General features: G+C 46.6%; 4 protein-coding genes across 7 annotated transcripts; all 4 read right to left on the reverse strand.

The window, feature by feature from the left end:
* Window positions 1-16,905: 16,905 nt before the first annotated feature.
* LOC135889124 (protein PIP-1-like) lies at window positions 16,906-19,063 on the reverse strand. Its single transcript, XM_065416930.1, has 3 exons — window positions 19,012-19,063; window positions 17,535-17,654; window positions 16,906-17,021 (listed from the first exon to the last, which is right to left on the reverse strand). Exons 1-3 carry the CDS (start codon window positions 19,061-19,063, stop codon window positions 16,906-16,908), a joined length of 288 nt encoding a protein of 95 aa, XP_065273002.1.
* A 10,795-nt stretch (window positions 19,064-29,858) lies between these two features.
* CHEK1 (checkpoint kinase 1) lies at window positions 29,859-44,716 on the reverse strand. 2 transcript variants are annotated; one of them, XM_065417135.1, is made up of 12 exons: window positions 44,651-44,716; window positions 42,573-42,796; window positions 39,627-39,691; window positions 39,463-39,532; window positions 38,322-38,510; window positions 36,848-36,952; window positions 35,608-35,703; window positions 34,453-34,561; window positions 33,555-33,732; window positions 33,200-33,331; window positions 32,869-32,970; window positions 29,859-31,176 (listed from the first exon to the last, which is right to left on the reverse strand). In XM_065417135.1, the coding sequence occupies exons 1-12, from the start codon at window positions 44,713-44,715 to the stop codon at window positions 31,081-31,083; spliced, it is 1,431 nt and encodes a 476-aa protein (XP_065273207.1). In that variant the 5' UTR covers window position 44,716; the 3' UTR covers window positions 29,859-31,080. The 2 variants fall into 2 exon arrangements, with proteins under 2 accessions (XP_065273207.1, XP_065273208.1); XM_065417136.1 differs by lacking the exon at window positions 32,869-32,970.
* A 4,614-nt stretch (window positions 44,717-49,330) lies between these two features.
* Window positions 49,331-77,796, reverse strand: STT3A (STT3 oligosaccharyltransferase complex catalytic subunit A). Of its 2 annotated transcripts, XM_065416916.1 has the most exons (19): window positions 77,723-77,796; window positions 70,776-70,858; window positions 70,176-70,301; window positions 69,753-69,813; window positions 68,540-68,661; window positions 67,317-67,462; window positions 65,769-65,859; window positions 64,404-64,510; window positions 61,799-61,963; window positions 60,479-60,659; window positions 59,553-59,708; window positions 58,240-58,331; window positions 57,181-57,336; window positions 56,660-56,848; window positions 54,022-54,138; window positions 53,680-53,782; window positions 52,010-52,198; window positions 51,153-51,268; window positions 49,331-49,592 (listed from the first exon to the last, which is right to left on the reverse strand). In XM_065416916.1, the coding sequence occupies exons 3-19, from the start codon at window positions 70,261-70,263 to the stop codon at window positions 49,554-49,556; spliced, it is 2,118 nt and encodes a 705-aa protein (XP_065272988.1). In that variant the 5' UTR covers window positions 70,264-70,301; window positions 70,776-70,858; window positions 77,723-77,796; the 3' UTR covers window positions 49,331-49,553. The 2 variants fall into 2 exon arrangements, with proteins under 2 accessions (XP_065272988.1, XP_065272989.1); XM_065416917.1 differs by lacking the exon at window positions 70,776-70,858 and having other exon boundaries at window positions 77,723-77,783.
* Window positions 77,797-83,626: 5,830 nt separating this feature from the next.
* EI24 (EI24 autophagy associated transmembrane protein) lies at window positions 83,627-121,008 on the reverse strand. 2 transcript variants are annotated; one of them, XM_065417083.1, is made up of 11 exons: window positions 120,870-121,008; window positions 106,378-106,525; window positions 103,817-103,962; window positions 95,705-95,765; window positions 94,677-94,743; window positions 91,815-91,939; window positions 90,766-90,885; window positions 90,208-90,319; window positions 87,562-87,673; window positions 86,046-86,120; window positions 83,627-85,298 (listed from the first exon to the last, which is right to left on the reverse strand). In XM_065417083.1, the coding sequence occupies exons 2-11, from the start codon at window positions 106,417-106,419 to the stop codon at window positions 85,136-85,138; spliced, it is 1,023 nt and encodes a 340-aa protein (XP_065273155.1). In that variant the 5' UTR covers window positions 106,420-106,525; window positions 120,870-121,008; the 3' UTR covers window positions 83,627-85,135. The 2 variants fall into 2 exon arrangements, with proteins under 2 accessions (XP_065273155.1, XP_065273157.1); XM_065417085.1 differs by lacking the exon at window positions 87,562-87,673 and having other exon boundaries at window positions 85,121-85,298.
* Window positions 121,009-121,896: the final 888 nt, after the last annotated feature.

Here is a 121,896-nt window from a genome sequence, read left to right on the forward strand (position 1 = left end):
CAATGAACCCATGGAAAGGAGCCAGAGGATATACCTTAAGGGTCAGCAAGGCAATGTGGCATGCCGGTGGACACAGAACTCTAAGGCTTTTCCATGCCATGTGCTGTGAAGCTTGTGTTTGGGACACAGGAAGTACAAGCCACATTGCAAAAGACTATAAAAGGCAACTACATCTTCTCCATTTTGTCTTCATTCCTGCTTCTTACTTCTGGAGTGACTTTTCTACCAACGAAGCTCTGAACAAAGGACTGAATGACCCATCCAAGCTGCGGATGTTGTCCAGAGGGACTTTCAAGCCAGCAAGTCACCAATACTGCTAAAAACCTGATGTATGGACTTTGAAGTCTCTGTATGTATCTGATTGCTTTATCATTTAACTCTTCTTCTTCCTTCTTTATAATAAACCTTTAGTATTAGACACTAAAGGATTGGCTGGCAGTGTGGGATTTGGGGTAAGATCCAAACTAATACTGACCTGGTAATGTGGCTGACTCTTTGGGGTTCAGAAGAACATGTTGTACAGTGAACAGAGTTTTTAAATAATTTCTCACTGTACTGGACCTAGGTGCTGATTGGGAGCCAGAGAACTGGAATGCAATAAAGAGGGCTGTGTGATTTCTTTTTTCAGCTTCTTGATAACCAGTGTGGGGGATCAGAAGCACAGTTTATGACTGGTTGGTAAGTTTAACTTCAGTGTTAACCACCAGTTTTGGGAGGATCTGCGCTCCTTTTTGCAGCCTGTCCTGACCTTGGCATTTTCAGTGAGGGCCACCCCAGGCACCCCAGGCCACAACTTCCACTACTCCCTAGACATTGTTCTCACGGGGTGGCTGGTCAACTAAGTCACATGGTCTTGTTTCTGATCTCTGATTGGATGACTGGAATCTTTTCAACTGGAGAACAAATAGTTATAATGCTCTTTCTGCTATGAATTTTCAATGCAAGCATCAAGAGTGTCAAAATCTGCAACGTTTTCAGGATTCACAAACACTTTCACAGAGGCCCAGCAGTTGCCTGAGTACGCGTCATAACATGGTCTCACCAATCAGAACAAGCTGAACGCACTGCTTTTACTTGCAAAGCTGGTTTTCTTTAGCTTTTTGAGCAACTCTCGACCCAAGCAATGGGGCTTCGACCATTTCCCTTAGGAAACAACACCACTGCATGATAGATCCTCCAGGCAGGAAGACAGAATTTTCAGGGGATTGCACTGAGATCAGATCTGTGGAATGGTTATTAAATGCCACAAACTATCAGCCTCTTTCAGGCACTCCCTAGGGCTTGTGTTTGCAAAAGCCAAGGCAGGAGAAGACTTCAAGCAGGTATGAACCATGTGGTCAATACACAGCCCATCTCCTGACGGGCTCCCTTTGCTCCCACTGCTATCCTAAGAGGCAGCCAGAGTGTAATATTGGGTTGCTCAGGGCGAGTACACCAAACCCCAAAGGTGCCAGTAGCGTGCCCACTGTACCTGAAGGCACCTCAGCTGTACCTGGGGATGCATGCCCTCCTGGCCCCAGTAACCACTCAGATGCACGGCAAAGGGAAAGGGTTTCCCTGTGGCTGGCAGGAAAGGGGAAGGTGGCAGATACGCTGGGTATAGAGGTGTAGACAGTCACAGTTCAAAGTGAGCAACGGTGGTTCCTGTTCGGGCCCTGGGGCAGTCCCATTGAGTCAGGGCTCTTCAGACTCAGTGCCGGGGTGCCCTCTCCAGTCCAGTCTCTATTCCAGCAAATAGGAGCTTGCAGGTTCCCGGGCCAGGCTGAGTCAGTGTCTCTCGCTGGGGTTCCCCTGCACTGGCACCCAACCCAGCCGTTGCTGCTCCCCATAAGCCCAACAGAGACCTGCACCCAGCTGTAATGACTGACAGTCACAGCCTGTTCCACACACAGCTCTGTGCACAGTTCCTGACCTTCCACTCTGCAGCCGTTTTCTCTGTAGCTCCTGGCTCACCATGCGGCCACAACTTCCCAACAGAGCCCAGTGGGTCACTGCCTGGTTCAGGACCTTTCCCCCTACCTGGCCGTGAGGAAGGGGATGCACCATGGGGAGGAGGCTGATGGGAGTTTTAGGCCCCTGCTTAGCAAATCCATCACAAGAGTCAGAGCGAAGGCCCCCGAGCAGATCACAAGGCTCCAACGTGAACCTGCCAAATTGCCTTTAAGGGACAGACACCGTCTATGCATTATGAGCCCTGAAACCTGCCAACGGGACTGAGCCCCTCGCACACGGAGCAAAGAGCCACAACCCCCAACCTCTGCCCAGCCCACGCTCAGCTCGGCTCTGCTCCCTGCACCAGGAGACAGAACACGGCGCTCTGGATCCACCCACCAGAGCCCGTCATGCCCGGCTGGAAGTGACACAGCAGGAGGATGTGCTAGGAGCGTGGGTGACAGCTGGTGGGAGTATGTTTAGCCCTGCAGCAGGGACAGCGCCGGATCAGACGGAGCCGATTTGTTCGGAGATAGAGACTGCGGCTTGGCACGTGCAAATCATGTTGAAGAATCAAAGCTCTAAAGCGCTGAGTGGAGCCAACAGCAGGAAATGAATCTGACTGGTCCTGTCTGTGCTGCCCAAGGGCCAAACCCACCCACACAAGCCTTTCAAATCCCTTGGTGTGCGCCCAGCACATCACCAGCTGTGCCTGGCCTCCATGCAGCGTCCCTCCCCCTGCCAGCACAGACACCCTACAGCCCACGCTAACGCGAACTCTCAATGCCAACCTTGGCAACATCGCTGTTTGCCAGGGGCACATGTCCGGGTTAGGGGTGGGAATGGCGAAAGGTACACGGGGGAAGCCTAACATCAGCCTCCCAGACCAGAACAACGAGCACTGGAATCCACTCACCCGCGTCTGTCATTACGCGCTGCAAAGGGAACGTAGGTGCCTGTTCCAGCCAGGCCAGCACCACGCTACATGGAGTCTGCAGCACCACACAAGCGTGGATCACAGCGTCAGTTCTCTGCGTGACGCTCGTGCAGGCATCTCTGCCTAACTAGAGACCCTTCCTGCTTATACCAGCTTAGCTTTCCAGGGTTAATGAGAGCCTGCTACCGACCGACTCACTGTTAGAGGCCCCCTGTTAACTGGGGTTGCAGGGATTAGTGTGTTCAGTACAGGAGTTCTGGATCCCCACTGATGACTTTGCTGTCTCTATGGTATACGGCCTCTGTTTATTGCACCAGTAAAGCAGAGGTGCCTGGAGCCAGACTCTCAGAAACCAGAGCTGCCAACTTCCACCAGAGCTGTGCTATGCCCCAGCCTTTAACCAGTCCGTTGGGGGTTCCCCTTCAGCGTGCCAGACCCCCCCAGGGGTCCACTCTTCCTCATGGCCTCAACGCCTCCAAGACCGAGCCTCTGGGCTCCAGCTTCTCACTCTGAGCTCTGCCCAACAAGTCCAATGGAGGTAGACGCCCGGTCACCTCTCTAGGGATCAGTGCTCCTCAGCAAGTATTTCAGCCTTTTCCAAACACAGTAGGTTTATTAGTCAACAGGAAATCCTTAGGCTAGCCCAGACGGCCCAGACCGGCCAATGCCAGGGCTCCACCTAGCCAAGCTGCTGTACAGTCCATCCTGGCTCACTCAGACTGTCAGTTCCAGGTGAGAGCTGGACGCCTGACACCTCTCCTCCATGGCCCTCCTCCAGTAGCGCCATGTTGGATTCACACTGTTGGCCTGCCTGCTGGAGTTTCCACTGTTAGGTGTCCAGGGTTCAGGCAATCTCTCTGCTCTCCCGCCCGGGAGCAGCACTTTAACCCTTCGGTACCCACTGGGTAGCCCTGCCAAGGGGATTGGTACAGAGCCCTCCCGCTAGCTCATCGAAACGCTACTGAGAATTCCCACATTCGTCACAGGCTCTATATTCAGCATCGCATGGAAATGACACAACGAGCCAATAGGGTGCCTGACAGCCAATGAGAACGAGGCTTTGGACTGCTGCATTCGAAGCCTGGATTCCTGTCCTAGCTTTGCATCGAATGACCCTGTGCAGCTTCTCCATTACATACGCTATCAAATGGGGGGACGATAGTTGATTCTGCTAGTTCAGAAGGCTGAGCAGGGCACTACCCTAGGATGGGAAAGAGCTGGGTTTTATTCCCTGCTCTGCCACAGATGTCCCACGTGCGCCTGGGCAGTCATCTAGGCTCTCGGTGACTCCATTCCCTGCCCACAAAATGGGGCAAGTAGCTCGGTGCTAGTTCACAGGGGGACACTCCGGATAAATACATTACAACCTGTCAGGCGCTCAGACACTCCAGGAATGGGGCCAGGTAGGTCTGATTTCTAGATGAGCTGGGGGACACAGGCAGAGAAAGATTAAGAGCACTCTGGGGAATTGCTGGGACTCACACGCGTGGCCCGGTAGCGTGCAGCACAACGCACAAGCCCTAGTGCTACAGAGCCCGGTGAAAAGACTGTGCAAATCCCTAGTCCATTTCCTCTGAGCCCCATGGCGCACCTGCCAAATGCCAGAGCGTCACATGAGACACGGACTGTGGCCGGTCTGGGGGGCATGTGCGCCCAGAGGAGAGCTACCGAGGGAAGGGGCGTCGTGAAGGTCAGGACCTGCTCTTACAGCCATGTTTTTGAATACTATCTGGGCAGGGCCATCCTGGCAACTTCCTTTCAGAAGGCCCTTTGTGTCGTCGAGTTAGGGGGTCCCCGCTCTGGTTCTTCTCTGCTTCCATCTGCAATGTTAGGGGCTGCAATTTCCTTCCTCCTAACTCCCATAAAAGTCCCTTTGATACAGGGCATGGCTCTCTGCTTGCGGGTGAGCGATGGGGCTGGTGAGGGCAAACACTCATGGATGCAGACGCGTGCGAGCCTGTGAGCGTGCAGTTTTGGGAAGACATTTATTAGCTGCACAGAATCTCTCTCGCACACACACACACACACACACACACAACCAACAGGCCAACTGAGATCTCCACAGTGACACAGAAACAGGTCTCCCCCCTCATTCCCAGCAGCCGTGGCATTTTGCCACTTCCCCCCCCACACACACTTGTGCCTTTGGGGGAGGCAGGGCTGGGGAGTCGCCTGCCAGAGCCACTCACCTGGGCAGGGAACGTTCTGCTCTGGGCTGCACCGTGACCATTAGATTGTAATTAGTAATTACCCCAGTCCCCAGGGGTATAAATATGGCTCTGTCCTCCCCCAGGAGCCAGTGCACCAGGTTTGCAGCCCCTGCGCCGCTCCTCATTGGCCTGACACGATCGCACAGTTCCCCCCTCGGCTCGGCAGAGAGAAAGCCAAAGATGAAAAAGATCCTGGCTCTGGGTTTGCCAGCCCTGCTCTGCTTGGCAACGGGTAAGTCCCGAAACAAAACCCAACGAGGGGAGATTTCCACCCCTGATGGGGCAGAGCCTCAGCTGGTGCCAGACCAGTCAGCTGAGGTCTGGCCCATGTTCTTTACCGAGGGCAATTCAATGATAACCAAGTATTCTAGCTCAAGGGCAGCCTGTGCTCTGGTGGAGGGACAGAACCGCCCCTGGAAAGCCAGACTGGCCTAGCAGTGACCTGCCCACAGAGGGTCGGATGAAATGAACCGGAGCAGGACAGCCGTGGGGGTTGGATGGTTCCTGGAGACAGGGAACGCGCCTGTGCACGGAGCGTGGCCGATCCGTGGCTGCTCGTTGCCTACTCTCCGTTTTCTCGCCTCTTCACAGCGGATCCTCTCCAGTGCAACGGTTGTTTCAAGCTGTTACAGGACGGCAGCTGTAAGATAGGCCAATACACCTGCACGGCAGCTCCAGATGAATCCTGCTTCACCCGCAAAATCACCGCTGGTGAGTGAGAGTGACTGAGGGCACATCGAGGCCGGGGCTGGAGGGGAAATGTCCAGCTCGAGGAGATACACCCATCGCTCTGCTCCAGCTAGCACACCGACAGCAGACATGTAACCGGAGCGAGCGGTGGGAGGGGCCAGCTGCCCCAGTTCGATCCTGCCCAGGGCACTAGACACCAGTGCAGACTGTCCCTGCGTTTCTGTGCAGTCCAGTGAGCAAAAGATGCCCCATCTCTGGAGCAGTTAGTGCTGGGAGGGGAGAAGTGATCGCCTTACCCTAGAGTGACCTCTTCTGGCCACGCCGGCTGTGGCACTGGGAACCGTGTTCATCCTTTAGGGTACGTCTGCCCTAAGGGGGGGGGGAGAGACGTTGCAGCTCGGGGGAGACATCCCCACGCTAGCTCTGACTGAGCACACATAGTGTAGCCACAGCAGCGTGAGACATGAGGGGCTAGCCCCCCCACCCCCCAAGTCTACATGCCTAGCGTCTTGGATGGGCACTGACTCGGGGGGGCTGGCCTCGCCTGCTGCTCGCTCTGCCATGGCTACCCTCTATTCTTAGTGCGCTCGCTGGATCAGAGCTAGGGGAATGTCCTGCCTGAAGTGTAGCCGGACCCTTAGTCCATGAAGGTGACTGGGACACTGGGGCATAGGGGAGGGATGGGGGAGTCCTCTAAGGACAGAGAAGGGTCCTGAGCTACAGGAAGTGGGGTGACAGAGGAGCCCCGGCTCCTGGGAGTCAACAGAGGGGAGGGCAGCTCAGTTGGTGGATTCCCCTGGCCCTGTCACTGGGAGGAGAGGTCTGTCCCTGGCACCCAGCCCTGGGGGCTCAGGTCTCTTTCCCTCTGTAGGGAACGAGATCCTGCGGGTGGAGCGGGGCTGCACTGTGATCTGCGACGACCTAGTGCTCAACAACTACAACTACAAGGAGATCACCCAGTGCTGCACGGACAGAGCCTTCTGCAACATCCACAACCCCTGGCCCCAAACCCCCAAGGAGGATTAAGGGGAGGGTGGGGTCCTGGGGCGGCAGGAAAGCCACATTTGCCCTTCGCCCCAGGCCTGGCTCTGGGTTATTCCCCAACTCGCCTTTCCTCATTGAAAACCTAGCAGGAACCAAGACCGTCCCCTGGCGTCACCCTCAATATCACACTCCTGACATCAATGAACTATAATTAAATTAGGAAATGAGCTCTGCTCACTGGCCCCGCCCTGCTTCGCCCCGGCCCCTCCCCTACTTGGCTGCCCACCTCCCATCTCGCTGCCCCAGGCCCAGCACCCAAACTCTCTGGTGCTTTGCTGCTGTTCCATAGTTGAAGGTGCCCGTATCAGGGTGACACACTCCCCCCAGCTGTCATTTCAGAGCCTCTGCTGCTGCCCCGTGAGAGTATTAAGGGGGCAGGGCTGGATTTAGGGGCAGGCGACCAAGGTGACCACCTGCGGTGCCAGGCTTTGGGGTCACCGGGCTTGGGGGACTGTTTTTATTGTTAGCAACAAAACGGAAAGTAGAATGTTTGAAGTAACATGTTTCAGGTATTCCATATGTGATTCATTTTGCATTAACCTCCTAGAACAGTGGTTTCAACCTATTGTGGGCCACATACGTGTTATGTGGGCTGCATCCAATACTACCTGTATGGCCCTGAGGATATCACATGGGCTGCCGCTCTGTGCTGATTGGACCGCAAGCAGCCCGCGGGCCGGAGGTTGAGAACCACTGTCCTAGAATGTTCTGGATCTTTGTAGAATCTCATGGAACTTTCCAGACTTTGAGAACGACACTCTCCTCGAACTTCCTAGAACTTTGTCAGCCATGCCCTCGTGGGTATATAAGGGGAGGGGCATTGCCACTCAGTGAGATATAAGAATGAACTGAAGCGAAGCAAGAGCCCAGCTGCGATATTGGGAACCTTGCTTTGTTGTGTAATTGTGAAAGTGTACTTGTGTTTTAAGACTTGAAGAGTGTAAGTAGCGACTAATAAAGGACATATTTAATGAGATGCCAGAGATAGCTATCGAACCTCTATCTACGCAACAGGATAAAAGAAATACTGTTACTTCTTTTGCCATGCTTAACATGTAATGTTTGATGACTTTCTAAGATTGCGGAACACAGACTTTTGCTCTCCCTAATACTGTCTGTTTTCCCACCTAGAAAATAAAAGATGCCCCCAAAGAAGCCTTCAGGAGCTCAGTACAGGAAGCGAAAAGCTCAATTGCAATCTAGTTTGCAGCAAGGGGCAAATTTTAACTAAAGGACTAGGGTTAATATCCTAAGGCTGTAACACTATTTAATACTGGACCACCCAGTGTTGGTGCACAGTTCCATTTCTTGATGTCAGTACATTTCAGTTATTCTTAAAATTAAAAAGTTTCTATACGCTTAGAGCAAACGATTTGTTTTTAATTTGCTTATATAGGACATGAATAAATACAGATCCTAGCGTGCAAATTTATAGGCTTCTATGACAGGGATAAATCACGCATGCAAATCGTGCATCAAAGTCATGAAATGGGCTATAAATGCAATAAAAAAATAAGGGATTCAAAAGTTTAACAAAGGGAGGGGAGCACTGAACAGGTTCTTCGCCTGGGGGCCATTTGGTCTAGGGCACTGTTAAGGGAGGCCCCTCTCCTCGCTCTGTGCAGGGTGGGCAGTTTGCCAGCTTCGGAGGCTACAGTGCAGAGGGGACACCTTGCATGCCAACCAGTGGGACCCACTCAATTCCCCCTCAGTCCTCCATGCTTCCCTGTACACTGGGCCCCAGCAACACCATGAGCCTGGTGTCTGCTCAGCACAGACACCTGAAAACTGTAGACAAGCCCTACGACGGATACCCAGTCCAAGTGAGAGAGAGCGAGAGAGAGACAGAGAGAGCATGCTGCCAGCAGGACAGCCTTCTTCTCACCTCCAGAGGTGAGGGTTAGCTGGGTTGACAGGAACTTACAAATGATTGCAAAGAGACACGGTAAGTGAGGGACTCTGGTGGTGATAGACAAGCTTTCGAGCTACGCAGAGTTCTTCAGGTCTGGGAAAGGTACACAGAACATCCCAGCTAAATACAATATGGAACAGATTGTTTAACATAAGTAGTTAACACATATTCTAAGGGACCATTCAAGGTGAAGTGACCCATTAACACCCCTGCAGTCACAAGACAAAAGATGGAGTTAGTGGATTACAGATTGTTGTAGTAAGTCTTATAAACAGGTATATCACTGGACAAATGCACCATGAAACCAATGATATACCTGAGACACATCGTGATATTTTCATCCTCTGGACAGATGACCTAAACTTCCTCATATATTTCCACTACAACTTCAACCACCACCACCCATCCATCAAACTCTCTCTAGAGCACTCCTGCACCTGTATCAGCTTCCTGGATTCTATTCAAGCTGATTGTGGTGTCCTACAGACAACTACGTACAAGAAACCCACAGATCACCACACATACTTTCACAGATCCAATAATCACCCCAAACACACCAAGAAATCTGTTATCTACCACCAGGCACTCAGATACCACAGAATATGGTAGAAAGGAGGAGAAAGTCTAGGATACACACTAAAAACTGCCTTTGCCAAACAAGGACCCCCCAGAGCAGTACATCAGTTACTCCTGGGGAAATTCTGTGCCACTGCATGTGTGCAGAATTCATGTCCCCCACAGATTTCTTTGCTTCCCTGCAGAAAAATGACTTTCTGACAGGGAAGGAAAGTGAAGCTGCAAGAGCAGTCACACACCACTCCCTAGCTGCACAGGTACATCATTTCAGGCAACCGGAGCACTCAGTGGAGACATAAATCTCTGTGGGGCTGGGGACACCCCAGCCAGTGGCTCCTACCCTGAGCCAGGATCAGCTGCTAGTCCTGGCTGGGCTGGAGGCAGGAGAGGACAGGACTTCCTCTTCCCCTGCAAGTAGTGGCTGGGGCTGTGTCAGACCCATCCCCAGAAACTTCCCCCAGCTGCAGGAAGCTCAGCATCCTCCCCTGCTTCCTCCCCGCATCGCTCTTCACCTGTGGGGGGAGGGGTCACTGTACCGGGAGCCGTACAGACACAGCTGTGGGGAGTGTGTCTTGCTCCCTCATGCATCTGGACCTCCCATCCCAGACACCCCTGCCAAGCCTCACCCCGTACCCCCCCCAAGCCCTCCATACCTAAACCCCACCCCACTGAACCTCAACCCCTGCATCTGGAGCCCCCTGCCTTCAGACCCCCCCAACCCTGCACCCAGACCACCACCCACTGAGCTCCCTGCACTCAAACCCCCATTCTGATGAGCCCCACCTCCCTGCACCACCCCGAGCCCCCACATCCAGATCCCCATGCCACTGACTTCCAACTAGCTGCACCCAGGGCACAGAATTTTTAATTTTTTGGTGCAGAATGAATCCTAGAATATCAGGGTTGGAAGGGAGCTCAGGAGGTCATTTGGTCCAACCCCCTGCTCAAAGCAGGACCAACCCCAACTAAATCATCCCAGCCAGGGCTTTGTCAAGCCTGACCTTAAAAACCTCTTAGGAAGGAGATTCCACCACCTCCCTAGATAACCCATCACCACCCTCCTACTGAAAAAGTTTTTCCTAATATCCAACCTAAACCTCCCCCACTCAACTTGAGACCATTACTCCTTGTTCTGTCATCTGCTACCACTGAGAACAGTCTAGATCCATCCTCTTTGGAACCCCCTTTCAGATAGTTGAAAGCAGCTATCAACTCTCCCCTCATTCTTTTCTTCTGCAGACTAAATAATCCCAGTTCCCTCAGCCTCTCCTCTCTTCCCTCAGGAGTAATCAGTGGAGCCACCCAAATACCCCTAGAGAGCTTGCTTCAATACAATACAAAAGCTTGTCTCTTTCACCAACAGAAGTTGATCCAATAAAAGATCTTACCTCACCCACTTTGTCTCTCTAATATCCTGGGACCAACACAGCTACAACACTGCAAACAAAAGTGATTGCGAAGAAAGATTACGGTGGAGGTAATGGGAAATACGTGCAGAGAACGTTCTGGTTTTACCCTCCTTGCTCTGAGAGCTATGTACCTTTGGGTGACAGATTAAATAATGCTTTGTTTTGAAGATGCTTTTTCTGAGTCATTTTAATCCGTTGCTGGTCACAGGCTCCGGGGGGGGAAGGTGGGGGGGGGGAAGGGCTTGAAAATGCTCAACCCAGTTGGGCCTGCCGATTTAATATGGTTGGTAAAAAAGGGGGCTGTAACCCAAAGACCCACTCTAAGAGTGGTTGGACCCAGAGGTTCTGCCCAGAGGGGAAGCCAGGCCTGTTACCTGAGGGGTGCACTCAAGAGGGGCAAAAAGGGTCTAAGGTGCAGTTTGCCTGGTAACCGTAACACACGTGATCTCGATTGCTTTGTATCAGCGATCTGACCTCTTCATTACTTACCACTCCTCCAGCTTTTGGATCATCTGCAAACTTCATCGGGAATGATTTCATACTTTCTTCCAGGACACTGATAAAAGTGTGACATAGTGTAGTAGGGCCAAGAACCAGTCCCTGCAGGACCTAACTAGAAACACACCCATTCGACGATGATTCCCCATTTACAAATTACATTTAGAGACCTATCATTTAGCCAGTTTTTAACCCATGTAATATGTGCCATGTTGATTTTGTATTGTAGTTGCCTCTTAATCAAAATGCCGCTTGGCACCAAGTGAAATGCCTCACTAAAGTCTATGACATCAACACTCTGTGCGTGTGGATGGGCGGCTGGCTGGACGGGCAGGCGGCATATTTGGGAATATATTTATTTGCTTCACAGAATTGCATCTGTTGACCATTGACCCTGGCCTGATCTTGGCTTTGAGTAAAACACAATCTATTTGCTAAGCATGCATAAAGAAATAACAATGAACGTTATTATCGCAACTGTAACAGCCAGCAGAAGAACCAAAACACATGTATTCAAAATAGGCTTAGCTATAGGTTTTAAGCATTAAGGGCTTAGAGTGAGGCCTAACTGGAATAAGTATTATGTGCTTAAGCGAAGGTTATGAAGTTTAGCAATATGCATCTTGTGATAGGTTAGCAGTGCATTTTGTGATATATGCGTAAACCACAAACAAGCAGATGGGTACTTTTGCAATAGGTTAACAATGGAGCTATCTGCATTGACGTATCAAAACTATTGGGACATTCATTGATGCAAGTGCTTGCATTGGTGGTTGGAAGTTGAACTATGGTACCACCATACATGGGCAGGGCTGAAACCTTATCAAATATGGTCCCAGACATGAGAGGGTGAAATAGGAAAAGGTGTATAAAAATGTGTTTATCCAGCCTGTTGTTGGGGCACCAGGGGATGACATGGGACAGCCTGTCAGGATCCCAACAAGGGCAGTCAGGGCCAAAGGTCAGAGCAGGGGCAAACCTGAGGTTGGAAGTAGCAGAGGAGTTCATAGTCAGGCTCCAGGCCAGGGTCAATCCAAGTCAGGAGGCAAAATCCAAATCAAGCTGAGGTCAAAGCCTGAACTTCAGGAGCAAAGAGCAGGAACAGTCATGGCAGCTACAGGACTGCCCATTGGGTTTATATAGAGTAGACAGCCAATCAGGAGCCTTGAGGCTGCTGTCTGTCAAACCCTTGAGGTGGAACTTCCCATGGGCTGCGTCCATAGCAGATCATTGGAAGTGGCAAGCAAACTGGCTATAACCTGCGTAACAGCCTGGTGATGCTACCTACCTATTAGCTCTACAGACCTGGGTTCTAGACCCTATGGGGGCTCCCTACAATGGATAGAAAGCTTGGCCCTGTACTCTCCTCCTGGGGTGGGCTCCACTTACACTCTCTTCCATCTTTGTTTCTAATGGTCCAGGAGGTTGTAAGTCCCCACAATGAAATACTTGTAAGTATGAACAAAGCAGGAACCACCTTACTTATAATTATGTACATTGATGTTTCTATTACTTCAGATATATTTGTCTGCACCAACTCAAGCTCATAAAGTCTCTGTGTCCTTCACCAATTGCACCTTCTCACTTAACTGTAACCAGCTGCCTGAAAAAGAACTGGTTATTTGTGACAAGTGCATGCTTCACCCCAGTACATTCTTTTACCATTGTAATAACTGATCTGATTTTTTTTCTTAATAAAATAGAACCCAACAGGCCAATCGAGAGCTCCACAGTGGCTCAGGAACAGGTCTCACCCCTCATTCCCAGCAGCCGTGGCACTTTGCCACTTCCCTCCCGCTTGTGCCTTTGGCAAAATGCCCCTTTGGGGGAGGCAGGGCTGGGGAGTCGCCTGCCAGAGCTGCTCACCTGGGCAGGGAACGTTCTGCACTGGGCTGCACGGTGACCATTAGATTGTAATTAGTAATTACCCCAGTCCCCGGGGGTATAAATATGGCTCTGTCCTCCCCCGGGAGCCAGTGCACCAGGTTTGCAGCCCCTGCGCCGCTCCTCACTGGCCTGACACGATCGCACAGTTCCCCCCTCGGCTCGGCAGAGAGAAAACTAAAGATGAACAAGATCCTGGCTCTGGGTTTGCCAGCCCTGCTCTGCTTAGCAATGGGTAAGTCCCGAAACAAAACCCAACGAGGGGAGATTTCCACCCCTGATGGGGCAGAGCCTCAGCTGGTGCCAGACCAGTCAGCTGAGGTCTGGCCCATGTTCTTTACCGAGGGCAATTCAATTACAACCAAGTATTCTAGCTCAAGGGCAGCCTGTGCTCTGGCGGAGGGACAGAGCCGCCCCTGGAAAGCCAGCCATCAATGTGGGGGAGGGGCATGGCTGGTTCCACGCGGCCGGGAAGCTGTTTTGGTGTCTGTGTCCAGTCACCAGTCTGGGCCCGGCTGCTTGTTTCCTACTCTCCCTTCTCTCTCCTTTCCACAGCTGCAGCTCTCCAGTGCAACGGCTGTTTCATGATGCTACAGGATGGCAGCTGTATGCTAGGCAAACACACCTGCACAACCGCTCGGGGGGAATCCTGCTTTACCCGTAAAATCACTATAGGTGAGTCTGGGAGGCCAAGGACCCCTCAGAATGCAATTTAGGAGCTGCCAGGATGTGAGGGAAGAACACCTTACTCTAGCGTGACCCCTTGTGGCCAAGCTAGCAGTGCTGCTGGGGAGGGCCTCACAGCCCAACCTTCAGCTGGAGCATGTACACAGCTATTTTTAGTGCCATAGTCTGTCGACCTGGCTCTGAGATTTGCTGCTGCTCGCTATGTGGGTGCCACATTCGTCCCTTAATCAAGGACGGTGACTACGGGGATGGCGACAGAGCAATCCGAGGCGTGACTGAAGCACTGTAGACAGGCCAGAGCTAGCGGTCATCTAGCTAGCTTGGCTAACGCTAGCAGGGAAGCTGTGGCATCAGGGGTGACAGCGCAGCTAGCCACTGGCGTATGCACCCGGAGTCCCGGGTGGGCTCGTACGACCTGTGCTGACGTAGCTGCCCTGCTGTTGTTACTGGAGCTAGCTAGATCACCGCTAGCTCCGGCCGGTCTACAGCGCTTCAGTCACGGCTCTGACTGCAGTGTAGACAGACCCTGTGACACTGGGACAGGCAGAAGTGGGTGTCCTCTGAGGGCAGAGAGAGGGACCAGCAGGTGTCTTCCCCTGGAGCAGTGGGAAGAGAGTGGCAGGGGAGACAGAGGAGTCCTGGACAGAGGGGAGGGCAGCTCAGCTGGGAGGAGGGGCCTGTCTCTGGCACCTGGCTCTTGTCTCTCTTTCCCTCTGCAGCAGGCTTTATCAATCATGTGGAGCGGGGATATAGAGATCCCTGAAGACTACTACAAGGACACCACCCAGTGCTGCACAGATGGGGACTTCTGCAACATCCACAACCCCTTCCCCAAATTCTCCGATTATGCCTAAGGGGAGACTGGCGTTCAGGGCTGGCAGGAACGCCATGTTCTCCCTTCACCCCACCCCTGGCTCTGGGTTAGTCTCTCACGCCCCTTGCCTCATGTAAAATCCAGCAGGACCCAAGACCATCCCCTGGTGTTATCCTCAATCACACGCTCCTGTCAGTTACAAACGATATTTAAATTAGGAAATGAACTCTAACCTCTGGCCCTGCCCCACTCCCCCTGGCCACGCCCTGCTTCCCCTTGGCCCCTCCCCTTGCCTGGCTGCCCTCCTCCCATCTTGCTGTCCCAGGCCCAGCACCCAAACTGGTGCTTTGCTGCTGTTCCGTAGTTGAAGGTGCCTGTATCCCCCACAGCTGTCGTTTCAGAGTTGCCGCTGCCCCGTGAGAATATTAAGGGCCCCCCCCCCCCCTTTCCCCAGACATCGCTCTGTGCAGGGCAGGCAGTTTGCCAGTTTGGGAGGCTACAGTGCAGAGGGGACACCTTGCATGCCAACCAGTGGGACCCACTCAATTCTCCCTCCATGTTTCCCTGTACACTGGGCCCCAGTGATGCCCTGAGCCTGGTGTCTGCTCAGTGCAGACACCTGAGACAGAGCGAACACAGCACAACCCACAGCTCTCTGCTCCAGACGGGCTGTAAGAGGGTCGATACTAGGTTCTCCCCCAGGTAACTAGCTGGCAGAGCCATGCCTGGGACAGGAACCCAGACAGCAGGGCACTCAGGGATTTCCTCCTCTGCAGTGTGCCCAGCTCCCTGCCTGGCTGGTCCCCCGGAGCTCCCCCTGCCCTCAGAAATGAGTCCTGCCCGTCTCCCTGCCATGATCCAAACCCCACTGTGCCTGGGGCAGTCCCTGATCTCTGAGTGATCCTGGAATGGGGTCACTCTGTACAGATCACATCCCGCCATTCCATTCAGCCCCCACACACTCTGAACCGCTGCCTCCCTGCCGTGCCCAGGGTGTGATCCTGGCTTGCTGTATTTGCAGCTGAGATTCTGCTGATGAAACGCCTGCGCTTATCTCCCTCTTTGTCATATTCTGCTCGTTTGTTTCCTTGCGCAATAAACCCTCTGATTGTCACAGAGCACTCAGGGCCTTCGTTTCTTCATACACGGTCAGGGGACAATGTATTTTCAGACCCACATTTGGGACAGTAGCTTCTATCACCACCCCTACGTGTCCAAAGATGGCAGAGGTTCTGCTAGGACATCTCTCTCTGGTAGGTAAAGCAGAGTGCCTGGCCCTGGGGAATTACATCCAAGTTCTTCCGATTGGTAGGGCGGGTCTAAGTGGAACTCTTAGGCCCCAGTGTTGGCAGCAAAAGGGCTGGGTTCAACGTTCTCAGGGTTCCTTCCTTAGCTGACACCGACTTGATCCCCTCCCCAGAAACCAATGAAACAATGTACCCGTCCCTGAGCACCCTTGGTGGGCAATTCTTCCCCATGCGCCAGGACCGAGTCCAGGGGTTAAAACAAAGAGAACTTTATTAGGGGAGGGGAAAAGGGGAGGCAGACAACAGAATGAATTTGGGGAAATCAGTAATTAATGAATTCTAAGGAGGTAAGACTCCTGCCCCACAAAGTATCTTAACAGCAGTCCCACCCTCAGTCCTCAGGAATGGTGGACGATATGCTGGCCCTGGCTGGGCTGTTGGCAGTGGGGACCGAACCTGGTACTGCTGGACGCCCAGCCACTGCCAGAGGGACACAGAGCACTGCCCTGAGGGGTGTGGGTTACACGGGCCCCAGGCTCAGGGCTGGCTCCAGGCATTCGGGGGAGCCTGGCAGATGCAGGGGGGATTGAGCGGGGCTGTCTGGTTGGCAGGCACGGTGCCCCATCCCTCAAACACCAAGGAGGGCACTGGAGCCTTCCCCACTGGCAAACTGCCCACCCTGTTCAGAGCCCTGCCAGGGGAAAGGGGCCCCTTAATGCTCTCAGGGGGGCAGGGGCTCTGAACAACAGCTGGGGGGGGGTCACCTTAACCCACGGCACCACAGCAAATCCAATATCCAAGGGAGTCATAGTGCTGGGCCTGGGCCAGCGAGACACGGGGAGGGGGCAGGCAGGTAGGACAGGAGTGAAAGGGGAGGGGGCCATGGGAAGGGGAGGGGCCAGAGGACAGGAGAGGGCAGGCATGGGCCACAGCAGGTCTTGGATTCTGGTGGGTTTTTAATCAGACTGGGGAAACCAGGAGGGATGGGGGAGGGGAGAATGTGGACTTCCTCCAGAAGTGCAGCTGCCCCCAAGTGAGTGGGAAGGGAAGCGGCGTCCATGGCCCCTAGGCATTGCAGAAGTCTTCGGTGCAGCAGCGGAAGTCGTGATGGACGAATGTGCCTCCGACTTGGTCCTGGCAATCTCTGAAGCAGCCCTGCTGTGCATAGAGGGGGAAGTTCCCTGGAAAAAGAGAGAGAGCCATGAGTCCCCAGGGCTGGGCGGCAGGGACAAACGCCTCCTCCCTGGGACTGTGCCAGAGGAATCCAGTGTCTGGTCCGGCCCTCCAGCCAGAGCATCACCAGCTGAGCTGCCCTCCCGTCTGTCGATAGCCAGGAACCATGTCTCCTCTGTCACCCCCTGCCATTCCCTTCCCGCTGCTCCAGGGGAAGACACTTGCTGGTCCCATTCTCTGTCCTCGGGGACTCCCCAACCCCTGCCCTTCCCTACAGCCCCATGTCACCGTCACCGTTCTGGACTAAGGGATGAACATGGCTCCCTTTGGAGTTCCCCAGTGTCCTGCCAGCTTGGCAGCCATGGGTCACTCCAGGCCCAGCAGAGACCCTCCTAGTCCCCACCCTCCCAGCAGCTGAACTTGATGCCCTCCAAAACCTTGAGCCCCAGAGATGGGGCATCTATGTTCACTGAAAACACCAGCCAGGGGAGCGGGGGGCCATGCCTGCCACCTGCACATACCGAGGAGGAGTGTCTGGAGGTAGCAGGATTCCCCCGGAGCCGCCTTGCACATGCTTTTCCCTGCAAGACACGTCTTGTTCGGCTGCTGTCTGACACACACGTGGCACAGGAGGGCGCCCGCTGCGTGACAGGAGAGAGCAGAGAATGACACAACTCGCCGGGCGCAGAGGGCCACTGGAGATGGGCAGGGAAATAGAGTCACCCGTCTGATCAGGAGCGTGGTGACAGGGAGCTCTCGTGTCCCTGTGTTATAGAAAGGCTGAGTGTGAATCAGCGTGGGGAGCTGACCAAACCAAGCCCATGAAATAGAAACTCATCAGGATACACACACTAGCTCTGCCTCTGACTCTATAAATAATTGACTTATGAATTCACCACAATTGTTCTAGTAGCTTTTCATATTTTTAAAGGTACATCGCTGTGTTTGTAAAGCTTTTTCCTTCCTCTTTTGCTGTCCCAGGACCCAAAGAAACAGGTGTGGAAACTGACTAAATTGACTATACCCAGGAAATACTGAAACTGACTTAACAGAGGGCTTAGAAACACAATGTAAATTGGGAGGAAATAGGAAAAATACCTCTCTCTCTGATCCTTTCAGTTACAATGAGCTTTTAATCTATTAATCTAGTAGTTAGAAATCACACTGTCGGAAATATTTTATGTGGAGGGTGAACCAAATCAGTCTGAAGACCCATTCCAGTTTTTCTGTGCTGCTTATGAAAGTCAGTGAATATTTTCAAGTGCGCGGGGAAAAAAAACCCATTCAGCATGAATCTCAAGGTCAGCAGCCAGTCAGATCTCTCTATTCCACTATCCCTGTGGCAGCATATAATCTTTCCTACCCCTATAATTTTATTAAAAATTTAAAATAATGTGAAAATCACAGTGACCCGCGTAAGTGATTGGCACTGGCTGCTGCTCACCATTTTGCAATACACGTCGCACAGTTCTTTGTCTTGGAGAAAAGTACTGGCAATATTCACTGCTCAGGTCAGCTCAAAATCCCCCTCACTCGTGACACAAAGGGGCTAGGTCTGTCTCTGCCAACTGCCTGGATTCAGCACAGCTGGACTTAGCGACTGCCAGAGACATTTCTAACAAGCTCATGGCCCTGCTGTATTTGGCCATGTTTGGGAGGCATGTCGCTGGTTTGCAGAACTCAACAGCCCTGTCTCAGTCTTACGAACCCGTCCATTTCCCTGTATTGGCTTCAGAACACTGCTGATGTTATCTGTCCCTCCGCAGGTCCCTCCCTAGGCCAGCCTGGCTTTGCCAAGGCATCTGTCACTAATGCAGAGCACAGGCTGCTCTTACACTACAGTGTGTGAATCCCCCTCCCTAACCAACCAAGGCCAGCTCCTCTGCTGCTGTACATCATCCTAGCTAGCTCCACTGACGTCGATGGGCCAGCTCCCCGATGGAGCCGAGGATCTGGCCCCTTTGGGGGCGAATTGGTCGGTTTCGTTTGGGGACTTACCCGTTGCGAAGTACAGCAGGGCCGTGAAAACAGGAACCAGCATCTTGTTCATCCTTCGTTTTCTCTCCTTCAGGCGGAGGCGGAAGTGGCACGGTGTGCTGAGCGAGTGAGAGCCCGGGCAGTGGTGCAGGGCAGTGTGCAGAGTATGGCACACCTCAAACACCAGCCGGAGTTATATTACCCCTAGTGGAAGCCGGGCAGCAGCCAATCAGGGCCCTTCCTGCGGGAAACACCCAGGTTTTTCTGTTGATTAATAATCATATCCCCAGATTGGATCGAATGGTCAGTCCAGGAGCAGAGCGATTCCTGCTCAGGTGACCAGCTCTGGGCAGGCAGCTGCCCACCCTCCCCAAAGGCTGGGGTTGGACTGGGCTGGTGCCAGTCGCCCAGGGCTCCCATAGGGTCCCTACCAATGTCCACAGAACATAAATGGTCCTTTTTAAGAATTAAACGTTTTACCCCATTACTGTGAATAAAACCTTCCAACCAGGCCCGATGCACAGCTGGCCGCTGAGTCTGCGTGGCTGAGACACACCCCGCCACCCCCGGGGAGAGGGGAGCCAGCTGCAATAGAGGAGGCCCCAGCAGACTGGCAGCCCCTTGCAAGTCCCGCTGCTGGGATGTGGAGGGCAGCAGAGCTAGTGGCTCTACCAACAGAGAACGCCCTGGCCACAGGCAGAGTCCCACCAGCTGTTATGGAGAAAGAGGCAGCGTGTGTCCCAGTTATCAGCAGGGCAATTGGGAGCTGGGATGGGGGATCAGGACTATGGTGGGACAGTGGGCGAGGGCAGGCAGGACGGGAAGCTCACTAAGAAACCTGGAGCCCCCAGTGGCTGTGGGAGTGGGGAGCTGCAGCACCCCCCTCAGCTCATGCGCTTGGAAAGGTGCAAACTCCTCCAACCACACTGCCTGTGCCCCCTCATCCCCAGGGAACAGAACCCCATGGCCTGGGATCCACCCACCTGAGCCTGACCACTGCAAAGGACACCGAGAGAACATGCGGAGAACGTGGGTGGCAGATTTCCATCAGTATTTTTAGCCCGGCAGCGCAGGATCAGATGGATCCAATTCATTTAGGGACAGAGTCTGCGGCTCGGCCTGTCCCAGGGTCACTCTAAGCCCAGCACAATGGGATGCCCCCTTTGTGGGGTAGTTTGGACTGTCTCAGCCACACACTATTTAGTCTTGTCACACTGGCTGCTGGAGGCCAATGACCGGGCCCCAGAGGGACCTCACTGGTGTTAGCCAAGGCGTCCAACTCAAGCAATGACATTCCACCTCCTGAAACACCCCCTCTCTGGTAGTTTCAGCTGGACAGGGGAGACATCATCAAGTCCTGTCCTAAACCTGGGCTGTGTTGCTGTGCCCAGTTAAGGAGCTGCCTCGTTCTGCCCCAGTGGTGGCTTCATATTCCAGCCTTAGGTGAAGGGGCTGGTAGCACCACCTATTATTATGGTTGCCCAAGATATCCCATTATAGGGCCCTGTTTTCAGCCAAACTTTAGCTAGTTGACTGACATTTTCCATGACAGGTGTCTGCCTCTGGCTGAATTTTCTGGGAAAGTTTCAGCCAAAATGGTCCAGCTGTTTCTGAGAACAAGGCTAGGGGAAGTTAGACATAAAGGTAGCTCTGGAACAGGCTTCCAAGGGAGGCTGTGGAATCCCCATCAGTGGAAGTTTTTAAAAACAGGCTGGACAAACACCTGTCATGGATGGTGTAGGTGTCTGGGTCCTGCCTCAGTGCCGGGGGTGGACTTGGTGACCTTTCAAGGTTTCTCCCAGCCCTACACTTCTGTGATTCTATGTGGGGCTAAGAGGTTTCCCTGAGACTGACTGTAAAACACAGGGGCTAGGGGATTGCTTGCTTGCAGCTACGTGTATGTGCCAGCATCAGCACGCAAGACAAGCAGGAGTGAGCATGGCCCTGACAGGAAGCTGAGCGACAGGGCTTCTGTTTGGGCACAGTGCTGGCTGGAAATGCAGACTTGGGTTTCTGTGCAAAGAAACTGCCTGCTGTTCGGTTCTGCTTTGTTTAGGGAAATAGGACTTTGTGGCCAGTCTTTTTACTAGACAGGATTGCACCAAAGAAATACCTGACGCTAGCATCAGTCTCTCCTCCTAATGGAAATGACGCACAAAGTCCCAAATACTGGCTAACCACTTGGACCAAAAGGAGTAACAGGTTTGCGTTTGGATGGGCTGTAGCGTGCAGTGACCCCCAGGCTGTGCTGGCAGGGGGAGGGGTGCTGCATGGGGGCCAGGGTGTGTTAGCACAGCGGATGATGTGCTGGGTGCACTGAGATTTTAAAGGCACTTCCTTAGCACGAGACACATGGGTGAGTTTAGCAATGTAACGACACAGACAACACCAGTCAGATTTGTTTGCCCCTTGGCCCCACTCAGGACATTAGTGCACTGATGCTTCGGTATGATTTGCACGTACAGCACCTGACACAAAGTGGGCTACTGAGTGTGCTGGGTTCAGCGTGACCCTGGGACGTGCCAAGCCGCAGTCTCTGGCCCCAAATAAATCGGCTCCGTTGGATCCAGCGCTATCCCCGCCACAGGGCTAAACATACTCCCACCAGCTGTCACCCATGCTCCCAGCATGTCCCCCCCATTGTGTCACTTCCAGCCAGGCGCAACGAGCTCAGGTGGGTGGATCCAGAGCGCAGTGTTCTGCTCCCTGGGGCTGTATGGGAGCAGAGCCAAGCTAAGCATGGCCTGGCCAGATGTTGCAGGGCAGTGGTGGTGTTTTGTCTCCCCATGCCGTGGGAGGGGGGGCTCCGTCCCATTTGCACGTTTCAGGGTTCATAGTACTTAGACCATCACATCTCATTAGAGGAGAGTCATTAGGAACTAGTCAATGCCTCCTCCAGAGACACACAGCTACCAAACCCTTTAAAAAAATGCAAGAGCTTGCCCAGTTTTCACCACGCCAACCCAACCCAGTAGATCTCTCCAACGGCTGCCCAGTGTCCAACCTCCTATAATAATTGAGAAAGTCGTAACCACGCTGGTCCAACAACAGGCAGCTGCCTCCCAGCAGGGTTCAGACCAGGGCACAGCAGAGACAGCCCCAGTGGCACTGAAAGCCGACATCCTCGTGGCCATGGACGCAGGTCAGTTCTCTATGCCCATGTTGCTGGACCTCTCTGCAGCCTTTGACACAGTGCACCATAAGGTACTGCTACCCGCCGACACGGTATGACAGGAATAGCTGAGGCAGCGCTGCATTGGCTCTAATCAGCCTTCTGCAGCGGAACTCGGAACGGCCGTGGGGAACAGCACCTCTCCAAAGGCCCCGCTGTGGGTCCCACAGGGATCCCTCCCATCCCTGCTTTTCTTCAATGGCTGGGAGAAAGCGTGAGATGCCATGGGCTTAGCTGCCAGTATGGTGCCCCTGACACTCAACCCTGTCTCTGCCGCTCAGCTCATGCACCCACAGCTACTGCTAACCTATTGGGATGCCTACAGGAAAACAGCTCCTGGTGAACCGCAGCTGGCTCCAGCTGAACCCCATTTCACCCCCTCTCCCGCCCTTTTCACTCTGAACGGTCCTGATCCTGCAAACCTCTGCAGGGATGCAGCCCCCGTGTCCCTGCGGTGTCCTGCCGAAGTCAGGGGGGGAAAGGGCCACACGAGCAGGTCCCATAGAGCCCAATCCTGCCAGATGCTCCATGCACTACTAGTAGCACCCCCCGACTAGGCTGGCACTGAACGTCTCGTTCTTTTCCATAACACCCCCACCCCGAGGGGCCTCCGCAAAGGGACGCCATGTGTCCCTGTCACACATGCACGTGGCTGGTGATGGGAACTTGCTGTACACACACTGCTCTGATGTGTGTAATAAACAGCCTTAAAATAAACCAACTTCACCTCGGTGGGCCAGATGCTGAGCCGATGGGGAGGGACTCTGGGCTCTCACGGGTGTACCTGAACTCAGGATCTGGGCCACCGAATAACTTGGGATCTCCTCTCATAGAATCATAGAATATCAGGGTTGGAAGGGAGCTCAGGAGGTCATCTAGTCCAACCCCCTGCTCAAAGCAGGACCAATTCCCAACTAAATCATCCCAGCCAGGGCTTTGTCAAGCCGGGCCTTAAAAACCTCCAAGGAAGGAGACTCCACCACCTCCCTAGGTAACGCATTCCAGTGCTTCACCACCCTCCTAGTGAAATAGTGTTTCCTAATATCCAACCTAGACCTCCCCCACTGCAACTTGAGACCATTGCTCCTTGTTCTGTCATCTGCCACCATTGAGAACAGCCGAGTTCCATCCTCTTTGGAACCCCCCTTCAGGTAGTTGAAGGCTGCTATCAAATCCCCCCTCATTCTTCTCTTCTGGAGACTAAACAATCCCAGTTCCCTCAGCCTCTCCTCATAAGTCATGCGCTCCAGACCCCTAAACATTTTTGTTGCCCTCCCCTGGACTCTTTCCAATTTTTCCACATCCTTCGTGTAGTGTGGGGCCCAAAACTGGACACAGTACTCCAGATGAGGCCTCACCAATGTCGAATAAAGGGGAACGATCATGTTCCTCGATCTGCTGGCAATGCCCCTACATATACAGCCCAAAATGCCGTTAGCCTTCTTGGCAACAAGAGCACACTGTCGACTCATATCCAGCTTCTCGTCCACTGTGACCCCTAGGTCCTTTTCTGCAGAACTGCTACCTAGCCATTCGGTCCCTAGTCTGTAGCTGTGCATGGGATTCTTCCGTCCTAAGTGCAGGACTCTGCACTTGTCCTTGTTGAACCTCATCAGGTTTCTTTTGGCCCAATCCTCTAATTTGTCTAGGTCCCTCTGTATCCGATCCCTACCCTCTAGTGTATCTACCACGCCTCCTAGTTTAGTGTCATCGGCAAACTTGCTGAGAGTGCAGTCCACACCATCCTCCAGATCATTAATAAAGATATTAAACAAAACCGGCCCCAGGACCGACCCTTGGGGCACTCCGCTTGAAACTGGCTGCCAACTAGACGTGGAGCCATTGATCACTACCCGTTGAGCCAGACGATCTAGCCAGCTTTCTATCCACCTTACAGTCCATTCATCCAGCCCATACTTCTTTAACTTGGCAGCAAGAATACTGTGGGAGACCGTATCAAAAGCTTTGCTAAAGTCAAGGAATAACACATCCACTGCTTTCCCCTCATCCACAGAGCCAGTTATCTCATCATAGAAGGCAATTAGGTTAGTCAGGCACGACTTCCCCTTGGTGAATCCATGCTGGCTGTTCCTGATCACTTTCCTCTCCTCTAAGTGTTTCATAATTGATTCCTTGAGGACCTGCTCCATGATTTTTCCAGGGACTGAGGTGAGGCTGACTGGCCTGTAGTTCCCCGGATCCTCCTCCTTCCCTTTTTTAAAGATGGGCACTACATTAGCCTTTTCCCAGTCATCCGGGACCTCCCCCGATCGCCATGAGTTTTCAAAAATAATGGCTAATGGCTCTGCAATCTCATCCGCCAACTCCTTTAGCACCCTCAGATGCAGCGCATCCGGCCCCATGGACTTGTGCACGTCCAGTTTTTCTAAATAGTCCCGAACCACTTCTTTCTCCACAGAGGGCTGGTCACCTTCTCCCCATATTGTGCTGCCCAGTGCAGCAGTCTGGGAGCTGACCTTGTTTGTGAAGACAGAGGCAAAAAAATCATTGAGTACATTAGCTTTTTCCACATCCTCGGTCACTAGGTTGCCTCCCTCATTCAGTAAGGGGCCCACACTTTCCTTGACTTTCTTCTTGTTGCTAACATACCTGAAGAAACCCTTCTTGTTACTCTTAACATCTCTTGCTAGCTGCAACTCCAAGGGTGATTTGGCCTTCCTGATTTCACTCCTGCATGCCTGAGTAACTCTCCATCAGTTACACCAGCCTGTCCTGACAGGCTTCAGCGCCCTCCCGTAGTACCCTTCCCCCGGCCAGCAAGACTGCAGCTAGTTTGCCTCTTCCATCCCTCTGCCCTTCAGCCGAATTTAATCTCTGATTAGCACATTTATGGAGGAGGAGCCGCTCATCTGGGCAGGGAGCGTCTTGCCCCCAATCTGTGATACGACAAGAGTCCAACAAGTAAGCTCCCGGGAGTGCATGTTGGTTCCTCCCAGGACCGGCCCTTACCCTGGGGGTATAAATCCAGCTCTGCCCTGCCCAGCAGCCACTGAGCGAGGTTTGCAGTCCCAGGTTCCCCACTCACCCCACACGACCGCAGCTTTACGGCGACGAAACTAAAGATGAACAAGCTCTTGGCTCTGGGCTTCTCTGCCCTGCTCTGCTGTGTCTCAGGTGAGTCCCTGAAACAAAACAGGGGGGCTGGGAAGCTAACTGGCGACTGGCAGGAGGCAGAGCATGCTATGCGATTTTGCCCTCTCCAGGTTGAAACCAGCTGTGCCCATGACGTCCCTGCCAGTGGGATTGGCCCTTTACATTTTCCAAGGTCATTCTGCTGCGCTGGGGCATAAAATCTCCCTGATTCCGGGTTTACTCCACACTCCTTGCAAATTAACACAGGAATCAGAGTCTCAACGTTCCCCCGACACCTCCGGGAGTGACTGTCCAGCCCATTCCTTAACAGCAGCAAGTGCCTGCGCTGCAGTGACAGGATTCCTGGCGGGCCCAGGGAATAGGGGTAACTGGATTAAATTAACTGTCCTGTGCTATACAGGAGGTCAGACTAGATGATCCATGTTCCCTTCTGGTTTTAAAATCTAGTCTCTTATGAACCGGATCTTTCCAAGGTCTGCAAGCAGCAGATTGCAAACCCACACCCCCATGCACACTGTGCTAGTTCATTCCATGCAGCATATCCAAGCTGCCTGTCAAGGGCATGGGGACGTCCCTGGAGACACGGAACACAACTAACAGAGCGGTCCAGCAGTTACTGTCCTTGTGTTGCATGCATAGAGCATTGCACAAAGAGCTCCTGCACTTCACTTCTGGATGGCGACTAACAGCGTTTATCTCCTGTGTAACCAAACCCCTGCCAGACGCTGGCAACTGGCTTCCTGTGGGCTCTGGAGACACTGCTTAGCGGTCGTGGGGAGAGCCGTTGGTTGCCAGAGACCCTCTCCATACCACAGCGCCCACTCGTCTTTGTGTTACGTGCCTCTGTCCTCAGGGATTGGAAACCAACTATTGCCCAGCCTTGCCTCCTGCGTAATAGCCTCTAACACGCTTGCTTCCCCCTAGTGGAGGGACATTGGCATGGGCTACTGCCAGCCCAGGGAAAGATTTACCTTTATCACGAGCTGACTCTTTCGCCTGGCTTGCTTCTCCACAGGCCTCTTCTTTGGCTCCATCTGCATCCAACACGCTCTTTGTGGGGCTGTCTTTGTTGTCACATGGCACTCTCTCCATGGCAGGTGCATGGGGAATTCTGTGGCCTTCGCCCCTAACTGATTCCTGTCTGGCTCTGTGTGGGTTTTTCTTCCAGCTGAAGCCCTTCGATGTACCGTTTGCCAAAACAAGATACCCGTCTTCGGCTGCATCAAAGGATTGGGCATCTGCCACCCTGCGCCAGGGCTACCCTGCAAATACATCAGAGTCTATACCAGTATGTATGTCCCGAAATGGGCACTCACCAGGGGGTGGCTTATATCAGCTCACTCTGCCGGGCCCCAAATGAGATACCCCTTAGTGACCCCTTGTGGCCAAGGAATGAGATGAGTCTCGCCTTCTGGCTGGGTGTCCAGGCAAGGGCTCTTGGAGCTACCTACATAGCATTCTATTTAACCCCTGCTTACAGAGCTGTAGGGTCAGGAGCTTGGAGTGACAGCAATGGGCTGTGAAGAGCTACTTCCCTCCCTCCAAGGAGGGTCCATCCTAGGGCCAAGACGGGAAGAGGGCTGGCTTTGGAAAGGTGGCTTAACTGCATGCACACCAGGCCAGCAGGACCCATGAGGATCAATGGAGACACTGAACCCATGGCCAAAGGGGGCCTTATTCACCAGTCCCAGCCCATGCAGTGCCATAGTGGGTGCGCTGCACTAGCAAACAAGGGGAGCTACCCAGGCAGAGGACACAGACTAGTACTGGGCACTTCTTTAGAGCCTCCCCCCTCCCAAGAATCTCAAACAGTGAAACGAACGAATGGAAGCCACAACATGCCTGTGAGGTAGGTGAGAAGACTATATGGGGCATATCACCCCGTTCTGAAAGGCAGTCACCTTGGGGAACACAGCAGCTGTTTAACCGGGGACAGCACTTTAGGGCAGGAAATAAAGAAGAATCTGGTAGCCCAGTGAAATGACATTAGGAACAGTCCACTCAAAGGTTGTGTGTGTGGCTGAGACACCAGTGTTTACTCCCCTCTTCCTATCAGAGGGAGCATGGGAGCTTCAGTGAGCATCTGGGAGCACTTCAGATCTAAATCCCGACTTGGACTACTTGGGGGGGTTCAGCACGGATCCCAGCACTATGTAACTGGTTTAGCTTTTTGTCCCCATCTCCAGTGGGTACCCAAACACTGAGCTCACAGAGTAGGACTGAAGAACATTGGTTGGTTGCCATGCTATTGTTGGGAGTGGTCCTTTGGAGAAGACTTTAAACCAAGCTCTAGTCTGCTCCAGCAGAATTTAGCCATTTTCCCCAGCACAGAGTTATGTGGATAACCCCATGGGTCCTGATCTTTAATGATCCATATGTGTTCACACTGTAGAGTGGGGCAGCAAGAGCAGTTCTTTACCTCCATGTTCTTTTGAGGGTCAGCACTCGGTCATCTCTTTCTTGGCCCACGTGTCTTGTTGGCCTAAATGTTAGATCTAGCCCTAAGAGCAGAGTGAGAGGAAATGAGTGCATAAACTATTTCTGGTTAGACACTCCACCTTTGCCACTGAGTTGGACTCAGCAGGCACTTGTGAGAATCTTGGAAGGAGTCCTCATTCCTGGGTGCATTGTCCTGATGTGTTTTCCCTCCCTACACAGCAGGCATCCAGTTTTATTCACAGGCAGATTGTGCTGTGCAAGGCGACAGATGCAACATCATGGAGCCAACGAAGTCTGGCCACCGCCAAATTTCCTGCTGCAAGACTGACTTCTGCAACAATTAGAACTACCAACAGCACCAAAGTGGATCTCCACCTCGTGGAATTGCGGGGCCTGTGTCCATGCTATAGGGATCCCAAGCCCTTCTCATATCCCCCATCTCAGGCTTCAAGATGCCTCCACAATCCAAGACCACCACCTAGGACCTCGCTGCCTTTATCGTGCTAATTTGACACATCCAAAATTATCCTAAGTCTGAAAACTCTTGCCATACATGGCACTAACAGGCTCCCTACCAGACTGACTCAGCCACAATAAAGGCCCTCACAGCTGGGAGCTCATATACCTCTGCCTTACTAAGCAGAGATCTCATTTACCTGCATTCACACCCATGTCCCCGCCTCACTGATTATCCTATTTCACCATTCCCTCAGGCAACAGAGAGTAATTTGGGCCAGTGGAGAGAGCACAGGCTAGGAACTCTGGAGTTCCAGCTCTACTAGCTGTATCCTAGGGCAGGTCCCCTCACCTTTGCATGTCTTGTTTATGCTAGGAGATTTGCACTAGTTTACCCAAATCAATTTAAAATCTATTTAAAACTAATGCAACCTTTAAAATCAGTACATTTAAACCAGTGAAACTCTCACTTAAATCACTTTAATTTGCATCAGTAATTACTGAGGTAAGCTAAAAAGATGCAAGTTAAACTGATTTAAGTGCATCTACATTAGGGGCTTGCACCAGCTTACCTACACCAATTTAGGTCTTGAATCGATTTATCTGGTAAGGAATTAACTTCAGTTTGGTTGGTAAAAGCACTCAAACTGAAATAAGAGTGCCTATGCAAGGGAGACTGACATTCAAGCAATCTCCACGTATCCAGAGCCAGCAGCTGGTGCAACATTTCAGCGGTCTCTGAAATATTGCTGGTGTACTGAGCGTGTATCCGTTCGCCTACGATATTGTGCTGCTGAACTGTGAACTTTGCTTCATTTGGATTTCTCTACTTTTCCCCCCTGGTCTATAAACCCCATTCTTGCTAAATTGAAATCTCAGCAGTTCTGATTTGTATTGGGGGTCCCCTTGCATATGCCAGCAGGACCGGCTCCAGGGTTTTGGCCGCCCCAAGCAGCCAAAAAAAAGAAAAGAAAAAAAAGCCGCGATCGCAATGGCAATTCGGCGGGAGGTCCTTCGCTCCAAGCCGGAGTGAGGGACTGTCCACCAAATTGCCGCCGAAGAGCTCGACGTGCCGCCCCTCTCCGGAGTGGCCGCCCCAAGCACCTGCTTGGCAAGCTGGTGCCTGGAGCCAGCCCTGTATGCCAGGCAGCCTTTTGATGTCTCCGAAGCATTCTCATGCCAAAAAACCCTACAACACTCTTGGCCAGATATAGTCTATTCATTTAAACCACAGTCCCCGTTTGATCTCTGTTTTGGGAGGCTACATCAGATGGCATGGGGGCCTGTATCAGGAATGTGTAAGCCTTTTCTTTCAAGTTTATGGCTAAAGCTAGGAATGAAGAGGTCACAAAACAAAACGTATCACTAAACCACTGCTTGAAAACTGGCAGTGTCATACCTGACTTCGGTCATTATGGGAGTGAGCTTTGAACTGCTCCTTTACTGCCAGGCCGCTGGAGAAGCAAGCCTGATTGATTAAAGGACTCAGAGGCATAGCAGGAAGCTGAATGCTGAGCCAAAACTGGAACCCCCCCCCCGCCCAATTTGGAAGCCATGAAAAGACTCCCTAACCTTCTTACTGAAATAGAACCAGAAAGGGGGCACTCCTGGATGCTGGGAGGGAGAAGAGCTGGAAGGTGGTGTGGAAATGAGACACTGGCTTTATCTGGATCCTTTGCTTTGTTAATAAGGTGGGATCCCTAGAAGGGGCAAACTCTTCTGAAATGGAATTCTGTCCGGAACACCCCAGAGCAGCCATTTGCTTTCTTTCAAATTGAGATTATACTTTATTTTGTAAAAATTTACAAAAGTTTATACAGATTGTGTTTATCTCCACATCATTGTACATTTGACTGTGATTGGTCAGAAGCAAGTGGTCCTTGTTAATACAAATAAACTATGTACCATTAAAAGAAATAACTGTCTGAATTTTAGGTACCAAGAAAGGGATAAGAGAAAGGGGCATTTCTTATTTCCATGAGGCCCTGCTACCCTCCAACAAATTCCCAATATAAGCTGTTGTATAGAATAGGTTTGACTTTACCTTCCAATGTAGGGAAAACTACAAAACAGTGAACAAAGGGAAAAGATAGTTAAAAACAAGATAAACGGTACATAAAATGTTAATACAGTATCTATTCTGCTGCAGACCTCTTAGCCTGCAATGTGTAAAACTACAGGTGAACACCACACTAGAACTAGTGCTTTGGGCCCAACCACTTTACTTAATAAAAGGAAAGGCCAAAAAGGTATAATAAATTTAACAAAATTACATGACTAAGACCCACATTGTCTCTAAGCCTCTGCACCCCATGTCATCAAATTTTAAATGAAAGGGTAACAGACAAGTTATTGCTCAAATAGATTTAAAATCTGAAGATACAGCAATGCAGTAAGGGGGCTGAAACAATTGGGCTGAAACAATTTTTTATTAGGTATAGGCTCTTACCCTCCCGCTCCCACAAAAAAACCCTAAGTCTGCGTCAGTCAGTGGCTACAATAGCCTTGGGGCAGGAGGCATACTCTCTGTAAGTCAGTGGAACAGTCAGACTGGCTCCCACAGAAACACAAAGTATCCCAATGAGAGGGTTTGCTGACTGAGCAGAAGAAAAAAACCTCATGTCAGTAATTAGCAATAGGAAGGCATGCCACCAGCTAACTTACTACAGTCAGGAACACTTTAATGATCACTATCCCAAATTCATCCAGGAGGCCCTGGAAATGTATTTACCAAGCCTATCCTCTGAGGAAATGTCCTGGTGTCAAGACAGATCCCTAAAGAAATGGGTTTCCATCGCAAGTGACTCTCAGATACTGGCACCCACAACCATTTCTTGATGCAGAATAAAAATAAAAATTGTATCAGTGTAGGAGCATCCAATTCACTACACCTCCCAATGGCAGCTGGATCACGTGGCAGGAAGCCACACTTTCTGGGTGCTGACAATATCATTCAGTTTCCCCTTAATCTTCAGGAAGTGCCTCTTGAACTCCAACCCATCACCCTAGGTAATAAAAACAAAACTATTTTGGGGACTGCATGCATGTGCAAATAGACAGACAAGAAAGGAATGGGAATGCTGTAACACCTGCCTATCTGAGGGACACTGGGACCTACTCTAGAGATTTTATTTTTTCCTTTACAAGTTTTATGTTAATTGTTCATAATTAGTTCTCAAGAAATGCTGCTGCCTCCTCTATTGTTATATGCAGGGTATTGCTTTTATAATCTTTTACAAAAGGTGTCTATTCTATTTGCCAGTCATTGTGGATTTTCTCCACTTACGGTGCAGCAGAAATTCCCCTGAACCCATGTTTAAGTCTTAAAAATATTTCAATTTTATTTATCTTTCAAGAAGGGAAATATATGACATGGCAAGAAGAGTTCCCACCTCTACTATTATGCTCTTAACAGCTTGGCCCAATCATGACCTAATCCATTTCATAGATTTATTTTGCATGCACACATTTATAATAGACTCTCCCTCTACATGCGTTGACAAGTGTTTTCTATAGAAACAAAACTATCAGGGATCTTTAAAACAGCAAGCAAATCAACCTATTACTGTTAATTGTCATCGGCAGAGGCAGATCCTGGAGGTCTCTGTCTCACCTGTAGCAGACTATTGTGCACCATCTGCCTAGATATGAAGAGCACCTTTAATATTAGCTTAGGCCCCTGTTTCACAGAATCATAGATGTGTAGAACTGGAATGACATCAAGAGGTCATCTAGTCCATTCCCCTGCACTCAAGACAGAATGCTTAACCTTTTCCCAGAAAGCTATTATGATCCATTACATTCAGATCTCTCTTAGTTTGATACTATGGGCCAAATTTAAGGCAGCCCCTGCATACTATGCTAGGGACAAGACACCGAGTCCCATGCACACCAACAGCCATAATACAGTTGCAGTGTTGGCAGATAGTCCAGCTGGTGCCTGCCGAGCTCCCAGAGAGGTTGTCTGAGTGCGGGCATGCTTTCTCCTCCACCACAGCAGGTATCAGCAGAGCTGACTGGGGAGAGGGAATAAGGCTAACTACACCTTTAAGGGCTTGATCCTGCTTCCATTGGAGTTCATATTTCTATTTCCCCACTGATTTCCATGAGCGCAGGATCAGGCCAGCCCAGCATGCTCCCCCAGTGCCCCAAAGCCATTATGCTTTAGACAATTACAATGCCTTCTCCCATAGTACTTGGGTACTCAAGATGCTTGCGCTCTCTCACTAGCTCCCCATGCTCATTAACTGGAAGGAAGTATTTCCAGACAGTGAGCAAAAACAAGGAGGAGTCTTTGTGGCACCTTAGAGACTAACAAATGTATTTGGGCATAAGCTTTCGTGGGCTAAAACCCACCTCATCAGATGCCACAAGGACTCCTCGTTGTTTTTGCTGATACAGACTAATACGGCTACCACTCTGAAACCAGACAGTGAGCGTTAACAGCTTTTGCACTGCATGGGGCATTCAGTACCACAGCCCTGGTTTCAGGCACCAGTGAAAAAGTAATGTTGCTAACTCCCATTTTGTAGGTTCACTCCTTCGGTTAGACACAAACTGCCCATGCAAAAATCCATTTTCCCCAGGCGTGTCATCTTATCCCATTTGCACATGTAGCTTTATCATATGGAAGCTGGTCCAGTTTGCTTCTAACACCCACCCCTCTCTCTAATGCTAAAGTCTGTTATTTTGCATACCTTAGATAGGCGGAAATCCACCAAAATCTTGTCCTCCATTTCTACCAGGTTCACCTTGAAAATCAGTTTATTGTTCCTTCTGTCAGTAGTTGAGATGGTGACCTTGAAGGCAAATGGAAGAACGATTTTAGGAGAAGGACAGTTTTCACATGCTACAAGCACTATATTCACAGTATAGTGGTAACTACACTAAGGGAGTCTGACTGACTAAGGATTTCATTTACAGGTCTTGTGCTGGTTCAGAAAATGCTACATCTGACTAAAAGATATTTTTATAGGATTTGTCAAATGGAACCAGAAGCATTAATTCGTTTAATTCCATGGACTGTACCTGGTTTGTGCAGCTTTTCTTCCAGACATAGCCCATCTTCTCACAAACCTCCTTCAAACTATTATAGGAGCGGTCAGCATCCAGCTTTGTAAAGAAACGGGTCATTCTCTTCACCAAGCGTTGCCATGGGTTCTGCAGATTAGAGATCAGAGATATGGATTCCATAGATAACCAACTACTTTTCTGGGCTGAAAGTTTGGATAACCCCCCCCCCCCCCCCAATTTACTTGGCTTTAAAATTAGGACAATGCATCTGAATTGGTGCAAACGGCATCTTTACAGACTAGCAGCCAAAGAACAAATTGCCATGCTGCTGTGAGCAAAGATGAATGAATATAGCATTTCCAAACATTACCTGTGATGAGCCTGGGGTGCCAAGTAACTGACTGTTAACTAGCATGTGCTCAGGACATGCTGGCTGGGAGAAGCTGATCCCTTGCACTAGTTTGTTGATATTGGTTGGACTGCTGTCCCACAAGGAAATGCCAGTGCGAGGTTCTGGCTGAGAAGTGGAGTAGCTCACTTTTTCCTCACTGAAACATGAAAACACAATTAGTTACATTAATAATAAAGTGCATCACAATAATGTTACATTTCTCTTGTGACTTTTACAGACTACACCAGGAGATCCCAAACTTTTTGCCTGAGTGACCACAATTTTGAGACTGTTTCCAGTGACCCCAAACAACAACATAGCAACCAAGGAATTTACACATTAAGGATGTTATTTAATGCTCTCATGTGATACATGGGCTGGCATGTTGTGACAACTCCTCAAAGTCCGGCAGCATGGTAGAAATTGCACATCTAATCTCTGACATGACATCAACAGTAGCTCAATATTGCAGAGACTTGATGGACACAAGTGTGCTGAATACAACTTTGCACAAATATGTACTTGCGAATGGCACCGTCAATTTCAAGGCAAGTGCTGAGAGTGCAGGATATTCATTCTGGACAATGAACCAGAACTCTGGCAGAGAAAGTTGAGCTATAGGTTTTCAAGTAAAGGCTTTCAGGTAAAGAAGTGTGTGGGGTTAGAAAGTGAGGCTATAATCATCTTTTAAGGTATGGCAGGGAAGGGAACCCTGAATCACATGTAGCAGAGGAGAATTTAATTATACATATCCCCATCTGAATACCACTATGGTGTAAAACATAGGCATCTAGAAACAAAAGGGGATATCAGGCTGGAGTCCTTTGTGTGTTAGTCACTGAAAACAACAAAAAACACAAGCATATAGCATTCTGACCTGTGTGCACTCTTCATTGGTGAAAAGTCCATATCGGACCGAATGTGCTTAGAAAAGCCACCTGGTGAGTCTGAAAGGCCCCCTGAGGAGACACGAGCCCGCTTTACACCTAACAGAAGAAGATAAATCACACAATCAGGGGTCAGAAAAGTCATCCTAAGGGTCACCAGAGGTTTAAAGCATTTGGAATTAGGCTGAGGTCCCCCATTAAAAATACATAACTCTTGCATAGGTTGGTCTTTAAACAAAGAATGATCTGTGTGACAATTCATTTTTTCCATTTGTGTTCCAGTACCTGCAATGTCTGAGACTATGATTGCTGTTCAGTGATGTTTGCCATCTCAATAGCTGAATAACTAGCATAGCCACAAGGGTAAAAATCCTTAATACATCATCATTTTCAAAAACATCACTTAAGGGGCAGAAAAATCCTGCCCCTATAGCAATACCATGAGAAAAAAGAAATTATAACTACTTTTTTCATCCAAAACAGTAACATCTCACTAGAAAAGACAGGAACTATAATGCCTTAAGCCTATGCTGGTTGTGCTGATCCTTCTCTCTTTATGGTTGTGTCCACAGGGAAAAAAATGCTTTGCAAATTCCCGAGATCTCATCCTGAAGACAACTGTTCCCCACTCTTCGTTAAGGGCAGACCCCTTCCATGAGGTGCTGATAGCACTCCGCATCGTCTCCTATGATATTGTGTGACGACCAGTTATAAGAGCATCATTAGACAGAGCTAACATGCCCACATATGTAAGTCTCCCAGGCCCAGATGATGACATTATAGCACTTATTTGAGAAGCCCCAAGATTAATGAGGTAACAAAAATATCACACTTGATATCAAACATACATATGAAAGTTTTAAAACCAATACTTTGCAGTGTACATTTTTGATACTCCACTCACAGAGCAGGGAAGGAGACATATATCCAGAGGATGAATTAAGGTAGTCTGCACACTTCAACTGTGAATTTCCAGGATTTAAGTTGTTTGAGTTTCTTGTAAGTTTAACCTTAACTCTGAATTTCTTGCCTTTAGAGTAGTTTCTGCTAACGATAGCATTCCAAGGGTTTTTACCCCAGCATATACTCTCAATCTTTACTTAAGCTATTTGTCTATGTTGTACAAAGCACTTAAAGGCATTTACCTTTTTTCATAGGTTTGTTGTACCATCTGTCCTTTTTAATGTCTGCAATGGTAACCCTTGCCGTGGGGCTCTCAGTTAGTATTTTGTGGAGCAAAGCTAGAGAGAAACATTACATTCATAGAAAGAAACAACAATGAATTAACTGCCATATATCCTGATTCCTAGATCTGTATAGATCATGTTTTCCACAGGTCATTACATTCAAAATGATACTTCAATTCCATCCCCAAATCCTCGAGTTATCAATCCTAACCAGATCAAATCCATATTTTGATCACTCATAAATTAACACAAAGTTAAGGTCAACTCATAGCTGGGAGGCCTAAAATAAGACCCAAGTTTTGTATAGATTTGTGACTGAGCATGTATCAAAGTCCACTGTGTTCCACATGAGCTGCAGCCAGTGCTCAGAGCCTTTGAAATAAGAAACTTGCTATAGCTGATGTCAAATCCACCTTCGTGAAGGCTTTCTAGCAGATTCCTGTAGGCCTGTTTACTTACAAGAACCATCTTGGGCAAGAACAGGGTAGGAGAGTACAACACCAAACAAATCTAGTACCCTGGGTTTTAGGTCACTCAACAAAGGAAGAGATTAGCAACACTTCAGCCCTCAGATTTTCCAGGATCAGGAAGAAATGTAGTGACCAAAGAGATGGGGATAGGGGTTAAATTTGATAGGCTCAGATCTACCAAGTGACCGTAAGCTCATTACTCAAAAATAATAAAACATAGCCTAGTTGTACATGTCTTCATCGACAGGACTTCTGCCCGTTCCCTTGGGAAATTATTTCAGTCCAACAGATCTCAGGCCCCAATTCTTTATAGCTTGTGAAGTCATTACAGCTGTGCAAAGTAGGTATGAAATAGTACCAGATCAGAATGACAGATCTTTACATCTGCTTTGCACAGCTAAGTGACTGCACAAGCAATGAGGAGGCAGGCCCCATATTTTTAGAAGTCTGTCTGAATAGTCTCTTCCTGTTGTCATCACTGCTATGTCAACCAGGTGTCTCCTACCAGTCTTGCTTAAGAACACCACCTCCCATTTTCAGGTAGCTCCCTAAAGGTGTTTTACAAGTGCCAGATCCCGTGACATCATGAGTCCATGGTAGAATCCAGCCTTTAGACAGAATGATTTTTGAATACAGACATGCATAACTCCAGCACTTTATTCCCCTAGACGTGTCACTGTCCTACTCAAATACATAAAAATCAGTCAGCCATTCCACTGACAACTTACCTAATGGTGCAGAATCAATCTTCTTCCAAGGTGGAAGGTATGTTTTCTTTTCCTTCCAATCACAGTATTCTTGGCAACTGTCGCTAGGCTGGTCCCATGGCAATTCTGCAAGTAAAAAAGCAAGGTACCAAATCATTTTTATGCCTCTGAACACAAGTTTAAGGATTACAAATTTATGATGGCTGGGGAAAGTGTGAAAGACATGTAAAGAGCACTGCCATTGAACTAAATGGATTTCAATGAGTGGAAAAAGGGAAAAAATAGTCCATCTTGATTGTGGTTACAAGTTATAGAAGTGCCAAGGTATATCTAAAGTCATTGCATTGCCTCCCCAAAGTGGGGCTCCATCCGCCACCCATACTTGTAGGCCAGACTTGGAGGGGGATCATAACCCCAAGGGGGCCAACGCTGGGAAGAAGGGCCCTGCAACCTAGAGCCTGAAGGCGGGTGGCCAGTGCCAGAGCGAGCGTCCAACCCGCAGCATCCCTGCAGCACACCCAGGGCCTGAGAAGGAGGCCTGGGACTTGCAAGGACCAGACTGTGAACTTCCCTTACATTCAAGAGACACTGTTTGTGATGTCCCCATGCCACAGAGCGGGGTGACGTGTTTTCCTTTAACCTTTCCCATTTTTTCCTTAATTTTTTTTAATTAGTTGCTGTTTAATAAATTGTATTTGCTTTGAACTGTATGTAATGATCAGTGGGTCAGGGAAGCATCCAGTACGGAGAGAGTATCCCGGAGTTGGGACACCCTAGCCCCTGCTCTAAGTGACCATAACAAGGTTGGGAGTCAAGCCCCCCAGAAATCCTGGACCCTGCCTTGTCGGGGTTACAAGGACTCTGTCACACAGGAAAATGGAAGGCGAGCCCTTGAGGTCAGGCAGGCCTCTGGGTAAAGGAAGCAGGAATGAGGACTCAGATCCTTTCGCTAGCCCATTTCACCAGGGTAATTTATAAGCCAGAAAAGTTCCCCACAATAGAGGGTCCATTCCCTTGCTTACATATACCAGCGGTTTCTCTCAATCTGCGGCCCGCTTGCAGCCTAATCAGCGTACAGCTGCGGCCCATGTGACATCCTCAGGGCCATACAGGTACTATATATATTTTGTGTGGATGGAGCGCATATAATACATTATAATACAATATAAATAATAATAATAAGCTACATATGCAGCCCACAATAGTAAATAGTAAATGCCATACACTATAGCCGCAACAGAACAAGATGGTCCATGGTAGATGACCCCTAAGAGAATCTATTAAAAAGCTGACCACAATATGGAAGTTTGAGAAAATATTTAAAATTCACCATTTACTTTCCCGACAAAGACCAACTCCATGATTTGGGATCAACTCTTTAAATCTAGGTAGGTTATGAGCATTTGTACTGCAATCCTAAATCACTGTGAAGCTGCAGTAAATATGCATGTTATAAAATAGTTTGTGTAGTGAGAAGAAATTGACCAATTCCTACCTCCTGCCAACATAGCAGTAAGTACTATCCCACATGACCAAACGTCAACTGGCTCTGCATGGAATTCTTTTCTCTTTAACAGTTCTGGGGCAACATATGGGAGAGTGCCACACATCTTGTTTAACAGTCGCTCACGACCATTGTGTTTAAACACAGTCGCTAAACCAAAGTCAGAGATTTTGAGATTATCTAAGCAAACAAAAGAAAAAAGTCATTAAGTATATTGTGTAACAAGGTATTTTCATCTTCTCTGCTGGAAGACTATTATATTATATTAAAGCTAGATAAAACCAGAGATAAGCACATTTACACTCACTCTAAGGTTCCCTTTACATTGCCAGTGCTGTGTAAAGGGGCCTTAATAAAAGTGAAAATCAGGCCCTTATGACTTTTCTTGTTTCAGATCATAGGCATTTACACAATTGATCTGAAGTCTGAACCTGACTTTGATTGAAGGAGCACATGAGTTTGATTCAGAGATGCATGGTACAGAAAAACATCTAAGACAGTTTGTGCAGAGATATTCTCTCCTTAAAGAAGTCATGTTAGAAATCATTTCAAAAATATTTTTTTATTACTAACACCGCCTTTGATTATTAAACTGAAAGTTTTAAAAATCTAGATTACTTTTCACCATATCCCGATTATTTAGTGTTTTGGTTTTCCTCTCAGCTTTAACAAAAACACATCAATCCATTTCATTAGTCTGTTTCAGATTCTCATGCGCTAGTACCATGCTGTAATATTTTGGTTCTGAACATTGCACTGTTTTAAAAAAGTTCCAATCAAAAGTTTGTTCAGCAGTCATGGAAACATTTGTATTGGTCTTTAGATTGAGAACAAGCTTTAACAAAACTTAAGTTTTATTCAAGTGTGTTCCTTTAAAGGCCACTGTGTAGAGACCCAGAATAACTTGCTCTAGAATACACTGATTAGTCTATTTACACAGGATAAGGGAATGAATAAAAGCCCTGACAGCACAAATCTGCTTACTGTATTTGGTTATTCTTAATGTAGCAGGACGCCACAGAAGCTCTAGGAGTATTTTCAGATTCACTGAGTGATAGCGTTTCTTTTCTCCCCTATATTCTCAATGACCAAGAATTTAAGAGAAGATGAAGTCAAAAGTTTTTATATTTACCTCTTTCATCTAGCAGTAGATTCTCAGGCTTAATATCCCTGTGAGTTATTCCTATACTGTGGAGATATACCTGAACAAATAAATAAAGGCTTTAATACCATGTTCTGTTTAATTTAACTGGAAAAAAAGGAGCTTGAAATAAATGCGTAAAGTATGACACTTACCACGCCAGCCATAAGCTGATGGAAAAACTTCTGTGCATCTGGTTCAGGCATTCCTATGTCAGGCTCTGTAAAAAGTCATTCAGAATCTACATACCAAAATACTTTTCTTCCATCATAAACTATGGAAAGGAGCCTCTGCACTATGTTTTTGTAACTATTTTACAAAGTTTCCTGGAAACTCTGCACAAGGCTTATTTTTCACCTGCCTTGAAACAGTAACTACAGGCAATGCAAAAGTGTAGTTATTGAGTTACATTGCAGAGTCTGCATCTATTTAATCTAAACTGAAATGCTACTTTTTTTTTTGTATCTTCCCAAAGCACCATGGGAAAAAATGCTAAAGGTTCTCTCTAAATCTTATACCATCAAAACACTAGGGCCCAGATCCTGCAAGCTGCTCTACACCAACAAACCCCTTGTGCCCATATGTAGTCCTACTGTAGTCTATTTTCCACTTTCTAGGGGCAAATTCGTTGCCTCAAACTCCAGTCTAGAGCCCTGGGCAGGACTAGTGTAGAGCCCTGCAGCAAGACCAGAATCTCGCTGGTCCCACAAGACCCGCTGCCATAATAGCAGGAGTGGTTGGGAGCGAGATTAAGAATAGTTCCACACAGGGCTCTACTCCAGTCCTCTCCAGTAATGCCAATAGCGTCTTCACTTAAAAAGCTAATAAAATGAGGCTAGTTTAATATTAAGATGCACACTGAAAAAAGAACCAGAAGTTTAAGATGTTAGAAGAAAAGCTTCTCTACATAAATACTGAAAATTCCTGTATATTATTGCAGATCATTACTACTGCACAATATGTACTGTTAAAATTTGTATCAGAACGTTCCTTGTACAGCTCTACTTCAGAAGCAGTTTTAACATTCCAATGGGAGAGAAAGAAACAGATTAAAGAAAAATGGCAGATACATCTTATATACCAAACTGCTTTTGGGGTTGGAAATATTGATTAAAACTTCCAAGAGATAGATATCTACTTATGGCCCAAACATTTTGTTTTAAAAAAAGCTTTTTTTTGTTGTTGTGCAGATTAATCTATTTGATCAGTGCAATTTGAGTCTCCAATACTCCAGCTTTTCTGCTCTACTTGATTAGTAATTTACAAGATAAACATTCTCTAAATCACACTTAAAACAGCACAATCTCTGAAGTTAAACGATTCTGAAATATAACAACTTCTCAATTACACTAAATCCAGAAGACATTGGTTAAAAGATTTATTATTCTTTGCAATAAAAACTTTGTCAGATGACTTGTAGGCAATTGATTTTTACAAAATCAAATGCAAAGAAAAATTTAAGGATTTTGTGCCTTTCACTGCTCCGTTATGATGTATAAAGATCACATCAAAATACTTTATTTTTAAAAGTGTTATTTATATTAGAAATATCCTGGTCTGACTCGCCTCATTTTTCTGGAGGACTTTGGCAAAGACTTCAGCGGACTTAGAAGATGAAAGAGCTTGGGCTTGTAAAGTTCGCCCAACACATGCTAGCCCAAGGTCTAAGCCTACCAGCCACGGTGAATAATAGCTGTGCTGTCACCTCCCCTGCAATTTTAAGGAATAAAACCGTTGTGTACGACTATATTTAATAGCTTTTTAAAATAAAGTAACTCCCTACATCTTTTGCATTTATTATACCTTCTTTTTTTAATTCCTGACTTCATTCCATTTTCTCTCTTTTCCTATAAGATATCTCTTCTTACATTGTCCTCAGGGTAAGTTTCATCTAAGTGCCACAGAATCAAATCTAGACACAGCCCTATACGAAAACTGGAGGACCCCAGTGTTCAAAGGCATACAAGCGAGAAACCAGCCCCCATTGGTGCGCTTCCACTTCCTCACCTTCCTGGCTGACATGAGGAGTTGCCTCCAACACTTCTCATATGTTTATGATGCTTTTGTGTTCTCCAGTACCAATATTTGTTACCTACATACTGCTCAGAGTTTTCCCAACCAGCAGCAGAGTGAAACTGACTTTTCTCTTCAACGTCACTGCTGCACAGTAGGGTCTGAATAGCAGCAGTTAAAACTGACAAAACTAGTCAGTTTTTACTCTGCTTCGGCTTGATAAACCTACAAGCAGCAGCAGAGGCAGTAGTGCTCTGGCTACAGACTTTGAAAAATACTGCTGCCTCAGTCCACAAATGTTCACGTTCAGAAGATTAGTTTTGTAGCTATAAGAGTTAGATTTTTTTTTTTTTAAATGAAAGCTTAGATTCCACAGAAATTGAAAGCACTGGCATGGGAAAACTTCCTTCCTTGGATTTCTCAAGCTCTTCACACAAAGTTATTTTATTTGTTTAAATTAAATTATCCTTGCTTGTGAAAAATGATGGCGGTCAATAGTCTTGTAACAGAAGTCCTACTAGGATTATGCTATCAATAGTGAGCATAAACACAGTCATGCACAGAAATTCCTTCAGATTTCCATGGCTACCTTCTCAGGGTGCATGCATCTCCCATTAGCACTAAATGGAACTGTACACTGGAAGGGAAATATATTACATATTGATTTTCAATCTGGTAACCACTGGAATGCAAGTCTGTACACATTAAATTTTCCAGCCCATTTACCATGTTTGCTCTCGAACCAGTTTTCCCCCCTAAATTTTATTTAACCTATAGCATTAAATATGTAGAATTTCTGAATTGTTAGGACCATGCTAAGTGAAGCAAGGTGGTATAGTGAGCTGAGCAAAGGTTTGAAAGGTGGGAACTCTACTTCTAGCCATGGCTTAATCACTGACTCACAACGTGCAGAAGCACAGCCACCTGCAAAGCCTATCCTAGACACTTTTCCTCCAAGATCAGTGGCACTGGAAGCGTACAGTAAGGAATCCCTCTGGTCTTATAAGACAACTATGGTGTTCTAATGAGTCTGTGCAGCCACCACTGAAGTTGCCCTCAGACCCTCCCCTGCCCCAAGAATTCTGTACCTATTCGGTCAAAGAGCTCTCCTCCACTGCAGTACTCCAGGAAGAGGTACTGAATACTGCCTTCTCTACGATGTCCATAGAACTTCACAATGTTCTCATGATTTAACATCTTATTAATGCAGATCTCCTTTTTTATGTTCTCTGGACAGTCCACAGCACGTTTCATGTCAACTATTTTTACTGCAACAGCTTCTTCTGTGCGTCTGTTCACAGCAAGCTGAACTCTGCAGAGAAGGAGGGAAAAAGCAAGGTAACAAGGGATGAAGCAGGTAGTGCACTAAGAACCTTGGAATGCAAAGCTAGTTTGCATGTTTAACACTATGATCCATATACTCAATGGAAGTTAGGTACTCAACTCCCACTGAAACCAATGGGAATTAGGCACCTAACATCTTTAAGGACCGGGGCTTGAGAAACTATGGTGATGGGTGCTAGAGAGAAATCCCCAATACAGATATGTAGTGGTCTAGCCTGAAGCTTAAGGTGCCCCATCCGTTATTTACATAAGAGTTTCTCCCTACTCCCTGTCAAGGCATAGGGAGCATGGGCAGCTTTATCCCTCAGGTGTTAGTGTGAGGTCTACCCCCACAGTCTGAATTTACATACCCCATCTCAATATGTTGTTTAAAAATAGCGTGACAGATTAAAAGTGCCAAAAACTAGTCTCAACAGACCCACATGTCTATGTTCCTAGACAATTAATTATGTGCCTGGACACATAGAAGGCTTACAGCTGTACAAGTTGTAAAAATTCTGATAAGCATTTCAAGTTTGTGGTTTCCATAAATTGTATGGGGGAAATTCCAGCTCTGGTGTAAATGGATGCAGTTATACTGAGTTCAATAGAGTTGCACTTGCTTACATCTATGAGTTTCATGTGTCATGCCTGAGCTTTAAAAATATCCACATAAAGCTAGTTTTGAAATTGCCAATGATCACAAAAGTCATGATATTTAAATTAATTCTGACATTTGTTTATGAAGTTACAGAATCTCTCTAATTATGGACTTATATAAAGGAAGAGATAACAAGATTAGTAGTGACATAAATTAACTCGGGTTGCATCATAAACATATTGTATGCCACAGTACATGGAATATACCATATACAGTACATACACAGACTATAATGGTAATATCAGAATATAATACAGTGTGTCACAAGACGTCTTGGAAGTTAAGTTGCAGGAGAATGTATCCTTACCATCAGAACATGTCCTAACAGAGTAACACCACCACCAAACTGCTATGAGATTTGAAACAGTCAAAGCACTTCACAGACCAAAAAAAAAAAAAAAAAGAGCCAAATTAAGTGACTTGCCCAGAGCTAGAAAAGGGCTCCCAGTCCTTTGGTTAAACCACCTCTCTGTACAGGGAAGCACAAGTTGACCTGATGTGATGGACTTGACGTGAAAGACAACTGTGGCTTACCACTGTTGATAGCAAAATAGTTTGGAAAGTCAGTTCTACCTCCAAGCCTCCTAACAGAGACAGGCCACTGGCCATTCCTCGGAAGAGTCCTGAAGGCTGGTTAGAATTTCTGGCAGATGCTCCGTATAAAGGTCTGCACAACCCCCGCAGCTCAGTCATGCTTCCCTTCCGATAGCGTGACGTTCAGATTGAACATCTCGCTAACCTCAGATAAAAATGTCAACTCTCACGGAAGCTGAAACCTGGCACGGCTGTGCCACCCACACCGCCTTCCGCAGCCGTGCAGGGGGTTACTGATCAGAATCGGCCCTGGGGCTAACGCAGGGGTAGGGGTGGGGGGCACCTATACCCCCCTCCCACCCCCGCGCCTTCAGATGTACGTATGGGAGTGACAAGGGGGGTGAGGAGATGTCTTTGATTGGACCAACTTCTGCTGGGGCGAGAGGCCAGCCGCGGAGCCCCACCGCTCTCGGGTACCCAGGCCCCTCTTCTGGCCAGTCACGCTACTAGCCAGAGGAGGTGCAGGGCCCGGCTCGCTCGGCCACGCCCCCGCAGGGCCCCTGCGCCCCGGGCCGGCACCCCTGGGCCTTCGCCCGCCGGGGGCGAGCCCAGGCTCGCTGCAGGGCGCCCGAGCCCAGCCGTACTCACTCTCCGTAGGCGCCTTCGCCCAGGGTCTGCACCAGGTCCCAGTCCTCCACGAAGGGCACGGCCATGGCGCTGCGCGGGCCCGGCAGCCGGGAGAGAGCGGGGTTAGCGGCCGGGGGACCCCCCCGGGGTTGGGCCCTGGAAAGCCCGGCCAGGCCCAGGGCTCGGCGGCGGGCCCGGGGGATGTAACGTGATGCGACCCGACCTGAGCCGCTCAGCGGCTGCCGGCCCCGCTCCTCAGCCTCACAGACTTTCCCGCCCAGCGCCGCGTCCCGCCCCCCGCGCGCCGGGCTCAGGGCAGGGGCGGGGCCTAGGAGCCGCTCGCCCCGCCCCGGGGATCCGCCCCTCCCTCGCAGGGACCCCGCCCCTTCCCGTCACCGCCGGGGTCTCCCGGTCGGCCTGCGAGTGACCCTGGACGAGAGCAGGGGGGGCAGGACTCCCGGGTTCTTTCCCAGCCAGGGGAGCGAGGCCGGGGGGTGAGGGAGGGGATGAGGGGCAGGACTCCTGGGTTCTTTCTCAGCCAGGGGAACCAAAGCGGGGGGGGCAGGACTCCTGGGTTCTTTCCCAGCCAGGGGAGTGTGGCCTGGGGGTGGGGGAGAAGGGGGGGGCAGGACTCCTGGGTTCTTTCTCAGCCAGGGGAACCAAAGCGGGGGGGGGGGCAGGACTCCTGGGTTCTTTCCCAGCCAGGGGAGTGTGGCCTGGGGGGGGGGGGGGGAAGGTGGGGGGCAGGACTCCTGGGTTCTTTCTCAGCCAGGGGAGTGTGGCCTGGGGGTGGGGGACAGGACTTCTGGCTTCTTTCCTCACTCTGCCTATAACTCACCTCTCTGCCCCCGTCCCCGGGTCCCTGTTTACAAAGGGGACGGTGATGCTGATGCCCGTACCATGGCCAGGGGCTAAACTCCTCTGTGTCTGTGAAGTGCCTTGGAGGAGGAGGCTGGTGCTTGGAGCTGCTGGCGGAGAGGTGCTGGACCCTGGCAGAGGCTGGGACAGAAAGTGTTTAGGTGGGAAACAGGAGATGCCTCTGGTGAGCTAGATGGAAGCAGCTCCCTTCAGCCTGCCCGGCCATCGGGAGGCAAAGTACAGAACCTCTAACCCTGTACATGCTTCAATGGACACAAGTTAATTTGTGGAAAGGAAAAATGTACCAGGTACTTGCCTTGATGCCACTCTAGGTAGAAAAAAGCTCTCCTGGGGATAAATCTGGTTACCTCCTCCATACAGGAGCATCCTGTCAACCGGGCTGATGCAGTTCTGCTAAATAAATATGCAGAGACCAGGCAGGAGTGCACATTCCCATGCCTGGAACAGGGCCCAGCATTGCACAGGCATCCTGTCTGATGGTGCACTCAAGGGGAGGGGAGGGGCAGGATGGGGGAGCAATGGGACCAAAGGATCCCCTTCCTCATGGAACTTCCGGTCCTTTCATCAAAGTTCTGTTAAGGGAACACAGGGCACAGTAATCCTCTGAGAAGGAGTTCTGCAGCTACTCTAGGACAGCAGTTCTCAATCAGGTGTTCAGGGTCCCCTGGGGGGCCACGAGCAGGTTTCAGGGGGTCCATCAAGCAGAGCCGGTGTTAGACTCACTGGGGCCCAGGGCAGAAAGCTGAAGCCTCAGGCCCTGAGTCCTGCCACCCAGGGCTGAAGCCAAAGTCTGAGCAACTTAGCTTTGTGGAACCCCCTGTGACAGTGGGGCAATTGCAGGGGTAATTGCCCTGCTTGCTACCCCCTAACGCTGGCCCTGGCTTTTATATGCAGAAAAGTAGTAGTTGTGGCACAAGTGGGGCATGGAGTTTTTGTAGTATGTTGGGGGGGGGGGTTCAGAAAGTAAAAGGTTGAGAACCCCTGCTGTAGGAGATTCCACCCACCCACGTGTGCACACAAACATGCACACGAAATATCAGCTCATACTTCAAGATAACTACCATCCCAAGGTCTAACTTCGATCATGCAGCAGGCAAGGCCTTTCCCACTGAGACTCCTCACCTTAAGCTGCTCTCTGGGTATTTACTACACATCTCAGAAGTCCCAAAGTGCAGACCTGGAGATGTCAGTTTATACATTTTTCCTGGGGGGTTGGTTTTGGGGGCAGAGGATATGGTTTGTTCTTTTTAGTTTGTGGTTAACCTGGCACTAGTTGCTTAGTCCTTGGGACACTCCCGCCTTGTACTGCCTCATAGATGGACCTTGTAGGAAACCATAAACTTCACTGGTGGGACGTATGCTACCCTAACCTGCTTCACTTCTCTTGGCCATGCTCTCCTCAGACCGCCTCCCTCGGTCCCTGGAACACTAGTGTCCAACTCCATCTCCTGGCTTTGAGGCAACTCCCAGCCCAGGGTGTGCACAAGCCTGCTTCATCTGTCAGATGGCAACAGGCATGCTCCCTCCTCCCCAACCCAGTCCTGATTCCCTCTCTGCCATACTCTACCCCCCCTTCTTTTAAGGCTGCTGCATCATGGGGGTAGCAGGTCCCCCATCTCCTTGCTGGACTCTGGATAAGACAGATGGGTTTGGGGTATCACTGTTACACATATTCAAGAGGACAGGTCAGAAGTGAGTAAAGGTAAGAAGACAGGGAAAAACAGTCTGGAAGAGAGTGAACTTGAAAGTCTAGTTACATTGGCCAAGATACTGCGTATAGTAATGAGCTCTGAAAACTTCCTATTGTCCTCCATGGCACCCCATGCTAACAGATAGCTAACTCTGCTATACATAAGGAGCCATGTACCCATGTCTTAGACAGCAGTTGAGGTCCCACACTGATACTGCTACAGAAACGAGTACAGGAACTAGAAAGAAACATCAAGGATAGGCGAGCAGGTAAGATCTCTGAAAGCCAGAGGTCTTGCTGTGGGGAAAGAAGTCCTGACCTGTAGAATAGGCCATAGAAATCTCCCAAAATAATTTCTCAGGATCTTTCAGAAAACTATCCAATTTTGATTTAAAAATTGTCAGTGATGGAGAATCCACCACCACCCTTGGTAAATTGTTCTAATGGTTAATTACTCTCACCCTTAAAAATTTACACCTTATTTCCAGTCTGAATTGGTCTAGCTTCAACTTTCAGCCATTGGATCGTATTATATTTTTCTCTGCTAAACCAAAGAGCCTATTCTTAAATGTGTTCCCCATGTAGAAACTTATAGACCGGGGTAGCCAAACTGTGGCTTGCGAGCCACAATTTCTTTTACCGTTAAAAGTGCAGTTCACAAGCTCCACACATGCTCCCATTCTCCACCTACCAGATGCAGGGGAGGGGAGAGAGAGCTCAGGAACTCTGCCTTGCAGTGCAGGGGTGGGGTAGGGGCTTCTGTCCAGTGGGGAGAGGGATCTTGGTGCTTCAACAGAAGTGGGGCTGAAGCCCTGAGACCCGGCCCCCATCAGGTGTACCCTGGCTCTCAAACTTCTGAAGAGTGTCGTATGCAGCTCCAAGGGCCAGTAAGTTTGGCCACTCCTATTAGACTGTAATCAAGTCACGTCTTAACTTTGCCTCTTTTTAGCTTAAGAGAAAGAGCTGAGTTACTAGAATGCATCTTTCTAATCCTTTAACCATTCTTGTGGTTCTTCTCTGAACCCTCTCCAATTTATCAACAGCCTTCCTGAACTATGGACAACAGAACTGGTCATCAGCTGTGGACACCAGCAGCAGCCCCACGCGTGCCAAATATAGAGATAAAATACCCTCCCTACTTGAGATTCCTGTTTATGGATCCCATATTAGCACTTTTGGCCATAGCAGCACAGTAGGAGCTTATCCACCATGACCCCCAAATCTTTTTCAAAGTCACTGCTTCCCAGCATAGAGTCCCCCATGCTGTAAGCATGGCCTATATCCTTTGTTCCTAGCTGTATACCATTTAGGCATATTAAAAACACATATTGCTTACTTGTGCCCACTTTACCAAGTGAACCAGATCACTCTCAACCAACCACCAATTTGCATCATCTGCAAACTTTATCAGTGATTGTTTTTGTCCGTCATTGATCCAAATGCTAAATGGCATAGGGCCAAGAACAGATACCTGGGGGACCCTAGTGGAAACACACCTACCTGATAACTATTCCCCATTTACCGTTGGAGACCTAGCAGTTACCCAGTTTTTAACCCATTTAATGTGTGCCATATTAATTGTATATCATTCTAGCTTTTTAATCAAAAGGTCAATCACCTTTTGGGTGATGCATCTCAGTCTTCTTTTTTCCATTGCTAATGAGGTGTATGGACTGACCTTGCCAGGAGAAAGCAAACTGGAGGGTTCAGGTAGAGACTGTTAACACTGAACCATGCCACTGATGCATGAGAGGGAAGTCTGGAACAAGGTGGCTCAGGCAGCTAGAGGCTGCCTAGAACGATACAGGCTGCAGAAGATACAGGCTGGCAGGAAGAGGCTTGGTTTTATATGTCAGGGGAGCAGGTGCTGCCATCTTATATTAGGCAATATGTTCAGTGCCCTCCAGTATAGGAAACCACAAGGAAGTTTACTGCGTGTTTGGGTAGGAGGAGAGGTTTCATAGATTTGATCTGAAATTCTAAATGGACAAGGACTGCTGTTTTATAGACTGCTGAGTGTTGACAGAGAGAGGCCAAGATGCCTTTCCTGTTTATCAGGGGAAGCGTGGATATCTGGATTGCTGCATCTGGCACCATCAGTGGAAGGGAAAAAAGAAACACACTTTTTTTCATTCTCCCTTTAATCAACCCACCGTAAAGCCATTATTTCTGATTTGGTAACCGGTTCATATTTATAAAAAATCATTCCATCGAATACAGACTGAACGCATGAGGACGGGACTTCACGGGCAGTTAAATCCAACTCCTTTCTGCACTTACAAACTGTATAAAAAAAATTCTGCTTCACAGGCAAAGGCTCGGTCAGTGCAGTTTGCGTTAAAGCTGAAGGCAAATTTATGTTCTTGACAATCCACGATTATCCAAGTCCTTTACCTACAAGACACAAATAATCTTTGCAGCTTTCTATAGTTCCACTAACACAGAGAACTACTATACTGTATTGATCCCAGCCCATGTTTAGGGGAAATCATAAATTAGTACTGATTTGTCCACTTTGTATTGGCAACTTAACGTTCAAAGTTACATTCTTTTTACTCCTGTTCATAAGTACTTTGCAGTCCGTAGCTCATGCACTTCTAAACACCAAAAGGGCAAGTCATTTCACTTATACTGTTTCCCTACCTTTCACAAGCTATCCAACTAAGTGAGGGGAGAAGCAACTGCTTCTAGGATCATTTCACTTGTCTGTAACGTTATATTCCACACACATGCTCCATTGGTTCCAATTCCTAGCTGAAGTAGCCACAGGATAATTTTAAATTTCAATGTTTAAAGTTTAATAAAACGGTCAGCCCAAATTCTTTAGACTGCTGTCTGCATATTACTATCCAGATATAATCCACTTTCAAACACAGTTTAACAGAATACCACTTTGTACTTCTATAGTGCCTAGGTACCATGGTGATAGGAGCCATATGTGGATTTTGACAGCTCTTGGTAACTAAGCTAAGAACCTAAGAAAGACCCCTCTAGATCAGACCAATGGTCCATCTAGCCCAGTATCCAGTCTTCTGCCAGTGGCCGACACCAAATGCTTCAGAGTGATCCCATCCCCTGTTGTCCAGTCCCATTTCCTCTTAGCTGGAGGTTTAGGGACACCCGGAGCATGGGGCTGCATTCCTGACCATCTTGGCTAATAGCCATTGATGGACTTACTATCATCATCAACCCCATTTTACAGACAAAGAAGTGGATGCACAGAGGTGAACAGACTTGTCCAAGGTCACAGAGCAAATCTGTGGCAGAAGTGGGAATAAAACCCACTTCTACTTGTGAGCCATGCTGCCTTTAAATATTTTAATGGAAAGGGCAAAAACGGTATTTGCTGTTTCAGGGAAGGTATGATGTGATCACATATAAAGACCAAACAAATGGCACCAGTACAGGGGAACTAAAGACCTGTGCCACTCTCTGCATTCATTGTTTACTTTAGTATAGCAGAAATAAGACCTGTGATCTAGTTTATGCAGCTTCACCTTCACGGCCATCTGGTGGCCTACCCCTCTCAATTCCGCTGCAGCACAGCTGACAAAATACATCCTCTCTGACACTCGTTTGGGCATGCAAGGAATGTTCAAGAATCCTAATCAAAATGGGGCATTTCCTGTGTAACAATATAGAAAGTGCCAACTAAAGAAACAAAGAGCCCCGAAGGAAAGTTTAAAGCTTAACTCCTTTCTAAATTTAGCAGTCCAATTATTACGGCATTCCTGGCAGCTTCCCAGGACTTGTAGCTCATATGAGTAGCCTAAACTTGCCTAGAAAGCTGGACTCCATCCTTTGTTTAAAAGAAAAAAATTCCCAAAGTCTCTCTTCCAAAAAGGCTGACAGACAGGGTCATATCCCAGCACAGGCAAACCCCAGATACCCAGACTGTTCCCAGTTTTCCCCTGCTCCCCTGTAGAGGGACCACAGCACCCGCTGCCTGCTTACTTTGTATATTCGGACTAGCCAGTGCTCTGTGGTATATGCCTCCTCCAGCACATCGAGTTCAAAGTCTTTGTTTCCAATCTCAGCGTTTCTCACTCTGTCATAACCTGGGGGGCGCTCTAGAAAGAAGGGATGGGGAAAAATGACCAACGGCTTCAGAGTCCACATTTCTGGCAGAAATAAAAATACAGGTCCTTCCAACCCAAATGAAAATCCTTTCCCAAGGCCTTTCAAAACCCAGTGGGCAGACAATGCATTCAAAACATGGAGCTGGCCGGGCTCTTCTCTTTTCCCAGATGACTCCATTCTGAATGTACAGCATACTGTGAGTTCCAACAGTCTGTGCCCCCTATTTAAAGTCGGATTTTCATCTCTATGTTCTAAAGGGCTGCAGTACAAGCCTCCTCGGGGCAAGCCAGAGCAGGGAAACAAGGTGGGTGTTATTTTTTGCATTCCTTTCCAAATGCATCCTTAACTTTTTGGTATCAGGTATCAAGATGTTCTCATGAAAGGCAGTCATGTGCCAACATCAGCACAGAAGGCTTGGAGCTGCCAATGCCTTCAAAGAAAGCCCAGAGCCTGGCAATGCATTTTATATTCCAAAATAGAACTTTGCACTGGTGTGCAGTGCTGGAATGACAGCCCTGCCAATAGAAGCCCTCTTTCCTCACCCCCAAGAGGTAGGGCAACAGCCTCTCCATTTACAGAGAAGAGACAGAAAAAGGAAGGACTTGCTCAAGTTCACACCAGAGTTGGGAACAGAACCTCAGTGTCTGGGTACCCATGTTCCCTGCTCTAACACCTAGACAGTATTCCTGATGCTCTTCTGCAATACCAACATAAGGACCATTACTACATACTGGCTTCTGTGTAGACCTGCCCGAAGCGGTAGTAGCACATCTTATACATAAGGCAGTTGAGCAACACAGGGGAACCTTCCCTATCCACACGGAACTCTCCTGTTGGCGTATAGTAATCGTGCTCCTTTATGTGCTTCCCGGTGTCTGTGCTTCCACCAATCCGCACCATCCACAGAAACTTGTTTATATCTAAAGGAGGTAGGAGAGAGAGATCAAAGTATTTTACGCATCACACGTACTTCAAGCAAGCAGTCAAAGCAGCTAAGCATGGCACTCAGCAGGGTCACCTTTCAGACTTCAGGCCTCAACCAGTTAGGTGACCCATGTGAAGGACCACACACAGGGCATGTGGTTATTGAGACAACTGCCCATCTGGAGGCACAAAGCTGAAAGGCAGGTGCCCTCAATCCCTACATTCAGAAATGTCAGTAGCAGCTGGACCTCCTGGAGAGCCTCACTTCAGGCTGAAACTGTATAAGTGGATCTGAGTGAAGAAAGCTGAAGGTAGATAAAGCTACTTTGAACTCTGTAAGCTCCCCTAATCATACAGGCTAGGGCCTTAGTGAGCAAATAGGTAAAAGGTGCCATCTAAGTTCTTCTCAAGTGTAAACATGAACTCATTAAACTTCAATACCCACCGGGAGGTAGGGAATTATCTCCAGTTTACTGATAGGGAAATGAAGGCAGAGAGAGTAAGTGACTTTGCCCAGGAACACAGAACACATGCTCCACCTGCTACCCAAACTGCATCCTTCCCTCAAACATGCACACCACATCAGTGATCATGAGGCACTTAAACACTACCTATAATACATGGAGATATACCTATCTCATAGAACTGTAAGGAACCCCAAAAGGTCATCAAGTCCAGCCCCCTTCCTTCACTAGCAGGACCAAGTACTGATTTTGCCCCAGATCCCTAAGTGGCCCCGTCAAGGATTGAACTCACAACCCTGGGTTTAGCAGGCCAATGCTCAAACCACTGAGCTATCCCTCCCCCTCTATAATAAGTCTCACAGTAACGTAAATTCTTTGTGAAATTGCTGCATAATGCACTATTGTAAGTTCCAGAGGGTACTTACAATTGAATTGCAGGATTGTTCTTGTTCCTGGCAGAGAATTGGTTTTGTGTTTCTCTAATAGGCAGCCCGAAGGCTCAGAAGATACCATCCAATTCGATTAGCAAGCCCTCTAGACACCCTTTCATCACACAGTATTGTACAAACAAATCCAGGCTTTCACCAGCATTCTGGCCTTGCCACGCACCTGCTCATCCCTACACTGATTATCCATCCCAGAAGCCCAGCAGAACCTCCAGCCTACCTGTCCATTCTAGTCTGTGTGTTGGGATTAATTTACATTAGATTAAAAAAAAAAACAACCACCCCTTCCAATTTAAGAGTAACCAGGGGTCAGGTCTGTCCTTCCCCTGTTCCTTGTGCAGAGTATACTCAGCACTGCAGTAGCTCCAGCCAGCTCTTCAGTGGTCACACGGTGCAGCAGCTGCTACTGTGCATTGTGCAGGCAGGAGATGGGAGCATCACAGCACAGAAATAAGGGTTATTCATGCAAGAAGGGAGTGTGGGCAATTGGGCTAGAGGGATGAGTTAGCATGCAGGAGTTTGCACTGTAGAGCTGTAAGAAAAGGGTTTTAGAGTGACATATGTTACCATCTGAGGAATATCCAGTGAGGCCTCCAAATATTACCAGCACATAACTGACATCCAGCTCCCTCATAATCTCATAGGCCTTCTCTTCGGTGGATGCCATTGCCTGGGAGAAAAACAAAGCCAGAGTCAAGCAATAGCCATGAAATCCACAGTAACCCCATCACATGCGAGTACAAGCTGCATCATGGAATCATCTCCATCATTAAATAAGAGCATGGGTCACTCAAATGAGAGCTAGAACCTGCACCTTCAGTGCAGGACCCAAGAAGAATTAATCTTCATCCATGGAAGATTTTTCTGGTACACTGAGAGGTCCTGCGTTCAAGGAGTCACTGCACCTACCTGACCAACGCGGGAGATGTGTGTGTTATTCCAGGTGTTATTGTCTACAAGAATCGTCCGATTTGCCATGGCTGTTATCTGATACCCATAGTCCCACCAGGACATGACCTTAGCATCCTGCATTCAAATACAAAAGAACCAATTAGTCACCTGCTTTCAACCAACATTCAGAAAGGGCGCGGTCCTATTCCCACTACAACACACTTCAGTCGCAGGCCTGAGTGATCTGCCCTGACAAGCTTAAACATTTGTGTCAGGTTCCCAGAGTCCTTTGGCTCTAGGGTCGCTTAGGAATAAACATTATAGGGCACTACAGAGTTCACTGAAGTTGAACTAGTTTGTGATGGAAAAAAGTTGGGCAGCCACAGAGCCATGTATACCAAACGTTCAGGGACAAGGGGGGGGGGGGGGGGGGGGCGGGCGGGAAGGCGTTAAAAGCTTGCTCAAACAGCTGAGCTCTGCAGCAAACTGGGCCACCTCTGCAAATAAAGACATCTGGAAAAGTACCGTCTGCTATCTCATTTCCCAGCTACAAAATACACAGAGGGCAAGTCTGCAACAGGGAATTCATTGAAAGCTGCCGAGCAAGGCTTGGTTAAAATGGAGAAGGGGCTCAAAGATGCTGTGCCTGCCAATATTCCCCTCAACAATTTCAACATACAGATCACCTCTAGCTAAGGATGTATCCAGAGGAACCCCCACCTTGCCATTTTGTCTCTTCCTTTGAGTCTGAAATCTGCGGCCAAAGGCATATCTACACAGCCAAACTGACCACGTCAGTGGACAGCATTCTTGCTCACAGACTGAACCAAGGTGTATTACTACCACGTTAGAGTGTGTTACAGCTGTGCAAAGACCCAGACTATAACACTAGAATGTGGAGTTGTGATGCAGTTTGTTCTAGACTACATAGGCAGGATCAAACTGCCTTATGCTGTAACCATCTAAAACGGTTGATTTGCATGACTAGATAGGTCCAATACAGGAACTGCTCCATGCATTAGTTGTAGAGTGAGTCACTAACATGTTACCTTCTGGAGACAAATAGTCTTGCAATACAACCAATTGCTCCAGAGACCCAGGGACTGAGGTAATTTCTGAACCTATGTTATGTGTGACAGAACTACCCACTGCACTGGACAGTTTTAAATTTAAAATGACACATTGGGTCTCAGGAGGCCAAGACAGAGACACACAGTAGAATCTCAGAGTTAAGAACACCAGAATTATGAACTGACTGGTCAACCACACACCCCAGGTGGAACCAAAAATATGCAATCAGGAAACAGAGAGGGGGTGGGGGGGAAAGCAAATATAGTACAGTGTTAAACATAAACTACTAAAAATATAAAGGGAAAGTTAAAAAAAAAAAAAAGATTTGACAACGTAAGGAAACGGTTTCTGTGCTTGTTTCATTTACATTAAGATGGTTAAAAGCAGCATTTTTCTTCTGCACAGTAAAGTTTCAAAGCTGTATTAAGTCAATGCTCTGTTGTAAACTTTTGAAAGAACAACCATAACATTTTGTTCAGAGTTACAAACATTTCAGAGTTACGAACAACTCCCATTCCCGAGGTGTTTGGAACTTGGAGGTTCATGCTCATAGGCAATCCCTCTGCAGAGGTGAGCTGTACTCCCCAGTGCCAGTCCAAAGGGACATAATGGTAACGTTAGTTAGAGCAACAACTGACCTACACTTTCATAACCTCCCACAAACAAAACAAATGTGTCAAAGCTGTTTGCTTCCCACAAGTTTAGGCCAGCAGCCCAGCGCTCGTGAACAGTAGATCCGTGTGCCACAGGCAACTCTACAGAAAACAAACCAGCTGATGTGCAACAGACAGTATGGCAAAGAACCTTCACTTCCCCAAGAAATTAACAGCGTAAAGGCAAGTCATTCTGCAAGTGATGAAAGGCATTCCATCAGGGTCCTTCCTGTACAGATACACTCGAAAAGTAGCTAACTTACATTTCCACAGTTTTCCATTAGTGTGTGATGCCATCGTGCTGATTATTAGTATCTTGCAAATAGGGCCTTGTGGCCCCTGCCAGGAAGCTTGGGACCTAGGGATGGGTTAAAAATGTAACCCCATGCTTACCCTCAGTGTAATAATATTCACTCATGTAGTGCCTTTCATACCAGGCTATCAGAGCCCTTTACAAACAATAATTAATTAGTTAGGCCTCTTCACTCTCCTAGAAGGGAGCTATGCAACTATTATCTCCATTTTATGGATGGAATAGTTGAGGCACATATTGGATAAGTCACCTCCCATCGTCACATGCCATGGGGAATTAGAACCCAGGAGTCCAGACTGTGGTTGTGCACCGTGGACAGGTATAGCAGTAGAGAAAATAAACATAAAACCCTGCTCATCAGAAACAGATTTAATTCTGTTTGCAGTTTTGATGTAGCACATTTAAATAAACCTGATCAGTGCCTCCTCTTTGAGCCTTACTAGGAATGAATCTAAGTTAGCCAAATATTCTGGCATTTTAGCCCAAATTGTTGCCATTGTCTCCCCAGTGACAGAAGGGGCAATAGCCCTGTAAGATGTCAGGATTCAAGTCTCCCTGCTCCATCTGAAACCAAGCCCTAAGATCACTTTGTTTGTGCAGAGCCCCTGCGGCAGTTTACCTCTGGCGTATTGTGACGCAGCCAGTAATACGCCTCTCTGAAGTCATCAAAGATGATCCTACTGCCATCCCCCCCACGAGCAGATAGCACTATGGAGGGGGAGGAGTAGGCCTCACTGGTTACCCAAGTCGAATGAAAAGTGTAGGTGATCAAGAAGAAAGCCATGACCAGGATCATACCACTGGCAACCTAGGGAAACAACAGACAGTATCAAAAGCACGTCAGAAGGTTCACGCATTTTGAAAGAGGACTCAACCTCATATCACAGAGCTGTGCTCAACCCAAGAGCAGGGATCACAAGCGCTGACTGGTCTATGCTTAGACAAGAGACTCTCCCACTGATCCTCTCTGCGCTACTCAAGAGGAGGGCTAGAGACCATCCCCATGTCACTCCCCCACAATCTCCTTCCCCCACCTCCTTTAATTACATTCCCCCATAGAGGTTTGGGGCACTTCCCCCAAATCAGTCCCCACATGGCTTCCCCTTGAAGCCTGGATTATAATCATGCATGAAAACCCACTTCGTTTTTAATAGGGTAGGTAGAGTCCTGTTGCTTTTTGGTTTTCTTGTCTGGTCGGCTGATATCCAGGTTCTTCATGTAAGTGGAGAGCACCTGAGAAACCCCAATGCCGGACAGAATGCACATAACTGGGGCCAGAACCAGCATGAGACGCACCTGTTGAAGACAGCAGGACACAAAACGATGAGCTCCTAGCAAAATGCACAGTGAGCACAGAAATGAAATACAGACTGTAGGTGCGCATAACTCCTCCACACCGATGCAATGACTGTACAGGCAAAGAGCCATTCTGTACTTCGCAATAACCATCCCAGCCTGGGACATAAGACTGTTTTCTGGTGGGCAGTCATTATGGTGAACACACCAGTGTTACCATGGCGTCTAGTGCCATGGGGTCTTTGAATTTCTCTGTGATGGCCACCAGCCATGTGCAGGAGGGATCTTAATTTAACATCACTTCTAGAACCTCTAATAGTGTTGTACTGTAACCAAGAATTAATGGATGCTTCCATGCACAGAGGTCAACTCTCACCTGGGGCACAATGTGCTACAGCAAAATCCTAAACTACTAGGCTCACAATCAGCCACTCTGCTTTAATAATGAAACCCAGAGCCTACCACCAGGGGAGCTCGATGGGCTTTACAACTCAGCTGTGTAAAACTAGAAAGAACATTCACTAATCCCTCCCAAAAACCTACTCACCCACAGCGATGGCAATAGAGAGACTAATGATAGTTCATTGCCACTTCCAAAATCTCGCAAGGCTGCATTCCCTCACAAAACCTCACAACCATGTGTGATTGAAAAACAGAAAAATGTCATGACTGTTTCAGCCAACTCTGTGGGTAAGTAACATTAGCCCCATTTGACAATTGAGAAAGTTCAGACACAGGGAGGAGAAATTACTCTAAGGCCACTAGTGAGTCAGTAGCAGACTGACTGGGAGCCATCCTAGTTCTCCACTTTACCCATTTCCTCTTTCTACCCATTTTTCCATCCCCAGGATGGTCAATCCCGTGACTTCGCACATTCAATCCTCAGCACGCGGCAGCTCTCACCATGACTGCAGAGAAATACATGCTGGTCACGCCGTACATGATGATAAAAATGCGGGCGTCCGACAGATTACTGAAACAGTAATACAGACCAACTGTAAGAGAGGGAGAGACAGGTCAGTAGCCAGCTTGGCAATTTCCTTCCAGGCCAAGAGTTAAAATACATTGTATTAAACAAGTGCAGGACCAAAGCAGAATGTTATGAATCACCTGATTTTAGAATGCATCACCTGATGCCAACAATGAAATCAGCTACATGCAGCATTAGACTGTCCAAGGGGAATGCAAGGCTACAATGCATTAACACCAGGGATGGGGCAGTGCTGGCCAGGTATTGTAAGGCTGTCTTGTGATGAATTAGTCTGTCAGCATGGGGATGAGGGTTAGAAGACTGAGCAAATGCTGGGCTTACTGTGCATAACAAGGAGACCCATGAGCATGTGGTGTGCTACGGCATTAAGACACAATGAGCAGGACATTTTATTGGCACAGTAATGAATGCTTCCGCTGATTTAGTGGGGTTTTGTGTATGAAGCATACTAGGCTGTAGTACCCTCACTAACCAATGCTCTGCAGACTGCACTGGCTTCTTATTCATATCTGGGTGTAATTCAAAATATTAGCACCAATTAACCCCAAATGCTCAAGTCTAAAGACTGAGGGCAAAGGCCCCTGGGGTAACCTCAGCAGTGACAACAGTTCATGGTGGGGATAGGCTGTCTCTCCAGTGGTAATAATACCCAGAGCCTATTGTGTCTATAGCTTTCCATCCATAGATCTCAAAGTATTTAACAAGCCAGTTAAGCATTATCATCCCATTTTACAGAGAATGGAATGACTTGCTCAGGGTCACACAGTAGCAGAGATGGCAACAGAACCCAGAAGTCCTAACTCCCATTCCCGTGTTCTGTCTGCTAGACAATGCTCTTTCTTGGCAGTTGGGACCCAAGCCACATAGGCCAGGCCATAAGGTCAACACTCTGAAATGTTTCCAGAAGTAAAAGCGCAGGTTTCAGAGTGGATGTACTATGAACCACATGGCTGACAATGCTAAGTCGGGGGCAGCTCCATGGTGCACTAACTGAAGCTTTTAAATGGCCCTAAAAATATAGTCCTAACCAGGTGTACATTGCAATGCACCTACTGATCTTCTGTAGGACAAGGTTTTTAGCTTTTGGTATAAAACTTCTCCATTCTAGGGCTTTTGCCCAATTGGTGTGGGCAGGGTCTGTCATTAGAATTTCTGCAGCAATTTTTTTCTTCATCTGAAGATGATTGGTTTGAGCATATTCCATAAATAAATGCACTGAACTCACCTGGGAACATGAAAACAAGAAGCTGCAGGTCAAAGTAATAGGAGGACCAAGTGGTGGGCTGGTGCTCAGAGACTGAAGCAATGATGGGAATGTTATTCTTTGCATAGGAAGGATCCAGCAGAGAGTAGAAACGGCCAGTCCAAGGCGAGATTTTCCCTGGCAGAGAGGAGAGAAATCCACATTTATGTACTGGAGTCACGAGTCAGTTTACACCAAAAAGTACTTCTACAGAGGACGAATACGTAGAACTGTAATTTTATCTCACAAATATTGATCACATGCAACACTATTAATATATTGAATGTATTACTCCTCAGAATTACTAGGTTTTAAAATAGCTGTAAAGTGCAGCTCTCCTCTGAAAGGCACTCTCAGCATGGAGGTCCACCGTGCCGTTTTTAATAGTCTCTCCTTGACTCCAGATCAAATCTGTTCAGATTCCAAGTCAAGCTCAGCAAACTCAGTGTGGGATCTGAGAGTCCTGACACTTCTATCACCAACCATACAGAGTCTATCGCTGGAGATTAGTCAACTGTTCTATTGATGATGCGTGAACCAGAATATAGCCCAGCTCCAGCTCCCGGAGTTGTGCTAGCTCTGCTGGGCTAACAAAAATACTAAAAACATGCTTTTAGTGAATAACGTAAGAAGATTATGACTCTGAACATACACACAGGGGATCAGGTTTGAGGAAGAAGGAGCTATTTCTACATTTCAGAGTAGAGCTACACTTTGCATGCAGAATTTGGTACAAAAGCTAGTACAATTTCTCAGCCAAGATAAGAGTTCTTTCCTGTTTCATTAAAGGAATGAATTGAAATTAACCATTAGGCCACTTTTCAAAGCAATACCAGGGAAGTGAAGCAGAAAATTCATGTGTTGCGTCACCACCACCAGCACAGCTTTTGTCACATATCTCAATCTACCTGTCAGCATCAGCACGGCTCCTATCGTGAGAAGAACAAATCCAACCAGGGAGATCACGCTTCTGAAGAGAATTTCAAATTGCTGGGGGTTCAGCTTGCTGCGCAGGTAATCCACAAAGGCATGGATCTGACACAGGCCAAAGACCCCCAAGGCAGCCATGTGCTCAGATGACAGGACAGGCTGTGAGGAGAAAGAATGGGATCAGATGCGGAGGAGAACGACAACAGAGACATTTCAACGTGCTCTCCAGCAACATTCTCACTGAGTCACATGAAGCCTTCCCCTCTCTGCAGAGGGTGCCAGGAGAAGTCACTTTCTTACACAAATTAAAGCTCTTAGGAAGCCACAAGGAAAATTAAATCCAAGAGCCACAATGAGAGCCCTGATCATACCAATCCCTTTTTCCATATATTCTCTCCCCAAGCACTTGTTAAAACAAAGATGCTGACCCGAACTGATACCATAACATTTAGCATATGGCAGTGGCTCAGATAAAGTCTCCTGAGTATTTAAGCAGGAGCCCAGAAAGACCATGTAACTGAAGCTAGAGCCGGTTTCAGCTGGCTCATTCATTTATGAGAAAATAGGGGTATTTTAATAAAAGGCAACAACAAAGATGCAGTGAATAATCTAGTACCAGCCTACTGCTGTAGAAGTCACCCAGCCTTACAACCGTGCGCAGGGCTAAGTTGTTAACATGTAACATTTTACAAAAGCTGTAAAGCAGCATTCTCCCCATTTCACAGAGCTGGAAACGGGGGCACAGCGAGGTTAAGTGACTTGCCCAAGGCCCCAGAAAGTCAGTATGGCAGAGCTGGAAGTAGAATCCATCCCCCACTGGACAACCCAACCTTCCATAATTAGCACTAGGACTAGTATAACCCATAATAAGAAACAATGACCTTAATCACAATGGTATTGAGCAAGTCCGTGAAGACCAAGTGGTTTTAAGAACAGGCAAACCCAAGTGATTTGAAACTTATAGCTATTTTATAATAACGGATTTTATAATAATTTAAAATATCCAGAATACAGCAGATCAGGATATTTGCTAGCACTGATAACAGCCTGCAGCCCTCTGAGGAACAGTGCAAAGAGCTTTACCAAAGTTCATAAAGCCCTGCACACTTCTGGGAGGAAATTCAGTCTTATCTCTCTGTTACAGATTAACTGAGGGACAGAAAGGTGAAGCATCTCCCCTAAGGTTACAAAGTAAGTTAGTGGCAGAGCCAGGAACAGAACTCAAACATCAACCTGTAGTTCCCCTGCTCTAACCACTAGACCATACTCCATCTCATTGTTTCATTTGATTCCCTTACCTGGAAGCCAACAAAGGAAATCTGCATAGACAAGATGGTTCCTAAGCAGTACACTGTGCAGTAGGCTACATAGATCCTGTGGGAGAAGCGTCCTGTCAGCATCAGCACAAGGACATGCAGGGGGATCAGGTTAATCAGAAACACGTAGCCACCCCACGAGGAGACCTGGGTAAGAAGAGAAAAGAACAATTCTATGCTCAGAACCAGTTGCACTGTGGGGATGGAAAAGAGGTTAATATTCTACAGGCCATCTCCCATTCCCTTACTCCTTTTGACAGGGAGACAACTGGGCCCAGAGTACTACAATGCGGAAAAGCCATTCTCCCTTTTATACAAATCATGGCTAATGCGACTGGGAAAAGTAACTGCAGAGTGGATGAAAGACTGTGCACTCAGGGAAGCAACAAACATGCTGCAGATCAAATACCATCAATATTTAAGTAAAATATATTAAGGAAGACAATCTAAGCTGAGCTGTGCATCTTTCACTACAGGGCATTCAAACTCTATCCAACACAGGACCATGCTTGCCAACTTCACAGAAACGCGTGGTATGCTCATAGTTTGTGTAAGACAGACTGCAGCTACCCTCATGTGCCACGTAGGCCACATAGGATAACTGGTCCAATCTTACAACATACCCACAAAGTATCATGGGCTTCTGCTCAAAAACAGGACCATCTTCACTCAGGAGAGGTCTGATTCTTAAGCAAACTAATACTTTCAAAATTCCCTTTAAAAGGAAACAAATTCCCATCAAAACCCAAGTGAAAACTGGAATTTCTCATAATAGCCAATGCCACACACGTGAGACTCTTGATCACACTCCAGTGGTTTTCAAACAGTTACCAATTCAAAACGTGCTTCAGAATGAACATTGTCCATTTATAGCAGCCTTCTTGTGATGGCTTCAAAGAATGCAGAGTTAATGTCCCTCTTTGGCTTTTCTAACACTTAGTTCACGGTTTCTCTCAGCAGGTTTGGGCAAATGTTACTGTTTGTACATTTAGCACATCCCACTAGAGGGAAGAGAACATGTAAAGGTCATGGTGCTGCCCCAATTCCAAACATCTTTCCTTTTAAACAAGTGACTCCTCCTTAAACATCTGCCTTTTCTCTGCTAGTTTAAATGAGCTCTCCAGCACTGACCTGACAGGAAAATGCACCCAAAGAAGGAGAAATCTAATTATTTTTGTAGCCACATGGAAGAATTTCAGGATGGCTCATCTCAGATCATGCATTATCTGCTGTATTATGAATATAGTCTTAGGTGACGCTTACCCAGACTCTCCAATGCTACCACTATGCACAAACAACATGGCATGTAACACTGAGAATCATTAGCAGTTAATCTGATACAGTATTCATAAAAGCTGAATGGAGCATTGACCCTACTTGCTCCATTCAAAAAAGCCAAATAAAGAAAAAGCGACAGAAGATAGCATCTGAGAATATACAGCGACCACTGGGTCTTAATGACAGCATCCAGGCAGGCTTAGATTACTGGACAAAATGAAACCCACTACACAGGAAACAGGAGGAGTGAAAGTTTTGCCCCTCACTTCTTTTCAACAGATCAGGATGACTGTTCCACGGGAGGGGGGAAATATGTCCTACTGGCTTTGAAATCAAATTCTAGTTTTTTACGCCTCAGATAAATTCTCTTTACACTGGAGTTGCTAACAGTCTCTCTCTGCTGGGCTGCTCTGGAGTCCTGGGACACCAGACAGCATGGTAGGCAGCTCTGCTTACTATTTGCTTTGACTGTCTCTACACTAGGAAAAGAGGTGAAGGCCAACACAGGTTAAAATCCTAGTGTAGGCAAGGCAAGTTGTAGTTTTAACATGTCAGTCTGTCAATGGAAACCCTAGGCTTTACTTTGATCAGCTAATGTGTTAAAAATACACCTTTTCTCCTAGTGAGGACAAGGCCTTTGACACCTGGACTCTGCAACAGCACCCCCTATAATAAAAAGATTCAATGGTTAATAAAGCTCAATCAGCCGGGAGTCAATTCAAGGGCTCCCAACCATTGGCCCCATTAGCAATCTGGTAGGAACTAGGCAGACACATGTAACTAGCATAAAATGAAACAAAATGCAGCCATCCTCAACTTCAATACCCAGGCGCGCCACAGGGAGGATACACCCTGCATATAGGAATCACCAAGGAACACAGGATGGAAGACTGCATGCTGAAACAGAGACAAAGGGTACGTCTATACTACCCACTGGATAGTGTTCAATGTATCGGGGAATCGATTTATCGCGTGTCGTCTGGACGCGATAAATCGATCCGCGAATCGACGCCCGTACTCCATCTCAGCAGGAAGAGTAAGCGGAGTCGACGGGGCAGTCGACTCGCCGCCGTGAGGATGGCCAGGTAAGTCGAACTAAGATACTCCGACTTCAGCTACACGAATAGCGTAGCTGTGTTGCGTATCTTAGTTCGAACCACCCCGCTAGTGTAGCCCAGGCCAAAGACAGCTGCAGGGCACATTTGACACCCAGGCTGTATTTTGGTTACTTCTGGTCAACTCCCACATCTGAAGTGGTCACTGGATTGTTGGAGATTCCTCAACATTATGAACAGAAACAGACACTTACCATGTAGAAGTAGGCAAGGGCACACATGGCTGCCCAGTAGATGGAGCCAGTCTTCACTGCTTTGATCCACATGTAGTAAGTTAGCAACATACAGAATATTGCAATACCTGAGCAAAATAATGTACAGAAATCAGCCTGGCAAGACTATGGACACAAAAACAAACATCTACCCTGAAGGGCCCAGGACAACCTCACCATGGCAAAAAGGACAAGCCCTTTAATTCAATGGGGATTAGGTGCCCAACTTGCTTAGGCGCTTTTGTAAATCTCACTAGACAACATCTGCATCTTTAGGCACCTAAAAACCTTGGTAAACCTGACCCTAGGTCCACCATGTTGTCCAAGGAGACAAAATTTCCTCACAGTAGTAATAGCCATTGCATCACTGGCAATGGGATCTCCTATGAAAGTTACTGCCCCATGTCAAAATGTCCTTCCCTCAAAGTTCAGCAATGGGACCAGGGCACAGCACACGCAGTCCAGCTCCTGACAACCCCCACTGGTTTGGGAACCACATATGCAGTGGCAGCGCCTACCTAGATTTCAATATATTACAAGCTATGTGCACCTTTCACAGAGGGAACGCCAGAAATCCTTATCCCAAGGAGTAGAGGCCTACAAAATGACTGTCTGCTACACAGACAACTTAACATGTCACTGTCTATGTTGCCTTGGGCCCCTGGAAGAAACATCTACCCCATATGTGAATTTAAATGTAAATTAAATTACAATTTAAAGCGCTGTTTAAGGTTTAAAAAAGGTAAAAATGGTCCCTTCTGACTCTACACATTTGCTTCTGGTGCGTCTCCAAGTCACATCTGCTAACTTTACTGACAAGATGATTCTTGGTAGCCCCAGCAGTACCAATACAGCTGCAGAAGAGCAAGCTGGATTCTATTCTGTTTTAGGTAAACAAGAGCAAACTTGTCTCCATCTCAGTTGCAGAATTGTTGTTACTGGCAGTGAGGTAAGAGGCAGAAAAAACACGGCAAGAGTAGCAGAGTTTATGGAGCTGGTAGAATCACTTGGTGACTTGAAACGGATGATATTCCTATTAGAGTATGATTAGCATGCTCATTTCTGTACAAAAGAGAAAAGATGCTTTCTCTCCTGAGAGGTCAGCTGCCTCGACCGGACAGGCAAAACATGCTGGATGGGCAGGAGAAAAGCCACATCTCAATGCAGTGAAGATTTTGTCTGGTGGATCATTATTGATTAGGAATGACCCGGTTGTGTGTCTCTGGGAGCGAATACAGGAAGAATCCCACTATGCTATTTTTACAGTCAGTTTTCAGCACATAGTGGTTCTTTAGGGGTTACCTTCTGTCTCTACAGAACCCCGTTTTGGAGTCCCACTGATCTCACCTTCGTTGTCATAGGAGCCAGCCACAGAACGAGAGATGTAACCAGGCACCACGGCAATCATGGCAGCGGCTAGGAGACCTGCCCCTGCATCCTGGGAACCACATATGGTCAGAGGGAAAGAGATTCAACTTCAGTCTTTAAAGAGAGATCTACAAACAAGCATGGCTGGCAAAAGCAAACTAATCCAAGGCAGAGTTCCTGCTTAGTGACTTGGTAAAATAATCACTTCTCCCAGCCCCAGGGGCCCTAGAGAAGATTCGCCATACCCCTCTCCCTCTGAGACCTGTGTCAGAGCCTGCCTTCAGCTGAGGAGAGCTGGAGGAGGATCCCCTTTGGGGCCCATTAGAGGGGGTCTTGTCTGCTAGAGGGGGATCAGTACAGAGACTGAAACACAGACCAGAGAGTCAAACCTGATTACTGCATGTACCACCCTGGCAGAAAGAACTCACAGAGCTGTATCTAAACAGGATCCTGAAACCTTCATTATGGCTACAAAATGCTGACAGCAAGGTTGAAACTCCCAGTTGGGCTGGCTGGCAAGGGGAACACGAACATATGAGACTGAATGAGGAAGGATGTTTGGGAAGTGGAAGAGACGGGCAGTAGCCCAAGCTGCAATGCCAAGGTCACCCTCTCCAGCTCAAACACCTTTTTAAAAGCCAGTGGGCAGAAGTAAGCAAACATGAATGACTTTGCACTATCACTGTGCAAAGCAGCTCTGGTGGGAAAATAAAAACCAGGCTCTTGGGACTGAACTGCATTGCTCGTGCAGGTGAACATGACAAGGCGGTGGCTTTGGAGGTCTTGCAGGTCATTCAAAAGGCATCTCCAGGCAGCAGAGAATTTTAAAGGGCACAAAATAAACTGTGGCCCAGATGCCTCAAACAAGTAGAGATCCTGACTCAACTCAGGGAGCTGCCTTTGGGTCAAGCTGAGGCAATATATTTAAGCCCCAACCCCTCCTACTCCCATTCTCCCTACCATATTTAACATTACAAGGAGCAAGGAAACAGGACTCAAGCTGGAAACCTAGGCCAACTATTGCTCTTTACAAATCCCCAGGCACAGTGGGATTTGTAGCCCTCACAGAGCAATGCGTGAGACACAGGCCCTAAACATGACAGAATGGGAGAGCTGCTATTTCTTCCTAGTCTATAAGACCCCAGCATGGTTGCTATGCCGCTGGCCTCCCCATCAAAGCCAGTCAGGGCCAAGCACTCAGAGGTCAGTGCAAAATGAAACAGAGCATGGAAAAGATCCCATTGGGTAGGAGTCAATAAAAAGCCCAGTCAAGAATATACAGGCCTCACAAATAGTTTGGGGGATTTTCATGGCCAGATGAATAAACTGAACTACCTGATGAATCTGGCTCTCAAACAGCAAATAATCAATAGACAACAAAGTAACAGAAGTATTAAGGATCATAATCTCAGCTCTCACCGCAATTCTCAGTGCTTCTGCTGTCATACAGGTACACCAGACAGCAAATCTCATGCCCCCTACTGAAAGCTACAAAACTCAGCAGCTATGCACAGATCTACTCTTTACCTTGAGTTCTTTGGTGAGGTGATAAGTTACTATGGTGGTGAAGGAAGAGAAGAGGGGAGCCAGGAATACACAAACATTTCGGATGTCAATGGTAATGTGGAAGAAGTGCAGAACATGGTAAATCGCTGCTGATGTGATCATCAAACCTGAGTGACAGAGACAATCTTGTTAGCAAGGGGTCATTGATTCACCAGCAATACATGAGCTATACTTCATTTAGCACAGAAGGCAACTGAGATGCTGTTTTAAGATACGGGATAATTTAGTTGCTGTAAAGAGAGCTTAGAGGGACACTATCAAATTAAAACATTTAAACTAATTCCTTACGTACGTTATGAACATCTAGGTACTTATATTGCCCTTAACACTGTATTATCTGAAGGTCTCAGGGACCTCCAAACCTTCCTAAAATTAGGGGTTTGGTGGGGAGAGGATATAAAACAGGGGATGTCTGGCCAGTGCCTCTGATCCTTTAAATCTGACCAGCATCCTCTTGGAACAGCCATCAAAATACTCCAGACCCTTTAAAAGACATCTGGCACCTGTCTTAACTGGGCTCTGAACATGGGATGAAGTGCAGACTTCCTCCCCCAGCTGGCCTTGAGTAAACCAGACAGCAGCTTTGAACTATGTTCTACCTTTGGAGAACCTGCAGCAATGTGCAACCATGCAGGACAAAACTGGACTACATTTAAGTGGAGTCTTATCTCAGGGCTGTATTAGAATTGTGAAGGCCCAGATCATGTGTGAGCTCAGAGAATTCCACCTCTGTATTAATCAGGTACCACAGTGCAAGTACAATCAACAGTATAATTCACGCCAGCCAACTAGTGTCCAAAATCCAAACCAAGAGAGGAGTGTGGGGGGAAAAGGAAAGACACAGGCATGTGCAGCTCCAATCACATCTGAACTACCATAATCAGATGCTAGCCCAGTGGGCTACCATATTACTAGTCAATTTGTTTATCCAAAATTACTTCTTAGGTACCATTTCAGCTACGCAACCAGTAAGAACAAGTCTAATGTTTCATGACACTGATGTAAAATGAGAGAGAAAAATCAAGTTTGATTGCCCTGCCACAAAAATCTCTGAGCTAGGGAACAGGAGAGACAAGATTAAGGGATAAGTCTCTTGAACCAAGATAAGGACTTGGAATCTGCACCATCTGAACTTCTTGTACCTTACAGCGGGGTTTAGTGAAAAAGAAACACCCTGGCTTTACCTGGGTAAATGGTTCCACCAATGATCCTCCCCAAGGGATACCAGGCTCTGTCGTCGAACCAGTTGTGGAATTTATAGAAGCCCTCCTCTGCCAGGAAGCGGGTCGTGCGGTAGTTAAAATACCTGCAATATCATGAGATGTTGAGTGTGTCTGCAGCGTGGACATGGGAAATGCTGTTTACTGCTCCCTCAGGTTCCAATCTCAGCCTTTAACTAATCAATGCATGAGGAAGTGCCACCACTTACGACATGTGAGTGCCAGCCCAAGTGCTCAGCAGTATACAGTCTTGAAATAAAATCCTTAGGCGATTCATGTGCAAAAGCACAGAGTATTAGATACAAGGAGCTCTGGCCATTTCTTTACTATGCATTCTGAGTTTTAGCAGGTATCGATGTGATCAGCTGCACCTCTCTCCAGATGTAGATATTCATGACTAAAGATACCGAATACAAAGCTACAACAGTTGGCAATATATTTTCTGAAGAGAGAAAGAATGCAGCTCAGATCTCTGCATATCTGGGCTGTCTAACATTTTGCAAGATAGTTGCATTGTGTTTTTACTGAGACAGCCTCAGTAAAAGCAGGGCCAGAAGAGACCACTTGCAGAGCCAATCCGATCCCCCATCCTCCCAGCAAGCATGTCACAAAACTGTTCAATACTTTATTCCAGCTTCGCTAAACCACCCTGCACGTCTGTAGTGAAGGTGCCCTACCCGACTCCCTTGGGTAACTTGGGTACTTCTACTAGTTTCAAAGGTGACCACAAATTCCAGTAGATTAATCAATATGAGCTCAAACCTGCAAGGGGCACTCAGAGCTTTGCTACCTAAGCATACTTTATTGTACTTTTACTTTTGGGGGGAGTCCTGCATTCATCCCTACCAGGTCCAGAGGGCACGCACTGGCAGCAACATACTGATACCAAAGCTACCAGGGAACCTGTTCAAGTTAACTCCATCTAAGCCAGCTCCACTCTCCAGCAAGAATCATTGGCAACAGGGGGAGTGCCAGCTTTTTGGGGAGGGGAATCTAAAGGCCTGTGATGAAGGGTACGTTTTCAATCCCCCATCTTTAGTGCAGAGCAATTTGCTCAGCACCCTCATGCATGACCCTGCAGAAGGGTAACGTGACCCTGACAAACACAGCACCATCTCTGCATTCTCACAAGGAAAAAGACTGACCGGAGCCCACAAGACACAAAGAGGATACTTACGGGTCAAATTCATGGATGACACTTTCAAATCTTAACACAGAGAAGAGTCTAGTGGAGAAAGCTGCAATACACAGGCAGAAGGGAGAATCAACGAACAGCATTCACACAGCAAGGGAAACTTGATTTAGCTCAATGTCTTTGTTAGATGAAAGCTTAAAACCCGTGAAAAGTGGTGGCGTCATCGGAGAAGGTGCGTTTGGCCTGATATCCAGGACTGGCTCAAACTGACCCCTTTAGGGAGTTGGGGTGGGGAGATGTTATTTTCAATGTTTTAAAAATAATGGAAAGGTTTTTTTAAAGCTATTTTAAAAATAGCTGAGTTCCGCTACCCTAAGAAATGCAGAACATGGAGCTGAACTAGAAACATTCTGGAAGTTGCCTTTTGAGGATATTCATAATTAAATTATCAAGGCTCAGACTTACATAGCACAGCTGCCATCGACAGGATGAGAAGCTTGAGCAGCGTGTCCTGTTTTTCATAGGACAGGCGGAGAAACCCTAACTTGGTCATTTTCACATCAAAGGCTGTGATGGACGACGCTTGAACACCTGAAAGGGAACAGGTCAGAAGGGATGAACCAAGAGCAAGGCAGCCCACAGCCCAAGAGCAGCATTTCGGATTCCTGTTACAATGCTTATTCAGAAGCTCTCTAAATAAGGAATTAACAGCTCAATATTCCCATGCCTCAAAGCTCTCCATTTCTGCCCCAAAAGGCAGTCTCCCCTCCTGTCATTCTGACCATGTCACCCCCTCTGGATACTTTCACTGGCTTTCTGTCTCTTATGGAATCTGATTCAAATTTCTCACTAATCTCAGCCCTGCTTAGATCTCTGATCAGTCCCTCTCCCCTTACCTCACCATTCCTCACTTCCTTTCACTTTCAGCTTCATGCCTTCTACTATACTCCCCTAGGGCTGGGACACTCTCCCTGCCCTCACCTGCCAGATAACCTTTTCCCCCCTCAAATTCATCTTTAAAACGCAGCTCTTCAAGCAATCCCTCCTCACCAATAACCCCCTCACCTGATCAGTTGTCCTCAGTCTTGTCTTGTGTTTGTCTTGCCTTAGACTGCAAGTTCTTTGGGGCAGAGGATGTGTCTGTTTCTCTGTGTGTAAAGTGCCATGTAAATGTAAACTTATAAGCAATTAGCAATAAGTAATACTTCAAAAAGTAATACTTCGAAAGCATTCCCTGGCCTAAAACCCTCCCTTCATCTTTTAATGTGACCTGCAAAGGCCAAAGAAATCCCAAACAAAACAGCACACAGAGTTTGTGCCCTTTTTTACTCCCATTTGATACATGAAAAAAGCCTGACAGAATCTCCGCCCCCCCATGATTTGTTTACACTAGAAATTCAGGACTTTTCTCCTGTGGACCAGGATAGGGCAGTAAAATTGCACCAGTTTGAATCAATTTAAAATCAGTCTGGTTGAACCAGTGAAACTTTTCTAATCCTGACAAGCCCAGAGACTCCATAAACACAAAACCAATAGGACTGATATCAGACAAGAGGGAAGTGAAACCTGATTAAAAAGAGAAGGGATTTTCATTCAGAATACATAAGACTCTGATTTTGTTGACACCTCTTTAACAAATACAGTTGGGAAATAAGTTCTGTTTGTTATTGATTTAGATTCTCTAACACTTCAAAGACAAAGAAAGCTCCATGTCCATATGTCTGAGACACCTAATGAGCCTTTAAATTAAGCCAGGGGAGACCAGACTTGACTATCCTAGGATTTGTCAAATAAAATAAAGGTACATGCAGAAACACATCTACTTTACCTATCAGAAAAGTTACAAACTTGCCCAAAAATATTATCCAAGACCGAATCACTGATGCTACATTTTTAATAAAAAGAACAGAAGTACCTGTGGCACCTTAGAGACCAACAAATTTATTTGAGCATAAGCTTTCGTGGGCTACAGCCCACTTCATCAGATGTATGCAGTGGAAAATACAGTAGGAAGATATATATATATACACACACACACACACACACACACACACACACACAGAGAGAGAGAGAGAGAGAACATGAAACAATGGGTGTTACCATACACACTATAAGGAGAGTGATCAGTTAAGGTGAGCTATTATCAGCAGGAGAGAAAAAGAACTGTTTGTAGTGGTAATGAAAATGGCCCATTTTCTGAAACCTACATTTTTAATAGTTTCCCAATTTCAGGGGACACAGAAAGACCATTGTTATTCTACTCAAAGGTAACAGAATGCAAATGCCCATGGAGTGTTAGGGCAAGAGAATCTGGCACTGGCTCTGGAGATTTTCTAGATAACAGATAATCCAGCTCCAAGCTTGGCAGCAGCCCCAGGAACTTCAGGGTATCAAAGGATATGGTGCTGGAGTTGCTGCTGACAGATTTACTGTGTGTGTCACCATCTGGAATCCAGACAGTCAGTCTGCCTCACAGGTCGCTCTACTAACTGACAAAGCTGGCTCTAGGGAACATTGTCCAGCCATGATTTTGTCATCAGGATGGGGCAACCTGCAATTCCTGTACAGTAACTGCCCTCAGTAAGAGGAATAAGCAAAAGGGTAGGGCTCAGGGTCATGGAACAACTGTGGAACTGATACCACCAAGACATCACATCCCCTCCTTCCTCTCAGACTGAACAGAGAGTCATTACAGGCAACTGTTCCCTCTCCTGCAATCCCCAAAGACTCAATCTTCTGCCCCATATTATTCAACAGCTCTATGATGCCTTTGGGAGAGCCACCTGTGTTAGCTCTGTAGAAGTGCCAGTAGAACACAGATGATGCCCAGCTTTGCATCTTCTTTATGTTAAATGTATGCAGCACTATCTCCCAGCTCTCTCAATGTCCAGTCAAAATCAGCACCTGGATCTCCCTAAAGCTGAACTCAGGCAAGATGAAGGTGACGCTTGTAGGACAAGGGAAAGTCCTTCAAGGAATTTGGCTCCTCTACAACTCCCCCTACTAGTGAGGGCAGGCCAGTCAGTAACCTTGGGGTCCGTTTTAAACTCCTCCATGGCACTGGATACCCAAATGATCATGATGTATAATGTAAGGGCCGGATCAGATGATAAACAGCCACATAAAAAAGAATCTGGCACATCAGAAAAAGACAGGCTAATAAACAGGGACAAGTTTTTAAAGTGCTTGTACACAAATGCCAGAAGTCTAAATAATAAGATGGGTGAACTAGAGTGCCTTGTGATAAAGGAGGATATAGATATAATAGGCATCACAGAAACCTGGTGGACTGAGAGCAATCAATGGGACACAATCATTCCGGGGTACAAAATATATCGGAAGGACAGAACAGGCCGTGCAGGGGGAGGAGTGGCACTATATGTTAAAGAAAGTGTAGATTCAAATGAAGTAAAAATCTTAAGCGAATCCACAGGTTCCATAGAGTCTCTATGGATAGAAATTTCATGCTCTAGTAAAAATATAACATTAGGGATCTATTATCGACCACCTGACCAGGACAGTAATAGTGATGATGAAATGCTAAGGGAAATTAGAGAGGCTATCAAAATTAAGAACCCAATAATAGTGGGGGATTTCAATTATCCCCATATTGACTGGGAACATTTCACTTCAGGACGAAATGCAGAGATAAAATTTCTTGATACTTTAAATGACTGCTTCATGGAGCAGCTAGTACGGGAACCCACAAGGGGAGAGGCGACTCTAGATTTAATCCTGAGTGGAGCGCAGGAGCTGGTCCAAGAGGTAACTATAGCGGGACCGCTTGGAAATAGTGACCATAATACAATAGCATTCAACATCCCTGTGGTGGGAAGAACACCTCAACTGCCCAACACTGTGGCCTTTAATTTCAAAAGGGGGAACTATACAAAAATGAGGGGGTTAGTTAGACAAAAGTTAAAAGGTTCAGTGACTAAAGTGAAATCCCTGCAAGTTGCGTGGGCCCTTTTTAAAGACACCATAATAGAGGCTCAACTTCAATGTATACCCCAAATTAAGAAAAACAGTAAAAGAACTAAAAAAGAGCCACTGTGGCTTAACAACCATGTAAAAGAAGCAGTGAGAGATAAAAAGACTTCCTTTAAAAAGTGGAAGTCAAATCCTAGTGAGGCAAATAGAAAGGAGCACAAACACTGCCAACTTAAGTGCAAGAGTGTAATAAGAAAAGCCAAAGAGGAGTTTGAAGAACGGCTAGCCAAAAACTCCAAAGGTAATAACAAAATGTTTTTTAAGTACATCAGAAGCAGGAAGCCTGCTAAACAACCAGTGGGGCCCCTTGACGATGAAAATACAAAAGGAGCGCTTAAAGATGATAAAGTCATTGCGGAGAAACTAAATGGATTCTTTGCTTCAGTCTTCACGGCTGAGGATGTTAGGGAGATTCCCAAACCTGAGCTGGCTTTTGTAGGTGACAAATCTGAGGAACTGTCACAGATTGAAGTATCACTAGAGGAGGTTTTGGAATTAATTGATAAACTCAACATTAACAAGTCACCGGGACCAGATGGCATTCACCCAAGAGTTCTGAAAGAACTCAAATGTGAAGTTGCGGAACTATTAACTAAGGTTTGTAACCTGTCCTTTAAATCGGCTTCGGTACCCAATGACTGGAAGTTAGCTAATGTAACGCCAATATTTAAAAAGGGCTCTAGGGGTGATCCCGGCAATTACAGACCGGTAAGTCTAACGTCGGTACCGGGCAAATTAGTTGAAACAATAGTAAAGAACAAAATTGTCAGACACATAGAAAAACATAAACTCTTGAGCAATAGTCAACATGGTTTCTGTAAAGGGAAATCGTGTCTTACTAATCTATTAGAGTTCTTTGAAGGGGTCAACAAACATGTGGACAAGGGGGATCCGGTGGACATAGTGTACTTAGATTTCCAGAAAGCCTTTGACAAGGTCCCTCACCAAAGGCTCTTACGTAAATTAAGCTGTCATGGGATAAAAGGGAAGGTCCTTTCATGGATTGAGAACTGGTTAAAGGACAGGGAACAAAGGGTAGGAATTAATGGTAAATTCTCAGAATGGAGAGGGGTAACTAGTGGTGTTCCCCAAGGGTCAGTCCTAGGACCTATCCTATTCAATTTATTCATAAATGATCTGGAGAAAGGGGTAAACAGTGAGGTGGCAAAGTTTGCAGATGATACTAAACTACTCAAGATAGTTAAGACCAAAGCAGATTGTGAAGAACTTCAAAAAGATCTCACAAAACTAAGTGATTGGGCAACAAAATGGCAAATGAAATTTAATGTGGATAAATGTAAAGTAATGCACATTGGAAAAAATAACCCCAACTATACATACAACATGATGGGGGCTAATTTAGCTACAACGAGTCAGGAAAAAGATCTTGGCGTCATCGTGGATAGTTCTCTAAAGATGTCCATGCAGTGTGCAGAGGCGGTCAAAAAAGCAAACAGGATGTTAGGAATCATTAAAAAGGGGATAGAGAATAAGACTGAGAATATATTATTGCCCTTATATAAATCCATGGTTCGCCCACATCTCGAATACTGTGTACAGATGTGGTCTCCTCACCTCAAAAAAGATATTCTAGCACTAGAAAAGGTTCAGAAAAGAGCAACTAAAATGATTAAGGGTTTAGAGAGGGTCCCATATGAGGAAAGATTAAAGAGGCTAGGACTCTTCAGTTTGGAAAAGAGAAGACTAAGGGGGGACATGATAGAGGTATATAAAATCATGAGTGATGTTGAGAAAGTGGATAAGGAAAAGTTATTTACTTATTCCCATAATACAAGAACTAGGGGTCACCAAAAGAAATTAATAGGCAGCAGGTTTAAAACAAATAAAAGGAAGTTCTTCTTCACGCAGCGCACAGTCAACTTGTGGAACTCCTTACCTGAGGAGGTTGTGAAGGCTAGGACTATAACAATGTTTAAAAGGGGACTGGATAAATTCATGGTGGCTAAGTCCATAAATGGCTATTAGCCAGGATGGGTAAGAATGGTGTCCCTAGCCTCTGTTCGTCAGAGGATGGAGATGGATGGCAGGAGAGAGATCACTTGATCATTGCCTGTTAGGTTCACTCCCTCTGGGGCACCTGGCATTGGCCACTGTCGGTAGACAGATACTGGGCTAGATGGACCTTTGGTCTGACCCAGTACGGCCTTTCTTATGTTCTTATGTTCTTATGTAAAAAAAGTGCCCACTTCCATCTATGACTGGCCAGGTGATTGCACTTCTATCAGATACAGAGCTCCTCGTGCTGATCAATATAATAAATGTCATTCATGGCCTCTGGGGTTTGATTATTGCAACTCATATTGAGGAAATTATTGCAATTCATATTGCCCTGAAAAAACTCCAGCTGGTACAAAATACAGCAGCCCATCAGCTTAGCATCGTAAGTCACTCATCGGAGGTCTCCACGCTCTGCACGTCTCACCACTGAACAGTCCAGTTCAAAGTCTCTAGCCCAATAGCCCTCCCTGGGACTGGCCCTTGGTACCCCCACCTTGAGCATGACCTCTCACAACAGCTACCTGTCACTGGAGCTATGCAACTATCAAACTGCAGGGGAAGGCTCCTTAGTGCAGGAGACAGACATTTCATGAGAGCTGACCTTAGACCAGAGGTTCTCAAACTGTGGTCCATGGACCACAAGCTCCATTCAGGTTGTCTGCGGATAGTTCCCTCTAAGATGCGTGCCTGGGCAGCCGCACACAAGAGACTGAAGGCCACCCATCGAATTAGTGGAGCCGCGTAGGCGTGGCTCCACTAATTAGGTGCCTGGACCCTGGAGAAGATGCACCTGTAACGTGAGGTGGTGGCCTTGGGGGGCATAAGGGGTAGGTGGGAGGGGGCAGTGGGTTGAGAAGAGGGGGTGGGGGGAATTTGGGATGTGCAGGGCTGCAGCGACCAGAGAAAAAGAGGCAACTTTGCCCAGCTCCAGGGCTGCGGCAGCCAGGGAGAGACGGCCCTACTTCCCAGCCCCAGCTCAGGGGCTGCTGCAGCGGGGGAGAGAGAGCACATCCATTGCATTAGAAAGGTAAGACTACTGATATTAAAATATGAGTGGTGTGCTTTTATTTGTAGAACAAAATTAATGATTAAGATTTTTTTAAGCCCCCTCCCACCTAGCCCTTATGCCCCCCAAGGCCACCACCTCACGTTACATGTGCATCTTCTCCAGGGTCCAGGCACCTATAGTTTACAATAGTTAGCTAACAGTACAAACAACATTTGGAAAGATCATTAAGTGGTCCGCCAAGACCCTCAGCAATTTTCAAGTGGTCTGCGGAAAAAAAAAAAGTTTGAGAACCACTGCCCTAGACTATGGAACTCGCTGCCACAAAAGATACGTGGCCACAGGCCACGGCGTGTTCAGAGCTACACCCATACTCAGCTGTTCCACTTGGCTACTATCCCTCAGCAATTCCTACACAGCCACTGCCGCATGCACCCTCACCGCCCGTTATTCGTTCTAGTGTTGCAGGAGTGCTGAGGAGCCCCCAGTCATGGACTGGGATCCCCTCGTGCTAGGCGCTGTACAAACCGAAACAAGAGACAGGCCCTGCCCCAAAGAGCCCCTGGCCTGACACTCAGAGCGTGAGACAAGCGGCAGGTACAGGCGGACCAACAAGGCACCAATGCTGGTCAGCCCGGCGGGCAGTGGTCCCGGAGCACCCACCGGTGTCGAGGCCTGGTGGCCAAGGAGGGCGTTAACGGGGGGATCTGAAGGCGGGAGCTGGGCGGGTGGGTGCGGGGAGCTCCCCCAAGCCGCAGGGGCAGCCTGGCGGGGGGAATCTAACAAGAGGGCGGCGGAGGTCGGGACGATGGGGGGGGACCAGGACGCAACAGCGAAGGGGAGATGCCAGATGGAGGGAGTGAGAACAAGCCCCAGCCCCGGTCCCCCTCGCCCCGCTGTCCCCCCTCGCAGCCCGACAACGCGGACACTCGCACCGGGGACCCGACGCTGCACACGCGGATGCCCCGCAGGCCGGCCCGGGCCCTCACCCCCTCACCTGGGCGCTGCTCTCCGCCCCGCTCCCTCAGCCATCCATCTGCTCCGCGCACCCACCCCTGCCTGCCGCCGCCCGGCTCGCTCCTCCTCCCCGCCCCTCGCTCCTGGGAACACGCCATTGGCACACACCGCTGTCCCTCACCGCGCCGTGGGGATGCGACCCGCTACGCCTGAGCTGACTGGATACCGAGCCTGTCACTCAGCGCGGAGGTGGGCGGGACCGAGGCTCTAGGACTGATTTGTGGCTGGTGGAAAGGGGAGAGGAGAGGCGGGGTCCGGAGAGTGGGGCAGTTTGGTTGAGGCGCGAGCAGTGACGTGTCGGTCCAGGCTAGAGACGCCCGGAAGGGGCCGGCGGACAGGGGGTCACGTGACCGGATTCGGACGTGGTGTTGGCTAGGCGGGGCCTGCTGGTGGCGGCGGTCGGGGGGCGGTACCCTAGGACAACTTCCCGTGTCAGGGCCTGAGCCACGTGATCTATCCCGCTAGAGCTCCCACAGTGTGGGCGGGGCGGCCTGGCCTGGCATCGCTGTGCCCGGCGGGCCCCAGGGCTCACTCCCCGCCCTTCCCCTCCCAGCTGTCCCAACTTTCTGATCGCACAAAACTGAAAACCCTGCCCCTGCCCCCGCCCCCGCCCATTCTCACTGGGATGGGGCAGAGGGTGGGGCCAGGGAAAGGGGGCTCCAGGCTGGGGCAGGGGGTTGGGGGGGGCAGGCTGTGGTGGGCTCTGGGAGGGAATTTGGGTGTGAGAGGGGACTCCGGGATGGGGTGCAGGGGGTGTGTATGAGGGTTCCAGCTGGGGGTGCAGCTCTGGGGTGGGGCCAGGGATGAGAGGTTTGGGGTGCAGGAGGGGGCTCCAGGCTGGGACAGGGTTGTGGGGGGAGTTTGGGTGTGGGAGAGAACTCTGGGCTAGGACAGGGGGTTGGGGTGTAGGAGGGGGTGTGGGGTCCTGCTGGTAGTTAACACGGCTCCCAGGAAGTGGCCTGCAGCTCCTAGGCACATGGACTGCCAGGGAGGCTCTGTATGCTGCCCTCATGCCTGCAGGCCACCCCAGCAGGGCCGGCTCCAGCTTTTTTGCCGCCCGAAGCAGCGGGGGGGAGCCGCAATCGGCGGCAGCTCTACCACGCCGCTTTATTCTTCGGCGGCGGGTCCTTCCCTCCGAGAGGGAGTGAGGGATTTGCCGCTGTTGGTGTCACTAGGCATAACCCTAGGTAACTCGGGAGGGTGGAAGACCACGAGTGTTGATGAAGCCTTCCTGCACTAGGCCTAAATGAACCAAAGTTCCTACATGTTTAACTCTAATCGACCTCAAAAGCCAGGGGCAGAAATTGGAATGTGTAACAGCAAGTTATCAATTGCAACCCCACTCATACCGGTACCAAGCGGGAAACAGGACCAGATAACGGTTTAGAGAAGTGGTACTAACGAGCTAGACTTATAGCCACCAAAATGATTTAACTTCTTAAATGTATAAACATGGCTTTTGTAGAAGAAGGGAGGGGGAATGGGGGGGAGGAAGAGGGAGGAACTTAGCTGTGAAATGTATAAAAAGAGAAAAACTGCTTATGATGGTGTGCTTGATCTGAGACGTGCCAGTCTCCTTGCACCGCTTTGAGATCTCAAATAAACTTTGTTTGCTTCTCCACCCTGGTGTGTTCATTGGCGCGAAGCACACCGGGCAACAAACCCCGCTGTTGCTGTCCTCGGGCCCTCTGTGCCGGCAACACCGCCAAATTGCCGCCGAGGACCCGGACGTGCCGCCCCTGTCCATTGGCTGCCCCAAGCACCTGCTTCCTGCGCTGGTGCTTGGAGCCGGCCCTGCCCCCCAGCTCCCATTGGTTGCGGTTCCCGGGCAATGGGAGCTACTGAGCCTCCCTGGCCATCCATGTGGCTGCTTCCGGGAGCCACAGGGAGCTAGTGCAGGCAGGGAGCCTGCCTGAGTCCTGGACTTTTAATGGCCCGGTTGGCAGTGCCGACTGGAGCCACAAGGGTCCCTTTTCAACTGGGCGTTCTGGTCGAAAACCGGATGCCTGGCAACCCTAACCCAGCACCACCCCCACAGGACTGTTCTGCTAGGCCTGTGTGAGGCTGGCATCAGCACCTGGGCTCACTCCCCCCATGGGCCTGTCTTGCTGTGTCCATACAGGCAAGGCACCTGTACGCGAGTCTAGCGCACCCCCAGCAGGGCTATTCTGCTGTAATTGTAAAGGCAAAAATCATCCCCGACCCAGATAGTTACATGAGTACAAAATCTGTGTGTGGCCCAGACCTGAAGGTTCCACGCCACAACCCCCAGCTTTGTGCTCACTGAACCCTTCCCTGTAACATCAAGGCAGTCCTTAAGGGATTTCACGGAGGGCTCTGGCTCTCCACCCCTCCCAGGGTAAAAGCTCTCCATGGTTTTCTTGGGTTTGGGTGGTTGGTTTCTTTCTGGATTTATGTGGGGTTTTGGGATGAAGGGGGCTATCGGGGGATTTTTTCCTCTAGCTTCTAGTTTCCTGCTGCAGAGGGAGCTGGGCCCAGCTGCATATGCTAGGGTTTGTGCATAAGCACAAAATCTTTTTTTCCAAAGTTGGAGATAGTATAATAAACTGAAGCAGCCTCACTGAAATTACTCACCAGAAAACAATGTCAACTTTATCTTTTTCCATTTTCCCCCCTTTCTCCTTGCCTTTCCAACCCATTCTCTCCATCTCCAGGCCATTTTCTTTTCCTTCTCATGTGTGCTGTTTTCACTTGTTGCAGAGTGACTTTTCTGCCCAGTTGTTACTTTCGACAATGTTACATTGTCTCTTTCCCCCGACTCTCTCTCCGCACATCTGGGTACACTTCCACCAAATTGTGGATGCAGTCAGTTGGAAAAGAGGGGGAACTCAAATGCCTGATGTAGTCATTCTGTATCTTTAAATAGATCTGATAGTCTATGGGCTATGTATTGCTGTGGATTAAATACAATTCTAGCAGCTGTAGTGGAACAACACCGAGTGACTATATGCTCACATAGCTCTCTGAGAAGAGGCTGGATTCCTGTCGATTTGCATATTTCTCAGACTGAAGGGGAATCTGGAGTCCAGCATCTTACCATCACAGCATGATGCAATGACTTTCTGGCAGCCTCAAAGTTATGTTGAGAGATGAGGAACATCTGTGAGAGATTGCCTCTTCTGTGAATCCCAGGAGATATCTCACCTGCCTTGTCTCAGCCAAATTCTGCTCATTATATTCCTATAACTAGTCCCATTGACTTCAGTGTGGCTGCCTGTGTGAGCAGGGTTTGACCCAGAGATTTAATCATGCTAAAGGTAACACTGCAATAATTACACAACCATTTGCGACCATGTAGTGGCCAGTGCTACCTCCTATTTTATGTGGCGCACACTGCAACATTCAGCAAGCTACAAAAGGAGGCCACATAAAGGTGAGTTAAGATCATGGGTAGGGTTTGGAAAAGGGGCAGGAGAGTCTGCCCAAGGACATGGCACAGCGGTGGTAGATCCCCTCCCTCCAAGCTACCCACAAACATCTTTAGGCTACAGATCTTAAATGTAAGATAATTAAATCCTACTTTCCTCACCATACTTTCCCTTCTCTGTCCCCAACTCATGCACTTTCAGTGGACAGGAGCTATGTGGTTGAGCATTTGTTCCACACTTGGCTTCTTGAAATCCTTACCCCTGGGATGGCTTAACTGAATCTCCTCATTCCATTTTATTTTTGACAGCCTAGGAAACATTCCCACATACTCGCTGGCACAGCAGTACCCTTGCAAACCCGCTGGCACCTCATGTTGTGCTGCTCCCTTCCTCAGTGTTTGTCTTGCTCTGATTGCTATGGGAACAAACAGCAGCTAGGGTCCATTACCTTGTAACTATATGCAGAAACCCACCATCATCTCAGTGAAGGGCTTGGTTCATTCTTTGGAACCTGTGAATTCCACATTGTTCACCTCTAAGTAATGCAGCACTGTGTAGAGTACTGCAACAGAAAGCTGGAAGGCCCCCATTGACAGGCTAACAAAGGAGAAGCTTCTACTCCCTTTTCCTAGATAGGGGAGACCTGCTGGCAGTCAACAAGGCCACACTGAGAGGGAGAAGAATCCTACCCACAGTATTGGGTTTGTAGCCTTTTGTACCTGGTTTGCTTAGGCAGGGAGGAGAAGGCTGGTAATGAGCTTGTCTGCTGAACTCCACTGCATTACTGCTGCCTGCCTCTTGTGCGTGCTGTAGCTCACTATGGAATTTGGCCTCCTTTGTCAATCAGCGGACCAGAGCTGCGAGCAGCTCAGGCAGCACTGGTCATTTGATGGTGCATAGGTGAATAGGAAACAGCAGGCCTTGTCTGGAACAGAGGTCTTTGTCCAGAAAACGGAGAGGCCAAACATGGTTGGAAAGCTATTAGGGTTAGAGGGAGGGAGCTGGCTGGTACACTTTCCAGAAAGCAGCAATACCTTCACCTGTTCTATGTTTCATTAACTCTTCAAAACCCAGCTACTCATGCAGCCCAGACCACAATGAGGAGTATATTAGAACATGGAGTTTCCCTCAAATGACCCCTGTCGCTTTCATAGCCTTCAATTACTATCCAGCTGATGGTGGCCAGACTTCAGCCCAGTACCACTGGCCAGGGAAGTCTTGCTACATCCTTCTAGCAAGAAGCGTTTTTAAGCATGATAATCTAGAAAAGGTACTAGGTTACAGGCCCAGTGTAACGCTCCTCCATACTGTTTATTTCAGTTAAGGCACCATTAATTTATCATGTTAGCCCGAGAAGGGAGATTCCCATAGCCACGTTAATCTATATATGTATGATCAAACAATAGATGTGTATAACAGATTGCATACTGGAGAAAGGCAGTAGCCCCTTCACAGTTAAATATGGAACCAACTTCCGTTCCATTGCCCACTTTTAGCCCCAATATAACTTTAAATTAGAAAATCAGTTTGGTCTGAAAACTGTCACGTTTACTCAGAAAGCAACAAAGGAAGTTTTTGCAAAGTTAGTCCAACTGTTTTTGAGTTACAGGCCATTAAAGTTCCCCTGATCTGAATGCTGAATTGTCTATCATTTGTCTTCCTCCCTTTGGCTTAAAACAATCTCATTACTGCCCCTTCAAACTTTCCATGGAGTTAAATCTCCTTGAAAACTCATGCACCTGCTGTAGTTAAAGATGTGCACATCTCTGAATTCCTGATAAGAACAGTATGGTTGCTTATTAAGTGGGCAAAGTCAGATGTAGTGTCCAAAACTATTTCCTTGCTTTGAAACGCTTGATTTGTGTCAATAATGGAATAGGTTAATATATTGTCATTTAGCAACCTTAACTGCTGTTAAAACAAAGGTTTTGTTTGTACAGTAAAGTAAGATTGTATACAATCTCTTTCAAAAATGTTTATTTTCAAAATACTCTCATATGAATCTGCCCCTTCTCTTCCCTGTAGCTTGCTCGAGAGAGTACGTAACATAGAATCGTAGAATATCAGGGCTGGAAGGGACCTCAGGAGGTCATCTAGTCCAACCCGCTGCTCAAAGCAGGACCAATCCCCAGACAGATTTTTGCCCCAGATCCCTAAATGGCCCCCTCAAGGATTGAACTCACAACCCTAGGTTTAGCAGGCCATGCTTAAAGTGGCTCTCTCTAGTATTACTTTGAGAGTGCTTTGTAGCAAGCCGGGAGTCATTCACATTATTTAGGGAAGTTCAAATTCTATTTCCATTTGCCTCCAGGATCACGTTGTATTGAACTGTTTCCCAAATCTCCCCCACCTCCCTTCCCACATGTAGAGCCTCAAAGTCCCCGGATTGCAATTTAAGAATGACCCATCCACAGTAAAATGCCGTTTTTTTCCTTTTAACATTAACGTCAGTGCTCAGACAGAACTCATTGCAATTTTTGATTTTTTGTTCATTTTCATTTAATATTTCAGTGTGAAAATACTAGAGAAAAGTTTATCTGTAGACCAACCTCGGTTCTGAAAAACCAAGGGCTTCTTGAATTTTACAGATTTTTTTTCTGCCAAACAGAAATTTTACATGCAAGAACACTGTCTAGAACCAGTATAGCTCACTCTCCCTTTGTGTATACAGAGTATATATACACACACACACACACACACACACACACACACACACAGAGACTTACACGCACACACATGAATTCACATATCCTGAGCTGACAAAGCAGTTTCACTGCAGCTACAACCAAGTAAGTGTACTTTGGCCAATACCATTCCACCTAGGCTGGGACAACAATTGCAGTAGAGATAGTGTTGCCATGACGACAGACTTGGAGCCTTTCATGTTAACTGAACAAGCTCTTTCTCTTCCCCAAGACGCACACTACCTACTTTAAGCAGGGCAATGGTGCAGCCCAGGTCTGTCTGTTCTCCCATGAGTCCAGTAGAAACTGATTGTTCTCCCTTGTGTTGTCTGGATACAGTTTGGAACCTCATAATTTTGAATTATTTTTTAAATACCGCCAGTATGCATGGTGTCTCCATGGAAAACTGGCAGACACTAATTTTCAAAAGCATCTGATTGCTGAGACAAAAAGATACATTAAAAAAACCTTACAACCCAACTACAGAGTTAAAGTGTTTCAATAAGTTTCCATTTCACTTCCTGACCTTATTTATACAATTTCCCTTTGAAATTTCAGGAGCTTTCCCCAGCTCCAGACAGTATTTTAAAAAACCCACCACATTCTGCTGTTTAGGTTAGGAATTTGCTTCATCCTGATGAAAGGCGATGCTCTTCAGTATATATACTGGATACAGAAAGGTGGCACTTGTCCAGGTCTTGTATTGAGGAAAGACCCAAAGTTTGCCAGTTGACAGAAAGAGCTTGACTGAAGCTCATTGGATAGTGGGCTGGGAGAGTCCCCTCTCTATATAAATTGATCTTGCCCCTAGATCAGCATGATCCAGTTTGTCTTCCAATTCTGCTTTTCAGCACAGCAGGAATTACAAAAACCTGACCTGAGATACATTATACAAAGAACTATAATCATTGAGGAATCCAACAGTTGTGGCGCAATCTACTTTAGACACTCCCATCAGCTCCACAAAGCTACAGCAAAACGTGGATTACAAAACCATTCTTCCTGGGGTATCGAGGGAAATGGCACAGGAAAAGAGTATACAAAACAGTACAGGCACAGGTCTGTTACACTCTATAAAACAAGCACAGAGAACCCGGCTTTTTAAAACTCACGAAGGTGTTAAAAATCCAGACTTTTCCAGAGATTTCCATCCACGCTCTCAATGTGACACAAAACCAATGTCCAAGTGGCGCTTACAATGGTGGTTAGTGGGGAAATGCACAAGCCCCTTGGCAGAATGGGTCCTGCCCTTCCCTAGGTCACAGGGGCACATGTAGCAGCCAAGGATGACACACACACACACACCCCTTCGGTTGTGGTTCAGTGCCTCAAAGCAGCCTTCTGTTTGGCAGGGGATGAGTGAGGAGAGGGCAGTCTATCTACTGAGGAGGAGCTGCTCAGGGTGGACTGAAGGTAAACGGTCTTGTGAAAGAGTCTGTTGCTGAGGAAAACCACCAAGGAGAAGAGACGCAGCTGGAAATGGCTGAAACACAGAACAAATGCTGTGAGCTCCCATCCCAAAGTCTCAATTGGTGTCGCTTGCACGCATACGTGCGTGCACACACACAAACACATTAATATAATAGTGCAGCAAGAAGCTCCCTTTGTCCATTTTTATATTTTGCTTAGTATATTCTAGGATAATGAGTGTCTTCACAACACAGATTAGTAGATGTCACTGTAAAGTGACAAAGAGTAAAGGCCTAATGCAGGCACAGTTATCATACCCACCCCCTAGGAAATACAGGATGCCTCCATTCCATCCTTGTATCTACATAGGGAGGACAAAGCAGACCCAATTATTCCAACGCTGGGGTTAAGTCTGTCTTGAAAAGCTTGAAGCTGCAGATAAGAGCTGAGCTGATGGCTGCCCAGGAATTCCAGGGTTTTGGCATACAGGGAGGGTGACATAAGAGGATATCAGTTCAGTGCAGGTCTGTCAATAACCTCAGAGAACCTTTCCCTTACCAATAACGCACCCTTTTGAAATGTTAACACAATGTCCTCTCTGTTAATAAAATCCGGTTTCATTTCCCTTATTTTAAATTAATGAAGGTGTCCCAACTCTATTGTTCTTCCATCATTACATGACCAATATGTTCAGAGATGCACAAGGACACCCCCTAGCTTACAAGACACAGTACTGCTAAAGCCCTGTTTTAGGTCATTGATTCGAGTGTGTTCGTCCTGCATCTAGCATTATCATGAGTTTCCTACCAAAAATACTTACTATGCTTTCCCAGGTGTCTTTGCTTCATTGGCGCTGATGATAAATAGAGGGAAAAGAATGGAGAACAGGCAGCCACTGCAAAAAGAAGAAGGCACATTGAGCAAAAAGCCAATTACTATAAATTGGTGTCATAATAAGGTTACACAGGAAAATGACCTCCCACGCAATGGAAGCTGATTTCAGGACATCTCTTTGCAGGGAGTGAAGAAGAATGAAGTGAAGCACCATTAAACACAGGGGAAATCAAACAGCCCAACCAAGGGCCGCACTGAATTTGTATAAATGGAGCAGATGGCACCCGTCACAATATTTATAGGGAAACACATTGTGCAGAGACTACATTTTCCAGCAGCTCAGATCAAGAGAGAGTATCATGTGCCGGGATCTGTAGCTTCCATAGGCTGCACCTGCATATTAAATAGAGATTGCTGTGGGCTTCATGGGACTACTACTGCAACCATCAGCACGTCACTGCAGCTTTAAGGGAGACAATCTCAGTCACATGGAAGACGAGTAAAAGGTGTGGCATTGACAATATAAATAAAGGACAAGTAACTCCGGTAGGATCTGGGCATGTTTAAATCTTTCCCTGCTGGGATCCACTGCAGTGTTCTTTTAAGTATTCAGCGAACTTTCAGAAGAAGGGACAGATATGCAGCTTGACACTGGAATTGGGTTTTACCTCCCACATATCTGCTGTCTCTGGGTTACCTTAGGCAGGGCCGACACCGTTAGAAATGCAGCTCATCTGCATCAATAAATCGTGGCCCCTGCTAGCTCTATTTACTGCTCTGCATTCTAAGTATAAAAGAAAACATGCCGCTACCGTTGGCTCCATCTGTAAGAGTATTCCAGTCGTATGGGAGACGGTTACAGCAGAGTCAGAGCAGGACGAGAAATCATAAAGCAGACAGCAATGACATCATCTCAGCAGAGAGAAGATTTCTGAGCAGTGAGAGGATTTATGAACTTTGCCCAGCCACTGTGCCTCCAGAATGGTCAATACAGTGGGGCAGGAAGTAGGGGAGATTCTACTATCCAAATGTGTCTCATAGTTGTATGGCAGTTCGGTGGAAGAATCTGCACTACATTTCTGATTTTAATGGAGAAACCTTCCTTATTCCGAAATGTACTTTTCCCTCCAACTACTTATTAGCAGAGCTATTTTCCTATGGTGCTGTGGAAGCAGATATACTCCTCTGACCTGCAGGGGTTGGGAAAGGTACACTTCTCTGGGGGTCTCGTGGAGGGTGGGAATTTTGGGTGGTATTTGGGGGACGTTACCTCTGCATTCATCACCCTCAAAGCAAGGACGCCCAGTGCTCCCAATTTAGAATCATAGAATATCAGGGTTGGAAGGGACCTCAGGAGGTCATCTAGTCCAACCCCCTGCTCAAAGCAGGACCAATTCCCAACTAAATCATCCCAGCCAGGGCTTTGTCAAGCCGGGCCTTAAAAACCTCCAAGGAAGGAGTCTCCACCACCTCCCTAGGTAACGCATTCCAGTGAAAGTCACCTGATGATGTAAGAAGACTGCATTGCAGTGAGAAAAGCCAGCGGTAAACCAAATCCAAAGTAATAGGGCCAGTTCCTCTCAATGTTGGATAACCGTTGATGCATTTCAATTCCTAATAAAAACACAAGTTAACGTACAGAAATTTAAGGAACTAAGGCAGAAAAGTTTTGGATAAAGAGCATGTGTTGTCACTAAATCTCATATTTCTAGAGTGTCAGGCATCCTGAATGATCCCAAAGTAATTTATAAACTACATAAGGGAGCTGTAGTGGCCATTCCATAGGTAAGGTTGCAAACAAGTTTCTATTATAAATTAGATTTGGGATCTACCCTATAAAATCCACAAACAAAAGAATATCAGCCTCAAAAGTGGTGTGTGAAGCCTGAGACGACAGTAGAATTTTTCTATCATGCTTCAATAAAATCTGACAAGGTATCCCTGATTTACACCACCATAGAAATAGAGATGTTCTTCAGAGTCTAAAAATCTAATTGTTTTGCCGCTTTTGTAGTAAAAAACAGAATATAAACTTGGTTTACTGGACCCACTGACTTGATAAGACAAAAGGCACAAGACAAAAAGCAGTTGATTAAACTCCAAGTTTAGATAACATCAAGACTTCATAGAGTAACCTCAGAAAAGCTGGTCAGCTCAGTTAAAATATGGAGGACTATGCTTTTTTAAAAAAATATAGTAGGTTTCTACCTTCCTCCCCACTGCTTTTTTTAAAACTTTCTTGTAAAGGTTTTTCCCCTTGATAAAAACCACATCTACCATCATTGAAATGCAGACACATTTGGAATAAATCTGGCAGTAATTTATCAGTGGACTGTAAAAATACAGAACATTTACGGTGTTAAATATGAAGAATCTAATTTAGATTATGAGCTTCCTGTCTTTTTATGCTTAAAATGCCCTGCAGCATATGGTGTGATGCAAAATAACGCTATGTTAGGCTGAAACTTCACTAATAGTTGAAAGTAGGTGGCAAAATTAAGTTATTCCAATTGTAAAACTGAACTAACACTCCTCTTGTGAAAAGTAACATGGGATCTTTTGTCAGCACAAGTTGTCAAGGCATCTCTCTCTAATCTGAAAGGAAAAAGATACCATCATTTCGGTTTTTCTTCTATTACCTTTGCTGGAGAAGGTTAAACAATTAAAACAATTTTACCATAGCTGTGAGAGACAAGTAAATGTTCATGTTCTGCATGTCTGGATATGTGCATTACAGGGCAAGAGATGGCCTGGGCCTACCTGACATTCATCATCAGGCTCCTTCTCAATCCAGAGCTCTAGCATTAGAAACGAAAGTTCTCTTTTCTTCTAGTGTTTTTTTCTCTAGCTGAATTTAGAATTCAAATGGTTCCAATGATGGTAAGATTGCCTCTTTGGATTTAGTTCCTGTTTGACTTAATTCCATGGAGTGGAAAATATTTGGAGCTGAAAAACCATTACACAAGACAACCTTGTTTTTTCCCTGGAACTACGAATTCTATGGTACACTGCAAACTAAGTCAGAAGGGGACCAAATCCAAGGCTTTCAAGTGAGAGCCACCAGGAGAATTTCAGACTGCATCTGGCCCTCAAACAAATGTTTATTATTCTACTCATCTTCCCTGCCACTTCAAACACCATGTGACTATTTGTCATCTCTGCTATAGCCTCAATGAATAAGCAGGCAAGAGATTCAGGACAGCACAACCAAGAGTGTTCAGTCACAGAAAAACAGAGAAGGGCAGTAAGTCATCTATAGTGGCCCCTTCTCAGCCAGTGTTAAATGGATTGTGAAATGATGTATTCACTCCCCTGGTGTCTGTACTGCTCTGTGTGTTGCACTCACACCTTGATGCCATAAAGGTGTGGAGTCAAGATCCCTATCAGGATTTGGATTCACACTGCAATGGAGCATGCACCAGAGAAGGGTTGGCTGCGATGTCAGAGGTGCCAGACTTCAGACAAGATGCTGAAGTCCCATCTGGTGACTGTTTCAGGTGGAAATGTTCCCATAGCACCTTCTGAAGAAAGTCAGGGATAACATGCCAGTGTTGTAGCCAACATTCCTCTCTCTCAATAGAACAGTCTCTTGGACCACTAGTGGTATGGTTGATCCATTGCCTATGCAGTCCCCATAACAGCAGGATCTCACTCCCAACTATGAGGTGCGTTGGGGTGCTGCTCTGTTTTATTCATCTTATTGACGTGTCTCCCTTGAGCAACACCTCAGCTCCTATACTCAGACCCATTACTGAGAACTAACATCCAAATGTGACTAAACAGGCGAGACCATTTAATAGAGTAGTACAAGTGAAAATCATCTCCTAGTTAAATCGCTCTTGTGTAAACAGCACAATAAATCGATCAGCCTAGTAAGGTTTAATGCTCTGAAAAAAAAACAAATCTGCAAATACAGCAGAGATTCATTCTCTAAAGAGAGGCTCATATTCCATACTCTTGAGGTGAGGAAGGGAGAGAGAGAGAGAGAGAGATCACTTGGTAACATCCCAAGTTACTTGTCTGGATAAAGTGTGTTTGAAACCGGATTGTCCTCCTATCGGGGAGCTTATGCATTTAAAATATTTCCAGCAATGCAGAATGTCCCCAGACACATGCTGGTAGCCTTGGAAGTGAAGGGTAGCACTAACCTTTATTAAACCAGCGGTACTCAAAGCAGTACAGGGAGTAGAGCAGCGACATGTGCAGGAGGCTAACCAACTGGCCAATGATATCAATTGGGAAGAGACTCACAATCATCCCCTGCAGAGGAAGAGAAGAAATTGATTGAGTTTGCTTTCTGCAGTGGTGGATTTATGTACAGCACAGCAGGAACACAATACATTTATCTTCACTCTAGAGAGTGATATGGGAGCACAACTAGAGAGGACCTTGCTTTCTAGTAGTTTTAATTTTATTCCCCCGCCCTCCAATAGGACCCTCCGAACCCCACCTCCCTTCTAGCAAAGCTCATCCTGTCACTTTGGGAACATCAATCAATTTGGCCACAATTCTCTGCATATAACAGTTTCCTGGTCACAGCTCAGCCCTCCAGCCAAGAGGCTTTCTCTTCCAAGGCTGTCACTAATGCCAACAGCTGCATTCGAACAGCAGAATGGTTTGGCATCTCCCCCTCAGCATTTCACAGCTAATATGCACTTGGTTCTCTACTGACCCAGATACAAAACCCAAGAAAGGTCTAATCTCACCTGGATGAGGAACAGTGCTTGCAGTAAGAGGTTAAATAGCATATCAGCAATGATTTTACTGACACTGGAAAAGGGCTGGGGCTTTCTTCCGGAAACCTCAAATGCCAAATCTGCAATGTCCTGAAACAGAGAAACACATTTCAGGGAAACTAATTTACAAAGACAATTAACACGAGTGACTGCACTACTGATCTGCAGTCAGCATGCCGATTCCACTGAGTACACTTTCAGGATGCAATCTTGTCTTTTACTGATGCAGTAACAGCTTTAGCTCAGCAGCTTATTATATGTAGTAATAAGGGTTTGCACTTTTCATTCAAGGGGCTCAGAGTAGTTTAGAAACCTGGGTATCATTAACCCCATTGCTACAAATGGAGAAACTGAGGCACAGAGTCCAAAGTCATACAGTAAGCCAGTGGCAGAGCTGAGACTAGAACTCACGCCCCCCACTCCCAGTCCCTTTCTCTAATCACATCACCATGCTGTCTCCATTGCATGTTTTCCAAACATACTGTCAATCAAATAACGGTGGCAAGAAAAAGAACAGTGATCATTTCTCCCAGAAAGCAGCAAGCCATCTCCCCATCATCATGAAACACACTGCACATATTCCACAGTGCACCTGCCAACACACTCAACACAAGCAACTACCACACATCACATCTGGAACAATAACCTTTGTGTAGAAATGTTCCTTTTATGGCATTATACATAACAGAGCACATGGCCTTCCACACTTTGCCCAAATAAGGGCCACACGAGCAGCTTGTTTGAACCAGAAGGCCTTATCTAATACATCTGAAATAAAGCAGGTTACGGCTCATTTATAGAGGTGCCAGTCTGTGGAGTCTACATGTTCCAGCATGCAATGTTCCATCTCAATCTGATTGGTCACCCTCCATACTAAAAATAAAGGAGGCTGTGGGTTGTACTCTTGCTCTATGGTCTTAACTGACCCACCCGTAACACAGCATATACTATGTCACTTGTTTAATGTGAACTCCTGCTCCCACAGCTAACGAGGGCTGTTCCTCATCATCCTCACCTACCTGAAACCAGATGGCATTGACGACTTTACTGAGCACAAAGAGAGGAAGGACCCAAAGGGCACCGAAAATAGAGGTGAGGATAAATTCCAGCCAAGACCAGACATCACCATGTAGTGAGGGGTCACCTTCAAAATAAGAATAAAGTCCTCATCAGCGACATGCACATGGGATTCTCTTCATTTCAGACTGCACAACCTACAGTTACAATGGAAAAACAGCTAACAGCAGCCTCCTTTGTACAGATGTGATATTCTGGTCCAACTACAAAAAGAGAGATAGGAAATGGCCCTTCCTGGTTTTATCTACTTCCCTTTCTTACAGACCCATTTTCATGCACCTGCTCTTTATTTACTTCTAATAATATCCTAGCAGCAGTACTTCCATAGGGAACCAGTGCTTTAATCCTATGGGAACATATGCTTTGGGACTGCCAAAAAGCATCCTGCTAGTTCAAAAGCAATAGCTTTCAATTTCTTGTGGTATAAGCAGGAACATAGTTCCCTCTTCCATCATTAGGAATAAGGTTTCTGGGTTTGACATTTATTTGCTGAAAACATATATGGATGGGAAGAGAAAGCATTCTGCAACTAAAATGTCATGCAGCAGACACATGGGAAGACAGCTCTCGCCTATACCTCAAATACTGTTTTGAACAGATGTTATCAAAGCTGTGTGTTTTGGTTCTCAGGAGATGAGAGGCCCAGAACACCCACGAAAAAAATGGGGTTCTCCTTTGTTTTGATGGATAACTCTGGAAAAGGTTTCTGATACTTGTAGCAAGATTCCCTGACCTCTCTGCTCCTCAAGTGCTCACTCTCATCAGCATTCTGTTCCCTGCTCTGCCTGAACACTCAGAGTGGGAAAAGGAAAAAAGAAGCAACAATTACAGCATGCACATCATGAGCAGCCCAGACATCTGAACAGTGGGGAAGGCTCACCCAGCAACAGGAAGAAAGGGACCGAGATGAAAGTAAAAGGACAGAATGGAGTAAGACAAAAGGGTAGAGAGCGACAGCAAGAGGGAAAGGAGATGGACAAAGATGTGGGGGAAGGCAAGAGAGAAGAAGGTAGGACACAAAGAAAAGGGGAAATAGTGTTAAACAGAACAGAACTAGAGGATGGGAGAGACAGACAGGTCAGGAGACATAGGGTAAGGGTAAGACATTTCCCTGTTTAGATACTTATATGGCGTCCATCACTGTAGTGTTAGAGGACCTCCCAAAAATTAAGAACAGTCAATATCACTGACTGTATCTCCCTTTCTTCCCCAAAAATTTATTTGTTTAGATAGTTGGAGCTTTTGTGTGTTTGTTTGTGTTATGTGAGAAGAACTTACTCAGGGACAACGCAACCAAAGATCCATTCTCCCTGAATTTTCAGTGTTCTCCGAGCCCCAAAACACTTGGCAGCCCTACTTTTAGCTTGCCTCACATCAGCAATTATTGGGCATGCCTGTGGCTGTTCTGGATCTATGCTGAAGCTCCTCCTCACATGACAGAAAACTGGAAGCAATCTGACTGTATCACACTGCTAACAAACAGACTTCCACTGATACTAAGAGGCAGACCCCCCAACGCCTCCTGGCATTCGCCCCCAGAGTTCAATACATGTTACTATTCCCATGCACTGAGTTTTAGCATGTTGGGTTTTACATTTGCTTTCAGTATTAAGGCTTAATTTCAATGGTTTTAATAAGAATCTGAGGACCACGAAAATGAGTGGAGACTTTTCCTGTTAGTGTGAATAGTAATACATAGAATTTGCGGTCCATGCCACTTAACTTAAAAAGCACTTTACAACATTTAAATTTGGACTCTTGCAAAATATAAAATGAATTGTCTGGGATAAGAAGTGTTAACCGCTTTAGACTTTACTGGCTGGTAAGAGAATACACCAATTAAAAAACAACTCATCCCATGTCTAATGGTAACTTTCTATGTTACATAGAACTCCATGAGAAGCTACATCCCCAATAAAGAGGAGGATGTACAGCTTGTGATGAAATTCACTCTGAACAGTATTTAAATGAAAGTAATTACAAACAGAAGCAGGATTCCCACATGGAGAAAAAATAACTGGGAAGCTGGGAATGGGCGACAGGGGATAGATCGCTGGATGATTACCTGTTCTGTTCATTCCCTCTGGGACACCTGGCATTGGCCATTGTGGGAAGACAGGATACTGGGCTAGATGGACCTTTGGTTTGACCCAGTTTGGCCATTCTTATGTAACTAGCTTAATACTAAAACATAGGGTTCCAAAAAAAAAAGTCTTCCCCACTTCCCAGTCTGTTAGCAGAACTGCCCATCAATCTTTCTCTCTGATACACAAACACGCTAATCAAGTCATTGGAACATTGTTTAACTTTGTCTAAGTGTGTTTTTTAAGGCTGATATGTCAGTTTTCACAAGAGAAAAAAAAGCTGGGTGAGATTTTCAAAGAAGCTTAAAGAATGTGGATGTCCAATTCCCATTAATTTTAATGGGACCTGAGCATCCAAATCCCATAGTTTTGGAAATTTTGATCTGAGTCAGTTCACTAAAGAGGATGTGGCAGCATCAATGCATGAAACACACAGGAAGAGGAGGGCACAGCCCACACTGAGTGGGTCAAATCCTGAGTTGTACTGAGCCCTTACATCCCTCACTCAAGTCAATGGGAGCTGCAAATGCTCATCATCTCTAAGGATTTTGCCCTCAGTTAAATACCCGAGAGAGGGAAATAACTCAAGGATGGAGAGGCGGGATGTGGGGGCACTTGGGGGCAGAGTCTCCTTAGTCTTCTACACAGATGCTGATAATCATTTACCCTGAGGAGAGCTGATGTCCTAGAACTCTTTAAAGAAACAAATTATATACTTACCAATTATCTGTGCTGTGACTGACTGAAGTACAGGTATAAATACTCGGTAAAACAAGAGGAGACTAAGCTAAAAGAAAAAGGCAACAAGGAAACCATAAAAGTGGTTTTGTTAATGACATTTACAGGTTCACTTCTATTACTCTTATCTCTATCCATCAACCCAATCTGCAATCCCTCCAGAAACTCTCAACTGCCTCAAAGTGTCCATCTCCTGCCCTACTAAAAGTACCATCTTGTCTGACTGCACTGCCATTGCCACGCTCAATGGCTTTGGCAAACTGAGAGGCTGTTTCATATTTGGCACCTAAACACCTCAGCTTCAGATGGGGCAATAACTTTCATCTACAGTGACAAAGATCCATAAACACTGATTTAAAGGCATATTTCATGCAGGCACTGTGCATTCTCTATTTAATAGCAAAATGTTTGCCTGCCATCTATTAAAAATTAAACACCATGACCCATCAATGCAGAGCGCTGAAAGATCGCTGCTCTACTTAAATACAACCAAAATATATAATTGAACTTTTTCCTTTCAACATTTCCATATTGATTCCTCACCCATCATGACAAAGTCTAATGGAAGATGAAAAGAAACAAGTGATTTATTAGGCTGCAAAGCGCCTATTACAATCATGAATAAACCCTACCAAACTCATTAACAACTATTTGGAAAGCTGACCTGAGTAAATGTAATATTCGATTCAGTGGAGCAGCACTACAGACTTCATTTGATCAGCAGGTGAACAAGCAGCATTAGGAACTTGAGAAACAGACTCCAGATTAATATAATGGTCTGTTTAGGGAATACAGTAGTTCAACTATATATTTTAAGGCGGGTCCCCCTTTATATAAAACATCAAAACTTAGAAACTTACTGGTTTCTCTCAATTCCTAATGCCTTCCAGCTTAGCTGGGCAGCCGTGCTGCCATATCACCTTTAAAACCGTAAAAGCACTGAAGCAGTGCACTGGTTTAAACTGGTGCTTCAATTTTTAAGTTAGGAAATTAAAAAAAATTACACTTACCCAGAATACGCCTCCATTCCATGCACAACATTGAAAAATCCGGCTTACTATCCGAGGTTCACTGGAGAGCAATAAAACACATGCATGTGAGACTATCACTGTAGCTTCTTCTCTTCAAAGCAAATTATCCCCAGCATCCTGGGTCACTGAGAACCACTTTTATACAATATCTTAAATAAGAATGTGCTGAGTGCCTTCAAAATATATATACACCTCTACCTCGATATAACGTGACCTGATATACAGGAAATTGGATATAACGCGGTAAAGCAGTGCTCCAGGGGGGCAGGGCTGCGCACTCTGGTGGATCAAAGCAAGTTCAATATAACGCAGTTTCACGTATAACGCGGTAAGAATTTTTAGCTCCTGAGGACAGCGTTATATCGAGGTAGAGGTGTAATACCAACTTAATTCTAGTAATAGAATTTATTAAGTCAGCAGCACTGTAATTCTCCAACAATTCACCACACAAACTCATGACATATGCTCACTGCAACACACAAGTTAATTTTTCAACTCTTATAGAAAACTAATGCTGTTGCATCAGAAAGTCCATTTCAACATAGTATTAATTCCCAGCAGAAACTATTTTAAAATGGAATTAAAATTGAGATTATATATCAGTAATTTAGAGTAAAAGACTTTACAAGGATATTGTAATTATTCCAAGAACAAGCATTAGAAATCCAGGAAATTCAAAGTTAAAGGATCAATACAAAAATCCAAAATGTTAAGGAATGGAAATGCACAGTTAAAACATCCATGCAGTAACTACTGAATTATGATTAGTGCATAACTGTATCTGCAGTCTCTCCACTGTAATAAGAGTACATGGCCTTCGTCCGTTAGTGCCTCTCCAAAGTTCTTCCATCTGACCTCAGAGATTCCTAGGAGATGCCAGGTGCATTGTTCCATTTCGTACGCGAGTTCTTTCAACCTCCCTATTTGTCTCAATGTCCTTACATTCCATGTGGCTATGATGATGTTATCTCTTCCATGGATCCTCTGTGTTGGGGTTACACCAATAGTATACTTCTCACGTCCACCCTGGTGGGAGACGGATGGCGCAGTCATTATTAACCTGGGCTGCGACCAATCCAGTATGGACATGGTTGACTTGCCCATCATATGGTGTGTCTTGGGCAAATTTCTAACCTGGAGGAGCTCATCCCTCTGCAGGCAGCCCCCTTTTAGTCGCCTCTTGCGACATGCAGGAGGAGCAGTGGGCCTATTCTGTCCGCGGACCCACAGGGGGAAGTGGAGAGGACAAACATGTCAACGGCATAGGATTTCTTGTGCATAAAGATATCAAGAATTCAGTATTAGGATGCCGCCCAATATCCAGCAGGCTTATTTCCATCCATTATTTCCAGCAGCTGGTCCTGGAACCCACCAGAGGAGAGACAATTCTTGATTTAGTCCTAAGTGGAGCACAAGATCTGGTCCAAGAGGTGAATATAGCTGGACCGCTTGGTAATAGTGACCATAATATAATTACATTTAATATCCCTGTGGCAGGAAAAACACCACACCGGCCCAACACTGTAGCATTTAATCTCAGAAAGGGGAACTACACAAAAACGAGGAGGTTAGTTAAACAGAAATTAAAGGGTACAGCACCAAAAGTGAAATCTCTGCAAGCTGCATGGAAACTTTTTAGACACCATAACAGAGGCTCAACTTAAATGTATACCCCAAATTAAAAAACATAGTAAGAGAACCAAAAAAGAGCCACCGTGGCTAAACAACAAAGTAAAAGAAGCAGTGAGAGGCAAAAAGGCATCCTTTAAAAAGTGAAAGTTAAATCCTAATAAGGAAAATAGAAAGGAGCATAAACTCTGGCAAATGAAATGTAAAAATACAATTAGGAAGGCCAAAAAAGAATTTGAGGAACAGTTAGCCAAAGACTCAAAAAGGAATAGCAATTTTTTTTTTAAAAGTACATCAGAAGCAGGAAGCCTGCTAAACAACCAGTGGGGCCACTGGATGATCGCGGTGCTAAAGGAGCACTCAAGGACGATGAGGCCATTGTGGAGAAACTAAATGAATTCTTTGCATCGGTCTTCACAGCTGAGGATGTGAGGGAGATTCCCAAACCCGAGCCATTCTTTTTAGGTGACAGATCTGAGGAACTGTCCCAGATTGAGGTGTCATTAGAGGAGGTTTTGGAACAAATTAATAATCTAAACAGTAATAAGTCACCAAGACCAGATGGTATTCACCCGAGAGTTCTGAAGGAACTCAAATGTGAAATTGCAGAACTACTAACTGTAGTCTGTAACCTATCATTTAAATCAGCTTCTGTACCAGGTGACTGGAGGATAGCTAATGTGACGCCAATTATTAAAAAGGGCTCCAGAGGTGATCCCAGCAATTACAGGCCTGTAAGCCTGACTTCAGTACCGGGCAAACTGGTTGAAACTATAATAAAGAACAATATTGTCAGACATATAGATGAACATAATTTGTTGAGAAGAGTCAACATGGTTTTAGTAAAGGGAAATCATGCCTCACCAATCTAGTAGAATTCTTTGAGGGGGGTCCAAGGGGCATGTGGACCAAGGGGATCCAGTGGATATAGTGTACTTAGATTTTCAGAAAGCATTCAACAAGGTCCCTCACCAAAAGCTCTTACACAGAGTAAGCTGCCACGGGATAAGAGGGAAGGTTCTCTCATGGATTGGTAACTGGTTAAAAGATAGGAAACAAAGGGTAGGTATAAATGGTCAGTTTTCAGAGTGGAGAGAGGTAATAGTGGTAATAGTGTCCCCCAGGGATCTGTACTGGGCCCAGTCCTATTCAACATATTCATAAATTATCTGGAAAAAGGGTAAACAGTGAGGTGGCAAAATTTGCAGATGATACAAAATTACAAAAGATAGTTAAGACCCAGACAGACTGCAAAGAGCTACAAAAGGATCTCTCAAAACTGGGTGACTGGGCAACAAAATAGCAGATGAAATTTAATGTTGATAAATGAAAAGCAATGCACATTGGAAAGCATAATCCCAACTATACATATAAAATGATGGGGTCTAAATTAGCTGTTACCACTCAAGAAAGAGATCTTGGAGTCATTGTGAATAGTTCTCTGAAAATATCCATTCAATATGCAGTGACAGTCAAGAATGCTGGGAATAATTAAGAAAGGGATAGATAATAAGACAGAAAATATCATATTGCCTGTATATAAATCCATGGTACGCCCACATCTTGAATACTGTGTGCAGATGTGGTCGCCCCATCTCAAAAAAGATATATTGGAATTGGAAAAGGTTCAGAAAAGGGCAACAAAAATGATTAGGGGTATGGAACGGCTTCCATATGAGAAGAGATTAATAAGACTGGGACTTTTCAGCTTGGAAAAGAGACGGCTAAAGGGAGATATGATTGAGGTCTATAAAATCATAACTGTTATAGAGAAAGTAGATAAGGAAGTGTTGTTTACTACTTCTCATAACACAAGAACTAGGGGTCACCATATGAAATTAAATAGGCAGCAGGTTTAAAACAAAAAAAAGGAAGTATTTCTTCACACAACACACAGTCAACCTGTGGAACTCCTTGACAGAGGATGTTGTGAAGGCCAAGATCATAACAGGGTTTTAAAAAGAACTAGATAAATTCATGGAGGATAGGTCCATCAATGGCTATTAGCCAGGATAGGCAGAAATGGTGTCCCTAGCCTCTGTTTGCCAGAAGCTGGGAAAGGGCAACAGGGGATGGATCACTTGATGATTACCTGTTCTGTTCATTCCCTCTGGGGCACCTGGCACCAAGGGCTATTCTTATGTTCTTATGTCTAAAGGCAGTACCATTCAATATCACAGTGGTACAAGTCTACGCCCCTACAACAGACTATGACGATGAACAAATTGAAGATTTTTACAATCAGCTACAAGACATTATCGATAAGGTACACAAGAAAGATATCCTGATGGTACAGGGAGATTGGAATGCTAAAGTGGGTACCTACGCACAGGCAGATTGGCGAGATTACTGTGGCCCTTTCTGTAATGCGGTAACCAATGAGAGAGAACTGAGACTTCTGGAGTTTGCCAGCTATAACAATCTGGTTCTTGCAAACACATTAGGGGCACATAAAGCATCCAGACGATCAACGTGGCATGCACCTGATGGTCTACATAATGGTGCAAAACCGATTTTGTTCTGGGATCAACAGAGCTAAAACAAGGAGCTTCCATGGTGCTGATATTGGAAGTGATCAAGACCTTGTGATGCTATACTTTTGGTTGTGATGAAGGAAAAATCATCAGGCCAAAGCTCACCAGAATCAAGTTTGACTTAGAAAGACTTAGAGACCGAAGCATTGCAGAGTCATTCCAAGCAATGACTGGCGGAAAATTTGCCCCGCTGCTTGCTCTAGAGGAAGACGTAGAAACAATGACCGACAATTTCAACGCTGTAATGAATGAGGCAGCAATGGACATCCTTGGGAAACGCCGTATGAAGACAAAACCTTGGGTCACAAATGAAATACTACAAATGTGTGACATCAGAAGAGAAATCAAGAGAGACAAGAACAGCACTGAGGGAGCTGATAAATACAGAGCGATTGGCAGAAAGATCAAGAAAGGAATGAAAGTGGCCAAGGAGATAGGGATAGAAAAACAATGCTCTAAAATATAATAATAAAAATAGCAAACGAGCCTTCCAGATTGTAAAAGATCGACCAAAGCTAACGTAATTCAAGACAAAGAAGGGAACAGTCTTACAGAAGAAAGGGACATCATCAATAGGTGGACAAACTACTGCTCTGATCTATACAACCACCAGACAAATGGAGATCCTAGTGTCCTAGACAGCCCAGATTCAACAGAGGAGGATGACTTTCCAATACTGCGTGAAGAAGTGGAGACAGCTGTGAAATCACTCAAGAACAGAAAGGCTACAGGTATTGACAACATCTCAGCCGAACTGATGAAATTCAGAGGAGAAACAGTAACAGATGTACTCACCAAGATCTGCAACGAGATCTGGCAGAATGGTAAGTGGCCCTCCATGTGAACACGGTCACTAATCATCACTCTGCCAAAAAAAGGCAACCTGCAATTGTGTCAAAATTACCGGACCATAAGCTTAATTAGCCATCCCAGCAAAGTGATATTGAAAGTCATATTGAACAGATTGAAGCCACAAGCGGAGAATATTATCACTGAAGAACAGGCTGGCTTTCGTGCTGGAAGAAGTACCACAGAACAGATTTTCAATCTTGTGTTCTACGTGAGAAGTACTTACAACATCAGCAGGACGTCTACCACGTCTTTGTTGACTTCAAGAAGGCGTTTGACAGAGTATGGCATGAAGCTCTCTGGGCAACCATGAAGAAGTACAATGTTGGTCGTAAGCTTATTCTTACCAATAAACAACTGTATGCCAAGGCCAGCAGTGCAGTTCTCGTCAATGGCACAATAGGAGAGTGGTTTCGCACCACTGTTGGACTCCGGCAAGGCTGCCTTCTTTCGCCCACACTGTTCAACATCTACTTGGAGCACATAATGACTGATGCCCTAGAAGATCACATATGCAGAGTCAGCGTTGGGGGGGGCGAACAGTCTCAAATGTTCGGTTCGCTGATAACACTGACGGCCTGGCAGGTAGCAAAGATGAAGTTGCCAACCTTGTGAAATGATTGGATGAAACCTCCGCAAAATAGGGCATGGAAATCAGTGCAGACAAAACCAAGCTGATGACAAACAGGATCAGTTCACATATCACTGTCAGTGGACAAGAGCTGGAGACAGTGAAACAGTTCAAGTATTTGGGGGCAATCATCACTGATGAAGGATTAAAGGCAGAAATTCTGGCAAGAATTGCGCAAACAGCAGGAACAGTGGCAAAGCTAAAGCCAATTTGGAGGAACAAGAACATCTCCCTGGAATCCAAACTGAAACTGCTACACGCACTGGTCAGCTCCATTTTTCTGCATGCGTGCGAGACATGGACCCTTACGGCAGAACTTGAATGGAAAATACAGGTAGTAGAGATGAGATACTTTCGTAAAATCCTGGGCATCTCCTACTTTGACCACGTCAGTAATGAAGAGGTCCACAACATCATCACCCAACGCGCTGGGTCATATGAAGATTGCCGGACGACTGTGAAGAAGCGCAAGCTGAAGTGGTGCGGCCATGTAACAAGATCATCTGGCCTATCCAAGATCACCCTCCAAGGGACAGTACAGGGGAAGAGAAGAAGAGGTAGACAGTAGAAGAGATGGACTGATGACATAAAAGAGTGGACAGGAATGGACTTTGCGGAGACTCAAGCACAGACACACAATCGTCAGGGGTGGAAACAATTGGTTGATTGCTTACCAATGATAGTGCCCCAACGACCAATGCGGTTATGGGAGTGATGATGTATCTGCAGTCCCAGGTTACATTAAACTGATTTTTAAAGACATGTTCAATATTTAAAACTTTGACTAGATGACCCTTGCGGACCCTTCTAACTGTATAGCTCTAAGTCTATGCTATCACTACAGAGCAGAGAGAAGGTTCTTTGGGTGCTCTATGTTCTCTGGGACCATCCTCTGCTCTTCTCTCTCTTTGGGATATTTGGAAGGCAGTGGCCTTTTTGAAAGAGGGCAGTTCTATGGGAACCTCTGTAGAAGAACTTTATTCATCACTCTCTGCTGTAGAAAGTTTATTATGAAGAAGAAGAACAGTAAAATATGATCACGAATCCTAAAATAACACACCTCTACCCTGATATAACGCTGTCCTCAGGAGCCAAAAAATCTTACCGCATTTTAGGTGAAACTGCGTTATATCGAACTTGCTTTGATCTGCCGGAGCGCGCAGCCCCGCCCCCCAGAGCGCTGCTTTACCGCGTTATATCCGAATTCGTGTTATATCAGGTCGCGTTATATCGGGATAGAGGTGTAATTCAAATGCAGCTAATCCATGAGATTTCAGTACATTAACTGTATGGAAAGTCTGAAGAGTTGCCTTATTCGATAACTAAAATCATTCAGGGCAACAACAACAAAAAGACAGGCATAAGGTGCTATTTCTTAAAAGACTGACTTTTTATAAAGTAAAAATTAATGCAAATTAACTGATTTAACAAAGAAGTTGAATCCATGCCTTAAGTGCAAAAATTAACCTAACCCTCAACAAGGAAGCCAAAACAAGTGCTACGATAATCTGGAGACTAGTCACCCAGGTACAAATCCTGTTTTGGTCAAAAGTGGAAATAAATTTGAGGATCTCTTCCTAGTCCTTAGTGGATGTTTTTTCCACATCACTGAAGAACATGGTATGACTGGGAAACAACAGTTGTTTTGGAAGCCCTGCAAAATTCTGAGGTGTGATGGCAGAACTGTATGTGGAAAGCTTACTCCCAAATCCCACAACTGCCAGCACTGCATACAATGTCTCTTCTGTAAGACAGGCACAGAATACAGGCAATGGATCAGACTAGTTACCCACCAGGTCAGTATCCTGTCTCCAACAGTGGCTGCTTCAGAGGAATATGTAAAAATCCGTGTTCTCAGTTGGCTTATGTCTTGATGCATGAGGGTTTATAACTCTTCTATTTTTTTAAATCCTCTCTCATTAACCATATAAAATTTCTGAATCTTGCTAAGCTCTTGGCCTCAATGATATCTTGTGGAAGTCACTGCTATAGGTACGCTTTTTCATAAGGCATCTCCTTTAATCCATTTTACATTTATTACCTTTCTGTTTCAATGACAGTTGGCTCATGAATCCAGTTTTAGTATTTCAGAGACATCCAGTATTTAAGAGAGATTCTGACCCCATGGACCTTCAGGTGGTATGTCCTTACTATTAAGGGGCATATTTTCATCCCAATGCATGGAGAGGTAAGCATGGAAATCCCCACTCACCTCAAACTCCCTCCTATCTGGACTACTCTGAAATATCACATATGTGGACAAATCTTCTGGCAGATTGTTCCCAATTCAGTGTGACTTTCAGTTTCCCCAGTCATTTAGGACCTCCATAGTCCTAGTCAGAACCATTCTGCTTACAAATGATTTTCTGTCTCCCTGTCCTCAGTAGATGGTAGATTGAGAGGGCACAAACAAATCCATTAGTCTAACACTTAAGCTCCTTTACTCACTTCTCCAGCTTCCTCTCCTCACTCTGAGCTCTCCGCTGGGCGAGCACGCTGCTTGCTCTCCTTTTTCTCTGCTCTTCTCTTTTCTGTTGGATCCGGGCATCCAGCTTGGAGATTGTGCAGATCCCCCAGATGGAGTCCTTAATTCCCTGCAGACACAAGGAAACAGCACACCCGAACTCAACATACTTTGGGCAGTCAAAGTAAAAGTTACAAGGGACATTGTCAATTGAAAAATCATCTTCATAAAAATTACATATATTATCAGTAATCCCCTATATTATAGAAAGTGAAGGAATTTTACAAATCTCTTCATTATGATCACTGAGTCAGTTTACTTTTGCACGCTTCAGTCAGCTAGGGACAGTAAAAAATACCAGCTTCACTTTCTGGTGCATGCACTGGCCTAAACTTCTGTCTTTGGGTTACAAACTCTCCAGGGGAAGGTATGAATTATAAAACAGTTTTCCTTGCATTTATTTTTTATTTTATGTCAACATTTCTATTCATATTGGTCTTTCAAAAAAAAAAATTTGTAAACAAGACCTACATTTCAAGGGTACTAAATTGTGCAGTAGTTTCCCTTTCAAGGAAAATCTCACAGTTTAGGTGGGTCTGAGAGGCTTATATATAAAACGGATGTATATAAAACTGCAGGTGTGCATAGCATTTTAAAAGACAAGGGCCCAGCCTCAAGGAGCTCAGTCTAGTGTAGACAGACAATTAATGAAGATAACGTGTCACAGTAGCGGGATAACAAAACAAGGAAGTGGAGGAAATGCTCCTGAGACAGTGATTTTGGCACACACTAAAAATAAAGGCTATGTTTCTGTATTGCTCTATTTTTTATGTCATCTTGGCCATGCTCAGAAGTGGCAACAGAGAGCACCTGGGAGAGATCAATGGTGGAAGGACGCTCAAAAGTCATGAGCTTCTGAGGTAGAATTCAAAGGAGAATAGAGAGGCTGTTAGGAGTAGCAAAGAAGGGAGCGGTTGTTCTCTTTGGGACAGTTTGGCCACCTGTCCTGTGTTCCCTCAGCTCCCATCATTCCCTCAGACCGCAATTTGGATGAAAGCCAGCAACAGTAATCAAGTCAGGAGGGGAAGCCAATACTGTTAATTGTAGCCAAGGTTCAGTTCAATACATGTGGCCCAGTGACCTAAATCATAAACATTTTAGTCACCTCTAAAAGGGACAGTACAAAGTAATTTGTCAATTTTTTTTTTTTAAAAGGTGTAATTTCTTGTTGACTTCCCACTATTTATAGCCCCTCTCTCAGAAGCCAGAGAATCGTTTCTTTCCTTGTCTGTTTTCTCCTATCTGGCAAAAAGTGCTTTTTCTCCTGCCAATTTGTATATGAAGCTGGAATTAACCCAGCTGGGTTTCTTTACTGCCTTGTTTGTAACACAAGCTGATAAGCAAGATTGTCACAGCCATTTGAAGCATAGTTATTAGTTTCTTAATGCTGTGCTATCAATAGAAGTATCAATCTACAAGATAGAAAACATGTGTAAAGATGCATCATAAACTGTATTAACTCCCCACTCTTGGTGAGAAATTACAAATAAAATGCACCAGTTCTTGGGAGATCCTTGAAACACTATTATTTTATTTGCTTTTTTAATCCATGGAGGCAGAAAATATAAGGCCAATATAATAAAATTACACACACATTTAGGATATGCAAGGCATTTCTGGTTGAACGTAAATCAAAATTTGGTGTTTACACTACTTGATCGTATCCTCTAGTTACAAAACCAAGGCAGTTTGCTCTTCCTGGATGCAAAGAAACATCAGCTCCATGTTGCCCAAACCCAAAACTTGTGTTAAACCCGCAGAGGGCTCCAGAAAGCACTTAGGAGATTTCCAACTTTTTTAAAAAATGGGTGGGGGAAGCAACATTTTCTTAAATAGGTGGGAGTTAGCCTTTCACCTGTGGGCCATCTATTGAAACACCATCCAAATCAGCTGTAATCAGTCAAGCATTCCCATCACAAAAAATACATAATTGATCCCTTTGACAGCAGTCTGAGCAGAAAAGCCAATGATTAAGGCTCAATTCTGCAGGGTGCTCTGCAGCTCACAGAGATGTTTGGAGGTGCAGTGGAGGCTCAACATTTGTCCAGACCATGCTCAGCCGTGTGACTTTGTAGTGGTATCATGCTGAACAAGAGTAGCTCCCTCTTATTTCCACACACACAAGAGCAAAAGAATGTCACTGAGTGGAGTTGGAGGGAGATTAGAATCCTGGTATTTGTGTGTGATCCCACACATATAAATTAGGTACACAACCACTATTCTGCTCCATATTTTTTTTAAAAAGGTAACCAGGAGTGAAACTTGAGGTTACTACTGGAGGGGATATATTCTTAGTCCACCAGTGGATACATGGAAAGGGAGGCACGCCAAGAATTAAAGAACAGGATATAATCTGAATATTCAAGACATATAATATTGATTGGTCTATCAGTCTATTTTGCCTATAATCTCACTATGCCACTTATGCAAGGGGAAAAAAAGATCCCGAAGAGATTCTGGGCTCAAGAAAAATTGAGAGACTTACCCTGACGAGATCATGAAGGAAGGTTTTCACACTGTCTGCCATCTCTACTCCAGCATCACCTCTGATTCCAAAACTATCAACTACAGGGAGAAGGGAAGAGAAGAGCCCAAACCTCTCTCATCGTGCAAAGATGGGAAACTGATGGAGCCTGGCAGAAAAAAAAGGAAACATTACCATGTTAAATGTGAACAAAGAATTCCTGGTTTACACACTGATGTGTGTAATGGAATTGTAAGTTTAATAGCATCTCAGCCATTTTAAACAGAAGGCAGTATTTGTTCAGGCGACATGAGTAATTTTAACACTTACTACTATATTAATGTGCAGCATTTCTAAAGAAAAGGCATGACAATTGGAAAACACATCAATAACCTCCTCTCCCACCCCCCAAAAAAGATGGGCACAGGGCCTCTAAAGGTTTGAAAGTTGTAAAATTCAGACTTTTGAACTAATGAAATAAAGTTCTGCATTAACTCCAGTCGTCAGTGTTGCAACCCATATCTAGGAATGAAGCCATATACCCTGAAAAAGCTCCAGCTAGTACAAAATGCAGCTGCCTATCTGCTTACAACACAAGTCACCATGAGCACATCACTCCAGGTCACTCCAGAGTGACCACAGGATAGGCTCACTCTCAACCCACAGGCCCAGGCCTGTGGGACAGAGGCCACCACTAAGGGAGAGCCCCCCACACCAATGGCCTCCTCTCCTCATTGGGATGAGATTAGGGTTGTGGTGCCGGGGTGGAGAGTACTGCTGAGGGTGGTTGGTGCCCCCTCGGCAGGGCGAGGAGGAGCTGGCAGTAGCAGCAGTGTAGAAGGATGCTGGCCTATCATCTTAATCAGGTACAGTTGAATTTCATTTGTACTGCTTTAAAAAAAAAAAAAATCACAAATCACAAAAGCTATGACTTTTACTAAATTGACTGTGACTGCTCCATGATTCTGAATAAAAAATGCCATAACAAATCTGCAGCCCTAGGTATGGTCCACCCGAAGAACAAAACTGTTGACCAACAGGGAAAAACGCATGAGTGGGAAGACAAATCTTTCACAAGAGATTCACTAGACTCTGAAACCACTCGCACAACAGAGAAGAATGACCGTGGGCCTCAGTACATTCAAAACCCCTAGATTTCCTATATGCATAGTGGCAAAAAGGAAAGTTATATGAAGATTACAAGCCCCTAAACAAGAAACTATATGCAATGGCAAGTGAGAAAGTATTCAGGCTGACGTGAACAGTGAAACATCGGGACAAAACCCAGGTCAGAACAGGGGCTGCATTTGACAAGCAGAGTTCAAATTAGGTTCATGACTTGTTTTGCAAATGTTTTGGAAACACAAGCTTCTCCTTGCTCCGGGACTAAGGACCCTTTACACAGGAAGACCTAGTGTAGTCTACAGGCTGGTCTACACTGGGGGCGGATCGATCTAAGATAGGCAACTTCAGCTACGTGAATAGCGTAGCTGAAGTCGAAGTATCTTCGATCGATTTACCTTGGGTCCTCACGGCGCGGGATCAACAGCCGCGGCTCCCCCGTCGACTCCGCTACCGCTGCTTGCTCCGGTGGAGTTCCGGAGTCGACGGGGAGCGCGTTCGGGGATCGATATCTCGTGTCTTAACGAGACGCGATACATCGATCCCCGATAAATCGATCGCTACCCGCCGATACAGCGGGTAGTCTGGACGTACTCTACATCAAAGAAATAAGTACTGCAGGAGGTAAAGGGCAGGCCAGAAGAGACAGACAAAGTGACTTAGGGCTTTGACTACATTAGGGATTTGTGCACTGTCACTGGTGTAGATTGATGTAGTTACACCATAACAAAACCCAACATAGGTGTGCTGCACCAAAGTAAAGAGGAGTTTGCACCAGTAAGACTTACCTTGACTTTGAATATTCTTTAGTGTATTCCGTAACTTCGTAATACAAGAGGTCACCACATCATAGTCTTTAGTGTTATATTTTAGCTGAGACATGTTGTGAATTTTTTATTTTTTGCTTCTTTTAAAAAAAGCAGATTTGTTGATTTTCAAGACTAATTGGTATGGTTCTATGGTATTTTGACAAAAAAAAATCCTGAGTGACAACTTCCTAGTGTTAAGGAGTTGCATAAGTGCTAGTACTGGCTGCTATGCCATCCTGGCTTCATCGGTTTCTCTAGAATTTAAGCTTTTAAGTTTTTTCTGGTTAGGAAAAAAACCCTTCTGGTTAGGAACAAAACACTTCAAATACCCAACCAACACAGTGCCTGCAGACAGTCTAAAATAGCAGATCTGAAGTCGAATAGTGGTAAGTTAAATGTCAACATTGTTAACTATTTAACTGCTGAACATTTTAACTCTAAATATTCAGATATTCTGAATCTGTGGACAAATCTGAGTACTACAATTATTCTCCAAAAACTCTGTTTGAGACAGACTTTAAAAAACAGCTGTACCAAGGAATTTACAGAGCACTACATGGCAACTAAACAATTTGTCAACCTATTCCAGCATGATGCACAGCTTTTCACATTCTTCTTCCTGCAGGAGCACACAAACGCACAGCCATAGAAGTGAATCATTTAATTTCTACAATAACTGAAGAGTTATAAATACCCAGTTTCAGGATCTGTATCAATAAGCAACAGCCTTTAGCAGACATTGACGTTAGTCAATGATCTAAACCTTGACCTTCACACACATTCTGTTTTGCAGTTTTATATCTACCGCATTCAAACCAGACATTATGTGGATCAAAGCAAGACCCTTTGGGTGTGTCCTTATCTCTAAGCACCAAAACTCAGTGGCCAAAACTAATCTGGGAATGGTATTTGTTGTAAGAGCACAGAAGGTGGCAAAACAGATGGGCCATAAGATGGAGTGGGGTCTAAGAGAGGTAGACCAGAACCTAAGCGAAGATGATGATGATGTCTGCTAGTATTAAACATTTAACTGGACATAGAGATCTGAAAATAATACTTCATCTGTGAAATAGTCCAGTAGAAAAACAAGAGAACTTAGAATGAGTATGCAGGATGAAAGGACAGTTATGAAACACGTAAGAGCCAGTAAGGCAGAAATTACCAAGTGACTTGGGAGTCAAACATTTCTCACAATCATCATAGAATCACAGAATATCAGGGTTGGAAGGGACCTCAGGAGGTCATCTAGTCCAACCCCCTGCTCAAAGCAGGACCAATCTCTCCATTTCATCCTCCAGTAGTATACACACACACACATACAAGTTAAAGGGAAAGTATGGCAGACACATTTTATTCCATAAATGTATCCAGTGAAATCTTCTTCTATGAGATTTTCCCACTCAATTTTTAAAAAGGAAACACACTGGATTTCTGACCTGTGTCAAATAGAAACCCATATTGTTTACAGTCCCACATTGGCCTTCCATGGCTAAAGAATCACTAGTGTTGCAATTCTGAGATGAGCCTTCTGCCTCCAGCTGTAGGCTCAGGATGGTGATCAGCAAATGACTCTAGTGTCTATGTGCATGTGTCCACAGAAAGTGGTTTATGATAATCCCCTAAAAGCTCAAATCAGAAACATGTTTCTATACTAAAAATATTCTCCCTGCAAGTCCTATGCTATCACTAGTTTATTATAAGGGATGTGTGGCCCAGTGGACTGCCTGGATTGGGAGTCAAAGGACCTGGGTTCCATTCCCAGCTCTGTCACTATCCAGCTGTGTAATCTTCATCTTCTCTGCCTCACGTGTAACATGGGGACAATGATAACCTCCTTTGTAAAGAATTTTGAAATCTACAGATGAAAAGCACAATATAAAAGGATACCTATTATTATTGTAGGGTCTCACAACTCCTGTGCTCTTAGCACTAATTACTCCAAACACTCTCGTCATCAAATTTTGAGCCTTCAGCTTCTCTTAAAGTGTCAAAAAAAGCATTGGTCCAGCATGTGGATCATCACCTAAAGACTATGGACTGTACTAACCGCAAAACCCACTGAATCACTCCATCTCCCAGTTAAGAGAAAAACAACCTGCTAACCTCACTCTTTCACTAGAGACGAAGCAGAAGGACTAGTTCATTCCTGAGTGGTCTGTGTTACAACATTTGTCACTTTATCATCTTTGTTGTCATATAATTAAAACACTGATTATAAGCCATTAATGCTTCAACACATTTGGCCTCATCACAAGAACGAGAACACAGTTCAAAATAACTAGTAAACTTTCCTCAGAGTCCAGGTCTGGAATAGCAGAGCGTGCCGCAGGCTGGGATAGATGTTCAGAAGCAGAACTATATAAGGTAATCCTGCACAGAACCAGCCTGGCTTGTGACTATCTCTAACCCATGTTATTAGTCCCTCAATTTCATGAGCCCTAAGTTAACTCACAAATGGACAGAGTCAACTTGAAATCAATCTTTTAAAAATTTGAAGTAGTTTTTGGTCCCAGGGCTGACCCTGACAATTTCTGTGGTTTTGAAGTTACATTTTCCTATTTTTAAAAATCTCCCCCTCCCATATTGCTGTATGAAAGATCATACAAACAGAGGAGACAGAAAAGTTTACAATGCATACAATCATCAAACTGACAAAGTTAGAGAAAAAAGTGTTTTCTCTGATCTCTTTCAATTATGGCAACCTTCTGTGTAAAAAAGGTTCAGGAAGCCCCCACCCCTCAGCAGCTAGAACATGTCTCCCAGCGGCCTAGGGGTTACAGTCTGAAGCAGCAGCCAGAGGGAGACAGGGAGAGGGAACCTGGGACTGGGCACTCCACCGCTTCCGACTCAGGGCCCTCTTGAGTACTTAGCCAGATTGCAGGTAGCGAACAGCATCCTTAACACACTTCTCTGGGTCTCCTACCACTTTGTCCCTCCTCAAGGCACATCAAGGCTTTTGGTTATCCTGTGCAATGGGAGCCACAGGACTCTGTGTGCTGCCTGTGCAGCAGCCTCCTCCTGGTGATGAATCCTCCTTGTGTAGTCCCTCCACAGTTGTGAGCACAGGTCCATCTCCCTCTGCTCCCTGCCCCACTGCAGTGCCTCTTTTTAAACCCCTCCTCCGACTGGAGCATGCCCAGTAGGCCCACCGGGAAGGGCTTCTTGGGCCCAGAGTTGTTCCTGTATCCCCATTCCATAGTAGGAGGCTAATCCACTCCATCACAGTGCCCTTTTAAATTAATTAATATCAGGGTGGATAAAAATCAAAGATTTTTAAAAAATAAAATAAAATAAATCAGATTTTTTTTATAAACTGCTTTTTGAGGAAAAAACCTATCTTAAGAGAGTTTTAATAGTTTAAATTATAGCTCAAAGATATCTCACCATGGAATAGGGATTATAAATTCTAATTCTATAGTATGAGACAATATATTAATGTAATGTTTAAGAAAAGTTTTGTAAATGAGTTCCAATAGTTCATGGATTAGGGACCCAATTTTATGGGGTTCCAGGGGCTTCAGTATAGATTATTTAGGTTAATCTTTCTATCTACCCAATGGGATTCAGTGCTCAGTCTAGAAAATACCATCAGAGAAGCTTAGTTTTGCAGTTCTCAAACTATGGATTTGTGTCTCCAGAGATAACACGCTTGTAAACAGCAAAAATGTTTATAAATAAATATACAGAGGTGAGAAATAACAGACCTCAACCCTATTGTCCCTCTGCAAATTTGTGTACCCAGAGTCAATCCCTTACCTCTCTCAAAGTGCAAAGTTTCAAAAAGTTCAATGAATAGAAGATTGTTGGGAGCAGAATAGATCTGGACAAGGAGAAGAAGTCTGGAGATAAATGTGAGAAGGGAGGGACAGGCAGTAGAAACAAAAGTGAAACTGTTTGAGCAGCATATTCCAGAAGTCTTGAGGTCTTTCTGAGTGTAGTCTTCATTGATTTGAGATCTACCATACCATTCTCTCACTAGAAGGGAAAACTTATAATGGCAGCAGGCGATAAGAGAGACCCAGTTTGGGAACAAGAACCATTCAAGAAATATATGTTTGCTGATGATGTTTTAAAGCAAGTCACACCAGTGAACTGGTGGAAATCACTTAAGCACTTGGATTCAGAGACTGTTGAAGTGATAATCTCACTTTTAACAGCAGTAGCTTCTTCTGCCGGTGTAGAAAGAATATTTTCTTCCTTTGGACTAATTCATTCCAAACTGAGAAATCGTTTGGGACCTGAAAAAGCAGGAAAGCTTGTTTTTCTTTTCCAGATTACGAACAAACAGGAAAATGAAGGTGAAGACGACTGAGTTAGCTGCAGAAGCCAGTATGTTAAGTTTCTCGTGTTGATCTGGCCGACAGTCGATTTAATTTATTTTTTTTACATTTCATTTAACTATTTTAGTTAAAAACAATTTTAACAAAAACAAACCTGATTTTAAAAAACTTGAATGTTTAACTAAATTCAAAAATTCATATGCTTGTTTTGTTAAAATATTATATGTTTGCTGTTGAAGAAAAAAATCCAGAATACATAATGTTGTTGTTTTAGTTAAATAAAACAGTTTAAATGGCTGTCTGGTGATGTTCTCCTCCTAATACAGCCTGGCAAGAAAATCCTCCAAATATTAATGATTAACCTGTTGAATTGGAGATTGTTCACCTCCCAATGACTTCATAAATATCTGCTTCAATTACCTTTGGTAAATGAAATAACCAAACATTCATTTTCTGATATAGCTGTAAAACTAATCTGAAAAGTTTTCAAAATAAATCCCCGTTTAAAAATGTATAGTGTGTACCTTCTAAAAATGAAACCTACATCTATCTTGAGTTGTGGAGAATATGTATTAAGGTTATAACAACCAACAAGAATGCACTTTTATGTAGAAATCCATGATTAAATCGAGTCTTCCTGACTAAATCATGATTTAAATCAAATCCACCCTGCAAATTATATTTCATTATTGTGGTTTCTTTAGAATGCAAAGCTTTAGCCCAGATTTTTAAGTTGTCACCCCAAATTTGGGCCCCAGTTCTGCAATCAGATCCACATGGGTGCACTCCTGAGCCTCTGCAGAACCCCATTCTGCACATTCTTATTTCGCTCAGCCTGGTCTACATTTAAAACGTAGGTCAACATAGCTACATCACTCAGGGGGTGTGAAAAATCCACACCTTTGAGTGGTGTAGCTACGCCAACCTAGGTTTTAAGTGTAGATGCGGTTGAAGGAAGAATGCTTCATTGACCCAGTTTCTGTAAGCTCAGGAGGTGGAATTCCTGAAGCAATGGAAAAACTCCTTCCATTTCTGTAGTCTGTGTCTACACTATGGAGTAACGGTGGCATAGCTACGGCACTGTAGTAATACTGCTGTTGCATAGACATGGCCACAGTGAAGTCAATGATTATACTAATGCAGCGATTTCTAACCTTTTTTCATTTGCGGACAGTCTGTGGACTCCCAGGAGTTCACGCATCACAGGTAGAAAACCACTGTTCTATGGTAACTACAACCTTTCACGGACCCTTTAGACTCAGTCTGTGGACTGCCAGGGGTTCACGTACCACAGGTAGAAAACCACTGTTCTATGGTAACTACAACCTTTCACGGACCCTTTAGACTCAGTCTGTGGACTGCCAGGGGTTCACGTACCACAGGTAGAAAACCACTGTTCTATGGTAACTACAACCTTTCACGGACCCTTTAGACTCAGTCTGTGGACTGCCAGGGGTTCACGTACCACAGGTAGAAAACCACTGTTCTATGGTAACTACAACCTTTCACGGACCCTTTAGACTCAGTCTGTGGACTGCCAGGGGTTCACGTACCACAGGTAGAAAACCACTGTTCTATGGTAACTACAACCTTTCACGGACCCTTTAGACTCAGTCTGTGGACTGCCAGGGGTTCACGTACCACAGGTAGAAAACCACGGTACTAATGGATCTGTCTCAGATAAGGACATGAGTCACATTTATGGTTACAAATGAAAGTGTTTTTTGGCAATTAAGCCAATAGACAGCAGAAGCCCCTCAGCTGGGATGGGCCAAAGGACAGTATCATTCCAGTTAAGAGAGAAGTCCATGAATAAAGTCTAAAAGAATTTAAGTGGAAAAAATCCTGGGCTGAATAAATGTCCAGGAATAAAAGGGATGATGGCTGTGCTGAAACAGCAGAGCTCATCTCTTCACCTGCTGGCATTGGCTGAACACTTCCTCAGCAAGTGGCATTTTTCCAGTTCCAGTCGCTATCATTAAGCCAAGTCAGCTCCCTAACAAATGTTCTTAGAAAGGGCCACCCCAGGCTACCTGATCCCCTACAAAGCAGCTGCGCCCACTGGATTTAGCCTCCAATTCAGCACATCCCTATAAAGCAGATGCACCACACACACCCCCAATTCAGTGTGTCCCTATAAAACGGCCTCCCCTTCCCCTGTACATCCAGGTAGACAATACCCCCCACTCCGTGATGGGGGATTCTTCCCCACCCTTCTCTCCTGTGGAGAAAGGACCCACTCGGTGGCTATGGGCCCCTCTCCCCACAGAATCGGGGTAGCACCCAACAGAGGGAGACGGGGCAGGTCGGAAGAGGAAGGGCGAGGAGTTTGGGGTCACCCCAGGCAACCCAGAGCGAGGATGCTGGGGAGGGAGCCCTATGGAGTTGCCTGGGGTGAAGACAAAGGAGATGAGGCACCTGAGGGGGAAAGCATCTGGGCCGGGGCATGCAGGCAGGTGGGGGGAGTGCCTGGGGCAGAGAATGGATGTCACCCACAGCAACCGGGGCAGGGAAGGCTGGGTGCCCAGGAGGTGTTTAGGATAGGGCACCCAGGGCAGAGCAGGGGGCAGAGAGCAGGGGGAAGAGCACGGTGCCAGGGGCAGGGAGCGGGGAGTAGAGCGCAGTGCCCGGTGGCCAAGGAGCAAGCGATGGGACGTGGTGCCCGGGGCAGGGAGCGGACAGCGGGAGGGAGCGGGGGGGCAGAGCGTGGTGCCCGGGGCAGGGAGCGGGACGGGGTGTCAGGAGGTGTCTGGGATAGAGCATTCAGCGGAGGGCGGCACAGGGCAGGGAGCAGGCGGTGGGACGGGATGCCAGGGGGTGTCTGGGATAGAGCACCCAGCGGAGGGCGGCACAGGGCAGGGAGCGGTGCCCGGGGCAGGGAGCAGGCAGCAGGACGGGGCAGGGAGCGGGCAGCAGGACGGGGTGCCCGGGGGTGTCTGGGGTAGAGCACCCAGCGGACGGCGGCAGGGAGCAGGGCATGGAGCGGGCGGCAGGACGGGAGGCAGAGCACGGTGCCCAGGACAGGGAGCAGGCGGCAGGACAGGGTGCCCGGGGGTGTCTGGGATAGAGCACTCAGCGGAGGGCGGCACAGGGCAGGGAGCAGGCGGTGGGACGGGATGCCAGGGGGTGTCTGGGATAGAGCACCCAGCGGAGGGCGGCAGGGAGCAGGCGGCGGGACGGGGGGCAGGGAGCAGGGCAAGGAGCGGGCGGCGGGACGGGAGGCAGAGCGCGGTGCCCAGGACAGGGAGCAGGCGGCAGGACAGGGTGCCCGGGGGTGTCTGGGATAGAGCACCCAGCGGAGGGCGGCGCAGGGCAGGGAGCGGTGCCCGGGGCAGGGAGCAGGCGGTGGGACGGGAGGCAGAGCGCGGTGCCCAGGACAGGGAGCAGGCGGCAGGACGGGGCAGGGAGCGGACGGCAGGAAGGGGTGCCCGGGGGTGTCTGGGATAGAGCACCCAGCGGAGGGCGGCACAGGGCAGGGAGCGGTGCCCGAGGCAGGGAGCAGGCGGTGGGACGGGGTGCCCGGGGGTGTCTGGGATAGAGCACCCAGCGGAGGGCGGCACAGGGCAGGGAGCGGTGCCCGAGGCAGGGAGCAGGCGGTGGGACGGGATGCCAGGGGGTGTCTGGGATAGAGCACCCAGCGGAGGGCGGCACAGGGCAGGGAGCGGTGCCCGAGGCAGGGAGCAGGCGGCAGGACAGGGTGCCCGGGGGTGTCTGGGATAGAGCACCCAGCGGAGGGCGGCAGGGAGCAGGCGGCGGGACGGGGGACAGGGAGCAGGGCAAGGAGCGGGCGGCGGGACGGGGAGCAGAGCGCAGTGCACGGGGAGCAGGCAGCGGGGCTCACCCGGAGCTGCCGGCGGCGGGGAGACGCTTCCGGGGCTCCGCGGACTCCCAGGCCGGACTTCCCAGCCCAGCGCGCCGGACGGCCGATTCACACTGCGCATACGCCAGCAGCCTCCCCAGCCTTGCAGCACTCACGGCGGCCGCCAGGGGAGCCCGCTGTGCGGCGCCGGCCTGAGGCCGCGCATGCGCAGCCCGTCCCCATCAGGGGCGCAATGCACGGGCGGCCGCAGGGGGCGGGGAGAGAGGCACAGCCTTCAACGCCCCCTACTGAAGCAACCTTGGGGCGGGGGGAGGCAGAGTCTGGGGGCTCCAGGGCCTGGGCATATTGCTGGGGCCCAGGGCCCCCCTCCAGCCTAGTGCTGGGCCGCCCATGGTGGAACACACACAACAGCTGAGCCTGGCCCGGTGCCCCGCATGCCAGGCTCCCACCAGCGCCCTGCCCCATCACAGAACTCCTGGGTTCTATTCCCGCCATGACCTCAAGCATCTCGGGACCCATTTCCCCTTCTGTACAAGGGGGAGAACACAGACCCATCTCACAGTTGGGTTGCCTTTTTGTCTATATTACATTTCCTACGATTCATAATTGTAGTTGTATTCAGGGAGATGGGCCCCGTTTCTCACTCCAGTTTTGCACCAGATAACTTTTGCTGACTTCAGTGCAGCTGCTCCTGATTTATGATGGTACAACTCAGAGGAGAATCAGGCCCAGGATCTTTTACATCTGATCCTGCCACTTATTCCCCACCTGAAGACATGAAACCCACTGTGACATCAGACTAATTTCCCCAGCCTTTCACTGTGGTCTTATAGAGAGGATTATGCCTAGGTCTTCACTGCAAAAAATAGGCTTGTTTTTGCATTAAGATAGCTATTGCAATGTAAAATCCTAGTGGAGACAAGGCACGAGTAGTTTTTACCTCGATGTAGCTTGTTGGAGTCAACCCTCTAATCCCAAACTGGGGTTAACTTGGACTAGCTACATTGATGAGCTAAGGATAAAAGACAGGGAAGGAAAATTCAGTAAATGACACAAGCAGAACTGTCTGTAATTTGAACATGTACCTGTTTCCCACAAAGTGGCAGTATGGGTCTTTGAGTGAAAATGAGGCCTGTGTTTCTGCTCCTATGGGCAAAGAGACCATGCAAAGAGACCTCTCCTCCTATGATGGCTTTAGAGCAGATGAGCCAATCTGTATGCATACCAGCAGTTCTACATACAACATCCTCTCCTTCCAGCTATTAATGCACCATAATATTAATTAGTGTGGGGGAGGGTTGTGACAGCTTTATGAAGAATATCGTTACATTACAAATCACTCACTTATTGAGGGTGGGGCTAAGTCTCTGTGAAGAGTAAGGAGGAGCAGAGGGATGGACAGGGTATATGACACAAATGAGCATCTCTCAGTGCAACAGATGGTTCTTCCTCTTAACTGAGTAATAACTGTGCCCTGGGTAATAAACATCTCAGGATGTCTGCCCAGGATGTAGTTATTACCTTGTAAACAGGAAGTATCCTGCAATTATCTCATTATAACAACAAGCCAATGCTCTGGCCTAGTCAGAGCATTCTGAAGCCAATCAGTGTAGAGTAACTGTGTGAGGGGACATCACCCCACACTCTTCCCTTCTCCAGAGCTTAGAATGGCAACTGGTTAAACAAGTGCATTACTCAGTTAACACAGTTCTATGTTTCTCAATTATCTCAGGGTATGTCTACACTACAGCAGCGACAGCAGCACAGCTATGGTGATTCAGCTGTGCCACTGTAGTGCCATAGTGTTATTGCTTCCTGCATAAATAGACAGGGGTTTTCCATTGCTGTAGTTTAGCTGCCTCTCTGGGAGGCAATAGCTAAGTTGACAGAAGAAAAGCCGCGTCTATGATGGGGGTTAGGTCGACCTAACTACGTTGCACCGGGAGCAAAATTTTTCACAGCCCTGAGCGATGTAGTTAGGTCGATCTAATTTTTAAGTGTAGATTAGGCCTCAGAGTTATTCCCTAGGACAGATCGCCTCATCTTCATAATAGGAGATATGCTAACCATTGGTATTTGAGGTAGGGCAGGACTGAGCTAACCCTACAAGCATTGATTCAGGAAGTGAAGACAGGATTAGTGGTCTCTGCACACCAAAAACCAAAAGAAAAAATTCTTATTGCAAACAAACCCACCCACCCCAGCACAGCAACCTTCCTTCATCTACATATTCATCCTTGCGGCCCCTTTTTCTGCTCAGCCATTGGCAGCAGGCTCCTCCAGCCCCAGACAGGGAGCTCAGATCCTTCACACTAGCTATAGTGCTGTTATAAAGGATTCTGGGCCACGTTCCGAGAATCCTAGTACCTGCTGCAAAGTGAACTGCAACAGAAACTCTCCAGAAGTGTGGCAGGAAGTGCACTGAAGGAGAAGAAAGGCTTGGGACCAGCCTACTGGAGAGTAACCACGGCAGCCCTGGTGCTAATCTGCTATCACCCTTGGAGCTATTCATGCTTAGCCTGTTCCTAAGTCTTTTCCTGTTGTGTGGGCATGTTCCTTAAAAAGATAGATACATTTTTAAATTCTTCTGGCACTTTCACAGTGGTTCAGAAATCTTATCTAATGCACCTTCCCCAGAACAACCGTTCTGGTCACTTGTCCCTATTAAAGCAACAAGCAAAAAATAATAATATTTAACTATCATTTAAAAGAAAATACACCCCAGTCACTGGCCTGCCAATATCAAACTACAGCCTGCAGAATGAAACCAGCTGATTTCTGCTAGATACCTTCCATCAGATCTCTTAATCTTCTAAACAGAGGCCTGCAAGGCCTGACCTTGCAATTGGATCTGCGGAGTCAGGCCCCTATGTCTCCACAGAGCCCCACTGAAGTGTACTGGTTTATGCACAGAGACAGTAGCCCACCTGCATGGAGGCGAGTGCAGGATTGGGGCCAAATGAGCACCAAATGACCAAAATTCATTAGAAGTCATTTTGATTTTTACTTCCGACTTCAGGAGACACGTAGCCAAGAAACTGAAGCACCAATACACAACATATGATGATTTATAAGTAGCACTTTCAACAGTCCCTTCTGCATCCAGCCCACTTTCAAACTATTATGAAGTCTGGGCTGGTTATCTTCCCTTGCAAATGTGGTTACCGGTTTTACACCTTTAGAGAGAAAATTAAGGTAGCAATACAGGGATTTTTTGTTTCTTCAAGTTTGGTCTCGGGTCCCTTCAGTCCAAGCATAAGACCAAGGTCAAGTTCAAAGTTGATGTCAGAATTTGGGTGAGCAAAATTTAATGACTATTCAGTTTGCTGTCACTTCCTCATTCAAAAGCCCATTCACAACTTGGTTGACTGCCTTACAACTAACAACCACCCTGAACTTCCTGCAATTAGAATATATATATCTCACCTTACAAACAGGTTTTCTTATAGCATTCAGAGATTGCAGAGATGGTTAGATACCATGGTGATGAGCATGGTATAAAATGAACTAAAAAGCTCCATCCCCCTCACATATGTCCCTAACCACAGTTTTTTTCCCTGACTGAACACTTTAGAGATTTACAAATAATTCAGTTTTAACAGCCGAGCAGTAAGTGGGAAGGCACAGGCACGCTTTGGCAGGATTGTAGCTATTAAGAGTTCAGTAAACTAGACTGAATGAATGGCTTGTCAACCAGATATACAGTTAATATCTAAATTAGGGTCCCTACCTGTTGTATGCTTTTATTAGTACCATGTAGGAAGAAAAGACCCTAAAGATCACACCATCTGACAGACACTGGCCAACAGATTATTAGATATGGTACGGCACAACTCCTGCCTGTGCAGGGAGAAAGGTATTAACGTCCTCCCTGACACACACAGACCCAAATTGTGGCTCACGTTCAGGGTTCCTAGAAATCCATTTGCCACAGAAAAACGTGCAATTTGCATCTTTACAGAGAATCTTAGTTTTTACATTTTGTGAAAAAATAAAAACATATCCAGCGGAACTCCGTTTATCTGAGCCTCCGTTATCCAGCTCTCCATAATGACCAAACCAGGGCTGACAGCCCAAGACCCGCTGCCCAGAGCTGAAGCTCTCCAGATTATCCAAATTTCTGATTATCCAATCTGGCCCCCGTCCTAATTAGAGCGGATAAACGGAGTTCCACTGTATTGTGGCTAGGGAAACTAAAGTTCAGCATTTCATTTTAATCGCGGGAAAATGCAGATTTTTATGTTTTTTTAATCAGAGAATTTGGAGGGGGGGTTAATCACGGGAAACTAGGATCCCTAATCATGTTTCACCCAGCACCCACCTGCATGCAGAGGGAAGAGTCCCCTACCATATTTTCAACACACAGGCATGTGCCCTTGCTCTGCCTTACACACAGCCTGTCCCCATCAGAGTCCCAATGTTTTCAGCACCCAGAACCAGACATTTCCCACTCTGCCTCCCTCTCTGCAGGCTGTGACTTACCTCCTGGGGCTCCCCAGCTAGCCTTCACTGGGGTCTCCACGCCTGTTAGTGTGTTAAGTGCTGGGATTAATTCCTTGTACAGGTCCAAAACAAAGCAGCTCCCCTGTCCCAGGCCCTGGACATCTCTGCACAGAGCATGTCTCTCAGGAGCACACTGGGAAGTGTAGTTCTTAACCTCTCCTGCAATGTAGAACAGAAATAATACGAGTCAGCTACAGAGCCAGCTGGATACGCAGAGCTGTCTGGGAAATGTAGTTTTCGAGGGTCGAGATGACAGGCTCTTTCGCAGCATCCTCTGAGTTTCTGGGAAATGGAGTTTAATGTCGAATTAATAATAACTGATGCTATTTTTAAAGCCCAAATGTCCTCATACCACCCTCCGTGTTGCAACACACTTAAAGGGCAAAAGCAACTTAAATTTGTGCCCAACATTTAAACACTGTAAAAGCAAACTTTTATAAAAGCTAAGACCAGTAGCTATGTTTGCACAATTTTTTTTCAGTTCCAAAGGAAACAGCTGGTTTTAAACAAATGACCCTTCCTCTTTAGTATTTGCAACTCACATTCAGCTGTCAGCACCTGAAAGTGACGTTGACCATAAGTGAAAAAAGGGAAGCTGATTCGGTTGTCGGGTGACCAGATAGCAACTGTGAAAAAACGGGACAGGGAGTGAGGGGTAATAGGCGCCTATATAAGAAAAAGTCCCAAAAAATGGGACTGTCCCTTTAAAAACGGGACATCTAGTCACCCTATTCGGTTGGTTTCCATTGTGCAAACTGGAAGACATGCAGAAAGTAAACAAACAGCACAAATAGGGACAAGCGCTTTGGGGTTTTAAAATTCTTTCACTTCTGATCATCTGAGGTGTTATTAATACAAACAAAGAAATGTATTTCCTTGCAACATATATTTTTGTTACTTTAAAACCATAATAGAATAAAGGTGAGATTGGGAGAGGGAATCCAATGTGAAAAAGAAACAGAATGTAGACATTCCAAAATAAATATAACAGTAATAATACTTTGCA

The sequence above is a fragment of the Emys orbicularis genome, chromosome 15, assembly GCF_028017835.1.
Source record: "Emys orbicularis isolate rEmyOrb1 chromosome 15, rEmyOrb1.hap1, whole genome shotgun sequence".
Classification (NCBI taxonomy): Eukaryota; Metazoa; Chordata; order Testudines; family Emydidae; genus Emys; species Emys orbicularis.

Bases quoted from the DNA above. Each gene is read 5' to 3' on its own strand.
- LOC135889124 (XM_065416930.1), bottom strand. From the start codon at position 19,063: ATGAACAAGATGCTGGTTCCTGTTTTCACGGCCCTGCTGTACTTCGCA. The intron at 17,655-19,011 runs GTAAGTCCCCAA...CCTGTCACGCAG, and splicing joins CCTGCTGTACTTCGCAACGG to CGGGCGCCCTCCTGTGCCAC. The intron at 17,022-17,534 runs GTATGTGCAGGT...CTCTTTTTCCAG, and splicing joins CCTCCAGACACTCCTCCTCG to GGAACTTCCCCCTCTATGCA.
- CHEK1 (XM_065417135.1), bottom strand. From the start codon at position 44,715: ATGGCCGTGCCCTTCGTGGAGGACTGGGACCTGGTGCAGACCCTGGGC. The intron at 42,797-44,650 runs GTGAGTACGGCT...CCTTCTCTGCAG, and splicing joins GGCGAAGGCGCCTACGGAGA to AGTTCAGCTTGCTGTGAACA. The intron at 39,533-39,626 runs GTAAGTGTCATA...TTATTTGTTCAG, and splicing joins ATCAGCTTATGGCTGGCGTG to GTATATCTCCACAGTATAGG.
- STT3A (XM_065416916.1), bottom strand. From the start codon at position 70,263: ATGACCAAGTTAGGGTTTCTCCGCCTGTCCTATGAAAAACAGGACACG. The intron at 61,964-64,403 runs GTAAGTGTCTGT...CTTCTTACCCAG, and splicing joins CCCTTGCCTACTTCTACATG to GTCTCCTCGTGGGGTGGCTA. The intron at 57,337-58,239 runs GTGAGAGCTGCC...TGTCTTCAACAG, and splicing joins TGTATTTCTCTGCAGTCATG to GTGCGTCTCATGCTGGTTCT.
- EI24 (XM_065417083.1), bottom strand. From the start codon at position 106,419: ATGGCAGACAGTGTGAAAACCTTCCTTCATGATCTCGTCAGG. The intron at 94,744-95,704 runs GTAAGTGTAATT...TTTTTCTTTTAG, and splicing joins GGAATGGAGGCGTATTCTGG to CTTAGTCTCCTCTTGTTTTA. The intron at 90,320-90,765 runs GTGAGATTAGAC...CTTCCTCTGCAG, and splicing joins AAGCACTGTTCCTCATCCAG to GGGATGATTGTGAGTCTCTT.